Genomic DNA, 144,179 nt, shown 5'->3' on the forward strand with positions numbered 1-144,179 from the left:
TAGCCTCGCACTATGCAAAGTGCCCTATCAGAGGCACATCTTGTTGGTACGGTACTCTACAAGCTTCCTCGGGAGTTTGATGGAGTGGCGAATGCTTTACAGGCGCAAACATCTATGACTCCTGTCAGTTTTCTTCACATGTCCTCCATGGTACTTGAGCATAAGGCTACTTTGCGACTATAGGGGAGGCTTATGTCACATTCTGGAGGTTCAGATGAGGCTCTTGCAACTTTAGAGAGGGGTTCAAAGATGAAGAAGTCAAAGGCCCAATGTTACCATTGTGGCAAGAAAGGTCATTTAAGGAAGGACTGCAAAGAGTTAACGACTTCCTGGAAGAAAAAGGAGCAGAAGACGAATCGGGATGCGGACTCCTCTGACAAGTCATCCTCTGCCGCCTCAAATTCCGATTCCAATCCTCCAGCCAAGGCGAAGTCCAAGGCGCAGAAGGGATCCTCTTCTTTGGATCATGGGAAGGCTAAGTGGCCCCTTCCTCAGTTGCTTTCTAGTGGTGGTGATGCAAACATCGCTCACGACTCTCCAGTGCCAGAGAGGGAGTGTGAGAGGGCGGTGAAATGGGGCAGCCGTGCCTCATCTATATGTCTATACAGATTCACAGGATCCAGAGAGGGACATCCCTGATGCATCATTTAGCAGGTACAAATCTTGGAGCTAGGATTGACATCCAGGTTCATGATGGGCTAGTTCCTTGACAGAGAGCGGGAGGTTTTCGTGTGGAGCCCATATGAGGGGACACTTTGGTGGTTCCGGCCAAAGGGGGGGATTCCATGGTCACATGTTCAGAGACATGTTTGGTAAATTGGTCTTGTATGTCTTGAGTGACATAGGTGACATAACACAGAGAGAACTACTATGATTCTTCTCTATTTTCAGGTGGTGCTGTTATGATTGACATCGATGTAGATACTCTCTGAGGCATCTTGGTGGTGGGCTGGCCACTCACTGCTTGGATATCCATGGTTCTTCTAGTGGTTCTATGTTGTATAGTTTATGATTCCCCATCATTGTACTATTGTATTGTATCAGATTACCCCTAATCTGAGAGAGGTGTTAGTAGATTAGTCAACTTAGGTGTGAGTCTGCGCTGCAGAGCTATAACATTTTATGTAGTATTTATTTAGCATTTTTTGGTGCCCTTTTTAGAGCTATGGAGCATTTAATGGTGGTCGACTAGCATCAAATGCTGGTCAAATGCATTTATTGCTCCCCCCATTTTATGCCTATATATTGCTAGGGCTCCTTCTCCTCTTGTGTACTTCAGCCATCATTTGTGGATTCTTCTGAGGAGAGAGGACCTGGTGCTAGGGTGCCCACACAGCCAATGACTCATTGTTGTATGCTTGTGCAGGTACCATTGAACTAGGCCTTGGTGGAGAAGGCACTGGGATTGGAACCTAAGGTGGAGAAGAAACATAAGAGAGATGCGTATGCTATGCTAAAGATGAAGAGGGAGGATGTTTTGACAAACGATGGCATCAGCATATAGGATATCCTCAATGCTGAGGCCTGCATGCAAGAAAATTTGGTGCACTCACTCTTCTCCAACCAACACTATAACTCCCTCATGCACCAAATTAGTGTGCTTGTGCTGGATAATGTGGCAGCCCACACCTTGGATGAGGTAGACTAGAACCGCTACATGCACAAGACTATAGACCAAGCTACCAAAGCACTAGCCCTGGGCAGCGGTAGGCAGAGAATCCCCAGTCTCTAAAAGTACCGAGAGAAAGAAACCTTCCTCGAAAGCCTCTTTCATCAGATATGGACGTGTGCTAACAAGCATCATCTAGGAGACTGTAAAAGAAGCTGAGCAAGGAGAAGAAGGAGAGGATGAGACTCCAGATAGGTCGCGGATCCACTAGGAGTTTGTATGTTCTTGGTGTTCTCTTGGAAGCTCCATATTTTGGTATGTAGCTAGGGAAATTTGCCATCAATAAGCAATGTAACAGGTTGAAAATGAAGGAAATGGCACTATCAAAAAGGAAAGAAAGCAATGGAAAATAGTAGGAGCCCTACAACCAAGGAGAAATTAAAGAAATTTATAGTAAAAGAAATATTTTATATAATATTAATTTCCAATGAAAAAAATGCTATCTTGATATAGGCTTTGTATGAGAAATCGTTTCCACTACGTGTGCTAAAGCTATAGAAGCTTGCACCATTGTAGCAAATTGTTTAGAAGGAAATTGAAGAAATAGAAGGACAAAGAATGTTTAGAAATTTTGGATTCAACCTTCATTGAAGATCTACCAAAAAATTCCAAGTTGCAAATTGTGATAAAGCTTTAGGAGTCATGGTTAGTAGAAGTTCACAAGAACATGAAGAAAAAGAGTTGGAATCTCCTTGTGAATGCTTAATGCTCAATGATAGGATAGTAGTTGTGATGCATGGTGTACTTAAAAACTCCTATTTATTTAATTAGAAATTCACTAGAAGTTGGTGGATTGTGTTTTTTTCATAATCTATACAATTGAGAATCTTAGAAGTTAGTATTATGACATGATGGTACAATGGATATCCTAAGGTGCATTAGTTTTGAAAAATTTAGGGCCAATTTTCTTTCTCTCTATGGTGGTATGAAGTCTGAATTTAGAGAGGTGAGAAAGAAAAAGTTGAGGAAATGTAGAAAAGTAATCTTCTAGAGATTAAGAAGGCAAAACACCGACTCTTCCCTTCTATTGAGCATTAACAAGTTAGGTGGTACCAACTCTCTGATAAACGAGTCAATAAAGAGACATGCATTGAAATGTCTCTAAATATATATGGGAAGATAAAAGGCTAAGGCTAGAGTAAAAAATAAATTAATAAGAGAAGAATTTCTTAATGCCCTTATGGTACTCTTTACAAAAGTCCTAATGACTCAACAAAACCAAAGCCCTCTATATTGAGATGGTGAGCTCAACATGTGCATACATTGATGATGGACTGCCTAGTTAGATGAATCCACACTCTGCACTTAGCATGTTAGTGGTCATTATAATTCTCACATAGCCACTATTTTATAAAGTATTATATTTAGTTTATTATGCCTATCTATAGCTAGCATAGTTATAGAACCAATCAATTAGTATAGTTAGTTATGCACTGTTTGATTTAGTAGGCCATTTTCCTTTATGTTGTATCTTATCTATACTTTGTGTATATAGTATTGTGTGTGAAAGAAGAAGAAGAAACTAGCAAGAAAACGTTTTGGTGCAATAGCTCAAGCAAGTCCCTCATCACATGATTCCTCTTCTTGTATCCATCTCTCTTGTGTGTATGGTATGTGTTTGGTGTAGTAGCTCAAGCAAGAAAACATTTTGGTCTCGATCTCTCTTCTTGTGTTCTTGAGTGAGCTTCCTCTTGTGTGTATGGTATGTGTTTGGTGGAGTAGCTCAAGCAAGTCCCCTCACCACATGATTCTTGTTATGGTATCAAAGTAGTGCCACTAAGAGAGATTGGTTTTGAAGGTTGAAGTAAATGAGAAAAAACAAAGATTCAAGCCAGCAAGCAACAGTTAAGAAGCTCTTCCATTCTTTCACTCTTTCTCTTAGATAGTGCATATGGAGGCATTGGAACCAAGTCCTAGAGCAGCAAAAATCTTAGATTGCTATGAGATTTAGTGTGAGAGCAGAGCACTGTAGATTCTACACATTTTCCCTTTAGGGCTTTGGCATTGCTTTTTTGGCCATATGAGGCAATTTCTGATCCCATTTTAGACTCATAAAGTTGCGAATAATAGCTTCATGGTATACTGTAATTTTGATTGTATTGATCAAAAGTGGGTACACAAGTTATAGATTTTGAACCTGTGTTTTGAGGTGTTTGTTAGGAACTAAACAAAAGTTTTATCTACAAATAGGTTGTAGATTACATGTATTATTGAGCAGTCAATAAAAAAGACTGCTTGGTATATTGTTGTATGCTTGTTGTGAAAGATTATAGAAGACTTGCTTACTGTTTTGTATCAATTTTGTGATAATGGTAGAGAAGAGTGAAAACCCCATCATTGAGGAGTTGGACAAGAATGACTACCCATCATGGAAGTTCCATGTGACAAACTTTCTTATTGGAAAATGTCTCTTTTAGTTTGTTTCAAGTAAAGAAATGGAGCCAGAGCTGAATGACCCGGCGATTGTAGATAAATTGAAGGGATGAGAAAAATAGAATGAAAAAAAGAAGAAGGTGATGTATTGGCTAATACTATGCTAGGGTATGTTTTCTATGAATATAAGGTATAAAAGATTCAGCTCAAGCAAGAGTTAAATACTTTGAAGAAAGAGAAAATGTTTGACAATGAGTACATTTTAAAAGTGAGGAGCATTGCAAATGCTTTGGTAATGATTGAAGCAATGTTTGATGATGATGATTTGATATCATCTACTTTGGATGGTCTTAATAATGAAAAGGCTTGGAAATTGTTTGTTACTTTTGTGTATGTCATTTTGATAAATCAGTCTCTCTCATGATCACTGAAGAGATCAACATGCAGGGTAAATCATCTAAAAGAAGTGGTGAATATGTCTAAGGATTTTACTTAAGTTCAAGAAGGGGATGTGACAAATCCTCTTCAAGAGACCATGGTATGGGATGTGGTAATGATAATTAGCAAAACATATTAAAGCAATGGTTTAGTAAAATGTAGGTTTGAGGAGGCCATGGGAAATTTTAGAGGTAGGGGGAGATCTATAAGAAGAGGTGAATGACAGAATAGAGGTTCTAGTAATTCTAGTATTATTTCTCATTATTGTGGCAAAACAAGTCATATTTTAGCCCATTGTTATGCTAAGAAAGATAATATCTGCATTGGTAAATTGCAACAAACTATACATCATCTTCATGACAGAATGAAGAAAAAAATGAGTGTTTGTTTGTTATGCAACATATGATGAATTCTATCAAGAAAGGGGATACATAATGACGTATGGTATATTGATTTAGATGCATCTAATTATATGACCGATCATGTTGAATGGTTTGGAGAGATGTAGAATTTATACAGTCCATGTTATGTGTGCAAATGGGTGATGATTCATGTCACCCAATTTCACACATTGAAAAAGTTTTCATATCTTTGCATGATGGTCGGACAAAGAGTCTACCAGATGTATTACATGTGCCATCTATCATAAAGAATTTAATGTCTATTAATCAAATGATAGAGCAAAGGTTGCAGGTTTGATTTAATGCAAAAGGCTAAAGACAAAGGTGTGGTTACAAGCATTGAAATATTATCAAGAAACCAAAATTCAGGCCGGCTCTCATGGAAACGGCTAAGACCTTCCAATGTGAAGTGGACTTGAGAGAGTCTAGGCAGCCAACCTCATATTATTCATTGAAAGAGTACCAAGGAACATTGCTTAGAAAAATCATCTTGATAGGCCACTAGATTGTGCCGCTAAGAATGTCTCAAGCAGGTATGTTACACATGGTATTAGAGTGAAATGGAATTAACATATAGGAAGGATTTTTTTGTAGCCTTGTTTAAGGAAAAATTAAATGAAAAAAATGATTCACCCTCTAACTATCAGTGGGATCTCTTTTAGAATAATGGAAATTGGCAAAAATTCTTGGTATTCCGATCAATGTTTACCTCAGTGATGCATTCCCTTGATTTTGATTGGCGGGATTGCTTCATGAGGTTCTTGGAGTGTATGTACAATCCTTCACTACTATATCGCAAGCATCGTTGGATGGAAAGTGGGGTCTATTCCTTCATTAATACCAATCAACTTGCCTACCTTCAAAACAAACTTAAGAGAATCAAGTGGATGGAAGACTTTAAATTGGTCAAGCTATTTATCTTTGAAGAATAGCGTCTATGTTACATCCTCAATATAGGTGAAGAATGGATTCGATAAAACTGTTACCTTTATGATCAAGTGCTCCAAACTCTCCCAGTTGAGTGTGTTGCCATTTTAAGATGCTCCCACTTCCACAATTATTGTAAAGATGGTTTCCCAAACCTCTCCCATAAATACAAAGTCTTAAAAATATTTGGTAGACCTCCAACTTACAAGACTATTGATGTATCTGAATTTCACAATTAGGGCCATTGTAACCCAAGAATCTCTCTAGCTTGATTTCAACTATGTACTTGATGTAATAGTCAAATTCGATTTGCCCTATTGTGAACTGTGAAAGATAAAAGAGTCTCAAAATTTTGTAAGATTGTGTACTTTGTACTAACCTTATGTTGTAAATTTAAAAATTGTGGATTCAAGTATTGAAAAAGATCTTAGAGAGAGGTGAATATTATAAGCACTCAAAAGGTGCAACTAATCTTGCAAATGCTAACAAAACCAGGGCATTGCACCTTTCATGTCTATGCTTACCCTAGCTGAAGTGCAAGAGGAGAAATTACTTCTCAAGCAAATCAAATCACTCAAGTTTGATAGCAAAGGAAAGGATGTGGGGTCTAAAGAGAAATTTTGGATCAAATCTATGGAGGATTACTTTGCTATTGTAGATACTCCTCCTCCAAATTAGGCAATGATAGCTAAACTAAAGTTGATGGGTGAAGCCCAAGTTTGGTGGAAGCAATGATGTAAGGACCAAGGAGTTGTAGAAGTGACAATTAATTTGGGACAAGTTGAAGGAAGCTATATATGTAGGCAATACCCCCATCAGTGTACCGCACACTGAAAATGAATGAATTCTTTAGCTTAAAGAAATTTGGGATAAGTTTGGAAGCCTATTATTATAGATTTGTGTCCCTTTTGAAGTATGCCCTACACATTGATATCACCTAGTAAGTGTCAAAGTTTATCACAAGCTAAACCCTCCATTGAATACTTGTCTCAAAGTAATACACCCATTAGACTTACAAGATGCATTAACTTGAGCAAGGGCCATTATATAGGAACTTTAATCAACTCTAAGAGTGGTGCATTATGGGAAAAAATTTCTCCAAACAAAGAATCATGAGGATATGTTAAGAGGATTCAAGGACAATACCAAATCGGTTAAAGGAAGAAGGCTAAGACAAGTGCCATTGGAAACTTTGTACTAGCAATTGGTAATAAGGAGTTACTAAGATGTTTCCATTACAACAAACCCAACCACTTCAAAATACAATACTCGAAGTTAGGTCAACCAATCCGCCAAGGGTAATTTCATAGTTGTCAAAATCCAGTAGCTTCAACCACCAATAGGAAAGTTGTTGGTGTAACCTTCAAAGCAAGGAACAAAGGAAGAGATAAAGGTGAAGGTCCCACTATAGAAGCAGACATGGAAAGAGCAATGGTACATGCTACTCTCAACAAAAAGGGCCCCAATTGCTAGTTCTCAATAATCCAAACCCTAGCAACCTACCAAGGTAAACCCTTTAAGATTTTGATTGATTGTGAAAGCACCCACTCATTTATCTCACCAAGTGTGCAAAAAGGCTAGGAATAAAGACTAAACCTACATCTAAGTTGTCAGTAGAGTTGGCAAATGGGAAAGAGGCAATTTCTGTTCAATAAACTAGAAGAGTGGAATTTAGCTTAGGAGATAATCTTTCCAACATGGGGTTCAAAGTTATAAATTTAGGATCTTACGAGTGCTTGCTAGAAATGGATTGGCTAATCCCCAATGATGCTTATATTCACTGTGAGAAAGGTCAAATTATGTTTCTAGATTTAAAAAATGAGAGTTAGTAACTACTCAAGACAAAGCTGGAATTCCCAAAAATCCAACTAGCAAAGCTTCTCGGATCATGAAGGGACTGAGAAAAGGACTACCTATCTACCTAATTAAACTTAACAAGATTGAGCAAGGAAAGAAAGCTGATGAAGAACCATCCTGGCTAAAGGAATATGCATATGTGTTTCTTGAAGAGTTGATAGAACTTCCCCCGTCAAGAGAAGTTGATCTTGAGATATCAAGCTAACACCAGGAGCTGCACCAGTAGCAAAACGACCCCATTGTATATTCATCCTAGAAGCCATTGAGTTGAAAAAACAACTCAAGCAACTTTTGGACCATCAAACCAAGTAATTCACAATGGGAAGCCTCGATGGTATTTCAAAAGAAGGACAGAACCCTTTGTCTTTGCATTGACTACCATGGGCTAAACCAAGTGATGACTAAGAACATATATCCAATCCCAAAGATATACAAGTTACTTGACCGTCTTCAAGGTGCAAAAATATTCTCAAAGATTGATCTACAATTAGGCTATTATCAGATAAGAATCAAAGAAGAAGACATTTCAAAATTTGTATTCAATACAAGGTACAACCATTACAAATTCATTTTTGTGATATCTTTTTAATTAGCTGATGCACTCGTAACCTTTAACATGCTGATGTGCAAGATATCTTTCGGCCCTATCTTGATGACATTGTTCTTGTCTTCTTCGATGACATCTTGACCTACTTGAAGAAGGATGAAGATCATGAATCACAACTCCGAGTTGTCCTTGAAACAATGAGGATGCACAAGCTTTATCTTGGATTAATAGTCTCTGACAAAGGGATTGCGATAGACCCTACCAAGGTTAAATATGTACAAGAATAGGCAACCCCAACGAAAGTTAAGAAAGTTCAAATGTTTTTGGGCTTGACAAGATGGCACATGATTTTTATCAAGGACTATGCCTTGATTGTGGCGCCCTTGATTGATTTACTAAAAAAGTAAACTACCATTGTATGGACTCCTATTGAACAATCTAGCTTTGAGAGGCTTAAACAAAGCTTGATAATAGCTTCTATTCTAAAACTACTTGACTTGAACCACAAATTTGAGGATGTCAATAATGCAAGCTCTCTCACATTAGGCTGTGTGCTCATACAAGAAGGCCATCTGATAGCCTACTCTTCTAGAAAGCTAAAGATCCAACCACTTGACATCCCACAAATAAAGTGGGAATTTATTAGCATGGATTTTGTAATTGGATTACCTTGTGTCCAAGGAGGATATAATTCAATTCTAGTCATTATGGATATGCTAACTGAGGTTGCACATTGTATGCCAGTTAAACCCAACTACAAGGCTTCAAATATTGCAAGGATCTTTATGAAGGAGATCTTTATGATGCCTAGATTTCCTCAAAGGATAATTAGTGATTGTGATTCTCTCTTCACTTCTCAAAGAATGCCACTTGGATGGACACGTATATCCTACATAAACAACATTTCTTATGTAATAAAGGACTAGGGCCCAATTAAATCTTAGTTAGTGTTTCATAAAATGGAATAAACCTTACACTTTTAGGACAAGATACTTTATAATGACTATTCTACCTTGTTCTTATAATCTTGAACTTCAATGATGCATGTAGTCAAGTAGCATAGTAGAAGCATTAATGAGTCCTAATCCATAAGCATTGAGATCCCCACTTCTGCTAGGGCCAAAAACATAAGTTCCTTCGAGATGAGAACATCTCGATTCCTCTATGTAAAAGAAGTCTAATCTATCAATGGAAATGAACAGAAAATCAAAATATTCTAAGCTAAAAATGACAAGAAATGAACCAAACAGAGATTCCAGCATGGCCATGCTATGGAACATCTTCTATTACCACAACACAATGTAGCCATGAGATGCAACCCAAGTACAAGAGGAATGAAAGACAACAAGGATGAAATTGTGATAATGCCAAATAATAATGCTACATTAGCACCTCTTGCCTTTTTGTACTAAACCCTAAGTCCTATTTTCTCTTGGCTCAATTATTTACAAAATTTATACTTCGAATAGGCTTCAACTCTCATTTTGATAATTTGCTTCATTACAAATCATCCCCTCCTAGAGATCTTTTGTCCTCAAAACTGAAGATAATGAGGTAGTAGGCAAGTCTTTAATGAAGCAAATTATGTCAATGAAGATCCATAAGCATGTAGAAGCACTTTGTGTGAAGAAACATCATAATGAACCTGAAACAATGAATTAATTGTTTGATGTCCAAACAGGGCTGCATCAGTAGAATTGCCATAACTTTTGATTGGAGTGTCTAAATTTAGTTATTGAAGTGTAGAAATAAAATACACATCCTCAAGCATCATCCCATACCATCAACATCACTTTTTGATGTCATTAAGGTAATTTAATCAATAACAGTATTTTAAAATAACAAGTTGTTCCTACACAGACTACCATCATTCATCTTGTAAAAGCCATGGAAAAGCATCCAAATAAGAAGAGGGTCGCCAAGTGGACTCTTCCATAGGTAGCCCCTTCCATTTGATTAAGAATTCAATGAGAGTTTAGTTCATAAGAACCTTTTCATGCTTCCCAATAATTTTATTAGGTTCATAGACAATCAATCCATTTTCATCAAGTGGTGGAAGCTCTTCAATAACTTGTACATCCTGCCCAATATACTTCTTCAATCGAGATACATGAAAAACATCATGTATGCGAGTAGTTGAGGGTAATTGGAGCTTATATGTAAGCTCTCCAATATTTTCCAACACCAGATATGGGCCATTAAATTTATGAGCTAACTTGTTATTTCCACCCTTAAGGGATGCATAATGAGTCTTGGACACCTTCAAGAAGACCCAATATCCAACATCAAAATCCATGTGCCTCTGCCTATCATTAGCATAGGACTTCATGACATCTTGTGCCTTTTGTATGTTTTATTTACATTGCTTCATAAGCATCTCCATTCTTTCTAATTCATCCTTTGCTTGTGGATTCACATCTCCATGAAACATGGCTAAAGGAATTTGAACCTTGTATCCATAGAGTGTCTCAAAAGGAGCCATCCCAATGCTCATATGATATGTATTGTTGTAGCAAAATTCAGCAAGATGTAACCAATTATCCCAAGATGATTGTGTGTCATGACAATAGTGTCTTAAGTACACTTCCACCCATCGATTAACCCTTTCAATTTGAACATTTGTTCGAGGGTGGTAAGCCATACTAGGGGTAAGAGTAGTGCCCATGGAAGTAAACAAACCCTTCCAAAAAAAATTCCATGAATCTAGTGTCTCTATCCGACACTATCCTCAAAGGCATACCATATAACTTGAACACTCCTTCCATGAATTGACTGGCTACTTTATTTGCTAAAAATTGTGTCTTGGTTGGAATAAAATGGGCTGATTTGGTAAGTCTTTCCACCACAATGAAAATGCTATTCCAACCATGCCTTGTGGTGGGAAGGCCCATAATGAAGTCCATTTTCCTTGTGGGATAGGCAAGGGTTGAAGGAGATCTGCTGGTAATAAAGAAGAATATTTATTTTATTGACATTCCAAGCAATGAGAAACATACTCCTTCACATCTTGCCATAGGCCTTTCCAATAGAAACTCTTATGCACTTTTTCAAAAGTCTTAAAGAGACCAAGATGACTAGCCAAGGGAAAAGAATGCATTTCTTGAAGGACTTTCAGTCTAAAATTGCTTTGAGGGATCAAATAGACCTTTCCTTTGTACCATAAAATTCCATTATGCCACTTGAAGTTTGGATATTCTTCATTTACCCATTGCTGTAATTTTTGCATTATTATGGCAGCATGCTCCTCGATCATATATTCCTCTTGTATGTCATTTATCCAATCTTTATATATAGTGGAGACAGTACATACATTACATGCCCACATCTTAGAGAGTGTTTCTCCCACTACATTGTCTTTTCCAACCGTGTATGCTATCTAAAAATCATATGATTGAAGAGTTTCCAACCACCTTCTTTGATCAAGAGACAAGTTAGACTATGAGAGGAAGTACTTCAACACCCTATGGTCACTTTTCACTTTAAAGTGACTTCCATAGAGGTAATGATACCATTTTTTGACTGCATGTAGTATAGCTAACATCTCTTGCTCATATACATGCATTTGCCTCTCTTTTTCATCAAATTTTCTGCTCTCGTATGCAATGACACCATGTTCTTGGGCTAAAATAGCCTCAAATCCCCACTAGCATCCGCATAGATCACAAAGACCTTAGAAAAGTTGGGACAAACCAATATGGGTGCTGAAATGAGGAGTTGCTTCAGAACATTGAAGCTTTTGTTGGCTATTTCATCCCAAAAGAAAGCTTCTTTCTTTAACCTATCGATCAATGGTGCAGCCATATGAGCATAATTCTTAATAAATCTTCAAGAGAAAGAAGACAAACCAATAAAACCCCTTGGTATTTGTTGGAGTAGGCCAATATTTCACACATCGGATCTTTTTCGAGTCAACCTTGATGTCATTTTCTCCAACAATATATCCCAAGTATTCTACTTCTTTGGCCATGAATGTACATTTGGTTGCTTTAGCAAACAACTTGTGACTCCACAATATGTTAAAAACTACTCTAACATTCTATAAATGCTCTTTTTTGTCCTTGCTATATATCAATATGTCATCAAAGAACACCAAAATTGTCTTGAACAAAAGTGGCTGAAGTATCTTGTTCATTAAATCTTGGAATGTGGTTGGAGTGTTTGAAAGACCAAAGGGCATAACCATGAAATGATATAATCCCCTCTCGGTTCTAAATGCATTCTTGTATTCATCCCCCTCCTTCATGCGTATTTGGTGGCAAATCAATATTTGAAAAGACCTTAGCATCCTGCAATTCATCCAAGAGATTACCAATCCTTGGTATTGGATACCTATTTTTGATAGAGGCTCTATTCAAATCCCAATAATCTATGCACATGCGGAATGAACCATCCTTCTTCTTGACTAGAAGAATGGGAGAAGCAAAGGGAGATTGACTTGGTTTTATAAGACCCATTTCAAGTAGCTCCTTTACTTGGCACTCAAATTCTTCTCTTTCCACCTTTGAAAGGCGATATGGAGGTTTATTGATAGGCTTGGTATTTTGAAGCAAGTCAATGGGGTGATCCACTTCATGCTTTGGAAGAAGAGAGATAGGTGGCTGAAATAAATAATCATACTCTTCCAAAAATTTGCAAAGACAAGGATCCATATCTTTTGAAGGAGTAGAGGATTGATCCTCATCAATCTTTGACAAGAGAAGGGTAAACATGCATGCCTTTGCATTGATATCTCTCTTAATTTTCTTGATGTTGATCACCTCTAGCTTCTCTTCTCAATCCCTTGAAGAGTAACTTGTTGCCCACGCCATTGAAATTTCATTTATAGCCTATTCAAATCCATGGTAAACCTGCTAATACTTTTCAGCCAATTGCAGTTAAGTATGACATCAATGGGACCCATCTCCAAGGCAATAAGATTCACCGAAGTGCTACAAGATGATGATAAAGTGATGGGAACATTGGAACAAATCTGATCACTGCTCTCATAAGCTCCATTTGCTATTTGGGTTCTTAATGGTGAAGGCATTTCTTGTGTATACAACTTCAACCTATCAAGAGACCGTGTATTAATGAAGCTATGTATACTCCCGGTATTGATAAGAATATGAGAAATTCTTTCATTAACATAGCCTTTAAGGCGTAATATATTGTCCCCTTTGAAACCACTCCATGCATCATGGGAGATATACCAAACCTTCAATGAATCCAAATTTTTCCTTGACATTCTACATGAGGAGGATATGGATGTATATGTTGGGGATGCCATTTTACATTATGATCTTTATGTTCATTTCTTAAATGCTTCTTTTTATGCTTCAAACATCCATATTTGCACATTATTGTCCTTACCCATGTTTCTCATCCTCCTTTCAATGATGACTTCTTCCAATCGTCTAACTATCATAGCTCTGTATATCCTCTTGAAACATTTGTTACTACCTAATAGCAAATAGGCTATCAGTTTTCCCATTATGTTTCCCTTCTTATCTCCCATCTTGATACCATTCATATCTCATCCCTACCTTTTTTTGCTCCACAAATGCCTATTTTTACACGTCTATTTATTGTTGATTTAACATTTTTCCCTACACCTACTTGTCCCCTCCATTAGATTTCCCTCTTCCATCCACTTTTTCCAAATTTCCTTCAATAAAATTTATCAATTTTTCTTGCTTTCCTAGTGTCCCTTTCCCTCTATTTATCTAGTTTTTATGATTTATCTTTTCCTTCCTAACCTAGATACACATATCCATTGTCCTCCTCAAATGGTTTTGGAGATGTCTAGATTTGATGATGATGTTCTTTGTTGACAACTCTAGACCTTGCAAGATTTGGTAATAGGACCAATATTTAATTTTCCTCTTGTTTTAGGGTCTTGGAATAACCTTGCGGCTGGCTCAACTTCTTATTTGTAGTTTATTAGAGTGTAGGCATAGTCAACATCAATGTGATTGGTAGCTCAATGACATTAGTATCTTGCTTTTATGCAACAAAAATTGCACATGAATATAAGAAAGTTAATTTCTTTGCTCATTATCAATTGTAATGTTGATGTTCAATGCACGAATATATGTATTACATTATTCTTCTCAAGAATCTCCCACTAATTTTTTCATTCTTCTAGAGAGAATGCGTTATTTACAAATCCTTTAGGATCCTCCCTCTTAATTTTTTGATGAGAGTAGAGCTATAGAGAGGTTGAAATTGTACATGAAATTCAAGAAGAAGTATTTGCATCCTAGAAATTCTATTGATGTATCTTGATCTCTCATTTCCATATAACTCACTCTTTATTTTTAAAGTCATGCTATTCAAAGTGCCTTATTTTTTGTATATGTTTATCTATATGTACATGTATGTATTTTATGTGGATGTGATTTTATGGATGTGTTGTTGTATGTGAGTTTATCCTCTTCTAACGATGCATATCATAGAGGACCGTTGCTTGAAATTAGTTTGGTTGAAGATCGTGACATCTCTATGGCATTTCTAACTAAAGCCTTTTTTGTTGTATTGAAGATGGATGCAATGGAGAAAGCTCTTGTATCCTTTATCAACTTATTCATTTGACCTCCTAATTGGATTCATGTTTGTTTTCCTTTTGTTAAAGTTTTAGACTCAAGTAATCTTGAATATTTGGTTGGGGTCGTATGTTGGATTGTTGTTCAAGTTCATGTTGATAAATATAAATGGATACCTAGCTAGTTGGATGATTTTTTATATTCTACGTTTTTCCAATGGTTGTGAGGATGCTCAAGTTAAGTGTGGAGATGTGTTGAATGCTTGAAATGCTTGATTTTTTGGCTTCTTTTTTATCAATTTTTGAAGCATAATTGCCTTTTTAGGTATGGTTTTTGAGGTTTCTAACTCCTTTATTGGTTTATGACTCCTTCATTGATGGTTTTGAGAGTGTTTTTAATGATCTTGGATTGGTTGGATATCCTTTGATAGCTCATTATGATTTTTAATTTAGTTTCCAATGATCCAATACATTCTGACAAGTCTTGTTTAGTTCTATTTGCCTTTACAAGGTTTTGTAGAGCATTGTTTTTCTTTTCTTTGAGATTTAAATTTGTGGTTGTATGAGTTTGGATATTTATTGAGGTCTTTTGAGTGGTCTTTGCTTTATTGATAAAGATTTTATATTTCTATGTGATTTTTTAGCTTTTATTTGGCTTCTGCTAGGTTCTATGAGCTTTTGCATGTCTCTGGAGCCTTCTGTATGCTTCTCTATAAGTTTTATGTGATGGGTTAATAGCTTGGGAATATTTTGATTCCTTGAAAAAAATAGCATAAAATATTTTCTAAGCTATTTCGAGTAAAGAAATTTGTATCTCAAAGAATCAAGTGAAGATTCAGTGAGAATGATAGTAATGGATTGTAAAGAGACACTATAGCAACTCTAATGACTCTCCAAATTAGTCATACCTCTTGGGGAGTGTCTCTATGACCAAGATGGATATTTTATTATCATCATTCCATTGTATCTTTGTGAAAGTATAAGGGAAAATGTGTGTGAGAGAGAAGATAATCACTCAATATCAATTCTATGTAATCTTTGAGACATTATGAGAATGTGAGAAAAGAAATTATGGAGGCTTCATTGAAGACAGTTTGAAATACTATGAGATGATTTCCATTCAAGATTAGCATTTGCATATATGTTCTTTATTTCATTATTCATTATGATAAAGAGTATAAAGTATTTTATGAAAGATACATTAGTGGGAAATTTGCTTCATGATGTTGCATGGATTTGTTTTCCTTGGTTTTGTTTCCTATATGTGATGCAATCAAGAGAACAAGAAGATGGTTGTTGATGATACAAGATAGATCTTCTTGTAGTATTTTTTATGCTTTTTTCCTTAATAGCTCTAATTATTAGGTTTATGAATATTTCTTCAATCATTTTCAAAATATTATTAACATTGAGAAAAGATAGAACATAATACTTATCATAACCTATAACTAACATTTGTCTTGCAAAGCTAAATAATTTTAGCTTGGAAGAGCTTGAAGTTCCTTTTGATTTGTTGAAAGTAGACGAGAGGAGAGAGAGGGGAAGTAACCAAGAGTGCATATACATAATGGGGACTTGAGGACATAGAGAAGGAGGGTTGAAATTTTCTTCTTCTTCTTTCTTCTTCTTCCACACAAAAGAAATTAGTCTATAACATGATAAAAAACTAATATGAAAGTACTAAAACATATGTATATGTGCTTAAAAATCATGAACTTGCTAAGAATAGATAAGGTGTCACAATCAATGCATCCTAACCAAGAGTGGACTATATGGGTTAAGTCTAATTGTAGAATCATTGGTATATTCTTCATGTCTATGACCTGATGCATTAGTAAATAAATTCTTGCCATATTATCAAGGTATGCACTTGATTTTAGCTCATGTGGAGCTTCATATCACTCCCCCTTGATCTTAGCATGAGCTCATATATTGCAAGCATAGTTCTAAAGCAATAGAGCTTCTCAGCTCCCAAGGCCTTGGTGACAATATTTCTAGAGCCCGATTCTCTTTGTAATGAGATAAACTAAGTCAATATAACTTGCTAGAACCTGCTCTTGAATGAAATGGTAATGGACCTCTACATGTTTGGTGTATGTATATGATACACTTGATTCTCAGTTAGTTGAATACTACTAAGGTTATCATAATAGATGATAACCTTCATGTCCATCTATAGTCCCGAATCATTGAGTAGCTTACATAGCCAAGTTACCTCATCTCCTATTTGAAATACTACAAGCCCAATCTACATCCATGAACGTTATCACAATAGATGATAACCTTCATGTCCACCTATAGTCCCAAATCACTAAGTAGCTTACATAGCCAAGTTACCTCACAACCTGTTTGAAATACTACTAGCCCAATCTACATCCATGTAGGTCTAATTTACATCCAGTTTGAAAGACTACAACCCCAACCTGCATCCATGTAACCATGCAAGTCTGCATAAAACAAGGCATAGTCAAATAGTGCAATTGTGCCATATCACATCTGAACGTGGTTTCCATGGAAGTTGCATGAAATAAATCTACAAACCAACTGTGTAGTTTAGATCTAGCCTAATGATTATCAAATAAATGAGGCTACCTGTAATCTTTCTATATATAGTGACATCCTCAATCACATCATCCTCATGTGCAATAACTTTAACATTGACATATGGACATGTTGAGTTTGGATCAACCATACCATACTTTTTCAACATATCCAAATCATGTTCTCTCTATTATGACCATATACCCTCTAGTATCTTGATCATCTCTATATCAAGAAAATAGTATAACTCTCCCAAATCCTTCATTTCAAACTTACCCTTGAGATCACTCTTCACATTGTCGACCTTTGTCTCATTTTCATCTAGAATAATCAAGTAATAGTGATTCAGATGGAAGTAATGGTGGGATGTAAGGTAGAAGCTATGGAGTTAAAAATGGTTGATATAGAGAGAGAAGAATACATGAGACTTATTATATAGATAAAAAAGTTAATGGCACCCTTATTCTTTGTTACCTTCACTTATATATAATTGTATAGTGTATACATATAGAAGGGTTGCCTTCTTAGCTACTATTGGCCATTGCTCTTTATCCCAACAACTCATACTTAAAGACCAATGTGCCTTTATCAGAGTTTAAGAAGAAAGTGAATATACTTTCCAATTCCCATCAACACACTACAATTTGTAAAGGCGCTCAAGAGGTAAACTCTTCATGAGAAGATCTGCATGGTTATCATTTATATGGATCTTGACAAGCTCAATATACTCCTCCTCAAGAATATCGCTAATAAAGTGATACGTTACCTCAATGTGCTTTGTCTTTACATGTAACATAAGTTTTGTGCCAATTGAATGGCACTCTGACTATCATAGTGTAGTGTAGGCATCTCTCCTACTAGGCCCAACTCTCCCACTAGACAAGTAAGCCATATAGCTTCCTTATAGGCCTCAATGGGATTGCAACATACTTTGTCTCAATCATAGATAAAGTCATACATGGCTACAATCAAGAGACCCAAGATAGTACACCACATATAAAAGTGAATATAAAATGTACATGTAACAGACCTCCTAAAATCTACACTCCCTACAAAATCAACATCTACATTTCCAAGAATAGATACATGCTTCCTTCTAAAGCATATGCACATAGATTTAGTGTTGTACAAGTATCTCATGATACTCCTTATTGAGTGCAAATGCTTTTTGCCAAGATTAGCATACCTTATGACAACTTCCACTACATAGACAATATTTGTATATGTAGCAAACGTGGCATATATCAAATACCAATTATGAATGCATAAGAAACCTTAGTCATTTTAGCCTTTTGCTCATTTGACTTGGGGCTGTCCTCCTAGCTAAGTTTCAAATATAGAGGCAATGGAACAATGATAGCCTTCTCCCTCTCTATATTGAAATACTCCAATACCTTTCCAGTGTATTATTCTCCTTGAGAAAAATAGAGTATCTTTTTATCTCAGTCTCACATAATATGCATACCAAGAATGTGACTAGCATTGGTTAAGTCCTTATGTCAAAGGTTTCATATAACATTTTATTTAAAGCATTCACATGAATGATTGACTTTTTAGCAATTAGTATGTCATCCACATAAAGAATCAAGATCATAAGGCTACTATCTCAAGCTTTCTAGTATATAGATAGAAATTCTCATGATACCATTTCCTTAGTACCTATTTTAAACCATATGAGCTCTTATGTGGCTTACACAATAATTTCTCATTGCCTTCCATAACAAACAAAGTAGTCTTAACATCCAGCTATACTAACTTCATCTCCTCTCTAGCAACTAGAGCAAGAACTGTATGATCGTTTTGACTACTAGTGAGAATATCTCATCAAAGTCAATTCCTTTCTCCTACTTTAATCCTTTGGCCTCTAATATTACCTTGTACTTAGGAAATGCATTATATGGAGATACCTTTAGCTTGTAGATCCATTTATGTGGATGTGCATATTTTCCCCTCAAGAAAAGGAACTAACTCTCAAGTAACATTCTTTTCCAAAGAATCAATATTTGACTATATAGCCCTCTTCCATTTATCACTATCATCATTACTTATAGCATTAGCATAACAAGAAGGCTTGTCACAATTTGTGATGGAGTATATCTATCTGATGGTGGTCTAGAAACCCTTGTAGACCTGCATAAAATTAGCTCATCATGAGCGTTTAGCTATCTCACTTGTCTATTCTATAAGACATGAGACTATCTACAATCCATGACACTTCTCCTACAACATTAGCAAGTTCTTCAAGCCTTGGATCATGTGGAATAGGTTGTATGATTTTCTCGTGGGTTGGCTACCATCCTTGTGAAATACCACTCTATAAATCTCAAACATTTTCATGGGCTGCTTTTGTAGTTTATCTACATTGAAAATGACATCATGGCTACATACTAACTTCTTTGAAATGACATCATGGCTACAACTAACTTCTTTGAAATGACATCATGACTACATACATCATGGGACACATTTTTTGGACTTAGGGTGGTCAAGCTTACTCTCTTTATCCCTAGGTATATACATAAATGCGTCATAATCAAAAACACGCAAGTGATAAAAATTAGGTCTCTTGCCAGACCATAACTCCTCTAATATCTTGCCATCTAATGGCTTGCTAGGAGACATAATGATCAATGCACTATTGCCTTTATAACTTTAGCCCAAAATCCATTAGAGAGACTGGCATTAGAGAGCATACTATGAACCCTTTTTTGATAGGTCTTGTTTATCTTCTTAACCACATTATTTTGAGCAGGATTCTCAAGATTTATCAACTCTCCCTTAATACTAAAAGCATATAGAATATACCCTCCACCATTATTAGTCCTCAAGCCTTGAGCTTCTTACCTAAGTAATTCTTTAGAAATACAAATTTTTTTAAAAATGCATCTAATACATTACTCTTCTTGCAAAGAGTATAAGACCAAATCTTCATTGTGGCATCATCTATAAAAGTGACAAAGTATGATGCTCCACCTAATGAAACTATGGATATTGGTCCACGTAAATCACTATAAAGTATGATGCTCCATCCAATGAAACTTAGTCTACATAAATCAGTAAGAACCAAATGAAGACATTTTAATTTTCTACTCCCACTACCTCTCTTATGCAACATTTTTTTAACTTTTCAAAGAGAAAATGCTCACAAAAATGAAGAGTTAAAAAAATTAGAGGCAAAAGATAATGAAAATGACATAAAGCTTTCATTTTAGTGACTGACATGTGCCCCAAATGTCAATGCTATAAAGCAACAAATGGTTATTCAATGACAACTCCAATATCTTTTTCAACACTGGAAATATATAAAGGATATAGAGCACCAAATTTTGGCCCTTTGGTCACAACAAGACATTCCTTTAAAATCTTCAACACATGATCACCAAATATCACTCTATAGCCACAATCATCAAACATGCCATACATGTCACAAGACATGGTAGTGACATGTATATCCCTAATGCCAACAATACTATATGTATAGCATTTCCAAGATAAACACATTCTTGCTTTCAAGCATCACAAGTGCAGAACTACTCTCTATGTAGAGTAACATTAAAAAATGCTTTAAAATCCATAAACTAGTCTTGATATATGCCATTATCCATGGCAACCAAGAATGCATTATTAAAAGAGGATACAAACAAAGCATCACTATTATCATTGCCATAAGCATCAAATTTCTCAATCTTTGCATTTTGTTTCCTTTTTCCATCATCCTCCTTTTCCTTCTTGTCTTTTTGTTTGTTCTTCCATTTGAAAAATTTCTTTTTTATGTGTCTCCTCTTGCCACAAAAGTAGCACTCTACATCATTTTTGTTATGCAACTTGCTTCTTGACTTGCCTCTCTCATGTGAGTTCCTAGGGTATTTGACCTTCCTCTCTCACCATAAGTACAATGGAGCTCTTTGACCCTGCATTGTTATTTCTATTCACCTCCTTAATGAGCAAAATACTCTTAATATTAGCACTCATAAGACCACTTGTAGGTAGTGAGTTATTAATGGTAGTCTTGAAAGTATCCCAACTCTCAAGCAAGGTTACTACCAAAAATATGACCTTCACTAAATCATGAAAGGAAATCTTTTGAGATGTCAATTGGTTGAAAATTATATTAATCTCATTGAGGTGACTCAACATTGAAGCCCACTTCTCCATGCAGAGATCAATGTTCTTTAGTCAATAAATTTCCAAAGTTACACTTTCTTTTTCATAAAGGTCACCAAGCTTTTTTATACATCATATACACTTGTCGTGTGTTTCATATTAAAGCACACAAACTTTGAAAGTGTCAATATAATAGTGGAGCATGCTAGCTCATCCAATTCCTCCCATACACCTACATCTACATCCTTACTGTTAACCCCAAGTCAAGAAGGCAGAAAAATGAATGAAAAAGTGAAAAATGATGGAAAAATAGCAAAGACACACAGGCGGCCTCTAAAGCTAAGCTAGGGCCAAAAGCATAATTTTAAATGAAAGGCGCCTCAAAAACTCCAAAAACTTTTGTAAAAGAGCGCCAGGCTCCCTCCTGTGTCAAGCATAAAATATTAGATGGGTGTAGACTAGAGGCATAAGGCTAGAAGAGGAAATAGAGAAAGGACCTTGCCCATGGGTGCCCATGGGATTTTAGGGCTTGTATATAAATTTCAAAAAGTGAATGGAAGCTCATTCTTTGGTGTGGCTAACAAGAGTTCTCTTCTTCTTCCCTTCTTCTCTTCTCCTTGCTTGTGTGTGTGCTCTTGAGAGAGGGAGTGTGAGAGTGTGAGAGAGTGAGTGCGTGGGAGTGAGGGATCAAGAGGGTGAAGCTCTTCACCATCTCCTCTTCTCTTCTTCTCTTCTCTTCTTTTCTCTTCTCTTGCACGCGCGGCTATGGTGGATGGAGCTTGGAGATGGAGGAGGCTTGAGGATGCTTGAGCTAGCATCTAGGATCGTGGAGCTACAAGTGTGTGCGAGAGAGGAGGCAACTCATATCGGCATCAAGGTAAGCTCACTACACTCGTAGGATCAACGGCGCGTCGGCTAGGTGAGAGATAGCCATTAGTGCTCGACTTGGAATGCTTGAAACAATAAGTGGTCCGTGGGTCTTGGCAGTTGAGCAAAAGCTCCCACATTTTGGTTCCATTTTCAGGACCAACGGATTCAAGCTTGAGCGCTTGTGCGCCTCATATCAAGCATCGAAGTAAGGGATTCATCCCCGAAATGGAGCTTGAGATAGGTAGGAAGTTTGGGTGTTTTGATCTTCAAAACAAGTAAGTATTTTGGGTTAGTTTGTTTGTTTGATGATTGGAAAACATGTAGAAATCATTTCAATATTTTGCTTTCGATTCTTATTGCATTTAGCATAGGATAGGATTAGGAAATCGAATCAGGAAAGGGTAGGGTTTACCGTTGCAAAACAGGGCAGAACAGGATATAAATCATGCAAAAAATGGCAAAAAGCTTGCTTGGGATGCTTAATGTTAGCAAGTGAGTGATTGGGAGCATCAAAACCTTACCCGAGAGGGGGTTTAAGAGCTAAGAGGCCAAGGGAGAGCTCATTTGTAACCATTACAATGAGAGAGAGAGCCTCCGCAAAGATTCGATTCGATCTCGTCATCGGAGAGCCTACTGCTCATCTCAGGTATACCAATCTCTTTCCTTGGTACCCTAGTTAGAATCTGGAAGTTTGTGCTTGGAGTGATTGTCTAAATCGTGAGATTTGATTGAAATCATCATCGCACGGCATTCATCACGCCGCATTCGGCCCGTCCGAGCGGCCTTTTCTGAGTTGAGTCCTAGATTCGGCCCTTGGCCCTTGCCATTCGGCTGACTTGGCCCGAAAACCCTAATCAGCCCCCCTCGGCCCAAAGTCCACTTGATCCCATTGACCAGTTCGTCCCTCGGCCCAAGACCCAACTCCGCCCTCGTCCCGTTCAAGTGACGGCACTTGGCCCTTGGGCCGTGAAAAGTTCGGTCCTCGAACCAGTGTGATTCGGCTCGTTCGAGTCACCCACTCGGCCCCTACAATTCGAACCAGTTTGGCCGAATGTGAATTTGTCTCAAATTTTCAGAAATTTGACCTAACCCGGCTAGAGCTCAGCAGCCCAAACTGTGGCAAGTCCTCCTAACACTCAGAACTTGATTCTGGTACACGGAATAGACAAAATCGTAAGGCGCAGCCGCTTAATAGCTTGAGTAGGTGGTCGCGAGACCTAGAGACCTAGAGGCAACCCGCTAAGCCATAAAACCCTGATTGGACCAAAAAAAAAATGACCAAGGCAACGTAATAGAAAAACCCTAAACCCCGTCAAGACGGCCAGAGAATTGATCGACAAAGCCTATCAGGCCCAAAACGAAGCGAGAGTGCGTAAGACGCTTAGAGATTGTTTGCCACACTCACCTTGAATTTCCGCACTTGAAGTACACTTAAGGAAAGCTGAAAGCCTAATTGAGCACAAGTGCACCGGAAAGAACACACACACTGAGTGGAGATAAATTGAGGGTTGTATTTAATAAGTCAAGAAACTCACTCAGATAAACCACTCAAGGAACCCACCAATAGGAGAGGACCCAAAGACGTAGACAAACCATCAACACATGAAGTAGGACCAAGCAAGCGATGCCAACGAAGTGGATTTGACAAACCTACTCAACCTGATTGATAGCTTGGTGGAGCACAAGAACTCGACTATGGTAGAAGAAAGCTCAGACCACAGGTCTAACGAGGAACTCGACTTAGGCGTCTTCCTAGAGGCTATTCAGCAGCAATTGATCAGTAGCTACAATGCGCACCCCGGTATGACCACCGTGATGCTATCATCGCAAACTTAGAAGAAGAGAGAAGGCTAGCCCACAAGGCATTGCAAAGCATAGTCAAATACAATAGAGACCAGCAGGCTAGAAGCCAAAGGCAAAGCACGGAGTTACGTGAGGTGCAGCGGGTGTTGAACTTAGCCGGTAGAAACCAAACAGATCACGAGAGAGCCCTAGAAGGAGACTTAACGCTGAGCGAGATTCTCATGAAGCGACTGCTAGACAACACCACAACAGAGCAAAGTGCCACAGCATTGGCGACATCACTGCTAGCAGGATTAGGAGCAACCCAAGGCTCTAAGAGACAGCCTAAAATTCCAATAGTCGCAAAGTAGCTTGACAAGTACCAACCCCACGATGATCCATACAGCTTTGTAAATCAGTTCGAGCAAGTCTACAAAGCCAACGGCCTCAGCGACCTGACTCAGCACTCTCAAGTTTTTGGGCTCTGCTTAGGTGACAAGGGTAGGACTTGGTATACAAGCTTAGATGCCATAGAGTGAGCCAATTTCAATGGCCTCAAGAATCTCTTCATTAAAAGATTTGTCGAGCTTGGATACTCCGACAATCTACTATTACGACTGATGAATGTCAAGCAGAAAGAGAAGGAGGACATTCGCAATTACGTAACCCATGTGAGGAGTCTCTTCAAGAGAATCCCTACAGGAGAATGATCAACTGAAAAATCAGTTTCAACTATATTCATCAGCGGAATTCAAAATGAGGAACTATACAAGGCTTTGGCAAGCATCTCGAGCTTGCAGCGAGATGCGCTAGATAGGGTTTTTGAGGAAGCCATCAGAGTTGACGACCAGCTGAAAGAGTGGGGCTCCAAGAGCTCAAACTCAGAAGGAACCAACTCGCGAAGTTCAGAGAGAGCGTCAGCCTCTGGTGAACGATCAGTTCCATCATCCCAAGATAAGGGGAAAGCCACGGAGATAAAGACTGATGTCAAGATGGAGATAGCCAAGCTGCAAGACATGTTGAGATGACCAACGCGTCCACACGTCCAATGCGTGTACTGTGGTGGAGAACTTGCCAGTTGAGTATCAAGACCCTAGGTTGAGACCTTGTGCTAACTGCGGCAGGTTCAATCACGACGTCGCGCATTGCAGATTGTCGAGAAGACTTTCGTACTCGCAACCATACAGCCAGCCTTACCTAGCGAATAGGCCTCAGTCACTCTTCGGAAGGGGAGCCCCATTGGCCCAACCTGCGCCTAACGACATTAAGCTGGTTGTTCATAGGATGGACATAAACCCTACATGCATACCTAGACCACTTGGTCCCTATGTGACCCATCCACTGAGTGATGCTCTAGTCCACTAGCCAAATGAGGAAGAGACTTACTTATACCCTTATGTCTCTCACGATGACGAGGGCAATGCAGTCCTTATGGACTATCGCGACCAGTACCGGTGATGGCGTTAGGGAGAGAATGAGGTAGAGGCCTAGGAGGGCAGAAGCAGGATCCAATCATTTGTTGGACTTGTGGTCACCCAGGTCATGTCTCATCATGTTGCCCTGAGAGGGAGCAGCAGAACTGAGATAAAGCTGACCTAAGTGCGTTGAGTGCAAAATCACCCATCTCTTCGTCGATTGCCCAAAGCAGAAACCTTCTCCAAGTTCAGCCAACGTACCATTTGTCCCATTAGGGCTGTTTGGTATCGAGAACCTCGATGGGGAAGCCACACCTATCCCATTGCAGGTCATGACCCATGCCCAGACGAAGCAGGCCGGCATATCACTACCAGGACCTAGCAACCTCGATGCAGCCTCGATAGGGAAGAAGAGCCGCAGGCAGAGAAAGAAGAGGTCGGAAGCTAAGATTGCACTGAAAACTGAGAGTGCTACAACTCTATCTGTTGGAAAGAAGGTCACGGCTGCAGAGGCAGAAACTTCAGTCCCTAAGATGGCCGAAAAGGGAAGTGCCAAGGTAGGGGAATACCTGCATCTGAAGCGCCAGCTATAGGCCATAAAGAAAGTGAAGGACTGGGTGAAAGAGGCCCAAGAGCACTTAAGGGACGTTAAGCCCATCCTAGAGGACGAGATCGATGATCTCCCCAGCATAAGCACGCTAGTCTCACCCCCTCGACCAAAGTCAGGAGATGTGACCGCACCACAAGCAGCATCTCTTAGGCCAAGCCTTGATGCTACAGGCCCGCAAATCAATCATGGCCATTGGCCAGGACAATCCGGTTTAGGAGAGAGACGAGCAGCCAACGACCTCCTTACCACGCTAGTGACTACCCTTGTGACGTTAAGCCTGGGAGACCTACTTAAGTAGCATCCCACCCTATGGCAAGACCTGAAGCAGTGGGTTGAGGGGTCACGAGAACAAGTGGCTGATCTGTACAACCATGATGCAGAAACACAAATATCGAGTCTAACGCCGCACTCTATGCCAAAATCCTTGCATGTTAATGCTTTCTGGGAAGGCACCGAGATACATGCAGTATTACCAGTCCTGGCCTTAGGTGACACAACGAGAAAGGGGATCGTAGACACGAGAGCTGGGGTTAGTGTGCTGAGCCACGTAGTACTTCAAACTTGGGAAAACCCTAGGTGACATGACGAGAAAGGGGATCGTAGATATGGGAACTGGGGTTAGTGTGCTGAGCCACGTAGTACTTCAAACTTGGGGAAACCCACCTATCGAGACTGCTCGATTTAATGTCACATTAGCAAACGGCATGAGAGTGAAGCCATTCGGGGTACTTAAAAATTGGCCAGTGAAAATCACAGGTGTCCAGTTCTATGTCAACTTTATAGTCATGAAGGGAGTGGACTACGATATCCTATTAGGCCGACCCTGGATGCATAATGCCAGAGTTATCGAAGATTGGGGTAATGGCTTGATCTTCCTAGGCAATAGAATGAAAGCTGTGAGGGTAGAGATGGACACTTGGAAGACCTCACCAGTCAACTTGGATGCCACGCTCAAGTCAAGAATTTTTATGGGCCCTTGACCAAGTATATCCCATGCCCAGAGGATGAGCGAGATTGGATGCATGTCCTTGCTACAATCGACCTACCATTCTCAGATCAAGAGGCATATGAGCAAGCCATCAAGATGATGGGCAAGTCTAATGGCACGCCCTCTGTACCAGTTTGTATGATGGCAGGAATCCTTCGTGGGAAACCTAACCCCGTCACCTTCCAAGTGCCAAACAACAAAAGAGAACTCCAGGAGATTTTGGAATACTTAACGGACAAGCTAGTTGACAACCTAGCAACAAACTTCAAACCACTCTAGGATCTCTTAGATGAATCCAGGTGGCAATGGACCAGGGTGCATGACTTAAAACTCATGTACAATTGGGCCCTAGTCCCTGATCAATGACAAGAGAAATACCAAGCCCTAGGAGATGACGAGCGGTCTCATGCAGAGGACTCTAATGATGAGTACGAAGACTGCCAATCCTTTAGTGATGAAAGTGAGGGTGAGATAGATACCGTAGAATACAACACTGAGGGACATGAAATAGAACAAATATGGGCAGACTCCAAGCCACAGAAAAGGAGTGTCTTCAGGATAGAGCGAGGGGTCATGCGCATGGATTGTGATTGCGCTTGGTTAGAATACGTAGGAGCCATAGACTTTGAGCAAGCAGACCTAGCCCAACCGGAAATGACACCAGTACTTAGGACAGAATCACCATCTGAACTACGACCACTAGGGGAGACCACCTCTTCTAGCGAAGATGGCAAGTTTAACTCTAAGTCGGAGATAAGTTCGGATAGCGATCCAAAAATACCTAGGCCGCCCAAGACCTGACGCACCAAGGGGGACCTACCCGTCCACCTAAGAGCGCAGACAATTGAAGCAGGAAAGGGCAAAACAATCCAGGGACACACAAACAGACGAACACCGAAAACCGCGGGACCTCCCTCTAGAAGATTTGCAAAATTCAAGAAAGGAGATAGGGTAGTGATCCTATTGGGTGCCAAACGGGAAGGGCAAACGAGCAAACCAATCGAGGGACCAGCCAAGGTCAAGGAGGTGAACCTAGCCCAGGAAGCCGACCAGCCTTCATTGCTGATGACTTAACTGAGGAACAAGAAAGGAGTCTTATCGCTCTCTTGCAAGAGTACGTAGATGTATTCGCTTGGTCCTTGGAAGAGCTCAAAGGGGTAGATCCGAGTGTAGTGACTCATAATATACCCATGACACCAAACGCAATGCCAGTGAAGCAGCAACCGTACCCTATGAATCCAAAACACGCTCATGCTCTCAAGGAAGAGATTGATAAGCTGATGAGAATGGGATTCATTTACGAAATTGAGCACATGGACTGGCTATCACCCATAGTCATCGTGATGAAGAAAAATGAAAAAATCAGAGTGTGTGTCAATTACAAGAAGGTGAACGCTACTACTAAGAGAGACAATGACCCATTGCCATACACTGACCACATGCTTGAAAGAGTGGCGGGCAAGGAGGCCTACAGTTTTCTGGATGGCTTCTCAGGATACAATCAGGTGCAAGTGCATCATGCCGACAGGCATAAGACTGCCTTCGCCACTGAGTGGGATGTCTTTGCTTACATAGTGATGCCTTTCGGGTTGATTAATGCCCCTGTCACTTTTCAATGCCTCATGTGCACCATATTTAAAGACATGCTTCGCAAAGAATTGGAAGTCTTTGTCGATGACCTCTACGTTCACTAGACTTGGATGGAACACTTAGACAAACTCCAAGCAATCTTTCAGTGGTGTCGCCTATATCGTCTCTCCTTGAACCCCTTAAAATGCCAGTTTTGGGTGAAGCATGGATGCATCCTAGGCCACGTGGTGTCGAAGAACAGCATTGCCACTGACTTCTTAAAAGTCAGGGTTATTGTTGACCTTCCACCCCCAAGAAAATATAAGGGAGTCCAATGCTTCTTAGGCCATACGGGATACTATCGATGGTTTGTGCTGAATTACGCGTTGATGGCCAGACCTTTATATAAGCTGTCGATTGTCTTTGAATGGACTAAAGCATGCCAACGAGAATATGAAGAGTTGAAGAAGGCTCTAACCACAACACCAATTCTACGAGCCCCAGATTGGACCATTACCTTCCATGTGCATATCGGCGCTTCTAAATTTGCTGTGGAGGCAGTGTTGTGCTAACCTGGCGAGCACAACCTAGACTATCCAATGAGCTTTGCTAGCAGACAACTCACTGAGAGGGAAATGAACTACTCGACGATAGAAAGAGAGGGCTTGGGCATGGTGTTTGCTATGAAGAAGTTCTGGCATTATCTTTAGCTTTTTTGTGGACCATCAAGCCTTGCTATATCTAGTGAATAAACCTTGTGCTATAGGACGCATAGCTCGGTGGCTCCTTCTGCTTTTGGAGTTTGACTTCTCCGTGGTTGTATGGAAGGGAAAACAACATTACATTGCTGACCATATATCACGCATCCCCGCTGGAGAAGCCGCTGGAGAAGGCATTCCTCATGAATTTCCAGACGCCCATCTCTTTAACCTTTCCAGCGAGAGAGATTTATTCAAGGCCGATCTAATGCCATATTGGGCAGATAACATAGTCCAAGTGCTTAAGCACAGACTACCTGAGTGATTGATAGAGAATGCAAGACTTAGGCGACTCATTCTCACGATCCAACCCTACTAGTTGATAGCATGCCATCTGTATCGCCTAGGGCAAGATGGATTGTTACGTAGATGTGTGTGCGAGCATGAGATGCACGACGTGCTCTCAAAGGCACATAGCGGAATTGCTGGTGGATACTTTAGCGACGACGGCCCACAAGGTGCTGCAGTCTCAACTATGGTGGCTAACGCTCTTTCATGGTGCAGCATAATTTGTTAAGCATTGTGATGAGTGTCAGCGGACAAAGGTCCCGATTCGCAAGGATCAAATGGAGTTGACCCCAATCATTGCATGACAATCCTTTGAAAAATGGAAAATTGACTTCATAGGACCCATCAGCCCCACTGCACAATATTTGCAGGCCAAATACATCATTGTGGCCACAGACTACCTAATGAAATGGGCAGAGACGAGAGCAACATGAAAGAACGATGCTTGAATGACTACCAAGTTCTTGTGGGAGCAGGTAATCTCATGATTTGGCTACCCCATCGAACTAGTCAGTGAGACCAGGGCACACACTTCATCAATGAAGTGATAGCGCATCTCATATCCACCTTCCTAATTATCCATCGAAAATCCTCTCCATACTACCCTCAAGCAAACGGCCAGGCAGAATCCACGAATAAGATTCTTGTCAACGTCCTAACCAAGGTAGTCTCTGCCTTCACGCAGCGACTAGGATAACAAGCTGATGGCAGCCTTGTGGACTTACTGCACAGCTTATAAAATGGCTGTCAGCCAGACCCCCTTTAGGTTGACCTACGGAATCGAAGCAATTCTCCCTGTAGAATTCTTCGTGCAATCAGCCAAACGGGCAACGTCGAGCTCGAGACTAAAGACGGCAAGGGAATAGGCTTCTTCAATGGCAGTCGTGTCAAGAAGTACTACCCTCCTACGTATCCTTTGCATGAGCCACCAATGTTGGAACTGCCTGTCAAAGTATGAGTAGCCACAATCACTGAAATCGATGATGAGGATGAGGAAGCCGTAGAGTTCGCATACCTACACATCACGGTCACTGCCAAGCAAACATGCACCTTCAATGCCTTGATCGACGAGGGAGCAAACTTCAATGTCTTAACTCACGATCATTGGACCCAACTTGGTAAACCACCATTACAACCCACTAAGGCCAAATTAAGCCCATATGGGGGCCACTCATATGCACTTCTCGGCAAGTGCAGAGACGCCATTTCTATCGAGTCTGAGACTGTACCAATGATCTTCTACGTGTTGCCAAACGCCAAAGACATAGGCACGGAGTCGCTACTAGGGTGAACCTTCAAAAAGCAAACTCATTGGACCGTTGATTATAAGTTGCAGCACATCCACCTCGCCATAGGCAACATTCGCATTGTTACAGCTTTCAGCAAGAACTGCGCAACCTCATCACAGTCTGCAAGGCCACCTGTAGAAGTATTAGCAGCCAAATCTAAGGAGGGGGGTAGTGCTCGACCACCACCCACCAATTCTCAAGAACCGCTGCTCACAGTAGCAAAAGCTAAGGCCCAACAGCCTAGGTTTCAATGGATGCCTAAACAGCTGCAACCACCGCCTAGGAGTCGACGCACACATCCTCATAAGACTCAAAACTCTAAACCTAGGAAACGAAGGCGTAGTCGCAGAAATCGATGCATGATCAAGAAAAGATGGGTCCCTAAAGCCCTCTTGCAAGAGCAAGGCTACTATGAGTGAAATGCCTGGATATGGATCCCTAAAGCCCACACGGCCAAAGGCACCACTCGTATGCCACCCTCAAGCTTGATCACCCCAAGTCCCATAGAACCTCAAAACCATAAGCCGTAGCGCTTTCCAGACCCACATCCATCAAGCTCATCCACGCACATGCCCAAGAGAGTCAAACAAGCCTATCGGCCCAAACAACAGGCATCGTCACATGAGCCATCACCCGCTAGAGCCAATCCGACTACAATGATCCATCCTGAAGGCAGCAATCCATTGGATGTAGCTGCTACTTCCCTAGCCCTAATCCAGGAGGTCCAACCGCAATCTCAAGAACACCCACAACCGCAACTATTCATTGTCAAAGGCTCTAGTGCTATCAAACCCCAACCACCAACACGTCTTAAACCCTCCTATGGGCGAAAATCATTCTTGACACTGGCCTCAGATCTAGCTGAAGATACGGGGGATGACATGGTTGATTACATTAGATGACTAGATGCCACTTTCAGAGAGCTAGCTCTGAGCTATGACCGCTTGGACTTAGGCCTATTGCCCGAACCTTTTGCAACGAAAGTTCGTACGATGCCTTGTTCTTGGGAGACGTTTGAACTTTCCTTCGCAAAAGCAGCTAACTCCACCGCTGAATTGCTCAACAGTGAGATATCTAAAGAGCAAGCCCTCAAATAGCACCTCATCACGTCATATGATCAGTGAACCACTTCTGCCATCACTGACCAAGAAATTGCAGAATTATTAAAAGTTGCTAATACTGAATCCCCATTCTTGAGGCACTGGTACACTCTTAGGTTGCAATGGGCAGTTGAAGGGTGCCAAGTCATGACAAACGCGCGCGCAATCAAAACAACGGAGTACAACCCCACTTACATCACGCCAACCTCATATAGAGTGTTAACCACTCTTCGTGGCCAACCCATGGAAGAGCACATCAAAGGACACCCTTACCTCGATTGCCTATTGACTAAGGAAGAGTTATATATTGCTAGCCGCGTTGCTTCCAGTGACTTTCTAACAGATGTTCTCACTTACATCACACACGTGGGGCGTTCAACCTTTTGATCTAGACCGCAAAGCTTAGTTAGAGTACAACCCCGATTTCTACACTTGATTCCTACGCCGGTAACTCCTAAACCCATTGCAGAATGCCCTCGACCTCCTACCCTTCAATCCTAGGAAGGATTCTTCTCGAGCTGGAAGGGGAGGGGGGTGAGGTGAATCAAATTAAAACCAAGGAAAATCAAGCAAAATGCATAAACACGTAAACAACGAGCGAGGTAGGAAAAATGGCACGATAACTTTGAAATAAAGGGCAAAAAGTTAAATTCTGAAGGGAAGATTCTACATTGGATTGGATTTTAATGCTTTCATTCAATAAACATATAGAGTCTTTCTTTTTAATTATGACTTTTCCAGCAAATTATTATTTTGAAAGCACTAATGGAAACTTGGGATCATGACAGGAACAAAATATGTTGCAGCATGACTGCACCCACCACCCACTTCCGTTCATGGAGGAGGAAAGAATGCAATACCGCATCACCCTTGAAAGCCGCGCCTACAACTAGCTCAAGTTCCGAACCATTCATAACATAGAGGGTGTGGTGGCCAAGGAGGAAGCCGCCAAGAGAGTCATCGGACAGTGCAACCTCACCAAGTACCTTGAGAAATTTGCGCAAGAGCCTGACCACACGAAGTGTGTGGAGTTTCTTAGGACATACGACCCCGACCATGAGTGAGGCACCGTGACGGTGGAAAGGGGAGAAAATGCTAAACAGGTGCAGGTTCACTTAAACCTAGCCTTGGTGGAGAAGGTGTTGGGATTGGAGCTAAAGATAGAGAAAAAGCGGAAGAGGGATGTGCATGCCATGCTGAAAATGAAAAGGGATGATGTGCTAACTAATGACGGCATCAGCATCTAGGACATTCCTAATGCGGAAGCCAGCCTACATGCGAAGCTAGTGCACGCGCTCTTCTCCAGCCAGCACTACAACTCCTTAATGCATCGAATCGGCGTGCCTGTGTGCTGGAGAATGTAGCAGCTCGCACTTTTCATGAAGTCGACTGGAACAGATATGTACGCAAAACCATTGACCAGGCGGCTAAAGCACTAGCTTTAGGAAGTACACCAGCAGGTGGGTAGTCCCCAGCTTCCAAGGCCACAGAAAGAAAGAAGGCCTCATCCAAGGCCTTATTCATTGGCTATGGAAGCATTTTGACTGCACTCATCCAAGAGACAGTGAAGGAGGCACAAGGTGCAGAAGAAGGAGAAGGAGAAACACCTGACAGGTCACCCCCTCACCAAGACCAAGAGAGGTCTAGTGACAGGACAGAGAGTGATAAGGAAGGGCAGGAACAAGAAGAACAATCGAACAAAAAGTAGGCCAAGAAACCCAAGAAGAAGACGGCACAAAAGAAAAAGAACCAGGATGAAGGCCGCAAGAAGGAGAAAGAGGATTTGGAGAAGGCAAAAAGAGAATCTCTCAAGGAGGCCGAGGAGAAGGAGAAGAAGAAGAAACATGAAGAAGAAAAGGCAAAGGAATAAGTCAACAAGGCTAAAAAGGTGTCAAAACAGGAGGCCGAGAAGAGGAAAAGAAAAGAAAAGGAAGGAAAAGAGGAATTAGAGGAAGAGTAAGAAAACTGAAGAAGAAAGGCAAAGAAGAGCTGCTGAGGAAGAAGAGGAACTGAGAAGGAAGGAGGAGGAGGACTTAGTCGAAGCTACACGCCGGTCAATAGAGCGGTCAATAGAGCAACAGAGTAAGGCCGATAATCTGGGAGCCTTGAGCCCGCTGAGGGAAGAAGGGCCTGGTTCCAATATGCAGGTACTAGAAATCACATTGCCCGCTGTCCTTGAAGGCAAAGGCAAGGCCTTTATCCACCCTATCCCTACCCTCATGGTGCCTCCCACTGAACCAACCACCCTCACCCCTAGCATCCCTACCAGCGTAGAGGTCTCCAACTTCGTGGCATGGATGCAGAATTTTATTAATAAAGAAATGGCTAAGGAAAGAGTACGGAGACCACGGCTATGGGGCAAAAGAGACCAGCCGTAGATGCTGAGTCGAGACAGCAAAAATTGGAGGCCTCGACTACTCCAATCCACACAACAATGACGCCACCAGCCAATTATGACGAGTACGTCATAGAGCTACTCTCCCAACTGGAGAAGGCTAAGGAGGAAAAGAAGATAGATGTGGCTGAGTTGGTGGCGGAAAAGGAGTCGGTAGCTACATTCCAGCTCGAAAAGACCCGCACAATAGCCATGCAGCAAAGAGAGATCTCTAATCTCAAACAAGAATTGAAGGCCAAGGAGGACATGGAGGAGAGCTATAAGCAGTGGCTGGAGGATGAAAATCAGGAATTGGTGCAGATGCAGAGAGAGTATAAGCTTCTCCTGATGCAACATGGGGAATTGGAGGCGAAAACTGCCAACATCGAGCAAATGATGGACGAATTGAATGCCAAAGAAGAAAAGAGAAAGCAAGAGATAGAGCAGCAACAAAAGGAGATCGAGTCTATGACCGATCAGCTACACTTGGGAAAGAAGGAGCAAGAGAACATGGGCAGGGAACTGAAAGACCAAGAGTAGAAGCTAGTAACCCTGGTACATAAGCAGGGAGAGAGCATGGAAGAGATGAACAAGAGGGCATAGGAATGGGCAGTGCAGAACAAAAAGAGGGTGAAGACACTGGCACAGCGCCTCGCTCTGGTAGAGAAAGAAAAGATCCTCGCAGAGAGAGCAAAGCCGAAGCCGCCTAGATGGCCTTCAGTGCCCAGCAAAATACCTTCATTAACACACCAATGGACACCACCCACCCAGAAGAAGGAGAGTCATTAGGGGTGGTACAGAAAAAACTCAGTATCGCATGCAGAGCTCTACACACAGGGTTGCAGATGCCACCCCAACCTGCGGAGGTTAGGCTGAGTCTAGAAGAGCAACGAACATACCTGCTACTGGCCGGCCTACACCCCTAGGAAATTGACGCAATGGGCTTTGAAGAAGGAGCATAACAAGGAGACCGGCAGGGGGAGGAGGCTGAGCTTGAATTCGATATGGGGAGATTCAGAGAAGAGGTGATCCCACAACCCCCCTCGCCGCATTCTCAAGAGCAACAACAAGTTGATCCATCTGCGGAGAGACAAGCCACACTCAGGGAAAGATAGAGAAAGTTAGTCGAAGAAACCAAGAAGCAACTAAGGGCCAAACCGGTTGTGCAGTCGTCTGCACCTCTCCCACCGTGCCCTGATGATATCCCCGCTAGATTCCACGCAGAGCTGATAATTTGGGAGAGGCAGAAAAGAGAAAAAGACACATTCACCTTCAGCTTCCTCATGCCCAATAGCCTGCGGAGAGTCTTACCGCTCAAGGTGATGGAGGAGGTGATCGCGACTGGCAGCCGACTAGGACAAAAGTGGCTGGAGGAAAGGGAAAAGACCCCCACTCTTTGGGGAAATGAAGAAGCTGAGTTTTGGCAAGACAAGGTGTTTGAAGTACCACATACCGTACAGGGATATAACTGCCAACCCCTATGGAGGAGGCGGGTGTGCGACATCAGCATGCTCGTCTGGATGGCTTTTTGCAACACCTTGCTCTACGAGAGGAACAACACCACGTTCATGGCGTACCCTCATAGGGTAGGTGTGGATTTTGTTGCCACCCTCCATGGGCGTTATGATTTTCCTATCATCTACAACTCTAATGCTGCCTCCTTCGAACATGTCCTCCCCTTCAACTCGGGAAGCCAAGATGACTCCATGACGCGTTTCATCGCGGATTTCTCTTCATGCCCCGATCCAACTTTTGTAACTACATGTAATTATCTTAGGTTACTTAAGTTATTACTTAAGTAGGACTCGACTCCACAAGAACGTGGCCTGTCTCCCCTCTTCTTTGACCCTAATGCCATCAACAGTTGTGCCATGGCGCGTCTGATGATGAGGGCTAGCCTCCTCCCCTTTTGTTGCGATTTTCTCTATCTACAATATGCTGAAAATTAGGATTAAGTTACTTTATATATGCAATCCACCGTAACATGGCAATATTGAGAGTTGAGCAATTTACTATCATGCCCAACAGAGGTAGACAATCACTCTCTACCACTACATGAGCTCCCATTAAATACTCCCTATCACACTTAATGGCTGTCACTACACCCCAAAGCTCTCTTTTGACTTGAGAATACAGCCATTGTCGTTCATTAAGGACCTTTGCTCCAAACTGAATGGCATACCTATTCCCATCAGCATCATCCGGACCCATTGCCTAACCAATGCCAATTGGGCTTCTATCCACAGTGAGAATAATAGGCTACCCATTCTCATAATTTGCTCTCTTTAGTGTTGGGGATGAAATCAATAAGCTCTTTAACTTTTGAACTGCCTTTGTATGTTGTTTACCCCACCAAAACTTTTGCCATTTTCTCAAGAGTTGATATAAACTTTCACCCACATGAGCAAAATGCGGAATCCATATCAAGTAAAAGACACATGTACCCAAAAATCTTCTCACCTCGGATACATTTGAACATGTCTCCCATATCTTGCTTATGGCATCAATATTTACTGGTGAGGGATTTCTTCCATATGATCCACACATGTGTCCAATAACTAATACTTCCTCCACTCCAAAAACTGATTTTTTCTTGACAGAGTCAAATGCACTTCTTCAAGACGGCTCAAAATCCTGTCACAATCAACAATATGATTAGCCACAAATCTTCTACATCCCTACTCATTCAGCTCCTCATTCTTCTCGTGGATATTGCACCCTTTTATCGACTCATAATCAATAAAGGGTAAGGTCAACTGAGGAATATACTCCCTCAAAACTTTATGCATAACATTCATCATATGCACCACTGAATTGGTTGGTCCTTGTGGAAGCATACACATCCTAACCAATCCAAGCGGTATCTTCATATGGTAGTGATATCTCGGCTTTCCAATGCAAGCTGGAACTAATCATATCCTGAATATAAATCACCCATAGAGTAAATTTCCTTGCCTGCAAATGCTTTTGCAAACTCATCCACTATCGGGCCTGATCCAACATTCCTTATGGTGACTTTATTAACTGGTTGCAAATCCTGTATAAACCTGAAAGAACCATTCTTCTTTGGAATAGTAAACCACTGATTCGAATATGGAGCTGAAGAGGGCTCCAAATCTACATCCTGATCTTCTTGTTCAAAAGCTCCATCAACTTAGGCAAATATGTCCAAGGTACTAGAATAGGCTTTAAATTCCATGGCACATGAGGTATTGTAAAGATCACCATAGGTGCAACTATGGTCAGATCAACACATCCAATTTCATCTGGCTCAAACACAAAGGCTTTCCCATGCCTTGCCAACATTTGCAAGAAACAAGCTCTTTCTGCAAAAAGCAAAAGAGAGCTTGTATCACCAATTTTTAGCTTTTGTAAAGTTTCACCAGTAAATTTATGTTCTACTCCATGTGGATCTCGTAAACTAGCCTATTGAGTCACTTTTTTAGCCAACCCATGACTTTCATGTGGTAAAGGCAAAGCCACAGGCTTAACCTTCTTTGTAACTATTTTATACTTTGTATCCACCCTTGCTCCACAAACTCTTGAATGATTTCATACATCTCTAAAGTGTCAACATAAATAACATCTTTTTTTGCTTTGTTTTCAACATTAATTGTTGTAAATTCAACCACTGTATCAACATCAACCAGCCTTGAAAATAGCCCTGAAATACCTTCATTTGTAGCCATCAAACCATATGTCTTCAGTTCTTTTTCAACCCATTCTATATATTTCTTTTCAGCCCTGCACATGGGTGAAATATTCTTAAAATTGCCAAGACTACATGATGTCCATTCCTGCAATCCAGACACAAACATAGTTTTCCCCTTTCTTAAGGCATAATTATCTTCCTAGAGGCATTGCCATAGCCTCCACTTATAGCAGTGTTGTCTAAAAACCCTTAAGCTCTCGTGCATTGGGTGGCATGGGATTATCCCGTAGTCTATCCCGATTGTGGGGATGATTCACACAAACAGTGAAAAACTGTACTGCATTTGTATTGTCTTTACTCCAAACCCGAGCATATGGAGAACCATCATCTAAGGCTTTTATTTTCAGCCTTGATTCCGAAATAAAGGACTGTCCCAAAATCACCAGATAACTATATGAATCCTACACAAAAAAATGATATTCATGCCTAACATCTCCAATAGTCACGGGTACATTCGGACAAGCTGCATAAAGATCCCCTAATGAATTATTGGTTGCTCGCATGTCCCATCTTGGATCTATATCAATCGGCCAACCTCCATTCTCATACAAGTTGCGTGCCATAACATTGATTTTGAAACCATGATCCAAGAGAGCTATGCAAGGCATCTCTCTTTCTTTCACTTAAACAATTATCTCTGTTGTAGCATGAGCCTAATAATGCGTTTGTGAATAATACCTACTTGGAATAAAATAAGCATCTTCTTCTTCATGTGCTTGTTGATGGACATTCCCATTATATATAGCCTTCTCTCTATGCTTAGTGCTGCCCATAATACCAATTTCAGCCACCACAAGCTTGTTGTCTACACTTCCATTTAGCCCATTTTTAACATCAACCTCCTCCAAATTAGCATTACATGCATCATCATATTCCCTCTGAAGACGTTTCTCTATGTCTTTGCCAAGTTGCATCAATACTTGCAAAAATTCACCTTCAAACTGTCTTTTTCGTTTCAACATATCAATGATTGCATTATGAAATACACGCTTTACGATTTCAAGAACTTCGCCAAGTGTAAATTCCACCCTACTGCCAAGTATGCGATCTTCCAAGACCTTTTTAAGGTTTGTGGCAATCTCAAGATCTGATTGTAACCTGTAATCGGAATGCTTGCCCCTTTTCTTCCCTTCTTGTTTCTTCTCTTGAGATGCATCCTCCATAATATGCTCAGGTGGGATTTTTTTTGTCTCTTTTTATTGTTCCATTTTACTTCATGTTATGCATTTAGATGGGCCTGAAGAGGAATGACCAGCATTGTCATCATCTCTTCTTCTCTTTTCTTCCACAATAGCTTCTTAATCATGAATCTCAGCCAAATAAGCATAGGTTGAAAATGAATCCATTTGTGCACTCCATCGTGTTCTCTCCCCTATATAGTGACTTGCATCAGCCAATTCAAACTTTCTTGTTTTACATTTTTCCATGCAATCTAATGCTTGCATCCAAATACGAGATTTTGCTTCAGTCATGCCTCCTTTACGAGCTTCATCAATCCTTTCAATTCTTAACCCACATGTGGTTGCATCTATAGCAACAAATGATGTCCTTGCAGCCATATCTTCCAACCTCTTCTGCATGCCATCATTTCCAAAATTTGGCTTTATTGAAGGACCAGTTTCTATTGCATGTATTTTGCCATCTTTTCAAAAGACTAACCTTTTTGCTTTTGTTTCACGGTAGGCTGTATAGTCTCACTTTTCATATTGTAAATTGTCACATGAAATGCATATCCTATTGTATCCTTCTCTATACGGCTTTTACTCTATTGCCCGACCCTTTTCTTCTACTTTGACATCCAATTTTTTGACCTTTGCATAGATTTTTGTCAAATTTAGCCTCAAATCATACATGCCTTTGATTAATTTATCTACAACATCACCTTTAAGAGCCAGACGAACAAGTATAGCCAGTTGCTTTGCCATAGCTACATGCACCTTGGCTGCAATTTTAGTCCCCTTTTGAGCATTGGCAGGTGTGGTGCATGTACCCCATCTTAATTTCATCAACTCTCTCTTTACTAATACATGCATTGCTTCAGTTACATTAGCCCAATCTAATTTCAGTCTTGTTTCAATAAAGAGGTATATTCTAAATGATTGGTCAGCTTCTCCTACAAGACATGATCTGCAGCCTTCAGAAATAAATCAATTTTTTGACTCTCCAATGATTTTTGCTTATCAACTTCTAACTGCACATATCGACTTTCCAATTCACAGAGCAAAGCTATAGCAGCCAACCCTTTATTGGGCTTTTCAATCCAATCTATAAATGCCTTTTTAATTATCAATCCTACATCTTCCAAGAAAAACAATTCTCTCAAAGCTTTCGTAAAAGTTGCCCAATCAGCATATCTTCTATGTAACTCATCAATCCGATCGTACAATACATGCATGGCCAAACGAGAAAAATACCGACTCCATGCATATTGCGGTACCCCATGAAACAATATCTTTTCTTCATACAACCAGATGAAGGTTGAAACATTTTGACCTTTAAACTACTTCAAATCTTGTCCCATTGTCTGCAATGCATTCACAACTAAGGAATCAATTCTTTCTGCTTCCTGCCGAGTTTGCATCTGTTGTTGTAACAACAACTATTGTTATTGCTGTTGCTGTAACAAAGCAATCATTTGTTGTAAAGCATCACCACCACTTGAACCCACAGAATCCCCCATCTTTATACACTTACTGCTGTTGACCTTTCACATCGGATTCATCATTATCGGAGCGTTTGATATCGAAAGTCTATTGTGGGGGTAAGAGATAGCAAGGTGAAGGGAGATTCAGGGAGAGGAGTAGACGGAATAGAAAGGGTTCAAAGAAATAGAAGATATAGAAGAATGCTCACAGAGGTGAAGCCTATCAATTTATTTTTACATGATGAGAAGATAAATCTCTTGTAGACAAAAACGTGCATAAAACAATACCTTCCTCTATGCAGCTCAGATTATCAATCTGATGCTTCCATTGGCTCCAAAAGGGGAGTAAAATCCCGGCACATGTATCCAGAATTCTTCCAAATCACTCATTCTTCTTCTCCCAGTTTGAAATGCTGTTCACTACTTGAAAACTGCGATCGCACGTCGTGCAATTTTACCAATCCTTCTTTTTACATAAAATCCTCCCAAAATGATTGAAAGCTACATGCTTTCTTTTATATGTCATCCTATTCTAAAAGTTGTATATAAATTTTTTACTTTTTACAAGAGATGATATCTAAAATATAAAAAAATAATTAAACTTATAAAAAAATCTAATATTTTTAAATCATCCAAACTATGAGTACTAACATTAATGACTAATATGACATTGACTCTCTAGATCAATAAAAAAACCATACTCTAAAATTTTTCACACTGTGTACGCATAATGACACGACACTATCCCTCGTGTAAAATTGGTTCACACTAGGGAATGGATGTAGAAAAAGCTCCAATAACTCACTCGCATATATTAGGAGATCACTTGGCACGCAGTGGGCAAGCGTGCCGTTGTTTCTTAGGTCTATTGTATCCCAAGTTTGCACCTCAATAGCTACTCTAACGATGCGGTTTCACATGATGAGATGCTGATAAGGTTCGGGCATTTCGGTTTCTTGCCGAAAAAAACTCCAAAGCTGTGGATTGGGGGTCGCGATAATTCACCGCTAACAATCCGCCACAGCATCAAATCATGTCACTGGAAATACTGTTCGTGTGATGCTGCACAAAGATTCTTCTCTGCGGAGGCAGGAATGTCCACTCCTGTGAAGGAAGGATCACATAATTCAGAGCCAATAACCCCTGTCTCATCGGTTACCAAGTTTGGGCTCGAATTACCCAATTTGGAGTCCCCTGTTGCAAGATCTCCCAATCCAACGAGCTGTCCTGTCAGCCGAAGAGGCAGGGTTGATCCTCATTCCCATAGACGTGAATTGTTCCCCTCAGAGAAGAGACACACTGCGCCATCTCCCAATCCCAAGACCCAACCCCCATATGATTCGGGTCTTGCTGAAGATCATGACGCAGAACCAGTTTTCCATGACCCTGCAGATTCTTCGTCTAATGCATCAACCGCTTGGCTAGTGTATTGCCTTATTTCAGCAGGACTGGACAAAACTTATGTTGGTGTAACTTCCAACTTGCAACGCAGGTCAGGCATTTCAGCTAATCTGAAATTGATCAACACTGACTTATGCATTTTGATGCTTCATCCAATAATAAGACGCTATTTCAGGATGCTATTGCTAGAATAAAAACCATAGAGGTCTTATGGTTCAAAAATGACAGTAAAACAGTTCTACTGGATTTTGAGAAAGGTCTCCAAGATACAAAAGAGTCTTGGAGAGGCCGTGTGAGAGAGAACTTTTGAACTATGCTAACAAATTACCTCAGTGAAAAATCAACTGGTCTACAGTGTAGTATACTACGATGCCCAAAAACTAGCCCAGGCAATGAAGAGTGGCAAATCTGCCAGAATGACAACCAGCAGAGCCAACAAGGCACAATGAGTTAACACATGCTGAACAGGAAACAAAAGTCTTGTGCATGGAAGACCAAAGTAAGGAAAACTGGTGGGCATAGATAAGGAAATAATGACAAGGTGTTTGTATATGCTGAAAGTGGCATGCACAATAAAGCTCTCTCAGAAAGGAATGGGTGGCCAAAAGGGTCAAATACTGAATAAAATGAAATTAGTCGGCCAAGAGTAGAGATCCTAATATCGCCCATTAACTTAGTGATAGGGCTTATAGGCAAGAAGTGCTAATATTCTCGATTAACTCAATGATAGGGCTTACAAGCAAGAAGTGCTAACGACCTCTTTTAGATCATGGGTGGGCTTGAATATCCAAAGAGTTCAAATTCTAAAGAATTGAAGGAAACAAAGGAGCCTTTGTGATGAGACCCACTATGTTGTCCATAGTAGATGACAAGCAAGGCAGGCTCCAAATCCCTATCAAGGATGCACTTCAAACCAAAGGGATACTAGATCTTAGTATGCTTTGAGAGAACATGAAATATCAAGTTCCTTGCATTGGCTAAGTAGTTTTGGTTGACATGGCCAGCCTCGTTTGTGCAAAACTAACCTTTGAAAGTAATCTTCTCAATTGCTCAACCTTCTAGGCCGCTACACAAGTAGCTTTATACTTGAAGACATAGCTCTTGAACCAAAAGGACGAGCAGCATATGGGTTTGACTTAATTAACATAAGAAGCTAAGAATGTAAGTGGTAAACTAGTCTACTATACCCTTAGGAACCTAGAAGGTGATAGTATAAGGGTGTGGCCACCATTGCACATGTCCTTCAATAGGTCAGTAGGCCATCCAAGCTGCTTGGAGGAAGGATTGGAAGGAGTGGCAAGACAGGATGAGGCTTTGATGCGCCACTGCTACACATAGGTGCGCGTGAGCATAGATGCATCACATTGGTGTGTCTCAATCTGTGAGGGTGTGCAACGGAAGAGAAACACCAAAAAAAATTTATTTAAAAAAAAAAAAAATATATATATATATATATATATATATATATATATAGAGAGAGAGAGAGAGAGAGAGAGAGAATACTGCACTGATTGAAGAAGAATGTTGATACAATGGAGATGGACTGATTATTGGGTGTCAAGGCCCTTTCTCTACTCTCGTGTATATATTTACCTATACATGTGAACACACCCTTGTGGGTGTAAGTGTACCATAACCTAAGTATAAATACATTCTTTTATTCTTTGTGTGTACGGCACTGGTACCCACCCATCTCGAGTCTCCACTCTCACACTCTCTACTGTTGAATACATCTCCTTTGCTGTGCACACTACTTGAGTACTTCTGCTCCCCCTTCAAACTAGTATCAGAGCTACAGCAAGAGTGCTTGTGCAAAGGAGGAGTCAGCTCATCATTGTTTAGCCTGTTCAGGAGTCAGTAGGTGTTTGTTTTGACCAATCTGCGGTTAGTCGATTGCAGATGGCAGCTAGCATGAGGTGAAGGTCAGCTACGACAATGTCTTCTGCAGGCGACAAGTAGGCGGGATAAGTTTGGTGGTCAGTTTTTTACTAGAGGCAGGCGTGGCAACCAACCATAGGTCGCAAGTAGGCAGTGGGCATCACGGTTGGCAGGCGCAGGTCACGGGTAGGCCACAAGAGGTCACGGGAGGTTGCGAGAACTGCAACAACATTTTTGATACGATTATGGTAGTTTTTGTCATTTTTAAAATACATTATTTTATTTCTTGCATATAGGCCCCTTGCTCATTGATGGGGGTTCACGTGCATAAGTACAGTGCTCAGATTTGTACCTGAAAATTTGGGGCTTTTCCCAGATTTGATGTTGTTCATGCAAAATAGAGACATTTGACCCAGAAATTGCAGACATTGTGCGCATTTGCCTCGGAAATTTTGGGGCTTTTCATGTACAAGTGAAATTTAGTTCACTTGAGTCAATTTCACCAAAATTTGTGCACATCATTCCCCGAAATTTGGGAGTTTTGCAGAATTTATGAAATTTCTGTAGCATTTGCCCATATTTGACACTCGAGATGATGTATTAATTAATGCAATTGGGGTAGATTTACTGCAAAAATTTTGGGGCTTTTCGCATCGGTGATGCATTTTGAGTTGATATGTGCTTTGACAGTGAAATTACAGCAGATTCATTGTTGAGTGGGAGAAATTTTGGACTTGAGATGTGTTAAATGTTGTAAAAGGGCAGCTTCTCTTGGTACATGTATTGCTGAATGCTCATTATGTAATGAAACAATGGTGCATACAGCGCTTGGGTTATTGCATTTGGGCGTTACAGTGATGTATTATTGAAGTGGGAGCTGTCATTTATGCATAAGTATCAGATTTGGTTCATGTACATGTTATAGCCAACTCTTGGGACTGAAATTGCAGCAAAATATTTGCTTCTTGGACACCTTTGGAAGTACAAGTGTATGTACTTGCTGTTATTTTCAACAACCTTGCTATTGACTGAAAGGATTCAGTATTTTATTGCAGTTTTTTTAAATTGCTAAAAATGGCTGGTAGTGCATCTACATCTGACCACGAAGAATCTTTTTGAGATTCATAAATTTGATAGCAATGGCTTTGATCTTTGGAAAGATCATATGCAAGGTATACTTTTTCTGAAGGATTGTGATGATGCCTTGGCAGAACATAAGCTTGTCGCGTTGTCAGATGAGAATTGGGCTAAAATGAATAAGAAAGCCATTGCTTACATCAAAATGGCAGTCACAGATGATATCTTGGTTGATATCAAGGGAGTCACCATTGCTTATGTAGTTTGGGAGAAACTCAAGGCTATGCATGAGAATACAACTCCTTTCAAAATCAGATACATCTCATGCGAAAGTTGGTTAACTTGAAGCTTGATGAGTCTAAGCCTGCCTTAGAGCATTTAAATGCTTTCGCTGGTATTTTGAGTCGGTTTTACAGAATGTAGGTTTGCTGGCTTTTCATTCTAAGCTGAGGGCTATCTTCTTGCTCATGACTTTGCCAAATTCATGGGAAGCATGGGTTGTGTCATTGAGCAACAATCCCAACTTAACATTTGATGGCGTGCGTGGTTCTATTCTCAATGAGGAGATTAGATTCAAGGCAAGTGGGGAAAACAGTGGATTAACCTACAATGTAAGAGGAAGATTTGAAAAGGGATCAAATGCTTCAAATCAGAACAAAAATAATAGCAAAAGCAAGGAAAAACAGCAAGATGTCACTTGCTATTAGTGTGGACGCAAAGGGCATAAAAAGTCCGATTGCAGGTACTATAAAAAGGAGCAAGAACACAAGAAGCAAGCTAATGTTGCAGGTACTATAAAAAGGAGCAAGAACACAAGAAGCAAGCTAATGTAAAGGCAAAAAAAAGAGGAGGATGGCAGCTCTACCCCTAAAGAAATAGAGAAGGCAAATGTGGTATCTAATGTTGTTATTGAGGAGATAGAAGAAAATAAAGATGCTGATTTGTTGGTTGCATCTTTAGATCTACATGTTATAACAGTGGAAGACTTGTATATCACTAAAAAGGGATGTGATAGATGCCTTGTTGTCTGCTCATGATGGTTTGTTACAATCATGGACTGTTGACAATGGTGCTTCATTTCACGTAACTCCATCTTTGGAGCGTTTTTCTTCTTATGCAGTAGGTAACCTTGGGAAAGTTTATCTAGGAAATAACCATGCATGTGATATTGAAGGAGTAGGCACCATACACTTGGCTCTTGAAAATGACCAGTAATTGATTTTTCATGATATTAGGTATGTACCTGGCATTAAGAAGAGCTTGCTTTTTATTTGGTAGTTAGACAATAGGAGTTACTTCACTACCTTTGGTGGTGGAATGTGGAAGACACAGAAAGAATCCATACTAGTCACTAGAGGCGGTAAAAAGAGAACTCTATATTATCTTCACTGCAAGGCACTTCCTGGAAAGTTTGTTGCAGTTGCAGAAGTGCAGTCACACATGGAGTTATGGCACAAGCATCTTGCTCACCTGAACCAAAAGGGTTTGCAAGCACTTTCTTCACTTGGAAGAGTTGATGTGAAAAACTCAAAGCTTGACTTTTGTGATGATTGTGTTTTGGGAAAACATGTAAAGAGTTCATACTCTCATGGAGCCTCTAGGAAGGTATGTATTTTGGATTTAGTCCATTCTAACGTATGCACCATGCCAATAAAAACTCATAGTGGTTTCTGTTATTTTGTCTTTTATTGATGACCATTCTAGAAAGCTATGGGTTTACTTGCTTAAGCAGAAAACTGAGGCATTGGACGCCTTTAAAAGGTTTTATGCGTTTATTAGTACTCAAAAGAGTTTAAAATTAAAATGTCTAAAAACAGACAATGGGGGAGAGTATGTATCTAAAGAATTCAATAAGTTTTGTGATGATAGTGGGATTTAATAAGAGCTTATAGCTCCTTATAATCCGTCATCTAATGGTGTGACTGAATGAATGAAGCGCACTTTATGTGAGAAGATTCAGTGCATGCTGTCTACAGCTAATCTCGGGTAATCATTTTGGGAAGAGGCACTTAAAACCACGATGCATATTTGCAACCGATCTCTACATCGTGCACTTGAAAGTGGCATCCTTGAGGAGGTTTGGTCTGGCAAACCTGCTTCATATGACCACTTAAGGGTCTTTGGTTGCGAATGCTATGTATATGTACTTGTTGATAGCAGAACCAAACTTGACATAAAATCCCACGGAGGCATCTTTATGGGTTATGGAGATGAAGGTGAAATGGGCTATAGAGTTTGGGTTCCAAGTATGAAAAAGGTACTATGTAGCCAAGATGTCAAAAGACGATGTACTAGTGAGATAGTAGGGTTTGCGGGGAGGAACACGGAGTGAATCCGGCAACATTGAGAAGAGAAGAGAAGAGAGAAGAAACTCTAATGAATGGAATGATGAAGATCTGAATCTTGGAGTGAATGTGATACAAGGGAACAAGGGTGTTGTAGCATAAGGAAGATGATGAAGACAGCCACGAACCACGAACCGCAATGTCCTCCTGAAGGGGTGTGAGGGTAGTGGAGAGGCTGGAGAGAAGAGGTGACGAACTGAATGAATCAACCATAAAGAATGAGTGATAGAGGCAGCCTATAAATAGGCAAGAGACTGTCTAGGGTAGCTCTTGGAGGCAGGGCACCGGTTGTCTAGGGTAGTGCCCCACTGTGGGCGCCCGACCCCTTTTTGGGGCTGTCTACTGTGAAACCCCAAATGCAAAATGTAGAATGCAAAACTGCGGGTGAAGGGTTTCTCAACACCCCTTCTTAGGCCCAAAAAGGGGAACAAGAGAAGAGTGAGGTGGAGATGGAATGCTACATGCTGAAGAATGCTTATGCAGCAGGTGTCACTTCGACAGTGTTCCTCGTGGTAAAATTGTTCACTTGCCCAAGTGCCCTAGTACAAAGATGATGAAAACATGCAATGTATAGGAGGAATGTCGGACTTTGTGTGGTGACGAGAATCATAAGGATATGCCAGTACTTGATCTCAGGAGTTGGCTCCATGCTAACCAAGGGATGAAGAAGTTCCACCCTATAATTTGAGAATACCACTTGAAAGGAGACCTTTGAAGATAGTTAGGAGATTGGATGAGCTGTAGAACCTGAAACTCAACCTCAGGACAGAAGCCACTAGCTTCATGACTCCATGCTAGAAGGAATACAAAGGCATAGCCACCAAGTCGTTGCTAAAGACCCAAGGGCCCCAATCTAGGTAGATCCTTTAGATCCTGGGTATGAGGAGAGGAAATGGCTGCTCAAAGGAGAGCCACTCCTTGAAAGTGAAAGGTGGTGGTGTGCGAAGAACTTCATGGCACATAGGGTTCCTCTTTGAATCTAAAGTAGTAGAAGTAGGAGCCCGCTCTAAAGCCAAAGAAGAACTGGAAGCCCCCTCTGAGGGTGAAGTAAGAAAATCCCCCTCTGAATCCCAGTCTGAGAGAGAAAGGGAATCCAACCGTTACTCATGGCTCACGGACTGTGAAGCATCAGATGATGAAAGAAGTGCCCCCAGTCGTGCCGAAGAAGGTATCCGGGGCTCGGAAGAAAATGCTGGAAGCACACAGAAGTGGCCTCTCAAACCTAAGTGGAAGAGGGTGGGGAAGGAGGCTCAGGATGAGCCAAGGGTGGGAAACAGTCACGGGCTCTCAAGAGAGTGGACTATGGAGGAGATGTGGATCGTGGAAGCCATTGTACCCGGAAGTGGGTGGGGGAAACCTCCACACAGTGGGGTGGTCTCTAGGAGGGCTTATTGCCTCGTAAGGTCTTAGAGCCTCTGTGTGCTAGAAAGGACTTAGTGCGCATCGGTTGCGGCTTATTGCCTTGAGTATAATACTCTGATAGACGATACATAACGATCTTTGTGGCCTAGAAAGGAGAGGTGGCACAAGGAGTGCCTGGTGGAAGATGCATATACTCCAGGGGGTGGGGAGCAAAGGTCGAAGTCGGCAAGCATCGGTGGAATGACCATTCTTACCGTAGTAGGAATAGCTAGTATACTAGTCATCTGTTGGGGAAGAAGCCATGGGTACCAAGGTGCCTTGCACAATGTGTGCCAAAAGGGATATGAGTGTAGTGGAAGGACTGATAGTGAGCTGCTAGCTGCAAAGAACAGCCGCCAGTAGTTTGGTTGAGCCGCCAGCAGTAGGGAGAAGTTGCCAGCAGTCTGAGGTGGAGGTGGTAGCAGCAGCCTTGAACGCAGGCTGGAAAACAACAAGTACAGGAGGGAGCAACTCCTAGTTAGGATGTTGATGCAACAGAAGAAGAAGAGAAGTGGATGCCGAATCCGCCATCGGTCTTTGCCTCCATTTGATTGGAGGATCTTTGCTACTGTTTGAGCAGATCCAACTCTGATACCATGTCAAAAGATGACGTACCAGCGAGACAATAGGGTTTGTGGGGAGGAACATGGAGGGAACCCAACAAACACTGAGAAGAGAAGAGAAGAGAGAAGAAACTATGATGAATGGAATGATGAAGATCTGAATCTTGGAGTGAATGTGATACAAGGAAACAAGGGTGCCATAGCACAGGGAAGATAATGAAGACAGTCACGAACCACAAACCGCAATGTCCTCATGAAGGGGTGTGAGGGTAGTGAAGAGAGTGGAGAGAAGAGGTGATGGACTGAATGAATCAGCCGTAAAGAATGAGTGACAGACGCAGCCTATAAATAGGCAAGGGACTGTCTAGGGTGGCGCCTAGAGGGAGGGCGCCGGCTGTCTAGGGTGGTGTCCCACTATGGGCGCCGAACCCCTTTTTGGGGCTGTCCATTGTGAAACCCTAAATGCAAAACACAGAATGCAAAACTGTAGGTGAAGGGTTTCTCAACACAAGATGTGGTATTTAATGAGTCAAAGCTGTTGAAAAATGCCACATCTAGTGATTTAGACAAAAAAAAAGTAAAATTTCAACATGATCAACCACTTGGATTGCCATCAGCCTCCAAAAATTCAGCTCCATTTGATACTAGTTTTGATAATCAGTGTATCATTATTGGGCGAGATGGCAATGGGTAGCAAAGGATGCTAAAAATCAGCTTGGGCAACAAAATCAGCACGCTGAAAATGAATTACAGCAACCTGAAAATGCAATTCAGTAGCCAAATAATGAGGTCATTGACATTCCTTTGGGTGTGGATCCATTGCCTAATAACACAGATCATTGGGTGAGAAGGTCTATACGTGTCAAGAGACGTATACAAAGGTTTGATCCCTCTTTAGACTGCATTTTACTCACAGATGAGGGTGAGCCTTTCACATATAAAGAGGCATTATCATGTGAGTTAAAGAAAAAGTGGGAGCTAGCTATGCAGGAAGAAATTAAATCTTTGTATCAGAATGATACTTGGGATTTGGTTCCATTTCCCAAAGATAGGAAAGCTATTCCTAACAGATGGGTCTATAAAATCAAGTGTGTGGATGGCAAACCCAAATACAAAGCCAAGCTTGTGGCTAAGGGTTACATACAAAAAGAGGGGATTGACTTTCAGGAAGTCTTTTCACCTATTGTTAAAATGATCACTCTTCAAGTATTGTTTGCTATTGTAGTATCTATGGATCTTGAACTTGATCAGATAGATGTTAGAACTACATTCTTGCATGGTGATTTAGAAGAAGAGCTGTACATGAAACAACCAGAGGGCTTTGTTATGCCAAGGAAGGAGCATTTGGTTTGTAGGCTTAAGAGAAGCTTGTATGGTTTAAAACATGCTCCTAGACTGTGGTTTATAAACTTTGATACCTTCATGCTCTCACGTGGGTTTTAAAGAAGCAATCTAGATCACTACTTATATATAAAGAAGGTTGATGATGAAAGCCTTATAATACTTGTGCCTTATATGGATGATATGCTTATGCTGGTAAGCATAAAAGCAAGGTTAATGCACTAAAAAGACAATTGAATTCAGCCTTTTCCATGATGGACTTGGGTGCAACTAAATATATTTTGGGCATTCATGTGACAAGAGACAGAGAGTAGTAGCTTTTATTTCTCTCATAAGAAAAGTACATCAGCAAAGTACTTAATTGTTTTTCTATGGCAGATGCTAAGCCACTTGGTGTTTCATTACCACAATACCTTAAGCTTAGCAAAGCAAATTGCCCAAAGGATGATGAGGCAGCCAGCTCTATGAAGGGTGTTACTTATGCTTTAGCTTGTGGGTCACTCATGTATGCTATGGTTGCCACTAGACTTGACATTGCTCATGTAGTAGGAGTCGTGAGCAGGTTTATGTCAAATACTGGCAAAGTGCATTGGAAGGCAATGAAATGCATCTTTTGGTACCTTAAAGGCACACAAAGAAAATGTATTTTTGCTATGGGAAGGGTACATTAGATCTGTAGGGATATTGTGATGCAGACATGGTAGGTGACTTGGATACTCGCAAGTCGACTAGCGGGTATATATTTACCTTAACTGGTGGGGCTGTAACTTGGTGCTCTAGATGACAAAAAATAGTAGCACTTTCTATCACTGAGGTTGAATATCTTTCAACCATAGATGCTTTGAAAGAAGCTATTTGGCTTGTCCTTTAGTGAAGGATATTGGGCTGCCCACCAAAATACTTGTACTTGGATGTGATAGCCAGAGTGTTGTATGATTGGCTAAAAATGCCATGTTTCATGCACATACCAAACATATTGATATGCGATATCACTTTATCAGACATGTTCTAGATGATAGTCTAGTCACAGTGACTAAGATCAAAACATAGGATAACCTAGCAGATATTCTCACTAAGAGTCTTGCAAAGGCTCAACACATTAGCATTGCTTTCAACTAGTGGGAGTTGGATAAAGGTTCGCTTATGACCTTTAAGTGGGAGGTTATTGGGTGTAAAGGCCCTTTCGCTACTTCTGTGTGTAACTAGCCTTTCTCCTCGGATAGGGTGGTAAATAACCTGATTAAGCACTATTTACAGCAATTAACAAATTCACAAAACAAAACTGAGATGCACACTAATCTTGGACTTTGGACACCCTGTTGGCCCCAAAACTAGTGCCCCTTTCGGTATTTATTTAACTTAATTGAAGAAGAAGTTGATGCATAATGGGATTCTCCCAATCCCTTTCAGTATTCCAACTCCCCTTGTTGTCCAAAATGACTAGCAAGTCTTCAATCTGATTTGCTCCTTGATTCAGGCAATTATTGGCCTTCACCCGCTTTGATGGAGATGGAAAATGCCCCAAATTCAATGATTTGCTGGTCCCTCCACTTGAATAGGCTAAAAATAGCTTCAGCCCTATTGAATCCAAGTCTTGGAGCTTCCAATTTCTGGCATGCTTCTCGAGACTATTGCTAAACCCTAATATCTGCTGCTTCTGCAGATTAGGGTTTATAATAGAGAAATCTGAAATTTCTCAGTCTTTGGTGATCTCAATGCTGTAATCTTCGAAGCAAGGCTAGGAGACGAGAGAGAATGCTGAGGAGAGAGAAAATTCAGACTTTCTTCGCGAAGAACTGAAGAAAATTTATCATTTATTGTTGCTGCCCTGTCTCAACAGCTTGTAGAGGCAAAGAACTGAAGAAAATCAGCCACTTACTGCTGCTGTCTTGTCTCAACAGTCTATAGATGCTGTCATTTGCTGCTATTGATTGGTCTTCTCTTGCCCTTGGGTGCCTCGGAAGGTCCTTCAATTGCTGCAAATCAAAGCAGCAGCATCTGCTTCCTTTCTGTTGTAGGTTGAATATACTAAAAATGCCTCTCTCCGAGCTCTAAACACGTTTTTCAAACTTGCACGGGCATTTTTGACAAGTGACAGCATTTCCAAATGGTTTTTTCAGCATTATCCATAATTAAATATTAAATTTCAATCTTTAAATACTAAAAATTAATCTAATAATTATTTCGGTGCCCTGAAAAATAAACAGACTGGCGAGTAATTAAATTGGCTTGGTAACTTCCATTCCCAAGTGTCTCTGTGCCATCTTTGACCATTAGATTGGCGTTAGGTACCATTAAATGCCACTTCCCTAGTGTTTTCAACTGATGCTTATGGCTAAATGCATATGACTTAGGCCAACAAGTGGCATCGAATACCACCAAGTACTTGTGTGGCATAACTTATAGCAACTTTTGCCTTTGACATCCCGTGATTTTCTTGGATCTCATACTCGTAAATTTACTCTAACCCTAGTTACATCTCACATGTGCAACATTTACTTAACTATGTGATTAAAAATTAATCCACATGTTAAGTGAGGTTTCAAAAATACATGTCCTTATGACAACCCTCACTCTTGCAATCCTTGCAATTGTCCTCGATTGCATTGCCAAATGCATCAAAAGCAAAATAGTAGATTGGAATTTCCATAAGGCATCATAGTTAACACAACATTGCGAACTGTTGCTCAACCATTCCATATGCCCAGCACATGCTGAAAATTATGAACCAATCATAACATAACATAAGACTCACAAAGAATCTCAAAAACATTGCCAGATTATCATGTGACATGTCTATTTCTCATGAGCTCAACTCATTTGGCAAAACAAACCATAGCATAGCATAAGGAAGCATAAACCATGGCTAAAACATCAATGGCAACATAACATATGCTGTTGTCCATGGAACCAGATGTAAGCCATTGAAAATTGAGCATAATCTGATCATAAACTGATCACTTGCTGATTTGAGAACTGATCACAAACTATTGCAAATGTGACCCCAAATTGATCACAAACTCATTGCAAAAACTGACCAGTAATCAATGCAAAAACTGATGCAAAATTGATCCCAAAAGTGACCATAAATAGTTCTCAAGCCGATCAAAAACTGAGGTGAAATTGATTAGAATTTGTCTCAAAATTGAGGCAAAATTCATGCTAAATTAATCATAAGTTGATGCAAAAGTATAGTTCTAGTGCCTGGGTGAAACTCATAGTCATCTACATACATCTCACAGTGACTAGTACACTAAGTAGTGACCTCATGGTAAACATACTGTTAGCGTAGTACCTTGGATGCATACTGAATACATCCGGGATCCACTACATACAAGAGCTGTCCATAACTGAAGGAGTGGAAGTGCTACCTTCTCCTTGAGCATCAGGCAATACTCTAGACCCTTGCTCTGCTGAACTTGACAGAGCCCGAACTAAAGTCGGCTCTAACTGAAAGGCATCTAGGTAAAGCTATAACAATTGAGGATGGTCTGCCAAGTCATCCTCTTCCATCCATTTGGCATCCATTGGTGAATAATTCTGAAATTTCACCAAGTATCTCGTGGAAACTTTACCTTTGACTTTTTTTTCCTTATGTGCAAAAATCTGTTCGGGTGTGAAAATCTCATCTAGCTTCTCAACCTCAGGCCGAATTTCAGCAGTATATCCTTTGGCACATTACCATGAAAAGGCCTCAACAAACTGACATGAAAGACATTGTGTATCCACCAATATGGAGGTAATTTCAATCGATATGTCACATCGCTGATCTTCTCCAACACCTAGAAGGGCCCATAGTATCTCATACTCAACTTCGGATACAATCTTTCTCTTCCTTTCATCTTTTTCAGCCTTGCCTTTTCAAAACGCAGCAATACATAATCACCCTCTGCAAACTGCAAAAGCACATTTGTGGCGATCAGTTGCCCTCTTTTGCTAATCTTGCGATCTTTGAAGTGCATATTTTATATTTGCATAGGCTACATCCAAGTTTTCCACATAACGATCAGCCTCAAAGATCTTATCCTTAGTTTGCAGAATAGGTGGTATCTTCTTGCCACCATGAACCACCTCAAATGGAGCTTTGCTCGTAGAACTATGCATTGTGTTGTAAGCAAACTCAACCGAGGGTAAATAGTGCTCCCACTGTGTCTTGTGGTCTGAAACATAGCACCTCAAAAGATCTAACACTGTGGAATTTGCTTCCTCAGACCGACCATTTATTTGCGGATGGAAGGATGATGAGAATTTCAGCGTGGTACCCATATTCTCAAACAACCCCTTCCAAAATAAACTGGTCATCTGGGGTCTCGAGATCACTAATGATTGACTCTGGCATACCATGATACTTAAAGATGTGTTGCAAAAACAATCGTGTCATATGATCAGCCTTTATTTTTTTCCTCATTGGAATGAAATGGGCTTGTTTGTGAAACCTGCAAATGATAGTCCATATCCCATCATTCCCTGTAGGTGTCTTAGGAAGCTAAAAAATAAAGTCCATTGTAATGCTCTGCCAAGACCTATGTGGAATAGGCAAGGGCTGGAACAAACCCGACATCTTTTGCCTATCATGCTTTACCTTCTGGCATACGATGCATGTCTTAACAAATTGCTCTACATCATGCCTCAAAGCTGGCCAATAAAAGAAATGCTCCATTGCCTTGACCGTGGCATCAATATCTCTATGTCCTGCATTTATATTATTTTTACCTCTTTTCTTTTTTGGACAGTCATATGCAATATGATCTTTCTAACCACAATTATATGATTCTCTACTATCATAATATATGTTTTATTTGCCATGTTCTCTATGGCTCCTCTTGGCTCAAGACTAGCATCTACCACTTGTATGGGACTGCTCCTATGATTCATGAGATTACCCTTGATTTTGCCCATAATGGCCACCATTGTAGCCTCTATTACCACCATGACCTCTGTCTCTACTTGTGTTAGAGTACATAACCTATTCTAAATTGTTCTTGCTTTGTGATGAGGATGTATCAAGGCCCAAGTTTTTCTCTTCTAATATCAACATAGAAATTAGATTTGCAAAATCATCAACTTGCACTTTGATAGATCCAAGGGCTTTAACAATGCTCTTAGTCTTCAATGCATAGTCATTGATGAATAAATTACCATGCTTGACATTGTTTAACTTAGACTCCAATTGCAACTTTCTAGCTTTGGTAAGACTATCTACATCCTGTGTATGCCAATCATGTTGTCTAAAACACTAACAAAAAGGCAATATATAGCTTTCCAAGCACCCTAGTTCCATCCCTTAAATAACTTGTCTTGCTCAAGTGTGGCATTTTCCTCTAGTAATTCTAGAGCCTTAGTATTATCTCCTTCAGTGTAGTCCTATAACCTTAGGTAGGAATGGTTTGACTAGGCATGGGCATGGTAGCCACATGAGGAACCCAAGGAGGTGGGACGGGAATACGATGAGCAAAAGATGGGAATTCCTGCGTAGGTGTAACCCAAGGAGAGTGTGAAGACGCACCATAAGCTGAGGATGGAAACCCTTGCATATGAGTGGCCGTGGGAGATGTGTGAAGTTGGGGATAGTGAGGGGGATGCCCATCACAGTCATCCCAAGAGTTATGGGTGTGCTCATGTGCTGAAAGGTGAGAGACACTGTGTTAAAGGGTGGCATTCCCCCTAACGAAGTACTATGGTGCAAAGAGGTAGAGAATGGGGTGAAGAAAAAGGTGCTAGGAGCGGAGATGGAAGATCCAACCCCTAGGGTGTGTGATGCAGATGTGGAGTGTAATCCAAGGTTTTGGAAAGATGATGGGAGGTGTGATATAGAAGAGGGTGGGATGGGAGGGAAGTGAGAAGTGTGTGTGATATGCTCAAATGAAACAGAAGGTGTAGATGTACCTGAATTTCGTCTGCTTCGTGAGCTCCCTCTATTGAAGTTCACATACGCAAAGCCATCCGGATCTTGTATCTCAAAAGGAGAAACATGCGAGGGTTTTGATTCATGCAACACAAAAGAATTGTACAAACTTGACATTGGATCTGGCTGAGATGATGAAGATGGATCGCCAGACGTTTCAAATGTTGTATGTCCTCCATGATCGGAGAGGTGGCCAGCCTCACCAACCGGTGCGGATGTGGTAGCAAAACTGGTAGGAGGGGTGTAAACATCATCATACTTGTTGTGATAGTACTCCTCTAAGTCCTCCTCTGCCATGTTAGTGAAATCTGGTGAAGGTGGAGTGTCGTCCTCCTCACCGAGTCTATAATGCCGTCTCAGGGCCTCCAATGATGGAGAAGCCTGATAAGACATCATAGGAACTGGAGAAGAAGGTGTTCGGGACATTGTGATTCGGTTACGAGTCGTATTGTGTGCCTCGACAAAGACTAGCTCTCCACAATATCCGCAGGATACTCTTTACAAGAGCACCAGCTCTGATACCATGTGAAGGAAACTGCTAGGGTTTGCACTAAGGACACACAGAGTGTATGACTACGACAGAAACACAAAGAGACAGACACAGACACAGAGGGCAAAACTCAAACCCTAAACGCGAAACTCAAAAACTCAAACCCTAAACGCAAAACTCAAAACTCAAACACAAACAGAAGAAGAGAGAGAGAGAATACAACTCTGAAGTAAATGAATGCTGTAAATGAATGTAAGAGTGTACAGTGCGCTCAAGGGCAGAGCAATGCCGGAGTGTGATGTCCACCGAAGACGGATCCCAAGTTTGTGACCATCAATCGGAGTGTAGGAGTGCTGAATAGTGAACGGCAGAAGGCTGGTTACCAAAACGCAGCAGTTTGGAGGCTAAAAACTAGTAAATGCAGCAGTGTACCACCGATCGGAGGCTGGAAACTATGCACAGTCTGTTGTAAAAAGCAGGCTGAAACAGTGTCTGAGAGTGTCAGGGCCTACAATGTTGAAAACGTAGGCTAGCTGACCCTAGAGATAATGGACAACAGGCTGAACAGTAGTCTGGGATAGTCTGGAGCATTCGCCAGCAGCTGAGAGCTGTCACCTACAGCAATGGACAGGCTGAAGATAATGTGGCTGGAGTCGATGATGGCTGGATAGTAGATGGAGGTGGGCTGCAGGCTGGAAACTGAGCGCCAATAGCAGTAGAGGGTGTGTGGGCTGGTGTAACCTGCAAACAAGGATGATGACTGAATGGGGGCAGCCTATCTATTTATAGATGTGGAAGGGCGCCCCAAAAATTAGGGTTTTCACTAAACTCTCTCGAACTGCTCCCCGTTTTAGGGTTTCCACTGAACTCTCTCGAACCAGTCCCCGTTTTAGGGTTTTACTCTAAAAGAGTATTTTTAGTGTGTTTTGGGGCTGTTTAAGAGGCTAATCAGCAAGTAATGCTTATTTTAGCTCAACAAGGAAGAGGGAGAGGGAGAGGGGTAGGGAGAGGAGAGGAAGAGAAGTCGAGAAAGGGATAGGGAAAGGCAAAGGAAGAGGAAGTGGGACAAGGAGAGGGACAGGGATAGGGATAGGAGGAAGAGAAGGTGAGGGAAAGGGAGAGGAAGAGGGTAAGGGAAAGGGAGAGTAGGGTGCTTGAAGAAGACAGTGGCTTGAAAGTTGAGCTCAAGAGAGGGAGATTGAAGATGGAGGCTGATGTGTGGTGAGATGGGGGGAGGGGGCAGCCCTTTTATAAGGGTTGAGGTGAGGAAGAAGAGAAGAGGGAGTATGAAAGATGGAGGGGTGTGAAAGAAGAGAATTTGAATGTTTAACATGCCAAAAAAGGGCAAATTTTCAAAAAAAATGCACCAATGGACATTTTAAATGGTCATTTCTTTTGGTATAGTTCGAATGCATGCAAACCGTATGGTACCATACGAAACGAATGTACGGTACTGTACCGTATGAAACATACTGTACGCGCACAGAATGCAACCCTGCCCCATTGGCATGGTGCCAGCACAACAAATTATGTACTTTCTGTGCCAATGCTTATACCTCATATCCAGGAGCTCTCAGTCTCACCATGCCTCCTCGAAGTTGCAATGAATCATGCTTATTTGCCATTCACTATAGATCTCCAATTTACTAATGTTCAAACCTATCATGCATCCCATCGACACCTGAGATACTTTTGTGAGAATGTGCATGGAAGAGAATCACGAACACACACACACACACACACACACACACACACATATGAAGGAAAGAAATCTACACTAACTGAAGAAGAATGTTGAGTACAAAGGAGAGGACCCTGCATGCAGCCCAAGGTATCAATGAGTGATGGTGATGGAGATGGAGAGTATGCAGTCTGCTGTCCATGCTGGAGAAGGAGAAGACTGCAGCCACCTAACGGAGCACTTGTGAGGCAAAAGATTGTGAGGCAAAAGAATAAGTGATCTGCCCAGCCAGACTGACTCAGCTATAAATAGCTGAAATCCATCAAAACTGGCCGATCAGCTGTCTGCAAGCCTAAAAATTCTGTCGACCTGCATTAAATGTAGTCGGTAGCAGCTGAACAGCGCAAAAAATGCTAACACGGTAGTGATCATGCTGACCTGGCACTTCTAGGGAGCTGCGTGGCAGGGGCTGGAAACTGACATGCAAAGGTTGCACAAACTCTTAACTGCATGACAAACCTAGAGATAAAAAAAACAGTCAGAGGTCCTATGTCTCCATTAGACTCTCACAGAGCTCACAACCAGGAGTTGATAGACTACTAGACTAAAATAGGCAAGTAAACACCCCCTCTCAGATCTTTGGGGAGTCTAGAGACCCAATAATTGCATATGATGAAGCATAGAAGCCTTAGGCAAAGACTTCGTGAAGAGGTCTGCTGTAGGACAGTGAACAACCACTAACTCGGAATCCATGTGTTGGAAAATGGCAGCCAGCTATGGAGAGAGAGAGGAGAGACAATGACAACAAGAGAGTGAACTGAAGCAAAAAGAGAAGAGTGTACTTGTTAGAATGAAAGATAGAGTGAAAGTACAATTTATGTTTAGGTCAAGGGTTGACCTAACCAGCCTTCCACGAACTAACTAGAGTTAGGTTTATTTTACTCTAGAGCCTAGTGTCACTGCTTTAAGTTTCTAAGACACTAGGTGTACACACCTTACATTGACACTTTAATAAGTGTCCACACACTGCACAAATTACATTGGGCGCTGCCATAGAATCGGCAATTCTAACACCCCCTTGCAGTGCCAATGTGATGAAGTACAAGGATGATCAATCACCAAAGGGTAACAAGTTTAAGGACTTTCGAAAAGCCTCAAACTTCTCGCGTGGTACTACAACATTTTTCTGTGTGGGTACATACATCAAGTTGATCTCTCTTGCATAGCATCTCTCTCTGACATAATGGTAATGCACCTCTATGTGTTTTGTGTGAGCATGAAACATAGGATTTCGTGCTACTGCAATAGCACTCTGACTATCAGAAAGAATGGGTGTAGGACCCTCCAATGGTAAATGTAGATCAGGCAAAAATCTGCGCAAACATACACATTCCATTGTTGCCATGAAGGCTGCTTTGTACTCAGCCTCACAAGACGAGGTAGCCACTGTAGGCTGTTTCTTGCTTAGCCATGAAATGCATGAACGGTCTAGAAAGAATCAGTGTCCACTAGTAGACTGTCTAGTGTCTACATCACCAGCCCAATCCGAATCCTTGTAAGCCTGTAAGTGCAAGTCTCCCCCCCTCGGAAATAATAATGTATGTGATTGAGTACCTTGCTAGTATTTGAAGATCCGCTTAACAGCTTGCCAATGTATGGTCTGTGGGCTATGCACATACCTGCTCACCTAAGATACTGCATACTGAATGTTAGGGCATGTGTTGCAAAGATAAATAAGACAGCCAACAGCTTGGCTGTAAATTGCAACATCAAACATCTCTTCACCATCATGCATAGACAGCTTTAAGCCTGGCTCCATAGGAGTGCACATAGGTTTGCAATCTTGCATACTAAATCTATATAACAACTTATCCACATATTGTGATTGTGACATGATGATACCATGCTGATTTTGGGTGAATTGAATCCCCAAATAATAGTATAGGCATCCCATATCTAACATAGAAAATGCATGTTTTAATTCAGCCTTAAAATCTGCAATTTTTTCTTTTGTAGATCCAGTGAGCAGCATGCCATCTACATAAAGAATGATAATCAGCAAGTCCCTCCTCCTCATTCTTAATGTATAGAGTGGGAGTAGTTGGACTATTTTTGAACCCTTTGCTAACCAAATAAGCATCAATTTTGGAGTACCATGCACGAGGAGCCTATTTGAGACCATAAAGAGCTTTATGCAGCTTGCATACCATTTGCTCTTTCCCTTTAACCACCTACCCTGGAGGTTGTGACACATAAACATCCTCATGAAAATCCCCATTCAAGAACGCTGTCTTAATGTCCAACTAATGTACTTTCCAGCCATAGCAATTACACATCTCACCGTACTCATATGGGATGTAGGAGCAAAAGTTTCTTCATAATCTATGCCCTTCTTCTGTGCATAGCCTTTTGCTACCAACCGTGCTTTGTACCTGTCAATCGTACCATCAGCCTTGCATTTGAGTTTAAAAACCCATTTTGTGTCATTGGCCTTCTTGCCAGGTGGCAAATCCATAAGATCCTATGTAGAGTTAGTGGCAATAGAGTCCAACTCATCTTGCATGGCGTGCATCCAATGTACATCTTGCTGAGCTTCGTCCAAGGAGGTAGACTCATCATCATCCAATAGTGAGCTCATAAACACATGCTCATCACAGTCATCTACTTTCGTAAAATCAATCAAATGTGCCCCCCCTACATCATTTGGTGCATTTCTGGCAGCCTTGCTAGTGCGTTGAGGTATAGGAGCATCCATTTTACTCTCCTGGAGAGTCTGTAACAGCCATCTTGGGACTGTTTTGGCTGCATTTACAGCAGCTCTTTCATGCTGTACTACTTCTTCCACTGCATGTGGCAAACCATCATCGATACCCTGCTGTTGGGGGAGCATATTGTGCAGCAACAACTTGCTGTATTAAGTCTGTCATGCCATTTACAGAAAGCACAGACTCCAAAGTAAGTGGCAAAAGACCTCAAAGGCATCACCAATGTCATGGGTGGCTGGCATTTGAAACTGATCATGTGAAAATGCAGCATTTTCAGCAAATAGGACATCCCTACTGACAAAGACTTTCTTCGTGCGTGGGTCATACAAGCGATAGCCTTTGCTCTCCAAACTGTAGCCAATAAATATGCATTTTACAGCCTTGTCATCAAGCTTTCCACCAAGCTCTTTTGGAACACGTGCATAGGCTATGCAACCAAACACTTGAAAGTAGTCTACTTTGGGTTTCTTGCCATGCCAAGCTTCAAACGGTGTGATCGTCTTCAGTGCCTTAGTGGGTGCACGATTCAACACACGATTTGCACACTGAAGGCCTTCTAGCCAAGCCCCTTGCTTTTTAGCATACAACGAGTCATCTCCATTTGAGTCCGATTCTTCTTTTCAGCAACACCATTTTGCTGAGCAGTCATTCTACTAGTGGCTTGATGCGTAATGCCATGATCAAGCAAATATGTCTCAAAAGCACGAGACATTTACCCTCCCTCCCCCTATCTGTGCGAAGTGTCTGCACTTTTAAGTCAATTTCAACTTCAAGCTTTGCAACAAGATGTTTGAAATGCATAAACACATCGGATTTTGCCTTCAGCCTATATATCCATGTATACCGACAGTAGTCATCAATAAATGTAACAAAGTACTCATGAGCTCCAAGTGCACGTGTCCTCATGGGACCACAAACATTAGAGTAAATAAGCTTCATTTTTCGGACAGCACGCATTGCACCATCCTTTTTGAAGGCAAACCTATGCATCTTGCCCAAAATACATCCCTCACATGCATAAGGAGATGGAGTCTCCACTGGATGCAATGCATCTACCATATGACACCTCTAAAGGGTCATCAAACTCCCAAAGCTCATGTGTCCATAGCGGGTATGCCATAGCTCTGCATTTTACATAGCGGGTGAAAGAGTAGTGACTACTAAAGCATCATGAGACTATCTGTCATATGTATCCAACAAAAATAGACCCTTACGTAGGGTGCCAGACAGCCTAAGTGCATAATCCATCTCTCTGTCTCTAACAATGTATTTGTCATCCTCAAAGATGACTTGAAAGCCATGCTTATTAAAAGCAGAGATAGACAACAAGTTCTTTGTAATGCCAGGTACAAACAAGACATCTAGAAGCATGAAATCACAACCGTTTGCCGCAGTAATAGTGACTGTCCCAATGCCACATACATCATAATTGCTGCTGTTCGCACATGTAACACACTTCCCAGCAGGGGCTGAATGCAAAGAGGTAAACAAACACTTCCTGAAAGTGATGTGCTTTGACGTCCCACTGTCAAAATACCATGTTTGCTGCATTTCAGCAGCATTAAATGCTGAGTCAGCCATTGAAGAATCATAACTGCATGTGAGAAATGCATAGTCCTCCTCTACAAAGTTGGCTGAAGTATCATCATCAGTAGATTTGCTACCGGAGTTCTTTTTCTTCTCTTTGGCCAATCTCTTTTTGCATTCATCGATATAGTGACCGGCTTCTTGCAATAATGACATTTCCCCTTCTTTTTAGTCTTTTCTGTGTCTTGGACAACCTTATTTGATGGTTGTCCAGCATTACCGTTTTACTGATTTTTTACATTTTTCTTGACTTTTCCTTTGCCTTTGAACTTGGAAAGTATAGACACATCACCTGAACGCAATGCCACATTCTTCCGAGTTTGTTCCTCTTGCAGCAAGAGGCCTTCCGATTCCACAAATGTAAGGGGCTGCTGCCCCCCCTCAAGGACAACATCAAAGAGGTGTGATGTGAGTAAGGTGCTTTGTCATACTCTCACCTTCATCCATGGTCACATTGGTCAACTCTCTGTGGAGATAGGATATCCTAGCCTCATTGCGTACTGCAGATATACGCTCAAGTACATCCCATGCTGATTTTGAGGTCTTACAAGACCGAATGTACAGAATAATTGCCCTTTTTACTGACAAGGCAATCAAAGAAAGTGCATGTGTATCTTTTGAGTCCCATTTCCTCTGATCCTTGGTAGTAGGGAGAGGAGGGGCAGCAGCAGTTTTAGCACCAATACCACCACCAGTAGCACCAGTAACCTGTCCTGGAGTGTTACGTTGAGGTGTCTAAGGTGCAAGACCTCATGGTCGCTGTAAATTACCTATAACATAGTCCCGCAAGTCCTTCACCACAAGAAGGCTATGGACCATAAAACTCAGTGGGTAGTTTGAGCCATTAAGTTTGTCCTCGTGAGTGAGGACACCAAGGATGTTGCTCTGATCATTATTCCCTTGATGTGCCATGCTGCCAATGATAGACAAAAATCTACAGCCAAATACTTCAATGCTGAAGTATAGAGTATACTTCAGAGTACCAAAATCCCTCCACGGGATTAAGAAACAAGTACCAAAGTGTCACTCAAATGCCAAAGTCTGCACAATGCCACCCAAATCAGCATTCAACCAGTAAATTACAGCACTATACTGCTGTACCACACCCGCCTTGAAATGTGTGCCCACAAAAGTACAAAATACAGCAACTTAATGCTAATTATTACCAAAATTTACTGAATATTCCCGAAATTCTCTACCCAATTTGACTGTAATAGCAATTAAATGCTGCTATACTGCTTGTTGCTTGCCTTGGAGTGCGTGTCAGGCAAAAGTCCCAAATTTTTGTCTAAAATTTCAAAGAAATTGAAGAAATTTGTACCTTACAGCTGGAATTTTTGCAAAAATGTTGCCTTGGGATACGTGTCAGCAGTGAACAGCAGCTAAAATCTGCCTCGTGATGCATGTAGGATTCAAAAGAATGAAAAGCCCCAAATTTTCTTGAGCTGATGTGGAAGAAATTGCGCAATGTCTATGAGTTTGGTAACAATTTGCGCAAAGGGTCTCCAATCGGGGAAAAGCCCCAAAATTTTGGTGGGAATGTCCAAGAAATTGAGAAATGTCTTGGAATTGGTTGTCAATTCGAACTCCGGGAGCAAAAATTGGCAAAAGCCCCAAATTTTCGGGCAGCACGAGCTGAGATTCGAGAAGAGATGGCTGAAATAGACTGGAAATTCCAGAAACTTCAAGAAAACCTCAAATCTGAAAAATAGGGTTTTTGCACTTTTTAGGGTTTGTAGAAATGGGCGGACAGGACTGAGAAAATGGTGGGTAGAACTGAGAAAATGGTGGGCAGAGCTGAAAACAGCAGCAGCTCTTCCAAAACAGCAGCTCCTCGGGCTGCGTCCAGGGCTGGGTGTGGGACTGCGCGTTGGACTGCGTGTAGGGCTGCGCGCAGGCTGAAAATAGCAGATCTGGAGCAGATGACTGAGCTGGACAGATATGGAGCAAATGGACAGATTTAGAGCTGATGGCTGAATTGGACAGATCTGGAGCAGATGGATAGATGGACAGATCTGGAGTAAACAAGAGACAGCTCAGCTACAGCTCCTCCTCCACTTCAGCAGCAGCTCATAGCAGTTGAAGACTCTTCCTCGAGCTGAGAACCAAGCTGGCAGTAGTAGGACCTTGGGTAGGATGGCACCGACTGACGGTGGCTGAACAAAATCCGTGAGTACGAGTTGCTTTGATACCAAATGTTTGAAAATGGCAGCCAGCTATGGAGAGAGAGAGGAGAGAGACAATGACAGCAAGAGAGTGAGCTGAAGCAAAAAGAGGAGTGTAGTTGAATGAAAGATAGAGTGAAAGTACAACTTATGTTTAGGTCAAGGGTTAACCTAACCAGCCTTCCACCAACTAACTAGAGTTAGGTTTATTTTAGTGTCAGGTTTATTTTACTCTAGAGCCTAGTGTCACTACTTTAAGTTTCTACGACGCTAGGTGTACGCACTTTACATTGACACTTTAATAAGTGTCCACACCACACATTACATTGGGCGCTGCCCATAGAATCGGCAAATTCTAACACCATGATCGACTCCCATAGACAACGATACTAAACCTCTATGCTTTGTGCGAGCATGAAACATGGGGTTCTTGGCTAGAGCTAAGGCACTCTGGTTATCCATGTGCAACTGCAAGAGACTTGTTTGTAAAATGCCAATCTCCACCAACATCCAATGGAGCCAAACTCCCTCCATAGTTGTAGAATAAAGGGTGTGATACTTAGTCTCTGTAGAAGAAAGTGCCACAATAGGCTGCTTCTTATTGCTCCATGAAATAGCTCTTGATACAAGGGAGAAAGCATATCCGATAGTGGACCATCTTGAATCCACATCACTTGCCCCCATCTAAGTCACTCTATCCAGAAAGAGTTGCCCCCTCTCCATACATGATACCATAGGATCGAATCCCTTATAAATAAGGTAGAATGCGCAAAGCGGCTCTCTAGTGAGCCTAAGTAGGAGTCTCCATGAAAGAAGACAAAAATGCCACCATAAAGGAAACATTTAGTTGAGTTAAAATAAGCGAGATCAATGGGCCAACAAGGCACCCCTATTGAGTAGCATTTGGAAGGAATTACCGACTGTCAATAACTTAGACTTTGGGTGCATCGGGCAAGAAATAGGCTGACACTTGGCCATGCCAAACTCTGAAAGTAACTAGAAGACATATTTGTGCTTGGATATGAAGATGCCTTGTGCCATTTGATAAATCTCCAAACCAAGAAAGAAGTGTAGGATGCCAAGCTTCGGCATGTCAAACTCTTGTTGCAATATGTCCGGAGCCTGATCAACCTCTTGTGAGTCACTCCTGGGATAATAAGGTTATCAACGTACAAAATGGCCAAGACACACCTATCACCCTCAACCTTGTAATAAAGGTTGGGGCTACAATCTGATCAATGAAAGCCACTCTATATAAGAAAAATCAATCAATCCTCTAGTACCAAGCTCGAGGAGCTTGCTTGGAGGGCCTTCCACAACGTGTAAACATGGTCCTCCTTTCCTTGCACAAGAAAACCAAGAGATGCTAAGACATAAATCTTCTCCTCCAAGACACTATTCATAAAGGCTAACTTCACATCCATCTAATAAATAGGCCAATAGTGATGAGCTGCAAGAACGAAGATAGCTCGAGTGTGGACATTAGAGTATAGGTGCGAAGATCCCATCTTGCCTATCGAGAAAATCCCTTAGCAACAAACCTAGTCTTATGCTTGTCCAAGGACCCATTTGCAAGATACTTAGTCTTATAGACCCACTTCACACCATCACCTTCCGCTTCTTCGAATGTGGAACCCACTTTCAAGTTTGGTTTCGCTCGATAGAATTGAGCTCAGCCTATATAGCATTGCACCAAACCTCCTGTGCAAGAGCCTCATCAATTGTAGTAGGCTCATGGTCCTGAAGAATCTAGAACATAAGGGCATAGTTCACACAAAGTGAACTATCCCATTGGACCTAAATCCTAGCTGATTTGCATGGGCCAAGAGGCACTCATCCCTCATGTCCTCTTGTTTGTTGATGTGATCTTTCATGGAAGAGATGTCATCAATACTGAGCATTTGAAGTTTCTTCTCAAGAGAAATCTTGTGGGCAAGTGTATTTTTATGATACAAAGATACAAGCTTCGACTATACTTTTGCTGTTGTCTTCAACCTGCAAACATGCACTAGGTTAGAATCTTGTAAGCTCATAAAAATGAAGGTTCGGGCTCGAGTGTTCAATTGATTCTAGAGGGCTGTGCGATCCATGGTTGTTCCCACATGGGGATCCTCTATGGGACGGGTTATAGGTAGGGTAACAAAGATCAAAGGTGTCAAGTATGCATTCCACCTTATAGGACCAAAGTGAATGGTTGGAACCATCAAGCTAATCCTCTTTGGGTGAAGAAGGGAGAACAAGCTTTTGAACAGGTAGCGCCATGAGGGGCATTGCAAAGCCAGTAGAGTAGGCTCTATGGGAAACATGGAGAGAGGGGGGAGAAGGAGAATGCTGCTCCGAACACTGAGACTGAATAGAAGGGGGGGGGGTAACTGGGGGGTGATTGGGATGGGGGGAGGGAAGGAGGGGGGGCCTTGATGATGAAGAACCATGTGGAATAGAAGAACCATCAATTGGATCTTTGAAGGTTGCAGCCTCATTGAAGATTACATCCTTGCTTATCTCAATTTTTCTTTTCTTTAGGACGTAGAGCCAATAGCCCTTCATGGTCATATTGTAGTCCACAAAGATGAGCTTCCTTGACTTGGGGTTGAGTTTGCTTCCTCTTTTCTGCTTGTCCATATGGACATATGCATCGCACCCAAAGATGTGAAAGTCGGATACAAAAGACTTCTTCCCATCCTAGCAGAAAGTCATATGGAAAGAAGCTCCATCATCCACAAGCCAAGGCTTCTTCTCAAAAGAGGAGGAAGCATGGTATCCTCCTCCTCAAACAGATGTACGAAGACAGACTCAATGGTAGTTGGGTTAGCCTTCAAATCCTTAGATCCCTCCTTAGTCTTTAAATGGGGATACTTTTGCCAACACTTCTTCTTTGGATAAGTGCCTTCCCACAATGTGGGCACTTGGGTTGCTTCTTAGTATCATTCGTGTCCGCTTTATTATCATCTTATTTCTTTGCCTTTGGCTTCGCCTTCTGCTTTCCTCCTCCCGAATCTGCTATGGAAGCCTTTAAGGAGCTAGATCCACTGGGGTCAACCTCTTTGAGCGCTTGTCATGCTCCAATACCAACGGGGCAAGCTACTCTTATAGAAGAGTCTCTCGGGTCCTCAATGTTAGAAGGCTGGTCTAGAACACATCGAACTTTGGAGATGGCAATTAAGTCAAGAGAATCATTGCCATATCTTCTAAACAGATAGTCCTCTCAAGGGATGTAAGCTCATCCCTCATGTCCTCTTGTTGGTTGATGTGATCCTTCATGGAAGATGGAAGGGGAGTTATCAACAGTGAGCATCTGAAGTTTCTTCTCATGAGAAATCTTGTGGGCAAACGCCTTTTTGTGATACAAAGATGCAAGCTTCGACCATACTTCCGTCGTCGTCTTCAACGTGTGAACATGCACTAGGAAAAAATCCTATAAGCTCATAAAAAGGAAGGATTGGGCTCGAGAGTTGAGCCGATCCCAGAGGGCCACACGATCCATGGTTATTTCCACAAGGGGATTCTCTTTGGAACGGGATATAGGTAGGGTGTCACGAGGACGTGAAAATTTGATGCTTTGCTTATGTTTAATTGACATTTGATTAAAGGATTAATCAAATGTGCAATTAAAAGATGCACATGTGTTGCACATGTGGGGTGCAAGCTACTTTTTCACAGTTGAAGGCCGAAGGACCCTGTGAAAAAGATAGGTGTTAAAGGCAAAAGTTGTAACAAGTTACACTTGTTAGATTCTAGGTGAATTTTGGTATTAGTTTGCCTCTAGAATCATTAATTGGCCATTAAGTGTCAGTGGTGATACTAGGGACTAGGCATTAATTAATGGATTAATGCTTGTCCAAGGGTCAATTAATGCATGGGACCACTTTGCGTTGCAAATGGCCTAGCCAATTAATTTTTGGATGGGCAAGGTCAATTTTCTGGACATGGATTAAGGGTTGAATTAATTTTCAGAATTAATTAATTCTAAAAATTAATTAAATGACTAGAAATTGCTGAAAATGGATTAAGAAAGCTGCCACTTGGCAAAACTTTCCCATGCAAGTGGGGGAAAGGCTACATAGGGCTGAAGAGAGATGGAAATCTCGTTTTTTCATTTTGGAGCTGTTGGAAAGAGATGTTGGACTGTTGCTGCCAGCTTTTGGGGCCATTTCCCAGCCATTGGAGACCATTTTGGTGATGGAGATTGCATATTCTTGACCTTGGGAAGCTGGCAATTGCTGCTGATGCACTTTCTCCTGAAGATCACAGTCTTTGATGCTCCTATTGTTGTTGGTGCATCTGTTTGGGGCTGGTACAGCAGGGCAGCAGCTGATTTTGATCAGTTCTTTGCGACAAATCTCAAAATTTTCTCTCTCTACAGCATTCTCTCATCTCCTTCAGCCTATGCTCAACCATTCTCAGCAATTCTCAGCCATTTGAAGGAGATCTCAGCCATTTTGGTGGGCTGATTTGTAATTTCTGCAGTAAACCCTGATTTACAGCAGAAATTAGGGTTTAGCAGCCACCTTGGGATCCGTGCCAGAGATTGAAGGCTCAAGGGACTGAAAGCAGCAGCTGATAATTGAAGATTATCAAGGGAATTCAGGAGCCAGCCCATCCCAAATTGATTTGGGGCAGCATTTGGCCAGCCAAGGGTCAAATTGGAGAAGAAGTCCTGGGTGAATCAAGGGGCAAATGATCCAAAAGGCTTGCTGGTCATTTATGATAGCAAGAGCAATTGGTTAGCAGGAGGAGATTGAAGAATCTCAAGTTGTACTCCTTCCAATTGAATGAAGCTAAAGAAATACCGCAAGGGGCGCTAGTTTTGGGGCCAACAGGGAGTCTACTGTCCAAGAATGTTATGACAAAGTGTGTATTTCATTTTATATGCATTTATTTATTACTGTAATTAACTCTTAAATCAGGTTATCACCACCCTATCCAAGAAGGAAGGCTGGTTCCATAGGGTAATAGGCTCCCAAAGATCAAAGATGCAAAGTATGTATTTCATCTTAGAAGACCAAAGCGAATAGTTGGAACCATTAAGCTGATCCTCTTTGGATAAAGAAGAGAGATTAGGCACTTGAAGAGGTGGTGCCATGTAGGACAATTTAAAGCCAGTTGAATGGGCTTTATGGGAAACATGGAGAGAGGGGAAAAAATAAGAATGCTGCTCCAAATGGTGAGACTGAATAAAAGGGCTCGGATAACTCCGGTGTTTGCAATGATCATACCGCCTATTAAAGGAGTGATGAGAAATCTCCTTGTTAGAGATATCAAAGCCATTGAACTGATGGTAAGACATCTTTAACACCTGTTGAAACCAGCCTTCTTCCTTGAATAGAGTGGTACCAACTTGATTTAACACTAATTACAACAATCAATTAATTCACAAAAATTGAAATGTATACTCTACAACTTTAATCTTGGGCAATGAATAGCTTGTTGATCCCAAAATTGGCGTCCCTCACAATATTTCTTTAGCTTTTATTGCAAATGGATGGAGCACAACGGAAATTCTATGATCCCCTCTGCTAATCCAAGTGCCTCTTGCTGTCATAACTAACAAGCAAGCCTTCAAACCAATTTGCCCCTTGGTTTGCTTGGGGAATTGATCGTTCACCTTGCTCCTTGTGAGACAAATTTAGTCCCAAATTGACATTGGTTGATTGGCCTCTTGAATCTCCCTAAAATTCTTTAATTTCAGCCGTTGGAATTCAAGTCCTAGGCTCTCAATTTTGAGCATGCATCTTGAGATGGCTGCAAACTCTAAATTTTGCTGTAAATTAGGATTTATAGCAAAGATTTTCCAATATCTCCACCTATGATGACTCAAACTGCTAGAAAATGCTAAGGGGAGTTAAGAAATGTGGGAGAAATCAAAATCAGCAATGGAGGAGAGAGAAATAAGGCAGTGACTATGAGTGAGCTGAATCAAGAGAGTAGAGTGTTCTTGCTAAACTGAAAGATAGAGTGAAAGTACAACACTAGTTTAGGTCATGGGTTGACCTAACCAACCTTCCACCAACTAACTAGAGTTAGGCTAACTTACTCTAGTTCCTAGTGTTACTACTTTAATATCTAAATATACTAGGTACACACATTATATTGATACATTGGACCATACTAGGCTTTGCTTAACAGTTTACCAATGTATGGTCCGTGGGCTGTGTATATATTTGCTTACCTAAGATATTGCATAAAAAATGTGAGGACGTGTGTTGCAAAGGTAAATAAGACAATCAATAGTTTGGTGCCTATAATTTGCAACATCATGGATAAACAACTTTAGGCTCCATAAGAGTGTACATAGGTTTGCAATCTTGCATATTAAACCTATGTATCAGCTTATTCACATTCTGTGACTTTGGCATGATGATACCATGCTGATTTTGGGTGAACTAAATCCCCAAATAATAGTATAGACAACCATATTTGACATGGCAAATGCATGTTTTAATTCAACCTTAAAATCTGCAAATTTTCCCTCTATAGATTTAGTGAACAACATGCCATCTACATAAAGAATGATAATTAGGATGTCTCCCCCTTTATTCTTAATGTATAGAGTGGAGCAATTAGACTATTTTTGAACCCTTTGTTGGCCAAATATGCATCAATTTTTTAGTACCATGTGTGAGGAGCGTGTTTAGGACTATAAAGAGCTTTACGCAACTTGCATACCATGTGCGTTTAATCATAAACCTTGGAGGTTTGACACATAAACATTCTTATGCAAATCCCTATTCAAGAATGTTGTCTTCATGTCCAATTGATGTACTCTCCAATCATAATTTGCAACCATAGCAATCACACATCTCACCATACTCGTACGGGATGCAAGAACAAAAGTTTCCTCGTAATCTATGCCATTTTTCTATACATAGCCTTTTGCTACCAACTGTGCTTTGTACCTGTCAATGGTACCATCAGCCTTACGTTTGAATTTAAAAACCCATTTTGTGCTAATGGCTTTCTTTTGCCATGTGGTAAATCCACAAGATCCCATATAGAGTTAGCGGCAATGGAGTCTAATCTGCCTGCATGGCTTGCATCCAATGTACATCTTGCTGAGCTTCGTCCAAGGAAGTAGATTTATCATCATCCAACAGTGAGCTCATAAATACATGCTCGTCGCAATCATCTATTTCTGTAATATTAGCCAAATGTGCCTCCTGTGCATCATATGTTGCATATCTAGTAGCCCTTCTAGTGCGTTGAGGTAAAGGAGCCTCCATTTTACTCTGGTGGAGAGTTTGTGAAGCCATCTCAGGATTGTTTTGGTTGCATTTACAACAGCCCTTTCATGTTATACTACTTTCTCCACTACATGTGGCAAACCATCATCAATACCCTGCTATTCGAGATTATATGGTGCAGCAACAGCTTGTTGTAATAAGTCTATCCTGCCATTTTTAATAGGCATGGACTCCAAAGAAAGTGGCAAAAGGTCCTCAAAGACATCAATGTTATGAGTGGTTCTCATTTGAAATTGTCATGTGAAAATGTAGCATTTTCAGCACAAATATGACATCCCTACTAACAAAAACCTTCTTTGTGCGTGGGTCATACATGTGATAGCCCTTGCTTTTTGAATTGTAGCCAATAAAAATGCATTTTATAGCCTTGTCATCAAGCTTTCCACAAGGCTCTTTCGGAACATGCGCATAGGCTATGCAATGAAACATCGAAAGTAGTCAAGTTTGGGTTTATCACCATACCAAGCTTCGAATGGTGATTGACTTAAAAGCCTTAATGGATGCACGATTCAATACATGATTTGCATACTGAAGGCCTTCTAACCAAAATTTTTGTGGCAGCCCCAGCTCCTTGCTTTTCAACATACAATGAGTCATTTCCATAAGAGAGCAAATCTTCCTTTCAGGAACTCCATTTTGTTGAGGGGTCATTCTAACAGTGGCTTAAGGCATAATGCCGTGATCAAGCAAATATGTCTCAAATGCACGAGACATGTACTTCCCCCCTCTATTTGTGTCTGCACTTTTAAATGAGTTTTAGGCACAAATACATCAGATTTGGCCTTCAGCCCATACACCCATATATACCGTGACTAATCATTAATAAATGCAACAAAGTCAAGATGACCCCTAAGTGCACATGTCCTTGTGGAACCACAAACATCAAAGTGAATAAGGTGCATTTTTCGGACAACATGCACTGGACCATCGTTTTTCAAGGCAAACCTATGCATCTTGCCCAAAATACGTGTCAGAGTGCAGCGGTGCGGAAGCGTAGGACTGAGAGAGAGAGAACGCAGAGAGAAGAGAGAGAAAGAGACAGTGGAAGATGAAGATCTACTGTATAAAGTGTGCTGTATACAAAGATATGCAGATATGTACATGGGCGCAGTGCGTTGGACTGCATGTCTCCACCTCGACGATGCAACCTGCTGTTCACCTCGAAGTCCGCTGCAGTTTGCACGATCTCCTGTCTGAAATCTGCGAATAGAGACGGAATCTGCACGTATCTCCAGCCTGGAATCTTCGTATAGAAGTGAGTGGGCAGACTGCTGAAAACTCGGCTATAAATAGCCAGAATCTGGGCGATCATAAATGGTAGGTCGGCTGCATTAAATGCAGCCGACTGTACTGGTACAGGTCGGACTGCCACGTGGCAGTCCGATTGTACAGTCCGACTGTACGGCCAGTCTCTGATCCGCTAACACCCCCTCTCAGAGCCTGGGCGGAGCAGAAGCCTGAGGGATCTAGAATGTCTCCGAAGTAGAGCCCGAGGAAGTGCCTTCGTAAACAAATTTGCAAGATTGTCCTCCGTCTTGCAGTACTCCACAGTGATGGTCTCATCCAGAAGCTTCTCTCTGATGAAGTGATACTGTGTCTCTATGTGCTTCGTCCGGGCATGGAAAACAGGATTCCGTGCCAAGGCAATGCAACTCTCATTGTCGCATTGCAGCAAAGTAGGACGAGTCTGGGGGCAGCCAAGCTCCTCCAACAATTTTCGAAGCCACACAGCCTCACATGTGGTGGAAGACGCGGTCCGATACTCCGCCTCAGTAGACGAAAGAGCTACCGTGGGCTGCTTCTTGCTACTCCATGAGATACCCCCTCCACCCAAGGTAAAACAGTAACCTGTTGTAGACCGCCTGTGGTCCACATCACCAGCCCAATCCGAGTCGCTCCAACCTGCAAGTACAAGATCTGAACCACCTGTGCCTGTTGGATAATGAATCCCTAAATCAGATGTCCCCCTCAAATACCGAAGTATCCTCTGGGCAACCTACCAATGCACCGTCCGAGGTTCACTCATGAACCCTACCAAGAGCCCAACAGCAAAACAAAGATCAACACGGGTGTTGAGGAGCCAAATCAATGATCCAATCAACTGACGATAGCGGGAAGCATCCGCCATGGGAGAAGCTGAATGGGAAGTGGCCTTCCAGTTCGGATCCATAGGAGTAGAAAGGGTCCGACAATCCTCCATCGCAAAAGAAACCAAGAGCTCCTGTATATATCTTTGCTGAGAGATGAAGATCCCCCTCTGAGACTGATAAATCTCATGGCCCAAAAAGAAATGGAGTAGACCCAAGTCCGTCATCTCGAATGTCTGATGTAAAGCTGCCTTCGTCTCGTTGACCTTCTGTGCATGATCACCTGTGACAATCAAATCATCAACATACAACACAAAAAGCACACAACCAGCCTCAGAAGTGTGTACATAAAGTTGCGGATCGGCCTTGGAACGCCGATATCCCAACTGTGACTGTAGGAACGAGTCAATCTTCTCGTTCCATGCACGTGGAGCCTACTTGAGGCCATACAAGGCCTTCTTCAACCTATAGACTTTCCCATCTGAAGATCCAAAGCCAGGAGGCTGCTCTACATAGATCTCCTCCTTCAAATCACCATTGAGGAAGGCCGACTTCACATCCAACTGGTAGACAGGCCATCTCCTATGGCCAGCCAAGGCAAGAACAGCTCGAATAGTCGCCATACGAGCAGTGGGGCAAAAGTGTCATGACAATCAATCCCTGGGCGTTGTGCAAAACCTTTAGCAATAAGGCGAGCCTTGTGCTTGTCCAAAGAACCATCGCTAAGGTACTTGGTCTTGAAGACCCATTTGACGCCAATCACCTTCTTATTCGGGGGGCGAGGTACGAGATACCAAGTGCCATTTCTCTCAATAGCCTCCAACTCGGCTTCCATAGCTTTCTTCCATGGTGCGGACTGTAAAGCCTCCTTCACGGAGGTGGGCTCTCGATCCTGCATAACACGGGCCATTAAACAATAGTTAGAGCAAACAAGCTCCGTAGAATGTGCCTGGTGCCGCCGTGACCGCCGCAGACTATCCTGCGGTCCCCACTCCTCAAGGATCCCCTTGATCCTTGAATCACGGAGTGTGTCACGGGCCCATCGAGGAGGAGGCCAGACCTCTCCTTGTCTCTCTCCATCGGCTGAAGACTCTGGGATATCCACCGGTGGTAACTTCTCGAGGGTGACCGGTGGAACAATAGACTCTGTATCGAAAACAGAATCGAAATCAAAAGACGCGAGCTCCAAAGGAACTGTCTCGGGAGCCCAGCTCTCCCCTGAATCTCCAAGAACGGGATGCTCCTCACCCGCTGTTACGGCCGGAACCTCCACGAACCGCACATCTCGACTGGTGTACACATCCCGCTTGACGGGATCATACAAACGATAGCCTTGGGACTGAGAGCTGTAGCCAACAAACACCTGTCTTCGGGAAACTGCTTCAAATTTATCACGATGGGCCTTGGGAATGTGAACATAGGCATCACACCCTAAAATAAGAAACATCGGGCTTAGTCCCAAAGTAAGCCTCAAAAGGTGTCATCCCATCAACGGCCGAAGTGGGGGATCGATTAAGGATGTGAACTGCAGTAGCCACAGCCTCGGCCCACAGAAACTGAGGTGTCTGTCGGTGCTCCATCATGGTGCGCGCCATCTCGATCACACTTCGGTTCTTCCGTTCAAGAATGCCATTTTCTTAAGGAGGTTGGTATTAGTAAACTCCTGGTGAATACCTTTATCTGCACAAAAACGAACAAACTCATTAGAAACAAATTCACCACCCTTGTTGGATCGCAAGGTCTTCAATCTCCGGCCTGATCGGTTCTCCTCAAAGAGAAGCCAATCCTTGAAGTGGGAGAAAGCGTTGGACTTCAACGCCAAGAAGTAGGCCCATGTCATCCTGCTGTAGTCATCTACGATCAACATGACGTAGGAGCTCCCTCTCAAGGACTTGTTCCTCATAGGGCGACAAAGATCCGTAGATACAAGCTCTATCAGTGAAGTAGACCGCCGCGAAGCTTTATTGGGAATCGCATCCCTATGTTGTTTCCCACGAATGCAGGAGACGCATGGCTGCTGGCTCACCACTATGTCCAGCAACCCTCGAACAAGCTGTCCACGTGACGCCCTCCGAAGATAATCATAGTTGAGGTGACCAAACCGAGCATGCCATAGCTCTGACGGTGTTTGAGAGGTAAGAAGAAGAGTAGAGAGGGCGGTAGAAGACTTCAATTTGTAGATGCCGTTCTCCTCATATCCTGATGAGAGAACCTTACTTGACCCACGATCAAGGACTCACACTGAATCACTGTCAAACTCCACCAAAAGTCCAAGGAAACAAATCTTATGAACTGACAGTAGATGATATCCTAAACCTGGTACATGCAAGACCTCAGAGGTATGGGTACCACCATGGCTATCTGGAATAAGCTGCATCTCACCCCGTCCTGCAATAGACACCGAAGAGCTATCTCCAATGAGAATCTGCCCCCGCGAAGGTCGCAACTGGGTAACACCATCTGATGGAGTCATGTGCCGGGAGGCACCACTGTCAACGATCCACTCTCGAGCTTGGGGAGCTATCATCGCAGCATCAGAAGCATTCGGTGTAGAGTCCTCAATGACAGCTAGATGAAGAAACGCAGTTGATGAGGGTGCAGCCACCGCTCCATAATCCTTCGTGTCCTTCTTGTTGGTGTCCTTCTTGTCTTTGTCAGGGCAATCCTTCTTCCAATGGCCAGTCTTTCCACAAATATGGCATGTGGATTCTTTGTCCTTGTCCTTGTCCTTGTCCTTCTTTGACTTGTTATCCCCCTTCTTCTTCTTTTGGTCCTTCCCCTTCTTCTGAGAGGCTTGACCTGTAAGTGCCTCCGTCTTGGAAGCATTCTGTCCCTTCAGTTGTTCCTCTTAGTCCAAGACCATAGGAACCAACTCTTCCCACCGAAGAGTGGACTCACGCCCCGAAGCAATAAGGGCGGAGTAGAAAGCACCGAATCGTGGCGGCAACTGGGACAAGAGTGTGATCGCCATGTCTTCGGAGGAAATCGGCTTCCCCGCATTCTGAACCTGCATCTGAAGCTGTCTAAGCTTGTTGATGTGCTCCTGCAATGAAGAAGACTTGTTCACGGACAAGGTCCGCATCTGCACCTCCAAAGAAACCCGCTTCATAAGGGTCATCCGGTTATACATCTGATCAAGCTCCAGCCATATCTCCCGAGCCACCGTCAAGTGCTCGATGTGGACTATCACGACTGTAGTACAAGACAGAAAAAGAAAGGAACGAATCCTGGCATTCAGTTTGTCCCAGTGAGACTGGGCCTTGGCCAACTCCGCACGAGCATCGGAAGAGAGTTTGGACTCATCTCTCACCGAGGGCCGGTCGATCTCCTCCTGTACACGCCCCGCCAAATCGTAGGAATCAAGGATGGCCAACATCATCACACGCCAAATGCGGTAATTGTTGCCATCGAGCTTTTGATCTGCGGGAAGAGCCGGTAAGACAGGTACCTTCCGGTCCATGATCGTCTGGAACTCCAAGTCAATCTCTGTAGACATCTTCACCTGCAATGCCTTCACAAACGCAAAAGCAACCCCCTCTGATTGTGAAAACTCAGCCTGCTAGGGCTCTTTCTTCCGCGTCCCGACCCTTCTTCACCCATCGGAGGCGATGAAAAAGCAAAACCTGCACTTGAAAGCTGAAAACTCAAACTTCCTCCTCTTCAGGTTGGTTCTTCACTCAGTCAGCCCTTCTACACTGCTCTGATACCATGTCAGAGTGCAGCGGTGCGGAAGCATAGGACTGAGAGAGAGAGAACGCAGAGAGAAGAGAGAGAAAGAGATAGTGGAAGATAAAGATCTGCTGTATAAAGTGTGCTGTATACAAAGATATGCAGATATGTACACGGTCGCAGTGTGCTGGACTGCGTGTCTCCACCTCGACGATGCAACCTGCTATTCACCTCGAAGTCTGCTGCAGTCTACACGATCTCCTGTCTGAAATCTGCGAACAGAGACGGAATCTGCACGTATCTCCAGCCTGGAATCTGCGTACAGAAGTGAGTGGGCAGACTGCTGAGAACTCAGCTATAAATAGCTAGAATCTGGGCGATCATAAATGGCAGGTCGGCTGCCGACTGTACTGGTACAGGTCGGACTGCCACGTGGCAGTCCGACTGTACGGCCAGTCTCTGATCCGCTAACAATACATTCCTTGCATGTATGAGGAGGTGGAGTCTCCACTAGAGACCATACCTGTAACAAAGTAAAGATGATGCCCAAGTGCACATGTCCTCATGGGACCACAAACATTAGAGTGAATAAGCTGCATTTTTCGGACTGCATGCATTGCACTATCCTTTTTTAAGGCAAACATATGCTTCTTGCCCAAAATACATCCCTTGCATGCATGAGGAGGTGGAGTCTCCACTAGAGACAATGCATCTACCATATGACACTTCTGAAGGATCATCGAACTCTCAAAAATCATGTCCATAGCGGGCATGCCAAAGCTCCACATTCTGCATAGCAGGCGTAAGACTAGTGATTGCTAGAGCATCATGAGATTGTCTATCATATATATCTAACAAGAATAAACCCTTGTACAGGGTGTTGAACAGCTTGAGTGTATAATCCATCTCTCCGTCTTTGTCATCCTCAAAGATAACCTAAAAGCCATGCTTATTGAAGGGAGAAATAGACAACAATTTCTTTGTAATGCTAGGCACAAACAAGACATCTAGAAGCATAAAATGAGAACCATATGCAGCAGTAATAGTGGCTGTCCCAATGCCACATACATCATAACTGTTACTATTTGCACATGGGACGCACTTCCCAACAAGGGCTGAATTCAAAGAGGTAAATAAGCACTTCCTGGAAGTAATACGCTTTGATGTATCACTATCAAAATACCATGTTTGTTTCATTTGAGTAGCATGAAATGCAAAATCAGCCATAGAAGAATCATAATTGCATGTGAGAAATTCATAATCCTCCTCCACAAAGTTGATTGAAGTATCACCATCTGTTGACTACCTGAACGCAATGCAACATTCTTATGAGCCTGTTCCTCTTGCAACAAGAGGCCTTTCAACTCCACAAATGTAAGGGGCTACAGCTCCCCCTCAATGACATCAAGAAGTTGTGGAAACCAAGATATGACTCTGGAAGAGAGTTCAGTGTGATATTCACCAATTCAACATCCTAAATAATCTCATCAACATTGAGTAGGTGCTCACGCAAATCCTATATGTGAGTAAGGTGATCTATCATGCCATCACCCTCATCCATGTTCACATTGGCCAACTCTCTACGAAGATAGGAGATCTTGGTCTCATTGCGGGCTGCAAACATATGCTCAAGTGTGTCCCATTCTAATTTTGAGGCCTTACAAGACCAAATGTACAGAATAATGGCTCTTTTCATTGACAACGCAATAAAAGAAAGTGCATGTGCATCCTTGGAATCTCATTTCCTATGATCTTTCATAGGAGGGGGAGGAGAGGCGGAAGCACCAACACCGGCAACTTGTCCTCGAGTGTGATGCTGAGGTGTCTCAAGTGCGAGATCTCGTGGTTGTTACAAGTCACCTATTACATAGTCTCACAAGTCCTTTGCAACAAGAAGGTTACGGACCATAAAATCAACAACGAGTGGTTTGAGCCATGGAGTTTATGATTCCTCTTGAGTGAGGATATCAAGAATGTTGAATTGATTATTATTTTCTTGACATGTCATGCTATCAATAACCAATAAAAATCTGTATCCAAATACTTTGGTGTTGTAGTGTGTGTACTACTCAAAGTATAAAAAATCCCCAGGGGATTAAGAAACAAGTACCAAACTGTCACACAAATGCCAAAGTGTGCACTCAGCTAAGAAATAATAGCAATGCATTGTTGTATCACGCTTGCCTCAAAATGCATGTCCACAAAACTACAAATTATAGAAACTTAATGCCAAATCTCACCAAAATTTCTTGAAAATTTTGAGAATTTTTTACTCAATCTGATTGAAGCAATAATTAAATGTTGTTGCACTTTGTTTCTTGCCTTGGAGTGGATGTAAGGCAAAAGCCCTAAATTTCTTCTTGAAATTTCAAAGAAATTGAAGAAATTTATACCTTACAACTTGAATTTCTGCACAATGTCACCTTGGGATGTGCACCAACAATGATCGATAGCTAGAATCTGCCTTGGGATGCATGCTTGAGCCTCTCGGATAAAAAGCCTCAAATTTCTTGCACAAATCATGGCGGCGGCTGTTGCTAAAACAGAGATGTAGATGACATAGGATAGGGCAATGGCGGGCGGTGGGTGCAAGGACAGAGGTGTAGAAGAGGGTGGCGCAAGTGGAGATGCCATAGGGGGCATAGTCACACTGTGCGTTGGTGGGGCAAGAGGTGAACTGGGTACTAAAGTAGGGAGAAAATGGCACTATTGGAGCACAACTGGTGACTCTTTCAGCCTGGACAACTAGCTTGATGGTTGGCTGTGCAATTTAGGACAACTATTGAACCTTGAGCAACAGTTTTCTTCCTCGTATGAGTAAATGTTGATGGTGGCAAGACCTCAGGCGGCAGAGTGGAACTGGTGGCAGTGGCTATTCGCAACCCATGCGAGGATTGCTCTCATATTAACTACGAGAAATCAAAATCAACAATGGAGGAGAGAGAAACAAGACAATGATAGTGAGTGAGTTGAAGCAAGAGAGTAGAGCGTACTTGCTAAAGTGAAAGATAAGAGTAAAAGTACAATGCTAGTTTAGGTCATGGGTTGACCTAACCAGCCTTTTACCAACTAACTAGAGTTAGGCTAACTTACTCTAGTTCCTAGTGTCACTACTACTTTAATATCTAAAGACACTAGGTACACACATTGTATTGACACTTTAATAAGTGTCCACACCACACGAAATACATTGAGTATTGCCCAAAATTACTAAATTTTAACAAAATGGTTGAGGATGAGAGAGAATGTCAAAGAAATTTCACACTTTCATCGTGAGAAAATGGAAAAAATTAGTTGTTGCCCTATCTAGATAGCCATGAAAGCTGTCTCCCTTGATGGAACACACCAAATACAATGTTGTTTGGCCGAGATAGTCCTCAAACGATTATCATCTATTGCTATAGTCTCTTTAGGGCATGTTTCTGCTCTTGGAGAGTCTCTTGTTGGTTGGAAATGGCCTATCAATTGTTGTAGCAGCTATGGCAACCTTCTCTTTGTCTCTCTCAGCTTGCACAAGGCTAGAATGACCATCTCTCTCTCTCTCTCTCTCTCTCTCTCTCAAAAACGTCTTTCCCATTTGAATGGCCAAGTTTTGCCAAGTGGCAACCTTCGAATCCCATTTTCCAACATTATCTAACTTATTAAATTAGTTTTTAGAATATCAATTTTAAAAAGTAATTTAATTATTATTCTAGTGTCCAAAAAAATATTTTCATCAACCAATAATTAAATTGCCTAGGCCAATTTGTCTCCCAAGTGTCCCTAAGCAGTTATTGACCCTTAGAATAGTATTAATTAATTAATTAGTTAATGCGTAGTCTCTTATGTCACCAGTGATATTAGTGGCCAATAAATTGATCTAGGCCCATGTCTAACACCGCACTACACAAATACAAGTACCATAATCTAAATTCATTTTTAGCATGTGGGGCAAGCCTCTAACACACACAAAAACGAATATTCTATTACTTGGATTTACTGTTGTAGTGCGAGTGTAAATCTCAAACACTAGCAATAGCAATTCCAAGTCTTTAACTTGTGTTGTGAGTGTAAGTATCAGCCTCTAACACAACACAAACACAAATAAATACTCCTAATATCTTAATTCTAGAGTGTGAAGCAAGCCTCTAATACACAGAAAGAGAGACTAAATTAAAAATTATTGTCGAAGTGTGAGGTAATCCTTAAACATGACAAAGACTTGCTGAAATTTTCCAGCCAGCATACATAATATATAGGACTCATAAAGAATCCAATACTATTGCCAAAAACCCATAGAATGCATTTCCCATTAGTATATCTTAACTATTTTAGCCAAACAACCGTAGCAAAGCATAAATTGAGCATAACTCATGGTTGAATTATCAATGGCATTCATAAAACATGTTGCTATCCACAAAACTAGCTGACTACCACTTAAAACTTATGATTATCCATTAAAACTAGCAACCAATAATCAATCTTTGATGATCATAGACTAATGCAAACTAATGTATACTGATGCAAATGTATAGTTTTAGAGTTGTAGTGTTTCAAAGCTGCAGTGAAAACCATACTCATCTATATACCAACTGCAATGACTATTATATTGAATAGTGACCTCGTAGCAGCCATAATGTTAGCGCAGTACCCTAGATGCACGCTGAATACATTCGAGATTCACTATACACGAGAGTTGTCCATCACTGGAGGAGTAGAAGTGCTACCTCCCCCTTGAGTATCAAGTAATGCTTTGGACCCCTGCCTTGCTGAACTTGATTGAACCTAATCCAAAGTTGTCTCGAACTGAAAAGCCTGGAGGTAAAGCTATAACAATTGAGAATGGTCTACCAAGTCATCCTCTTCCATCCACATAGCATCCATTGGTGAATAGTTCTGAAACTTCACCAAATACCTTTTGGAAGCTTTACCCTTGATCTTTCTCTCTTTATGTGTCAAAATCTGCCGAGATACCAAAATCTCATCCAATTCCTCAACCTTTGGTTAAATTTCAGCAGATAAATACCATCGTACAGCTCACAGCTTCGCATAGCCAAGGTAGACCTTAGCCTAAGGTAATCTTACAATCTAATGAGGATTCTCCTTCCCAATGAGAAGTGTTAAGTACGTTTCTTTAAATTTGTTAAGCAGGGCATGAATTTCCCGTTTAGGACTATCTTACCCAACATAAGCGAAATTTATTAAAGAAATATATTGCGATAATAACTTAACGAGATGACTTACAAGACCTTTAAATAGAGTTTCACTTTTTAAGCATTAATCAACACTTAACCTTGTCGCATTTGACAATAATTATATCGAGTTATTTTACTAATCTCGAGTGCGCATAAAGTCATATATGCAAGCACATCACCATGAAAAAACCTCAATAAGCTCACATGAAAGGCATTGTATATTCACCAATGTGGAGGTAATCTCAGCCTATAAGAAACATTGTTAATCCTCTCCAACACTTGAAAGGGCCCATAGTTTCTCCTACTCAACTTTAGATACAACCTCTCTCTATCTTTCATCTTTTTCAGCCTTGCTTTTTCAAAATGCAGCAACACATAATCGCCCTTTACACATTGCAAAGCATTTCTATGGCAATCAATTGCCTTCTTTTGCTTCTCTTGAGACCTCTAAAGAGCATACTTAACTTTTGCATAGGTTGCATCCATTCTTCTACATCCCGATCAACCTCAAAGATCTTGTCCTTTGTGTGCAAAATACATGGCACTTTCTTGATACCTTTCACAACATTAAATGGAGCTTTGCCAATGGAACTATGCACTGTACTATTGTATACAAACTCTACCAAAGGAAACTATTGCTCCGACTATGACTTATGTTCAGATACATAGCATCCCAAGAGATTAAGCACTGTAGAATTTGCCTCTTCTAATGACTGACCATCTGTTTACCGATGGAAGAACAAATAAAATTTCAGCATGGTATCCATATTTTTAAGTAGCCCTTCCAAAATAAATTGGTCATCCGAGGGTCTCGATCGTTGATGATCGCCTCTAGCATACCATGATACTAAAATAAATACTGCAAAAATAAGTGTGCTATATGATTAGCCTTTGTCTTCTTTCTCACCGGAATGAAATGAGCTTGCTTATTGAATCTACAAATAATTATCAATATCCCATCATTCCTTGTAGTTGTTCTAGGAAACTCAAAGATAAAGTCCATAGCAATGCTCTGGCAAGGCCTATCCGGAATAGGTAAGGGCTACAATAAACGTGGCATCTTTTGCTTAATACTTCACTTTTTGACATGCGATGCATATCGTGACAAACTGCTCAACTTTAGATTTCAAAGAAGGCCAATAAAAGAAATGTTCCACTACTCTAATTGTAGTAATAATACCTCTATGTCCTGCATAAGGAGGAGGATGACTCTTAGTAATCACTTTAGGCCTCAATTGCTTTGTGACACACAATCGTCCATGCATCATCAAAAAACCATTTCTAAGCGCAAAGTGCTCATGCCTCTAGCCATCTTAAAGCTAATTATATACATTAGCAAAGTTTGAATTAGGCTATCAGCAGCATACTGATCTTTCATGGCATCCAACTCTGTGCGATATACAATAGTGACAGCTTTGATCAGAGGCTTACGTGATAATGCATCAGCCACCACATTCTTTTTGTGTATCATTGATTATGGCTGTTGTAGATGTATGGGCTGGTTGTTCCCCTTTCTTGGCTACTTGAATCCATTGCTCCACTTCTACCTACTTGCCATTCTCAGCCATTCCCAACAGATTAAGAGTGGACATCAATGCATTTTTTGTCAAAACACACAATTTACTCTAGAAATTAGGGTTTCTCAGCCATCAAAGTGTGTGTCCTGTAATTGGAGGCCCAATGATCAGAGTAGCAGTTGCAATTGAAGAAATTAACGCTGACTAGAAGGGGATTGCACATCCACATTTGTATTGATCCACATGCAAGTGTTCTTGATTCAATTTGTACCCGAATTGCGTTAGAATCAGGGGGCAAGTTGGATCTTGATGCTGCTGCTCATTGATGACAGCCCAAAGTATTGGAATTTGTAGAGAGATCAGTCTACATTACAACATACTACAAATCATAGGAATACAAGTTAAAGAAATTCTGCAAGGGGTGCCAACTTTGGGGACAATTGGATGTCGCATGTCCAAGATTATTGTAGTTAAGTTTATATTTTAGTTTTGTGAAATATTGCTTGCTGTAAATTACTGTAAATCAGTGCATTTTAGGGTTCTCCCATCCTTCTGTATAAAGAAAGGCTGGTTTCATCTTGGGTAGCAAAACACAGCACATCGCTGTACTTGTGATGACCTCTCGAGTTGTCAGTAGGTAGCAGCAGCATGGCTTCAAAACATAGCAAGAGGATGTATCTTATGCAGTCATCCAGCCACCAGCTTGCATTTGGAGCAGTAGAGGTGGGATGGAGCAGCAGTGACCTTGGCAGCAGCAGCAGTTGCCCAGTCTCTTGGGGCCATCATGAGCTGATGGAGAGAAAACATAGGCTTCAAGCTTTGTAATTGATGGCTGATGGCAAATGGTTCTGGTGAGGAAAGTGATGATAGCAGGGATCAAAGAATGGCTGGTCCAAGATTCCCTTTTGTAAGCTTTTGATCAAATTTCCCTTCATCTTTTGCACTAATTGTTTCAAATTGCGTTTCGGGGTTGTATGACAGATGAAGAAATAAATATGCAATTCACTTGGTTTAAATTTTTGCTAGCTAAATGGGAATGAGGCAGTAAGGTGGGAAGGGCTCTGCCCCCAATACAAAATAGACTCTATCTCCCTCTTAGCCTCCTCGATCAAGATCCCAGGCAGCTCTCTGCCAAATTTCTCAGCTATGCAAATTATAGGAAAATGATGGACACACAGAATGAGGCACTAAAGTGGGGATGAGTCCACCAGCTTCACAGGAAAGAGACTCTCTCCCTCTCAGCTCTCTCAATTAAGATGCCAAACTGCTCTGCCAAAAATCTCAACTACACCAACAGGAGGAAAACAAAGAAATGCAATGAAGAAGATCCTCCATTGGTCAATTTCCTCTAGAGAAGAAACCTCACAATGTCAGATCCTTGAAGAGATCAATAAAATAGCACTCCACATGACCGAGAACACAGAACTTTAGCTTCTATACAGTTTCTAGAAGAAACCTATCATTCCTAGATGTGGGCTGGTGGTATGAGTTCGTGATGTTGCTAACCCTAGTCTTGGGTTTAAGATTTGATGGCTCTAGAGTTTGGAGTGAGACAAATGCCATATTTTGAGTTTTGTGTCTGCTTACCTTTATGGTAATGTTTTGTTGGCTGACAAGGGTGGGCCTACTATATGATAGAGGAATATTTGACTTATTCTTCATTTGTTGGCCCTCAGACAACTAGTTGGTCAGATTGTCAGCAGACATGTTATTTCTTGTCTTCTTTTGTGTCCGTCTCCTGATTGTGAGCCTCCACCAGAATTTGGTGAGGACATTTGGAGCTTTAGCACCCTCTCTGTCTGTCAGCTCTTTGTTTGTGACAGCAGCCGTGAACCTTCATCCTAGGCATATTAGGTGGAGATCAGGGTTTCTCAGACCTGCACAGATCTGTCCATGGTCTTCTCAATCCTGTTGACTCTCTGCCCAACTGCCCACATGGCATCCCAGCAGCAGGTGACTTCATTCCCTGCATTGCTATCATGAAGCAGCACATTTCAGTCCTGGGCAAACAGGTTCCAGCCCGGGTGGACTTTTCCAGGTAGGGCAGACATGTTCCAGCAGGGTGGACTTCATGTGGCAAGCAAGTTGGCCTATTTCAGGCAGACAACCACTTTTCTGGCCTAGTCAGCAGCTTTCACAGCATTCTGACCAGCATTTAATGCTGGTTGGACGGATCAGGCTTGCGCTTCCTATTCATAGGGCTTCCTGTGTTTGTGCTCATCATGATGTCATCAGCAGCCTTCTGCTGCTGGTGCTGGTGCTGGTGCTGGTGGTCATCCTGCTGCACTCGGTCATCATCCTTCGAGCCATTGTGATCTTTATCTCTTCTCTCGTCAGCCAGATTCTCTCTACTGCTTTGCAATCCGGTGTTGCCCTCACTGATGTGGCAGTGTCCACATGTGCAGGACTCGTATTCAGCCTCCTTTCTGTTCAGATTCGGGCTTTTCCCTTCATCATCATCTGCATCGTTGAACTTTCTTTTAGTCAGTTTTGATCTATTTTTATCTAGTTCTTTAAGGAACTTCTGCCTCTCTCCTAAGCTGCTACATTGCTACCTGCTGCAATAAATTCAATCCTCTAATACTTGAAGGTGAGAATAGGGAACTTGTGTCATCAACTTGTGACAACTGATGTTTTTCAGAACTGAGAGTCTCAGCAACCGTCACGTCGCAAGCTCTCCCCCTCGCTCCATCAGATCGCGCCCGTCCCCCAGATCGATCACCACCACACCACCCCCCCCGGCGGCCCCCCCCCCCCACGCCCCCCACCCTCCCGGCTCCATTTGATCACCCCTCCCTCACTCCGCCTGATCACGGCCACCCCCCCAGACCAAGCGTGCCATAAACGGCTCGTCATGCTGAGGCCCCCCTCCTCCCCCCCCCCCCAAACAAAGTAGCACCACAACGTGATTGGTTGTTCTCGTAGAAGGGACGCACAATAGAAATCTCTAGCTAGATGCCGGTGCACTTAGCGAGTGCCCCCCGGGTCCCAGTCAAACACCTTGTGCGTCGTCCTCTCTGAGGAGCAGCTCTTGCCGTCCAAGCTAAGGAGCTGGAGCTAAAGGAAACAATAATTTATGGTCAGGTAGAACATTCCCCAGCTAGGGCCCAGCTTTGGGACTGGCTTCACTCCATGTTGCGCATCGGCATAGTGCAGATTGTGGAGGCGGTCCTAATGGGCCAAGGGATTTTCATGGTTCGGCTCAGTTCGGCAGACGCAGCTCGCGAGTTACTTGCCAGTTCACCATATGCGTCCGCGAAGGGGTTCATATACATGGTTCCCTGGTACAGTGGCTTTATTGTGGAGGCATTTGCACTCCATAACAGGTTTCTTCGGCACCCGGTCACCCTTCTTTTCCCCGGCTTGGCGATAGAGTTTCTCCAGCTTGTGGAAGACTTTGGACGTCTCTTCGGCACTGTCCTTCCCGCGTCTTTCGCGGATGCAGTGACAGCAGTAGGAGTCCCAAAGGTACGGGTGGCAGTGAAAGAGGTCAAGAATATCCCACAGGTCCTAGAGATTGAGGCGGGAGGGTACTCCTTTAGGTAGCAAGTCATTGTGACTGGGCAACCAGGGCGGTGCCTACGCTGCCACGACTTTGGGCATCAAGTAGCAGTTTGTACGCGCTTCGGTGCCAAGGCGGCTCTGTCGACAGGCCCGCAAGTGAACGCACGGGTCCAGAGATGACAAAGAGGGAGACGATAGGGGGGCGCAGCCAACCCCTCAGACCCAGTCTCGGCAGTAGGGAGCAGGTGGGCGTGCGACGCCCCCTCGGCAGAGCACTCCACAGCCCCCCCTGCCCGTCCCACTTGGCAGGACTGCAGCCCCCCACATCTACCACCCGTGCCACAGACTACCTCGCCTGAGGTCCTACCGCCCCCACAAACCACCCCCCCCCAACACCCGCCATACACCACCGTCCATCCCACCATCACTCGATCCTTCTCCCCCCCACCCACCGAGCACTCCCCCTGACTCGCACCTGGTTCAAGTCATCCCCCCCAGTCCCACTCCCCTTCCTCCCATAGGTGGTGATGAGCCACATACGCCTACATCCTCCTCGCACCAGTAGTCTTCCTCCTCTCATACAGCTACTAGCTCATCCGTCCCTGCCGCCCATCACACTTTCCCGAGACAGGCACAACTGTTGCCACAGGAGTTTTTCCATAGTGACCCATGGTCCTACTTGAGAGTTGCGGAGAGCAGAGTTCCCACTGCCGCTAGAGGTGGGGATCTTCGTGGTTCATAAGTCAAGGAGGGGCAAGGTCCATCTACTAGCACCACCGGATGGACCAAACTATGCCTTTTTTCTTCAGTTCTCTCACTCAGGGGAGTGGATGACTACACAGGTAGAGGAGGAGTTGAAGAGTCAGGTGGCGGACCACATCTCCCAATGGATGGGAGAAGAAGGACTAGCACTGTTTGCACAACAGTGGCCTAGTTGCATGGACATTAACTGGTGGGCCGGCGCTGAGGTCCCACACTTGAGCATCATCTTTCGAGCCCCTTCACAGTGGAGAGCTCCGAAGGATGTGATCGAGTGGCCCCTGGCACAAGCGGCCCGATTCTACCAGTGTACAGAGTCACAACTCTCAGCATGGCTGATAGATGCATTGAGAGTACCACTTGGAGCATCTATCACCCCTATGGTCCGACTGAGAGCCACCATGGGGGACTGGAGCTTGCTGTCCAGATCGGCGGCAAAGCGTACTTGCATGCCTCATAGTTTCTCCTCCTCATCAGCAGCCTTTACATCGAACAGATGCCTGTTCGGTCAGTCACAGGTTTCCCCATGAGCCTACACCTTGCATCTTGGAATGTGAATAGTCTCCATTATAGTGGGGCACGTGGTTCCAGGAAGTTGATTGTTCGGTAGGAGCTGTAGCTTGCCCTTGCCGGACGGATCGACATCCTACTTCTACAAGAGCACAAGTTCACCCCCTCCCAGGCCCAGCGGATAGGGAAGGTACTTCCGAGTAGCTCACACACTTACTGGGAGCACGCTATAGGTGCCCACGGCAAGAGTGGAGGCGTATGCACCTCTATTGGCCCAAGCCTCACTGCCTGTGTACGAGACCATGGGACGATAGTGGCAGGGAGGGTTCTTTGGATCAGATTGGATATTGGGGACTCCTGCCTTGGAGTCCTCAATGTCTATGCCCCTACGGAGGTTAGGGCACGCAGTAGGTTCTGGGTGGAGATCGTGGATGGACTCCTGGATTGTTGAAGAAGACTTCAACAACCTGGAGGCTTTGGAGGACTAGCAGGGCAAATGCAAAAACTACCAGGCATGGCTAGGGAGGAGCAGGAGGCATGGGAGGTCTTTCTGCTGGTAGTAGAAGCACGTGACGCCTGGAGAGACCCTGCTTTCCACAAGAGGGATTGGTCGTTGGATTTCTCTTGGGGATAAAGGCGGCTAGGAGTCTTGCTGGAGCGGGTGGATAGGTTCTATGTGGGAGAGTGGGGAGGCTCTCGTGGAGGCCAGATTGAGCAGTTGGCAGGAACCACGTTGTTCGATCATTGCTCAGTCCTCCTGCACTTGATCCCCCAGCATTCACCCTAGACACACGCTCCTATCGGATCCCTGACTCGATCTATAGGAGAGGGGAGGTGACGAGACAGATAGAACAGATTTGGACCACAGAGTGGGGCGGGAGGGACCGGATAGCAGAGGTCCTAGCCGAGTCGAACAGAATTTGCTAAGAGGCAGCCATACAGGCCAGGCAGCAGAGCTGGGAGGAGGAGAGAGCACTCCGGTGGGACCTTGTAGCCTTGCAAAGATTGTTACAGGAGGCACCAGGGGATCCCACCCTCCATGCACAAGAGGCGCACGCGAGCATCCATTGTTGGTCTAGAGGACAGGTACTCCGAGTTCTCTTTCCAAACCACAGCAGCCTTCTAGGCACGGAAGGGGGACAGGATGCGTAGGGAGTTCTTCTAGGTGCACCAGCCCCGCACCGCAGGAGAGCAGATACGCAGCCTTCGGGATTAGTATGAGAGGACTCGTTCTAGCCCAGACGAGGTGATGGAGATTGCCACCGACTACTACACACGCCTCTTTCAGCAGGAGAGAGCCTCATCTAGAGGACAGAGATATAGACAGCAGGCCTAGGATCACATCCCATCCCTCGTCACAGAGGAGATGGGACGCTCCCTCCTAGCCCCCTTCATAGAGAAGGAATTAGAGGAGGCTTTCCATACACAGGATGGGCAAAAATGCCCGGGAGAGGGTGGCCTATCTAAGGCCTTCTTCACTACCTACTGGAAAGTGGTGAAGGACCCCCTATTATTGGCCTTCCAGGAGATTTTCACTTTAGGACAGATGCCAGGGAGTCTCTCGGCAGGCCTTATTAGCCTTCTCCCCAAAGGGGGAGACCGGTTGGAGCTTTCCTAGTGGAGACCGATCGCCTTATTGTCAGTGGCCTATAAGGCAATGGCAAAGATGATTGGTAGGCGACTATGCCCTGTGCTTCCAGACATCATCCATGACACACAGACAGGTTTTGTCCAGGATAGGAGCATCCTAGACAATGTATTTACCTTCTTTGAGGTGACAAAGTGGGCTCAGCACAGTGGGCAAAGACTGGTCGTACTACTAGATTTCGAGAAAGCTTATGACAGGGTGGACTGGGATTTCCTAGAGGGCACCATGGTGAGGTTAGGATACCCTCAGGTTTGGATTCGCGAGGTCTTTGCCCTTTACAGATTGGCCATCGGTAGGGTTCTCATAGGCGGAAGGCGAGGGGAGGAGTTTCGGCTGGAGAGATCGGTTCGACAGGGCTGCCCCCTGGCCCCATACCTGTTTCTACTCTTTGCAGAGGCGATGTCTCACTTCCTTAGGTCACGTGTGAGCAAACTACGCGGCCTCCAACTTCCAGTGAGAGAGGAGACCGAGTTGTTCAACTGACACAACACTCTACACAGAGGACGATGAGTTGATGTTGGAGAGAGTGAGGCTGGCTCTTGATGTGTTCTGTTCTGCAGCAGGAGCGAAAATCAACTGGCAAAAGTCGATTGGTTTCCTCACAGACCCGGACTCTAGCACGGAGTGGGGCATCCACCTGGGATTTAGATGGGTGAGCAAAGGGCAGACCGTCCGGTACCTTGGGTTTCAGGTGGAACTCGACATCACTGCTGCCTAGCAGTTTCTTCCGGTCCTTGATTCTATTCAAAGGAAATTGACCTACTGGAGCACGACTCGCCTCTCACTAGCTGGCTGAGCCCTGGTGGTCAACCAGGTACTCCTAGCGACAGCCTGGTACATCGCCTTGTGTTGGTGCTTCTCATCTTGCATAGTGCAGCTCCGCCGCCTAGTGTGGAACTTTCTCTGGTCAGGGTCAGATGATTCCAAGGACTCCAGGGCCAAGGTGGCATGGGCGATCATCATGGCATCGGTCAGAGGGAGGGCTCGGGATCATAGACCTAGAATATTAGAGTATGGTCCTCTTGGGCAAGCTAGTTATCCGCGGCCTCACACCGGGCAGGCAGACGTAGAAGGTCCTATTGCAGGAGGGCCTTTAGGACTGTAGATCGAGGCTTGGCGATGAGTGGAGGCCGTCCTTGAGATGGATCTTCACGTCAGCCCAGATCACCCCCCTCTAGATCACCTTTCCTATGTAGCCTACTCCGCGTGTGGCAGGGCCTCCATAAGGCCCTAATACAAAGCCCCCTAAGTTGCCAGGAGGAGATAGACCATCAGCCAGTGATCTGGAACCCCCACGTCAAAGATCGGGAAGGAGCACAGATTGGCGAGTGTCCCCACATCCAATGGGCTGGTTGGGATGCCGGCCCGGCTCGTACCATCAGGACATGGCGGGAGGTGTACAGGATGGCAGACGAGGAGATGCTGCTGCGAGTATTAGGTTGCCAGAGGGGAGTGGAGTTCAGGAGAAGGGAGATAGACCTTTGGAGTGGCTTGCTCCCCCGATACGAGAGCTGATAGAGCGTGGGGAGGTATGGGCAGCTAGGTTCTCACCAGCAGGCATTCTCCTACAGGTGGCAGGTAGAGTGGGTGGCGCCCCACACAGGATGTTCTTCGTAGTGCATGAGGGGGGACATCTGGCCCTTGACAGAGGGCAACAGGATGAGGGGATAGCCGCCCTCTTTTGGAGAAGGATTCGGGTGTTGGGCCTTCAAGGGAAGACATGGCGATTGGACCCCTATGTCTTCTGGGAGGAGCTCAGGGAGTGACGCCTTTGGATCTGGGAGGGTAGACCACTTGATGAGCTGGAGTGGGATCCAGGAGAGTGGCTATGGCCGGCCACGGCGGTTGCCAAGAAGCCACCCAGGTTCCTAGAGTACAGTGCTAGGATTGGCAGATACGTACTGATGCAGGAGGATATGGATTGGGCGCCGTTACGTAGCAGACACTAGGCGGAGCACAGCATCACGGAGCCTTTCCGACGGACCTTCTGGTGCTGCCTATGGGATAGCTGGAGGCCGAGGAGGGTGTCGTATTTCTTATGGCTGGCGGCACATGGAGGCTTAGCGGTGGGAAGTTGGCTTGCCCAGATGCAGAAGGAGGGAGGTTGTAAGCGCTGGATATAGCAGCCTGTGGAAACCCCAAAGCACTGCCTTTGGTCATGTGAGGAGGTGCAGCTCGTGTGGAGAGGAGCTTGCTGCATCCTTCGCCGTATAGCACCCAGCCTTGGATGTATCTCATGGGGAGCCTTCTGTTGGCAGGCAGTCAACCAGGGCCATCACCTTCTGTATGAGACCGGGATGCAGGACACGATATTCATTATCGAGGCAGGGTCGTGCGCAATGGTCGGTTTGGAGGCTTTACCCATCCGACAGGTACTGGAGCCCACAGCAAACTGCTCGGAGGTATGGGAGATCATAGGGAGCCTTACTGGATGGCAGATCTGGAAGGCGCGGTATCAGGAGGCTTTCCGCGAAGAGAGACTGTCAGTACAGGCGACCTTAGCAGGGCTCTGGACCTCCATTATCCACTCCCTCCGCGGCCGATGGGATCAGGTGCAGGGCGAGTCCAGGGCTTGTCAGGAGCTCCGTTGTTATTTCATGCGCACTTGGGGCTGCCAGGACCTGACCTGTTTTGTTGGAGTGCGCGGGTAGCGGAAGCGTGAAGATTTGCAATAGAGAAGTGAGCAGGTGAGTGAGAGTGAGAGATAGAGAGAGTACGAGCTGATTTGGGTGTACCAACAATGTGTTGGTACACAAAGAATAAAATATATTTATACTTAGGGCCCGTAAGGGTGCATTCACATGTACAACATAACAATACACGTGTAAAATACACGGAGGTGAAGAAAGGACCTTTACATCCCAACAACCTCCCACTTAAAGGTCCGGAGTGAACCTTTAACCAACTCCCACTAGTCGTATGCAATGCTCATGCTGAGCCTTGCCTAGACTTTTAGTGAGAACATCTGCAGGGTTGTCCTGTGTTTTGATCTTGGTCAATGTGATTAGACCATCTTCCAGAATGTGTCTGATAAAGTGATATCGCACATCAATATGCTTTGTGCGTGAATGATACATGGCATTTTTAGCCAGATACACAACACTCTGGCTATCACATCCCAACACTGGAGTACTCATAGACACATAGCAAATACATTTTCTTTGTGTACTCTTTAGATATCTAAGAATACACTTTACAGCCTCCCAATGTGGTTTGCTAGGATTTGACATAAACCTACTGACAACTCCCATTGCATGAGCAATGTCTGGACAAGTAGCCACCATAGCATACATAAGAGAGCCACAAGCTGATGCATAAGGGACTCCCTTCATAGCATTGGCTTCCATGTCATCTTTTGGGCTGTTGGCTTTACTAAGCTTAAGGTATGGAGGTAAGGGTACTCCGAGAGGCTTAGCTTCAGCCATGTTAAATCTGTCCAGTACCTTTTCAATGTACTTTTCTTGAGATAAGAACAGCAATTTCTGCGTTCTATCCCTACGAATCCTCATGCCCAATATATGCTCTGCATTCCCCAAATCTTTCATGGAAAAAGCTGATTTCAGCTGATCTTTGAGAGCATCCAAGCTAGTCTTTCTCTTTCCAGCTAGCAACATATCATCCACATACAAAACAAGTATGATAGGCCTGCCATCTGTATCCTTTTTCATATACAAACAATGATCTGCATTGCATGGCTGCGTGTAAACCCATGAGAGAGCATAAAAGTGTCAAACTTTTTGTACCACTGCCGTGGTGCTTGTTTCAGCCCATATAAGCTGCGTTTTAGTTTACACACCAACTGCTCTTTTCCAGGAACTACAAAACCCTCGGGCTGTCTCATGTAGATCTCCTCATCAATGTCACCATGCAGAAAAGCTGTTTTCACATCCATTTGGTACAGCTCTAAATCCAATACAGCAGTGAGAGCAAAAAGCACACGTAGTGTGGTCATCTTCACAACAGGTGAGAAGACCTCCTAGAAGTCAATCCCTTCCTTCTGTGCATACCCTTTGGCAACCAATCTTGCCTTGTACTTGGGTTTCCCATCAACTGTCTTTACTTTGTAAACCCATTTGTTTGGAAGAGGCTTTCTTCCTTTGGGCAACGACACAAGATCCCAAGTATCATTAGGATACAGAGATTTAATCTCTTCCTGCATAGCTAGCTCCCACTTATTGCTGAATTTGCATGACTTGGCCTCTTTATATGTCAGAGGCTCACCCTCATCAGTAAGCATCACATAATGCAAAGAGGGGTCATACCTATGTGGCTGCCTTCTTAGGCGTGTAGACCTGCGCACCCAATGATCTACATTCTCAGGAATCGGATCTACATCTGGAGGCATGTTATTTTCAGCATTTATTGGCTGCTGTAAGCCATTTTCAGCATGCTGTTCATGCTGTACAGCACATTCATTTTCATTTCCAGCACCTGCATTTTCATAATCAGCAAGTCTATCTTGCTGTCCATGACCTCCCTGTGCTTCTATTTGCTGTCCATCATCATCTGGCTCAAAGATAACCGGCTGATCATCAATTTCAGCCTGTGGTACAGCACCATGAGGCTCATCATTTGAGGTAATAGGTGGCTGCAAATTCTGAAATTTAACATTTTTCATGTCTTCATCAGAGGCTAAAGTGCTTTTCAGCAACTTTGCCTCATTAAACACAACATTACGGCTGCGAACAATTTTCTTAGACTGAGGTAGCCACACTCTATAGCCAAATTCACCCTCATCACCATAGCCCATGAAAATGCCTTTGGTGGATTTCGGATCAAGTTTATTCCTCGGCTCATTTCTAACATGCACAAAAGCATCACAGCCAAATATTCGTAAATGGTCATATGAGGCCGGTTTGCCAGACCAAACCTCCTCAGGGATGCCATTATTTAAGGACCTGTTTGGAGAGCGGTTGCAAATGTGAACCGTGGTTTTAAGTGCCTCTCCCCAAAATTCATGAGGGAGATTAGCAGTGAACAGCATGCACCGCACTCTCTCACATAGGGTCCTATTGTATCTTTCAGCCACACCATTTGAAGAAGGGCTGTAAGGGGCTGTAAGCTCCCTCTTGATTCCATGCAAGTCACAAAAGGACTTAAATTCATTAGATGTGAACTCACCCCCATTATTAGTTCTCAAGCATTTCAACTTTCTACCTGTCTAAGTGGTCACGTATGCATGAAAAGTTTTAAAAACAGCAAACACTTCACTTTTCTTTTTCAACAAATAAACCCAAATCTTCTTGGAACAATCATCAATAAAAGAGGCAAAGTATGCAGCACCACCCAACGATTTCACGGGCATGCTACATACATCAGAATGCACTAAGTCCAAGACATTTGACTTACGGGAGACACCAGAGTAAAAGGAATTTCTCATTTGCTTTCCAAACTGACAGTCATTACAAAAATCAAGTTTAGAGCCTTTTCCATCAACCCTCTTCAAAGAGGTAAGGACATCAAGTCCTTTCTAGCTCATATGGCCTAATCTCTTATGCCATAACTCCAAATGACAGCCAATTTCAGCAACTGCAAGAAACTTGCCATTCAAAGCTTTACAGTGCAGACAATATAAAGTGCCCTTCTTGGTTCCTTTAGCAATCAGCATGGAACCCCTTTTTAATTTCCACAAACCACCACCAAACTGTGTGGTGTAACCATGCAAGTCAAGCTGTCCAACAGATAGTAAACTCTTCTTGATGCCAGGCACATATCTGGCATCTTTCAACACAAGTTCTTGCCCATTATCCAAAGACAAGTGTATGGTGCCAATCCCATCAATGCTGCAAGCATGATTATTTCCAAGGTAAACCTTGCCATAACAGCCTGCATCAAAAGTAGCAAAGCACTCCAAGCATGGAGTCACATGGAAAGAGGCACCAAAGTCAACAATCCAAGTCTGAGTGACACCATCATCAACTGACAAAAGTGCATCAATCACATCAGCCTTGGTGATCTGCATATCCTGCATGTGACATACAAGGGCATCATAATCCACTGCACATAATACATCAGCCTCTGCATCCGAGAGCTCTTCTATGACAACACTGGAGACCACATTGGCCTTTTCCTTGCCTTTGCCTGCCTCAGATGCATTTGTCTTTTCCTCTTTCTTCTTTTTGTCTCCTGCATTCTTCTTTCTCGCTCGTTCCTTCTTGTAATACCTGCAATCAGGCTTCTTGTGGCCCTTCCGACCACATTGATACCATGTAACATCACTCTTTTCTTTTCCTTTGCTCTTGCTCCTGCTTCTCTGTCCAGCATTTGCATTTTTCTTTTCAGCCCTGCCTCTAACATTATAAGGTAAGTTGCTGCCTTTTCCACTAGACTTACGTCTAATTTCTTCATTCAAGATCGAACCCCTCACACCATCATATGTGAGATTGGGGTTATTACTGAGAGAAACAACCAAAGTCTCCCAAGAGTTAGGCAATGTCATGATCAAAAAGATCGCCCTCAACTTATCATCAAAATCCAAATTAGCATCCTTGAGCTGATTTAAAATACCAGTAAATGCACTCAAGTGCTCAGCTGCAGGCTTGGACTCATCCAACCGCATATTCACCAACTTGCGCATTAAATGCACCTGATTAACAAGTGTGGTGATCTCATAGGTAGTTTTCAACTTCTCCCATATTGTATGACCAGTGTCTAAACCCTTAATGTCTGTCAAAATGTCATTAGTGACACCCATCTTTATATAAGCCACAATCTTTTTATTGACTTTGGCCCAATCTGCCTCAGACATTTGTGCGGGTTTATCCTTCTGCAAAGCATTCTCACAATCCTTTAAGAACAATATGCCCTACATACAATCTTTCCAAAGATCAAAACCCTGACCATCAAACCGTTTGATTTCCATCAAACTCTTAATGTCAAAACTGGAAGAAGTTGCAGCCATTTTTATCACAAGTACAAGTGTAAATGCACTGAACTGCAAGAGCACAAAGCTAAATCAGCAAATACATTGCTGTTCTTGCATAACCAGCAATAATCCTCTGCTGTTTTTACATAAACCAGCCACTGCACAGGCAAATAATGCAGAAATTTATCAAATTCTGCACAAAATCCCAAATTTCCAGGTCCAAATGTGCGCAAATGTCAGCCAAACCGACTCAGCTGAGCAAAATTACATCAATACATGAAAAGCCCCAATTTTTATTGGTCCAATGCCAAGAAATTTTACTCGGATGAGCAAAATTCCAACAAATTTGGCAAAATCCCCAATTTAATTGAGGTCAATGCGCACAATGTCTGCAATTTCTGACACAGATGCCACTGTCAAGCATAAACAAAATCAAATCTGGGAAAAGCCCCAAATTTCCAGGCTCAAAATTGCACAAATCTGCAAACTGTGCCTGCGCGCATGAACCGGGGCTTGTGTAAGTGTGAAAAATCACACAAAAGATCAAATAAACTGTCGTGCCCTGGTTTTGCAGGTCAAATCTGATTGCCGCCTGTTTGGGTGAGCTGTCGCCTAACGATTTTGACCTGCCGCCTGCTTGCGTGAACTGTCGCCTGACGATTTTGACCTGCCACCTGCAAGGAAACTGTCGCCTCAGCTGTCGCTTTACTTTCGTGAACCGCGGTCTGCAGGGAAACTGTCGCCTGCACTCGCCTGGTCATCGCCTACACTCTCTTGGTCATCGCCTGCACTCCTGATGAAAAACGACCTGTCCCTGCACAAAGCGTGACTGAATCTGCTGTCGCCTGTCAAAAACGACCTGTCCTGCCTGCTAGGTCAAAAACGACCTGTCGATTTCGCACGAGCGAACAATGGAGATGTCTCGCACGGACTCCGAGGAGCGCGAGCACCTTAGCCGAAGCTCTGATACCAATTGTTGGAGTGCGCGGGTAGCGGAAGCGTGAAGATTTGCAGCAGAGAAGTGAGCAGGTGAGTGAGAGTGAGAGACAGAGAGAGTACGAGCTGATTTGGGTGTACCAACAATGTGTTGGTACACAAAGAATAAAATGTATTTATACTTAGGGCCCGTAAGGGTGCATTCACATGTACAACATAACAATACACGTGTAAAATACACAGAGGTGAAGAAAGGACCTTTACATCCCAACATGTTTTTCGTGATGCAGGCAGGCAGCCCCAGTTGGCGATAACCCCCCCCCCCCCCCCCCCCCCCAAATGGTTTCTTGCCCCCATCTCCCCCAGACCGCCTTGAGAGGCTTGTATGCATGATGTATTTGTGACTTTGTATCAGCTCCAGCTTGTCTGTTGAGCATGAACATTCCATTGTAATCAGTTTTTTTGAGTAATATAATCAGCCACATTTTATTCGCAAAAAAAAGGGAACTTGTGTCATCCATATTGTAGTGCGCTAAGATAATATTAGCTAATACTAGCAGACAATAATCCTGCAAAGGTATCACAAACTGGAGAGGTTGGTCAATGTTTGGATAAAAACGTCATAGAAAACAGAACAATATTGATACCTTACATGTGTGAGGTATTTTGCAGCGCTGCTGATAGTGAAGTTTCTACAATTAGTCTAGGGATGCGGTAAAAGTGATTTCATGCAGTGTAGTTCCATACAGGAGCTAAGCAGAAGCTAAACAAACATGACGATGAAAATTGTTCACATTGGTTTTTGTGTAGACTTAGACAACACAATGGGGAGATCTCAGGTGGTGCAAAAGCAGCCAGAGCTGGAAGGCCATGGAAGATCTTATGCTCTGTCCAAGGGTTCACAACTTATTCTGAGGGTAAGGATGCTCTCAGCAACTTTTATTAAGAAGTTCCACCATCCTCTTTAAGGGTTAAAGAATGGTTGACTGGTGTGCAACAGCCTGTCAATTTGAATGGAGATGGAAAAATGTTTCAAAGAAAACCTCTTCTACTAAGAAAGAGACAGATGGTGATTGTTCACTGGAAAATGCTTCACTTTTGTGCTCCCACATTGTGAGGAAAAGACAGAAAGCTTTGAAGCAAGTGCAGAATGTTAACGGATGGCATTGTTTAGATATCAAGTGGCATCTCAATGTCACTACTATCTAGATGTGGTGTCGTGCTTTGCTGGTTCTTCAACAGTGAGAACTCAGAAGTATTGATTCAAGACGGACTCTTACAGCTCTTACCCTGTTGAAAACACACAAGATACTCAAGCAAGAGTATCTATCTCTTTGTATTGTTGTTTCTTAAAGGCATGCTATGGGACTTCAATCATAGCTGATCACTTGCTCAATTTCTGCCCCCGATTGGGGGATTAATTACATCCCCTATCAGTGAGCTACTTTACGTGATCTCAGTGAATGATTTTGAGGGCATAGATGTTTTTCAAATAAAACATTTGCGAAGTTGAACTCACAGTTGTAGTTAATCAAGTTTTTGTTCCCCACTTCATACAACGGTAAATTTTCTCAGATCCATTCTGTTTTGTGTGAGTTCTTGGACTCCTTTCCATACTCCAGTAGCAGACAGGTGACTGGAGCCGGTAGATACCGGAGCGCATCTACAGGTATCGCTTCCTCATACAAGATAATATTCAAGTATGAAGAAGACAATGGGAAGAAGGCTGTTGGATTAGCATACTAATGACTGGCTTCTCAAGCCATGTGCCATGGACCACCCCGAGGCTGCACATATTTGCTCACTTAAACAAAAATGCTGCTGACTGACTCCATGTTTACAGTAATGGTGCCTAACATGAGCGACTTAACCTGTGATCACCTACTTTTTGTGTGTCTGTGTTAGTTGCTCTTTAATGCCTTTCAGACTGTTATAGCATAACCCGAAAGTAGCCTCTGGCTTAGGCCTTCAGAACTCTTGTGTAATTGCTATGCAGCCTGTATGCTTAAAGCTGCACATTTACCCTCCTTTCTAGCTGGCAGTACTTGTTGATGTGTGATCATGGCAGTACTTGTTGGCTTGTATAGGGAAGAAGCCTCTTGCTCCTATACAAGAAGTGAACTCTTTTGCAGGATGAAGTTGTTGAATAAACTTCCAAGAATCTTGTAATCACTTTGATGGGAAAAGACATTAGAATGGCCTATCGTCCACCTTAAGGATCTGCATTCCCTTGTATGTTAAAGGGTTTAGATTGTCATGAAATTGGGTATAAGTCGCATGATTGGGTAATAATATACTCTTGTCATAAAATCAGCCATCACTAGACTAGGAAGTTAGTCATGTAGGTGGAAATGATCCAAGCACTTTCTTTTTGCAATCAAGGGTTTGTTCAATGGACAACTAACTCGTCAACTTATCAGTTTTTCAAAATCTTGACTCACTCCACTAGCACACCATTAATTACACATTAATTTACAATTTGCATGGAAGTGAGCCTAACACTCGAGAAAATTTTAATTTTATATTTTTGCTTTATAGATCACTTGCAATAACAATGTTAGTAGACTTCTGAGCTTTTTTGCTATACTTTGGTTTTGTTTGGTTGTTTGTTGCTTATACTTCTTAAATTGATTTCCTGATTTTATTGACGTCTATTTTTTATCCACTTCTCTATTTTCTCCAAATTTTCATGATTCTTGGCAAATTTTCTACTCTTTCTTGCTTTAAATTTATAACCAATTAACAAAGATATTGAAAAAGATGAGGCAATCACTATACTCTTAAATAGTATTAGTAAACTAGACAATAGTTATGAACAAGTTGTGGCTATACTAAGGAGTATACCTAGTAGAAAGCTAAATGCAGTAGAAGTTTATTTGTATGAGTAAGAGAGCAAGATCAAGGCAAAGACCCAAAAGTCTACACCAAGCCTTGTAGCAACCACACTATACAACAAAGATTCGTCTTTAAAGGTTATAAAATTTATAAGGCATATGGAAGAAATTGACACAATGTGCAAGAATGCTAGAATGAAGAAAAACCAAGATGTAAAAATTGCAACAAGTTTAAACACATTGATGAATATTCTTGAAATAAAAAAGTAAGCATTGTACAAGAATCTTTATCATCTTATGAAGAAAAATTTGAAGGTATTTTGTAAACATTGTCTATATTTTGTTTGATATTGCATGAGCTAAACGCATTGTTGGCATCTAGGGGGAAATCTACATCCTTAGGTGCAGTTATCTAAAGGGTAAGCTAGCACTAGGGGGAGGAAAGTTTGTTAAAATAAATGGTACTAATGGCTCTCTTACATGCACATATAAAGTGTTGTATCCCATAAGCAAAGTGAGGATGTGTATCCAAGTTGAAAAGCAATAAAATAATATACTTGTAATCACCAAAATGAGGGTTATTAACATATATAGTACTAGAAAACGTGTTACAAGCATATGTAAAGTATTATATCCCATAAGTAAAGTGAAAATGTGTATCCAAGTTGAAAAGCTATAAATTAATATGCTTGCAACCACCAAAATCATTCAAGTCTCTTTTATGTCAACATAATTATTTACTTGTTTTTTTTCATAATTTATTTTTTTCTTCTTGTTCAATCACATTTTATAACAAGAATATCTTTTTATGGACTCAATATACTTACTATATACGATTAGCTTTATAAATGTAAACTCTTTGTGCTTCATTTGAGCAATCTCTCATGTCATTGTATATTGGTTCATTTTGAATTGTTTGATCTTGTCTCCTCATGTCAATCTGCCTAAAGTTAATTCTCGTAAGTTGAGTTTTAGACATATAATATTCATAGTTTTTATATGAAATCTTCATAATAATATGGACAATTTCCATGAAAATGTAGAAGATATTGAGATTCGAGGATGGTACATTTATCACAGATACAACTTTGAGTCGATAGATCTAGTAAAAAAAAGTAGATGAAGAAGAGAGTGACATGAAGATAGGTGGGATGAGAAACTTTTGGGATGGATTAAGAAGAAGACGAATTGATAGAGAGAGCCTTGGAGTTAAATGTGACAAAAAGATAAGATAATTTGAATTAATATATGAATGAAGGAGAGTGAAAATGCACCTAGATTATGGCTTTATGATTTGGATGGAAGAATGACTAAAGGCTATATAATGAAAGAATTGTCTTAAAATATTTAAGAAGCAAAAGATATTCATGAGTGTTGAACTTTATAAATAACAAAGAGTATTTAACTATAATTAGAATCCATGAATTATTTCTTTCTCAAAGATAAGTGTAAAATTGTAAGGATATCGCAAGAGAAGGAGAAAACTATTTTGGTATTGTAAGCATTTTCAAGATGAGAAAAATAGAATATTTGTGAATAAGGGTGAATCGGAATGGATCAGTATATAGCCATCATTATGAGGACAATGTATGAGTGCTTTGGATGTGATGGTAGTAAGACCCATAATACATTACCATACCTAAGTAGATCAAGAGTTAAGCTATGTGAGAATTATGGATGTAAGGAGGGAAATGATAAAGATTTGTGATATAAATTTTATAGCAGCATGAATCCATGAGAGATCAATAAAGGTCCATATGCTGGGGTAACTCAATATAGTAATGCAATGGGAAAAGTTGTAAGACTATGTCCAAATGTTGTGAATAGGGAATGAGAGAAAGAGATTTAGATAAGAGAGCTTTTGATTGGAATGTAAAAGGGGTAAGATCAAAATGGATGAGGGCTATTAAATGAGAAGGGATGGAAAGGATAAGGTTAAGGAGAAGGGATAAGATGATAATATGGTAGTGGTGGTAATACAAGGTGGGCAAAGATAGATATTAATACAATTCTCACAGTTTTATGAAATTTGTTGGTCTCACTAGCCAGTTTCTTGTTGGTCAATATGGGAACAATGCGAGAGAGAGAGAGAGAGAGAGAGAGAGAGAGAGAGAGAGAGAGAGAGAGAGAGAGAGAGGGGGGGGGGGGGGGGAAGGGAGATTAAGATCAACGTCTATAAGGGCAAATCAATGTTTGAGGCAACAAAACATACATATGAAACTTTGGGAACTATCATGTTTCCCAAGTATGAGTAAAGAAAGTATTACTTTAGAAAAGCATCTAGCTAGGAAACAAATAGGTGAGAGATGAAAAGTAGGAATTTGACGCATTTGCCAATATCACAAAGTTAAATGAATGTGCAACTAATATGATAAGTTGTAGAGGCAACAAGAGGACCAAGATAATCTTGTGATGTCTCTCATCAATTGTGTGCACCATTAGAGGACTAGCATGGAATCAAGCACCCAAGCCTCGTTGGTTTAGCCTATCCATGCTACCTCAAGTGAGGACATGGGGACTTGTGAGATATGGGCAGTGTGATCTACACCTCTCTATGGCTTTATCAAAGGTAACTTGCTATGGTGGATCTATAGGTATACCTGAGGTGTGCTCCTATGTATATGAGGTGGTTGCATATTTTAAAAAGTTCGTAAGTGTGCTATTCTACATCCTCAAGGTGCCTCTCCCCAATTTGCAAGAGGTGCTCTCTATGTTGATGCAACTTCAAAAGGAAGAGAACAAGACAATGCTAATATGGAAAGCACATCACTCTTAGTGGTCCAAATGCCATTGAAGAAAGTGGTGGAAACACCCTTTGATCTTTGTAGTAAGACTAGACACTTGCGTATGTAGTGCACCTTAGTCTTTGGCTAAAGATAATGGAGTTCACAAATTCAATGTGAGAGGGAAGAGAATCGGCTCCATAGTGTCTAGTTTTGATAGCTAGTGTGAGGATTAGTGAAGCTAACCAATGGCGCACTGTACTCCTTGAGAGAGGTGCCTCCATGTATCTTGGTTCAATAAAAAAATCATTAAGTGAAAATTGGAGAAGATGCTTTCCATAAAAGGTCATCTTCTATATGTGTGACCCATGTCTTGGCCATCTATTTTCAAATGATTCCTGTTTTGATGATCCTATTGAGCTCCTATTACTTGCAATCAAGCTCTAAGTCTAGGCTATATCATAGATGTGGAAGATAATCCATGTACAATCCATATAGTTACAACATTGTGCTAGTCTAAGCGTATCAACACTTCATGTCCCCCTAGAATACATGATTGTCTAGAGTATATCTTGAGTATCTCTAGCTTGGGAGACTCCAAAGTTTGTGCATAAAGTTCACTGTCTGGAAAAGGGCCTTTGCCACATTAGCTAGTGCTCCATCTCTGCTCCAACTATCTCATGTGGCCCTAATAGCTTATTCTTGATGATATGAGGCTAGGAGTCTCTCCCATCTATTGTCAACCCCCCATAGAGCTCACCTATATTTGGTAGTGGCTAGTGTAACTAGCATCAAACAACTTCATTTGAGGCTCTTAAAATTGTTTGCGCACACACTAGTTCTCCATGGTTGCTAATGTAGCATAGCATCAAGTCAATCTATCCTCTATTTCTCTCCTCATAGTGAATCTCAATTTTCAAAAGTAACCCTAGATAAACATACATGTGGATGTGCTCCATTATCTCCTTACCATATGTAAATCGAAGCACCAATCATACAATCCAAGGATTGTAGGTATTGAATACCATAATTATGAATTTTGAGGTTTGCAATAAGATCACAATCCTTGAAAAGACATGCAATGCATATGTGCTAAAATGAGCACAAATCATCAATATACAATATTAAAGATATTTAAACTTTTATTGGGCACCTAGTTATGATAGACTCATTAATGTACAATCCAAAGAGAATGGGTGAGAGTAAGCAAATCCACTTCACTCTATGGGTGTTGATGATTTCCTTTGACACCCCTTTTGGATCTATGACACGCCCAATGATTGTGACTCGTATAGTGTGAACACACACCACCACATTCTACTAGGGACTCTAAGCTATTTATAGTCTTTGCATTAACCTTTCTTGAGCAAAATATCAAATGCTTTGGAAAATCCACAAAGCAACAACAAATCCACCTCCCATATGCTTTGTGCTCCTCAATGATAGCTTCAATTGTGAGGATGTGGTACATGATAAATGAGGTAGTAGGGATGTGGATTTCATAAGGATATATCAAATGTACTCTAATGTAGCATAATGATTGGGTTACCTCTAATAGCCCCCTTTAGCCAAGCATTGTACTAAAAAAAAGATACATAACAACAAAAGGCTTTTGAATCTAATTAATCTTGTTTTAATAAAGATGAGATAAAGTTTATACATGATAATCTCATAGCACTAAAAACAATACAAAGCACCCAAATCAACAACACTAGTCAATTGATATAATGTAAAAACAAGCAACAAAAGTATAAGAAGCACGACAGTTAACCACTGAGAAGAATGAATAGTGAAATAAAGAACATAAGAACTCAAATAATGAATGAATGTGCATTGGAATCCATAACACAAGACATGAGATGTACTATACAAACCACATAAGTGGTGAGCAAAAATACCTCCAATCTCCCTCTCTCTAGGTGGATGTAATCCAATACAACAAGAGTGGAATACATACAAGTTCCATAACGAGACTCGAGATAAATGAGCTAGCCCTAAATGAGCCATCTAGTTGCCCATAAAGGCACTCAATAACAAGCCTAATATAAAGAGCCTAACACACATGAAATGCACACTGCTAAAGACATTATCCTCTTTCTCATCACAAGAAAAGTGGATTTGTCATTATGTTCTGTTGGGAATAAAGGGCCATCGTGCCTTTTATATGTGCACGGGTGTGAACGCACCCTTAGCACACTTGTACTTTCATATATATCTATCTAAAAACCTAAAGTGGTACACACTCCAATTGTACCCAAGAACATCTTGCATCTCTCGCTCTCACTCGCTGCTGTTGCTCATGTGTTTGCTCTTTACCTGACATTTTCGTCGCCGAACATTGCGTCTCCGCAGCGCATCACTCACTTCAAACTGGTATCAGAGCTTCGGCTAAGGTGTTCGCGCTTCTCGCAGTCCGTGCAAAGCTTCGGTTAAGATGTTCGCGCTTCTCGCAGTCCACAGGTCACGTTTTTCAGCCAGGCGACATTTCCCAGGTTGCGCGCAGGTCAGTCAGTCATTTTCTGGTCAGCTCATCACTGTTCTTGGACAGTGTGCAGTCAGGCGTGCAGTTCCAGGCAGCGTGCAGGTCAGGCGCAGGTCAGAAGTGACGTGTTTTGCACAGGCGCTGGTCACGCAGGTCACGCCAGGTCAGTTCGTGACTTTCCAGGCCACGTGCAGCTGGCGGCAGGTCAAAACGCTGGCGGTAGGTCAAAACGCAGCAGCCGTCACGTTATGGGACAGTTTTCGTCAAATTTCTCTTGCAAATTTTTTTAATTTTCAAAGGTTTACTGCAAGCTGCCCCCTTTGCCCACTGACGGGAGTTCGCATGTGTAAGCACAGTTCTGTGTTTTGGGCAGATTTGAGCCACAAATTTGGGGATTTGTCCGGATTTGACACGAGCAAGACACACAGTGCGATTCTATCTCAGAAATTGCAAGAATTTGTGACATTTTGCCTCTGAAATTTAGGGCTTTTCATGTACATGTTAAAATTGGGCTGAAATTGACCCAATTTCTTGACATTGATGCACATTGGACCCCGTGCAATTTGGGGCTTTTGCTGTTTGAGCAAAATTTGTCCGCAAATTGGTCATTTTATGTACATGCGGGTTTAATTTCATGCAATTTGGACGCCCGACACTTGAAAATTTTGGGGGTTTTGCTGAAATTGCTTCATTTTGGCAAAATTGGTCTACTCTATGCATGTCAGAGACAGTGCAGATGTATGGTTGATGTTTTGAGCACAAAACTTTGGGGCTTTTGACCGTGCGGGTCAAATTTTATGCCCGTGGGTGCATGTACAGCAGAAATTGCAGCTAAAATTTGGGACTTCTCATGTAATGTGATGTATTTGTCCTTGGAACAGCTGTCATCAGTTGTGGAGTGCTGTAGCACAACATTTGGTGCTTCTGAAAATTGATTTGCAGATCTAAAATTTCTGCTTTTAACTGGTACTTATTGCTGGTTGGTACTTGTTTGTACCTTGGTCACTTGTTTGACAGTTTGGGCCTGCATTTGCTGAATTTGTGGTCATATTTTGGACTGAAAATCATGGCTGGCAGCAGCGATAGCAGCCATCTTATGCACATCAAGAAACTTGAGGGTGCACATAATTTTGCAGTGTGGCAAAAGCAATGCTACAATATCCTATTGCAAAAGAAGTAGGCTAAGCCGATCAAGGCCAAAGGGGTAAAGCCCGCAGATGTGGAACAAGATGACTGGGATGAGTTGAACGAGCTTGCATGCTCGACCATTGAGCTATCTGTCTCTGATGCTCTGCTGTTTAACATAGAGGGTTTGGACATTGCCTATGCCATTTGGACTAGACTGGAGGAATTGTATGCTCAGAAGAGTGCAGCTAGTAAGGTGTATTGTCTAAAAAAGCTTATGGATTTGCGGATGAAAGAAGGAACTGCTATGTCAAATCATCTAAGTGAATTCAACTCAATTTTCAGCCAGCTGGTTACTTTGAAGTTTGTCATTGATGACGAGTTTAAAGCTACCTTTCTGCTTTGCACTCTACCAGAGAGTTGGGATACATTCAGGACTGCCTTGAGTAACTCGAATGCTATGCTTATGTATTCCGACGTGGAAAGCTCTTTGCTTATGGAAGAGATGAATAGGCAAAATAATGCATCAAGTAAGTCATCTAGTGCCTTGCATACCAGGGGCAGATCACAGCAGAAGGGAAAATTTGATGGCAAGGGTCGCAGCATGTCTCACGGCAAGAATGTGGAATGCCACCACTGTGGCAAGAAGGGTCACTTCAAACATGACTGTTACAAGTGGAAGAAAGAGAAAGGCAAAGGCAAGAAGACAGAGGACAGCAAGGAAGAGAAGAAAGAGAGCCAGCCCAAGAAGAGCAGCGTCAAGATCGAAGAGGTGAATGTAGTCACTCAGGACAGTGACAGTGGGAACGATGTACTCTTCGTGTCTTCATGTTTTGATGCCCATGCATTGGTTGCCGATTCGGCTGATGACATGCATACCTGGATTTTAGATTCGGGTGCCTCCTTTCATGTCACCCCTTACAGAGATTGGTTTTCCGATTATACAGGCGGTCGACATGGTGTTGTCCATCTCGGGGACAACTCAGCATGTGATATTGCAAGCATTGGCAGTGTGCAGCTTCAGTTTCAGCATGGTTCTGTCTTTACTCTTCAGAATGTTCGTCATGTACCTGAGCTCAAGAAGAGCTTAATCAGTACTGGGCAGCTAGATGATGATGGTTATCATACCACATTTGGCGATGGAAAATGGAAGATCAGTACAGGATCTAGAGTCATTGCCAGGGGTTCAAAGAGTGATACTCTGTATCCTCTTCATGTATCTAGTGTGCGTGACCATGTTGTCGCAGTAACCGAGCAGCCAAGTGTTTCTTTGTGGCATGGCCGGTTAGGACACATGAGTCAAACAAGAATGAAAGTTCTTTCTCGTTTGGGTTACTTGCCTTGTTTTCGTTATGCTGATTTTGAGCATTGTGATCATTGTGTCTATGGTAAGCATGCGCAGACATCTCATAAGAAATCTCTTTCTTTGAAATCTTCACCTCTAGAGTTAGTACATTCAGATGTATGTCAGATGCCAGGATTGTCTTTGGGGGGGAAGAAGTACTTTGTCACCTTTGTCGATGATGCTACACGGAAGGTATGGGTTTACCCCATTCATAGCAAGGATGAAGTACTTGACAAGTTTAAAAACTTCTTGGCATTGGTTGAAAATCAGACTGATAAGACACTTAAGTGTCTTCGCTCTAACAATGGTGGGGAATATGTGTCCAAGGCCTTTCAGGCATTTTGTGACAGCAAAGGGATAAAAAGGGAGCTCACTGCCCCTCATAATCCACCCCAGAATGGAGTTGCAGAGCGTATGAACAAGACTATACAGGATAAAGTCCGTACTATGCTGTCTCATGCTGCATTACCCCATGGTTTTTGGGCAGAGGCTGTTATGATAGCCGTTCACTTGATCAATCGGTCACCAAACAGGTCTTTGGGGGGGGGAGTCCCTCAGGAAGCATGGTCGGGCAAGCCACCTTCTTATGCTCATTTACGAGTGTTTGGCTGCGAGGCTTTTGTGCATATTCGTAAGGAAGACCACAGCAAACTTGAGCCAAAGTCCTGTAAATGCATATTCCTAGGATATGGTGACGAGGGTGAAATGGGGTATAGATTGTGGGATCCCGTGAAAAGGAAAACAGTGCGCAGCAATGATGTTATCTTCCGGGAAGGTCGCATGCATAAACAGCCCGAAAAGACTGAGGAGGTTCGTAGGGTTGTATTCCGGGAAGAAGCACCTTTTGGACAGCAAAATGTGCCCGCTGTACAGCAGCAAATACCTGCTGTAAATGAACCTGCGAATGCAGAAAATGATGCTGGAAATGATCAGCCAGCCATTGCCCATAATGATGAGCCACTAAATGTGCAGGAACAACCAGGACAGCAAGCTGTTAATGTTGATTTGCAGGCTGAAATGCCAGGACAACAAGCTGTAAATGATAATATGCAGGCTGAACAGCCAGCAAACAATGATCATTGGGTTAGGAGATCATCTAGGGCTACTAGACAGCCCGACAAATTCGTTCCTGGTGCAAATAATGTGGCTGATTATGTCATGATCACTGACTGTGGTGAGCCGTCATGCTTCAAGGAAGCAATGGACAGACAGGACAGCAAGAAATGGTATAAAGCCATGCTGTCAGAGATGGAATCTCTTGAGAAAAATGGCACTTGGGACTTGGTGCAGTTGCCTAAAGGGCAAAAAACGCTTCCATGCAAATGGGTTTATAAGATGAAGGTCACTTCTGGTTCCTCGCCAAAGTACAAAGCCAGATTGGTTGCTAAGGGGTACAAGCAAGAACATGGAGTTGCTTTTGATGAGATCTTCTCTCCTGTAGTCAAAATGACTACATTGAGAACCATTTTGGGCTTGGTTGCAGCTGAAGATATGGAGCTCATACAGATGGATGTAAAGACTGCATTTTTACATGGTGATCTGCATGAAGACATATATATGCAGCAGCCTGAAGGGTTTGTGGCTAAAGGCAAAGAGAAGATGGTATGTAAGCTCAAACGGAGTTTGTATGGGCTGAAGCAAGCACCAAGAGAATGGTATCATAAGTTTGATACATTTATGCAGTCTCAAGGTTTTCAAAGAAGTCAAGTGGATCACTGCTTGTACACCAAGAAGGCCGCAGATGGCAGCCTAATTATCTTGGTTCTGTATGTTGATGACATGCTGATTGCTGGCAGGGATACTCATGCCTTGGATTCGTTGAAGCAAAGTCTTCATGGCAGCTTTGACATGAAGGATCTTGGTGATGCAAATCACATTCTTGGCATGCGAATACTCAGAGATAGGTCCAAAGGATTACTCTTTCTATCTCAACAGGAGTATGTCTCTAAGGTTTTGCAGCGTTTCAATATGGAGGGGGGAAACCAATTGGTGTTCCATTGCCTCCATATGTGAAACTCAGTGCAGAGGACAGCCCTACATCTGATGATGAGAAGGCTGAAATGGCCAAGATTCCATATGCTTCAACTGTTGGCAGCTTGATGTATGATATGGTTGCTACACGTCCTGACATTGCCTTTGCAGTGGGAGTGGTTAACAGATATATGGCAAACCCTGGCAAAAAGCATTGGAAAGCAATGAAAGGTATTATGAGATACCTCAAAGGCACAAGTGATTTGTGCATCTGCTTTGGAAAGCAGAAGGCATCTGTCGTTGGCTTTACGGATGCAGACTATGCTGGTCATGCGGACTGTAGAAAGTCCACTTCTGGGTATGTGTTTACCTTCACAGGAGGAGCAGTCTCTTGGATCTCCAAGCTACAGAAGTGTGTTGCATTGTCTACTACAGAGGCAGAGTATGTGGCTGCTACTGAGGCATGCAAGGAGGCTTTATGGCTTTCACGTCTGGTGGGAGATCTTGGCATTACAGAGTTACCCATTCTTCATTGTGATAGTCAGAGTGCTATCATGCTAGCACAGAGTCCCGTCTTTCATGCAAAGACGAAGCACATACAGGTGAAGTATCACTTCATCAGAGATGTACTTGACAGCAAGAGCATTGAGCTTGTCAAAGTGCATACAGATGATAATCCTGTAGATCTTCTCACGAAGGGTCTTCCAGCAGAGCGGTTTGCTCATTGCCGACAGATGATGGGAGTTGGATAGATATATGTATTTCAGCTTTGTACATACTTAGACTTAGCTGATTCTTTTCTCCTCTTAAGGCACATTGCCTTTAGGTGGGAGGTTGTTGGGAATAAAGGGCCATCGTGCCTTTTATATGTGCACAGGTGTGAACGCACCCTTAGCACACTTGTACTTTCATATATATCTATCTAAAAACCTAAAGTGGTACACACTCCAATTGTACCCAAGAACATCTTGCATCTCTCGCTCTCACTCGCTGCTGTTGCTCACGTGTTTGCTCTTTACCTGACATTTTCATCGCCGGACATTGCATCTCCGCAACGCATCACTCACTTCAAGTTCCCTACTACAAGATTGCCCTCCTTGTCATTGTGACAACACTTATTTAAAGCATTTGGCTGCAAGGGTTGATCAAGAAATATTTGGCTTGATGGTTTGTCTTCTTATAGGTCGCATGTTTCTTCTTAGTGGTGGAGACAACACAAACAACTATGAGGGGCTTGAAATACCATCTAGAACCTTAGTCTATGCATGCTAGTCTACCTTCAAGTGTGAAGGGACAAGTGATTCTTTTTGTATCTCTTGGAGAATCATTGTAGAAAGCATAGCAAGTGACAATTCTATTATGGAATATACTTCTTGCATGCTAGTTATTTCATCATTTCTATTATTAGTGATAACTTTGTAGCATGATGATCTTTTCTTCTATATTCATTTCCTACATTGTAATTTTTTTTGTGTAAGCTCTACATGGATATGAAAAATATGAGGAAGCTTATTGTTTGTGTATAGTTGCGATGGAGAATGTCTTGTTTAGTAAAGACCACTTGGCAATCTTGTGGGTTTCTCTACAGCAATATGCATGATTAAGGTTGCATAATGGATCTCTAGCGGAGCCCACAAATCATATATGGTGCAGTTATTATGATGATTATTGTGGCCAAAAGGTCCAAGACTTGTTGTATGTTAGGCCAATATGCACATTTTGTGGAGTTGATTCTCAGTAGGGCAGGAACGTCTCATTTAATGAATTGTAGGACATGTAAGGAAATGTTAGAGTAGGATTGGTTCCATTGATTGTGGAAAGTTATGAGGATGCAGGAGACCATATGGATCCAAATCAACCAAATGATAAGTGAGAATCGAGAAAATTGAAAAAAATAAATCTATTTGTTATCCAAACTCTTTGTGCAACCCTTACAAATGATCTATGGAGTATGATACATAATCTGATAATAGGAGGCATTATTCTCCTTGACTTTTTAGTCCAATAGAGATTATAATTTGGTTAACTTCCACTTAACTTAAGAAGAAGAAACTTGTTCCAGATGGTGCAATCACCATTTAATTCAAAAGTATGGGCATTTACATATTTAGGTAAGAAGAAGAAAGATCTTGATTGCTATCCAAATTCACTACGCTTTATTAGAAAATTAATGACAATTTGAGAAAATGTAAGAGAGTAAGGAAATAAGGGAGTCAATAGTGCATGACAAGAGAATGGGTATAGTCTTCCCATATGCAAGAGTGACCACTTCCCTTATACATGTATTTAATGATTTGTATATGTTTGCTTTGTATGCTTAAAAATAATTAAAAACATCATTTTGGGCTTTTTTTTTGCTTTCCTTGCTCAAACAACTTGCTTTTGCCAATAATTTCTAAGGCTTGTCTAATTATTGCTATGACCTAAACCATATTTCTAATCTTACGAAAATAATTGTCCTTGCCCTAAGGCCATAATATAAATGTTACCATAATAATAAATAATCATGTGTATAAGTGCACAAAATAATCCACACAATTATATTACCCAAAACAATAAAATATTGTGCATTAAAGATGCTCCACTCATAATTATAAAGGCATTGTATCCACATTACGTTGCTTACTAATAATCTACTCATCAAAACCATACAACACATTATTTTCCTTTTCTATCCACCTATCACAATGTGATCATTTCTTGAAAATCCACAAAATCAAATAAGTAGTACATTATTTTCATAGAAATTAAACAAAACAAATAGCATGGGTGGCTAGCCACATGGTAATGCTACCTCACATATCAAATTTGCACTAAATCAATAAGGAAAATTTAAAATGTAAATCCCAATTCAAACAATGAATTTGCACATCCACTATGAAGATAAGAAACCATGGATTTTTCAAACATGGGGTGAATTTGTGTTTGACTTAGAACTTAATGTGATTATGAGTGGTATGTAGTTATTAGATAATCACAAGTAGAAGTAAGAGATGCACTCGAAATCCATTAGGATCTCTCAATAGAATGGTTTTTATACTTAACTAGATACATATAATACTTAGTCCTTGTGTGCGAGTAGTAATCGTGATGGTTGAAGATAATTTTAGGTACTAAGATTTTGTATCATTCTCAATCAATGAAAGACTATCTACCATAGGTGCGATAGTTGGAATTCCCTTAAACAATCTCAATAACCTAAACTGAAATGAATTGTGGATTTGCCAATGAGGAAAAATGCCAAAATGAATGCATTATCATCAATATTTTAAACAATATGAAATGGCCCATAATATCTTGATGATAATATAGCATTTGGATACTTTTAAATGGAGTTTAGTCTCCCCTTTTCAATACTAAAAAGCCATAATAATTCTTACCTTTTCCTAAAAATAAGTAACTCTAGGAATAGAATCTATTATATCATGGTTGTACTACTTCTACATATAAACTATAGTTGAAAGGGAGCGACGGATCAAAGGTTGGACTCAAGAGCTATGGTGGGAGAGCAAGAGCAAGAAAGGGAGAGACTAGAAATGGGAACTCCAACAGTCACAATGTGTGAGCGGGCCTTCCTTTATTCAAATTGTCACTAAAAGAATAAAGAATAAAGTGACGGTGACGGGCGCCCGCCACCTGCAGTGTGCAGTGGCGGTGACTGTCAGTGTAGTAATACACGCGCGGCTAGGCAGAGGCGCCTTTACCCCCAACAACCTCCCACTTAAAGGCGAATCTACCCTAGTGAGGAGTGAAAAGAAAAAGAAAAAAAGACAGTACAACATGTACACATGTACAACAGGATGAGGAAAGACGTCATCTCATCCCACGCCCATCAACCTTTTGAGGAAGGCAAAGCGCTCTACAGAGAGGCTTTTCGTGAGCAGATCTACAGGATTCTGGTCAATTGAGATCTTGGCAAGATCACCCCACATATGAAGTGATACCTCACCTCAATGTGTTTCGTCTTCGCATGGAAGACCAAATTCTTGGCTAACTGAATAGCACTCATAGAATTCGAATGCAGTGTAGGAATAGCATCAATACCAAGGTCAGCAACTAAACAACCCAACCAAATGGCCTCCTTGCAAGCCTTAGTGGGGCTGCAACATACTCGGCCTCTGTAGTAGAAAGGGCCGTGCATTTCTACACCCTGGATATCCAAGAAACAGCACCTCCAGCATAGGTGAATACATAGCCGGAAGTGGACTTCCTACTATCTGCATGTCCTGCATAATCAGAGTCAGTGTACCCCACGAGTCATGTATCCTGGCTGCCATAGCATATGCACATATCTGCAGTTCCCTTCAGGTACCTCATGAGACCCTTCACGGCATCCCAATGCTTCTTGCCAGGTGTAGCCATATAGCGTGCCACAACACCAACTGCAAAGGCAATATCTGGACGAGTAGCTATCATGGTATACATAAGACTTCCCACTGCGGATGCATAGGGAATCTTGGCCATCTCGGCCTTCTGCTCTTTTGTCTGCGGACAATCAACCTGTGATACCTTCACATAAGAAGGCAACGGATAGCTTTACGTCCTACATGCAGAAATGCTCAAGGACTTTATGAATGTACTCCCTTTGTGACAAGTAGAGGAGTCCCTGATGCCTGTCGCGTGTAATGCGCATACCAAGTATGTGAGCGGCCTATCCCAGATCTTTCATCTCAAAGCTCTTCTTGAGCTGAGCCTTAAGAGCATCTAGCTCATCATGAGCTTTCCCTGCCTATCAACATATCATCCACATAGAGTACCAAAATCAATAAAGAATCGTCACGGGTTTTCTTCGTGTAAAGACACGGATCCATAGCACTCATGCTATAGCCCTGTGACTGTATAAAGGCATCAAACTTATGATACCACTCCCTAGGTGCTTGCTTCAAGCCATAAAGACTTTTCTTTAATTTGCACACTAGATGTTGCCTGCCAGGTTCTGCAAAGCCCTTAGGCTGCTCCATATAAATCTCATCATGCAAGTCCCCATGTAAGAAAGCTGACTTGACATCCATCTAGTATAAATCCAAGTCAAGCTGAGCAACCAAAGCAAAGACTAAGCGCAGGGTGGTCATCTTAACCACAGGAGAAAAGACCTCGTCAAAGTCCACACCATGCTCCTGCTTAAAACCCTTTGCTACCAATCTAGCCTTGTATGCCGGCTTGGGGTGTCCAGGGGTACTTTTTAGCTTGTACACCCACTTGCATGGCAAAGCCTTCTTGCCCGTAGGCAAGAAAACTAAATCCCAAGTGTCATTTTTATGCAGGGAGTCTATCTCAGACTGCATAGCCCTCTCCCAGGAGTGACTGTCACCCCTGCGCATAGCCTCATCATAGGTGAAAGGCTCTCCTGCATCTGTAACCAAGACATAATGTATCGAGGGCTGAAATCTATCAGGTGGACGTCTGTCTCTAGTAGACCGTCTCACGGTAGGCTCTGCTACCTGCCCAGCTGCCTATCCAGCACTCTGACCATGAGCATCTGCTACAGCTGTATACTGTCCAACTGGTTGTGCGGGAGCTCTCGGCTCCTCCTGAAATATGACCCTGCGGATCTCAACAACTCTCTTAGGCTGCCTATGCATTTTGTCTTTATGGAAGACTACATTATGACTGCGGATGACTTTCTGCGCTTGCGGATCCCAGAGACGGTAACCCATCTCACCTGTATCCCCATAACCAAGGAAAATGCATTTGACACTCTCAAGATCCAGCTTACTTCTCTTGTCCCTTGGCACATGGCAAAATGCCTCACATCCAAAGATACGGAGATGTGCATAAGAGGGAGGTTTTCCAATCCATACCTCCTCTGCAACTTGGAAATCCAAACCACTAGAGGGTGATCTGTTTATGACATGCATAGCTGTACTAACTGCCTTAGCCCAAAGCTCTGTGGTAGACCTGCATGGCTAAGCATACTGTGTACATGCTCCTGGATGGTTCTATTCATCCGCTCAACCAAACCATTCTGGGGGGGTGTAAGGAGCGGTCAACTGACGCTTAATACCCCTCTCATCACATAACTGCTCAAAAGCACGTGAGACATACTCACCCCCATTATCTGTCCTTAGGCATTTTAGCCTATACCCAAACTGGTTCTCAACCAATGCAAGCCATCTCTAAAACATAGCCAAGACATCAGATTTCAACTTAGTGGGATAAGCTCAAACTTTCCATGAAAAATCATCTATGAACGTAACAAAATACTTTGCACCACCCATAGACTGACAAGGCATAGGCCCACAGACATCCGAATGTACCAATGCCAAGGGCTCACTCATGCGTGGCCTACCAGACTTCTTATGCGTAGACCTAGTTTGCCTGCCATAAAGACAATGCTCACATGAATCAAAACATGCATAATTAAGGGGCGGTAAGTACTGCAAACCAGAAAGCATTTTCATTCCCTTCAGACATATGGCCCAAACGGGCATGCCAAAGAGATACATGGGGGATAGAACCCACAGACAAAACATGATCAAGGGAAGAAGCTAATACAATCAAGGGATAGAGGCTGCTAGCCTTGGCACCTCTCGCAATCATAAGTCTGCCACGAGTGATCTTCCATGCAGAATCTCCAAAACATACATGATATCCTGTGTCATCAAGCTGTCCAGCTGACATGAGACTGCGTGTCAAAGCAGGTACATGACGTACATTCTGCATAACAAAAATGCTGCCACCAGAAGGAAACTGCAGCCTAATATCACCAATGCCCACAATATCAAGAGAGTTGTCATCACCCAAGCGCACAGAACCTGAAATAATACGTTTTGAATGAAACCACTCTCGGCAAGGTGTCACATGAAAGGACGCACCTGAGTCTAAGAGCCAACACTGTGCATACATAGAGTGTATCTCTATCATTTGCGAAGCACTAGAAGAAGCTGCAAGGATATAATCATCATCATCAATAACCTCAGGATGCATAACATTGATCTCTTCAATTTTAACATTGGGCTTTGCAGGCACTATGCTACGATCAGAAGACTTATCCTGCACTTTGTCTTTCCCCTTATATTTGTGCCTTTCATTGCACAGTTCATGGAATTGTGGCCTAATATGGCCCTTTTTTTCACAATGGTGACAAGTAACATCTGCATTCTTGCCACAGGATTTGCTACGTGACTTCCCACGAGACATGGACCAAGATTTTTGAGAATCCCGTCCACAGCTACTACCACTACCATGCTTTCCATATCCATCATTCCTGCCTCTAAATGTCATAGCATGCGACACACGAGAGGCATCCAAATTCTTACGGTGGACCTCTTCCTGCAGAAGAGCACTCCCAACATCAGATAATTTCAAGGTAGCAGTAGAGGCACATAATGCAGTGCGGAATACATCCCATGACTCATTAAGAGTACCAAGCAAGAAAAGAGGAGTGACATTCTCTGCAAAAGTGATGTCTTGCGAAGTCAAGTTCTTGAGTATAGCATGGAATTGGCTCAAGTGAGCAGACATAGTCACATTCTCTTCATGCGCAAATCCATAAGCTGCTTCAACCAATACATTTGACTCGCTGGACTTTTCTTGTCATAGAGATTCTTGATTTTATCCCACAACTGCCATGCACTCTGTTCTTCCTCAAATACATTGTAGTGAACCTGTTCTATGAGAGACAATACAATGGTGGACTTGCATAACTCATCAAGCTCAAGCCATTCCTCATCTGGCATAGTTGCAGGCGGATGCCCACTTAACCTCAAAGGTTTGATCTGCGATTTCTGCACCAACACCTGTCAAATTTGGCTCTTTCAATCAGATTAATTCGTACCATCAAGCTTAGTGATGTTGAAAATAGCATGATCAATGGACGAACTCGCCATAATGTAGGCTAGAAGACTGTAAACAGCTCAAAACTGCTTGCTGTTTACTACAGAAAATGACCAAAAAATCACCAAAATCGAGGGAAAATGACAAGGAAAGTGGAACCAAAGCTACTGCCCACCAAGTACTAGTGAAAGTACATCATTTTGGAGTGTTTCAGTATGAAAAATCCATGTTGGTCCATACATATATGCTTGCTGTAATAAATTTCATATTTTAGTAAAAGAGAGCTAACAGTGCCAAAATCGGATCCCAAGGTAATCAGACATTGCCAAGACCAAAGCCGACATCATGCAGGCATAGCATAAGCATATGACAATCGATAAGCATGAATCCAATACCCAAGTATGTCATACAAACATCTGCCAGTGAGTAGGCACACCCCCCAGTCAATGGGACAAAGTGTTCCTGCCACTACCAAAACTTGACACAAGTAGGTGTTAGTTCACAAAGATATGGATCCAAAACTGAGACTTAGCTCATAAGCATACAGTGAACCAAGACATATGATGTATCATCCCAAAATGTAAGAAGTCCCAAAGTCTCAAGTGTCTGTAACTACTCAATAGCATGTAACAACTCAATGCATAAAAGTACCACCTGCTCAATGTCTAATAAGCATTCAAGAATGCTCCCACTGGCACAAAAGCCGTATGTATGAGCTCAAGAGCTCAAGCCAAGGCAAGACACAGTGTCAATGACATAAGTCCAAGACAATACATCAATAGTACATCCCAAACATGTAGGTGGTAGAGCATTCGTATGTAGCATCCGTAAGCATGTAAGACATCAAATACATCCCAATCCAAACTCTTTGACAAGCCAAGTAACATCCAAGACTACTCCAGATGATCCAAAATGCATCCAAGGTGGAGCTTTAATGAGCACTAAAGCTCAATGTATGCATAGGGTAATCAACTGTGAACTGAGCATCAAGCCGTAGGCAACGGGTATGCATAAACTCAAGAAGCATCACTGTCCAAGCATATACCAATGTCAATAAGTGTAAGCTGAAATAAGCTCAAGCTTCCAAAAGCATCCGGATTCAATGACAAGCTCAAAGTCGTCCCTCGATGATCAATACATCATAGCATAACCCAAGACATACATCCGGAACCAATAGGCATATGTCAAAGCATGAAAGACGGCTTCAGCCCAAGAGTATTCAGCATGCATTTACTGCTATAAACTGTGTATTTCTAGCCCCAAAATCAAGCCAAAATCATAGCATTACATGTACCTTCAATCCCCCAATCAATCGGGATGCAATAGGCATCAAACCGGTTATGTAGTCATGCCCAAACAAGCATAGGGTTATCTACCTTTCAAAATGCTTACATATGCACTATATCAAGAGTCATTATTTTCTTCTAATTCTCTTATCCTAGATTGAAAAGTCATTTTCTAAGCTTTAATTGGTAACTGGCTTAAAATTAGCTAGGAGATGAGTCCACGAGATCATTTACCCAATTAATTATGGATTTTCCCTAATATATCTTTACATCCTTTACTTAGACCTTAAATGCCTATGTGCACTTAAGTTCCAGCGTTTCAAGGTCAATTTATATCACTTTGCTCATTATAGGCAAAGATCTGGAGTATTGATGTATCTCAGTGGTGCTATCTTGGATTTCAACTTAGTTGGACTTGTTGAGCTCATTCACTTCACAAGATCCCAACATCATGGTACTTTTTGTAGAGCTAATGAAAGCTATGACTTAAATCAACAACGTCTCAAATTTACCCCAAAAAGAAAATTGTTAGCTTAGGAACTTTTTGAATTAACACCTTGTTTGATAAATATGAATGTTGTGTATTTATGCATGGCTAGCCACTTAGAAGCTTTCATATATACGCCTTAATAAAGCAAAATTCCCATTTTGTGATTTTCTTCATTTTTTGCACGAAGGAGATGCCACTTTAAAAGGTTTTGGTCTAAGCCTTAGAGAGGCACAAGGTTTTAATGTCACCTACTAAAGGTAAGGAGGGGGTTATTTGAAAAATAGGTTGCTCCCCTTGTATTAATCCTATTGGCCAATGCACTTAAACAAAATAATAAGTGTTTGTCTTTGACTAGGGTTAGTTGGGGGGTTTGGAGGAAACACCAAGTAAATGTGGGCCATCAGTTAGAGAGCTAATGATGTTAAAATATTGAGAATGCATGCTATGGAGGATCAGTGAAGAGCAAATAGACAATCATAATGAAGCATAAGCATTGACAAAGAAGAACAACTGATATTATTTAAGCATAATGCAAGTACAACTTATGAGAATGAGTGTGGGGATGAGTGCTTTTTATAGGCTTATAGTAGGTAGTATTGGTAGGTGGAGAAAAGTGGAAAGGGACCATGGTAATCACCAACCGTAGTTTTAATAAACTATGCATACATGGCCTAGTCTAAGGCTTTATTTGTAGTATGTTTCTTTGCCTTGTTTGTTCCAAACAAAGAGGCTTTGGTGGATGTGATTGACATTTCTCAACACCCCTCCTCAATCACAACTGGAAAAGACATTGAGTATACAAAGGCTATCATGACTAGAACCTTGCTAAGCGTAGACATGGAAGAAACAAAGACAACCATACAAAGCTAGAGGCTATTACAAGGCCTCACTAAGTGTGTAGAGGCTATATTATGCAGAGGTTACACGAGGAGTATAGGAGCTTATGGTGGGAACATTAGGTAAGTCCACATGTTAAACTTTAAAAAAGTCTATTAGAAAATGAGCTACAAAAGAGGGACTGATGAGTCCTATCCTTTTGTTCTTGGGGTTCTTCTTCTCCTTCTTCTTCAATGTTGTCATCATCATCTTTGATTGTAGCAAGATATGCTCGTTGAGACCTTTTCTTAGCATAGCAAAATTTCTCAATATGCCCAGTTTTCTTACAAAAGTCACCGACTACGCCCTTCTTCCCTTTCACATAGAGAAGTTGTTGGTCTCCTCTTGGAATGCTTGTTTCTCGCTTGTTCTTGATCTTCTTTTCCTCTTCCAGGAGAGAGGCTTTGATGTCCACAAGTTTCGACTTTGGCATGTTGATTAGTGTGGTAGACATACTCAAACTCAAGTTGAAAACTTTTGAGAAGCACTCCAATGCAAATGTCTTCATCCATCTTCAAGTTGATTCCTGCAAGTTGTGTCAACAAGCTTTCCATATAATTCAAATGAGTTGCAAGTGAGGTATTACTTTGCATGTTGAGCCTAAAAAAGTCAATTAGTAAACCATATTTTGAGGATTTTGAATGAGCTCCAAATAGGGTTTCTATTTGATCCCATGTCATGTAAGAGGTTTCACAATCATCAACATGATGAATGTAGCTGTCATCAAGTTCAAGCTTGATAATAGCTTGAGCCTTATCATCATTTTTATCCCATATGAATGAAAGTGTAGCTTCCCTTGGTTAATTAATTAGAATATTTTTTGTGAAATTTGTGTAGCCAGTCTACTCTGAGATTGATATCACACCATTGGATATCCCAATCCTTGTCGGGTTTTGTCCTTATCTAGAATCAGGGTCTAGTTGGTACCCTAACAACTAGATCAACTTGGACTTTAAAATCCAACATTATCCTAAGTGAATTCTAGTTCTATCCCCTTATGAGGGGTACTCAATCGACCCTAGCTAGTTTGTGATAATGTGACAGCAATGTTAATAGTGAGTATCTTTCTCTTGCCTCATCTTGTGCCACATTTCTTCCTCTGTTATCACATGAACTCCATGACAAGATTAACCTACATGTTGATAGTTCTTGAACTTTGGCAATTAGCCCTCCATTACAAGTCAATGGTTTTACAAGTGAAGGGGCTCAACTTCTTAGCAAACTATTCAGCATTATAACATGTAGCAATAAAAGAAACAACATACGAAAGCTACCTACTTTGCAACACCTAACACTAAAGCTTTTTGTTTAATGCAAGTCACAAATATTTTCTCACAATGCGCAATCAAATCTGTAATTTTCTCATAATACAATTAAGTGTGTTGTAAGCTAAGTTGATCGTTGTTTATGGCTAAACATGGTAATGATGAGGAGGCAATCATGGTTTAAGAATAGGCTAATAACCCCCCAAATAGAGAGAGAGAGAGAGAGAAGCTTTTTGAAAGAAAAAAAGGAAGGAAAGGCGATGTAAAAATTCACTTGATGTGCAGTCCGTTTACTAACGACGCCTGACAAAAACCCTAATCCTGAGTACTGCTGCACTAAAAGCTTGACGATCGAAGCTCCAGCAGGGGACATGGCGTCGAGGGATCCGGCGTTGGCCGCTAATCTTGCAGGTCCTCTCCAAGCTTTTTCCATCCACTTGCACAGGTCTCGTCACGATTATCTGTTCGTACTTTTCGAACTGAGATTTTGTCTGCATGGTTCGCTTTAGAAAGGGGTTTTTTGGGGCTTTCGATGTAGAGTACAGAGACTTCTGTTCATTTTCCAGATAGACGAACAACCATAAAGCGTCAATTATGCAGAATTTAGCCCTGGCTGGGCTTCATTCTTTGTGTGGCAATTCTATTTGGACATGAGCCGGGCGGTCCTTGCACATGCCCATCAATTCTTGTTCAGTGGTACCTCCTGTTGACATTCCATTTTGGGAGGCCAGTCATGCCAAATTGCTTTAAAGTACCGCAGAGTGGCACATTAAACTCTTGCAACAGACGATTTCTCTGCCAACATGGACATTAGGCTATTTGTGTGGACATGTCTCATTGTGATGGCACATTCGGGACCTTTCTGCTTACGTCTCTGGTTTACTAGGCAACAATAGCAGGAGTGTGGGCTGTTATATGACTTCAATTTTTATGTGAAAACAAACAACTACCTTGTTCCATCACCATTCGGGACCTTTCTGCTTGCGTCTCTGGTTTACTAGGCAACAATAGCAGGAGTGTGGGCTGTTATATGACCCCAATTTTTATGTGAAAACAAACAACTACCTTGTTGACTGTGAACATGTCTCAATAGATAGCACCTTCAGGACCATTCTGCTTGTAGATTTTCTGATCGGCAAAAATAAGGTGGTTATGGTCTATCATCCTCCACTTGAATGTGAGCGGACTTATGGTGAGTTTACTAGTGAATTGAGCTATTGCATTTGAGATTTGTCCTGCAGCTAAAGCAGTAATGTGTGGGTGGTAATGTATGGTGTACTTATGTCGTGACGTATTTCCACATCTTAAAGATTACAATATCTAATTTTCAAACCTGGATGAAACTTTACAATTGGTTCAGCTATTTAGTGTACAGATGTAACTGATTACTGTTGCATTTTGCATCAATGGTAATTTCAGGCGAATGTTATGAAGATTCAAACTCTTAATGTTTCTTGGGAGTTAAGCAGCAGGTTGCTCATTAATACTGTAGAAAGAGGGGTTGCAAATTTGTGTTGAACACATTTTGGCTTTTCCTGAACTTATTTAGAGATAATTGTAAGCTGTAAGTAAAAGTGTATAATTTACTGCAGATAATTTTAACCAATTTTACAGGAAGTCTACTAGTATTAACAATGTTTGGAAGCATTGGAAATAGAGTTTATCGCTGAGTGCCAGCCTTAGTGACTCAACTTTTGAAGACCTGGGATGGGGAAGTTTAGTCATTTTCAGGCTCTATATAGTTTTACCCCTATCTAAGTCCTGCCACACTTCAAGAGAGGAGTGCTCACCTTTCATCACATATTTGTCCTTGTGTACATCAAGTCCAGTTTACATAATGATAGAGATTGAGTTAAATACTGGATGCTGGGTATGATATATACTTGATTGATAGCTACTGTATAGCTATAGCAGCACTTGTAACATATGTGGAGCTAAGATTTGAAAGTTTCTGGCAGAAGATCCTGTGAGAACTGAGGATTATTGCTGTGGTGACTTATCTGGCAACAGATTGGCAGCATGAGAACATGAAAGGCTATTCTACTGATTCATCATGTATCACGGACTGATGGGAGGAATGATTCATATCTGGACTTAAAGTGGACAGTTTCTTGGAGATTCCTAGCATATGATTGATGCATTGTGACATGAGCATCACCTCTCCTTCTTCGAATTTATACTTTTTTTAAAAATGTGATATAAACATGATGTCCTGTCGTGTCACTCATATAATCTGAGACGAATAGTAGCTTTTTGGGCTTTTTCCGATCGGTCTTTCTGAAGTAATGAAGTGACTTTTTGTTAGTTAGGTCTGTTAATGTAGATTTCAGCGCCTTTATTTTCAAGGGGAAGGGGATTGCAGATTTGGTGTGCATTATAGCTGGCTCTTCGAGATCTTTATGTATGTGTTGCTTTTGCAGATTTACAAACTTAAGAATATGGAGCACTGTGAAAACTTCAGCTCAGAAGGTTCTACCACAATATTGTCACAAGTGGTTCCTCATCCTCAGGGGACAATTTCACAGTCACCTAGTAACTCCCCCCTTCCAGAAAAGGCTGGTGATAGTATGGCCTTGGGTTCCACTCATGGGGTGATGCTAAACCCTGCTGACCAGCCATCTGAAGCTAGGACAACAACAAATTTTTCTTGTATCACTGCAAGCCAGCAGGATGCTTTGCAACGTGCTGACTTCGCAGTGGGTGTTAGTAAATCTGATTCACATATTATAGTCTCAAATGCACTTGTAACTTCAGATATGCCCTTGGTGAAGGAGGAGAGACTTGCATTTGTAACTGCAGATATGCCCTTGATGAAGGAGGAGAGGCTTGTTGACAAATGTAAAGTAAGAAAACGTCCCAGGCCAGAGTGCCATAATACAGAAGTCAATAATGGAGATGGGTCCTCCGAAAAGCAAGCTATCTTGAGATGGAAGGACAATTGGGTGGCAGAACTCATTCGCACAAAAGGAAGGCTGCACCATAGCCTCACCAATGCACAAAAGCAGAGGGGAGACATGTGGCAAATCATAAGAAACGAGCTGATGAAAAACTGCATTGGTTTTGACAAAGACTATGAAGCTTGCAGGAAGAAATGGCGCAGAATCTATAAGGAATACAGGGATGAGAAGAATCTAGCACGGTCTGGTATTGACAGACCTCAAAAGTGCAGGTTCTTTGCTCTAATAGATCATTACTTTGGGGACAAGTGTACTGGTGCAGCTCCTGTGAGTGAAGATGGCATTGAGACTCCTGTTGCCGGAGAGGTGGCAACTCCTGTACATGAGCCAGTGCCTACACTCTTAAATGAGGCTGTAGAAGATAAAGTCCATGACATGGCTGTCGAAACTGATTCAAAGCCTAGTGTGAATGAGAACACATATATCACAGAGAAGCCGGAGCATCACGTCTTGCAAAAATCATACACAGTTGAGAAACCTCTTCCATTTGAGAAAGTATCTTCGAGTTCAATACACTCGAGGCTTGCTGAACTTGTCAACATTGGAAGGGAGATGTTACGTGTCACTCGAGAGAGTGAAAGAGAAAAGCTGGCTGTTTTACACTCGTTGAAAGATACACTCAGTGAGATTGCCAAGAAGATCTGATATTGTACAGTAACTATAGACAACCCTGTTAGAGCAGTAGGGTTATCCTTGTAGTGTAATTTTTTTCAAGTCTCACTTGCAACACGTCACTTAAAATTTTGCACTGTTGTTAAGTGTTTAGTCTTTTCACATGTTTGGTTTGAATGCGACTTAATATGTCAATGGTGTGAGTCATGATGTTTCAGTGGAATGACTCTAGTGGTTCGAACAAGACTAAGCAGTTGGATTTCAATATATTCATTTGTTAATGGGTGTTATGAGGGTGAGAGCTTTAGATTGAGCATTCATGTTTTACTTATTATCACCTGAATGACTAATCTGAGGGGATAAGAGGCAGAGATTGACATTAAACTTGTCTTGCGGAGAAGAGAGTTTGACAACAGCAGAGATGTGCAGAATTTGGCTGCCACTTTATTTGACCAGTCTTGGGATGCAGCATTTTGAAGGGGTGCTGGAGCAGAGATCACACAGTCAAAATGTAATTATATTCGAGGGATTGTGACTTACTGTGACTTCCATTCAAATGCCAATTTTGATATCATCTGTTGTGAAGAGATCTGGACCCAATTAAAGTATATATCTGTGGTGGTAGGGAACATAAGCAGACGTTCATGGTTGATTTGGATACAATGTTGATAAGATGTGTAGACAACATCTATAGCAGGATACAGAGTCTCTGTCAATCTGATGTAAATAGATAAGTAAGAATAACCCCTCTAAATGACAGTCAATGAGAGATTGAGTACAAAAGATGAACATTTCATGATGCGATAAATGCCTCGATGGTCATTTTTTAATCTTGATTATTGAAACAAGCAATGCATTCTCAAGAAAATGTTTAAGTGCTGTGAAAAGCCGCTCATTTATTTCTCAATCCATGTCAGCAGCAAGGTCATACAGCAATCCAAAATCAGGCAGGCACCAACCGTGGTGTAAGTCGAAATGTACTTCTAGAATAGCTTGGTAAACTTTACATGTGCTAATTGGTACCTTTAAAAGGTGCTCAATCCTTAACAATACTATCGATGCCTAGACCATTTTTGAATTTTGACTGTTAATGTAATAAGTGAATACAAGTGCAGTGAAACAGCAGAACTGTTTTACAGGCATGAAAGTTTGGTGATTCAAAGTGAGCAGGTGGACATGTGCATCTACAGAGACCAATAAGCTTAGCAGTGCCAGGTGGACTATAGGCATTGATAAAACATATGAAGTAGTTTTGTGTTTAAGAGCTCATATCCTCTGTGTAAGTCTGCTATGGGATTGTGATGTGCAGCATTTAAAAATCTATCGTTAATGTGTTGGTTTATCTCAAGTATCTGCATGGTGGTTTGCGCTGGATCCTTGTTTTTAGTGTCTCTGATCTCTGAGATACTTGATGTGCAGATGAAGCCATCTGCTTCTCTGTTAGATTTTACATTACTTGTTTTTAGTGTCTCTGAGATACTTGATGTGCAAATGAAGCCATATTCTGTTCTGTTACATTTTACATTACTGGCCTTGGTCTTTTATTTTGCGATGTCTCTATGTCTCTTCAAGTGATGTGTGAGGCAGGTGGAATAGTTCCTCATTATGATTCAAAACCTTGAATGAGAGTGATCTTAAGTAGCTGCAACTGAGAGTGATCTTAAGTAGCTGCAACTTCGCTCTCGTTTTAATCATGATGTGAGAATTTGGATTTGTTATCTATATTAGAGCATGGTAACAAGGAAAACACTTTTCATCAGGGTTGAAACATGAAATGTGTTTTACTAGTGTAATGTTTAATTGTGCACCGTTTCACCCATCCATTTCACTCAAGAAAGAATAGTAATTCATGTTACCAATTCATTGAACATTGTACCTTAAATGTGTTATTTTTGCCATTTCATGTGGCGTTTTACCTAGGACACATATTTGAGGGTGAAACGTTTGAGGTTGAAACACAATGCTTCATGATGGAACATTGCAAGGTGAAATGTCTCATAGTTACCTTGTATTAGAGTGAGTGGCTCATCTTGGTCTCAAGATTGTAATGTTAATTTTTCCTTTTTGTTAAGCATCTAGACTCAAAAGGCTACTTTTGTTTCAATCAAAGTCATGGGCACGACCCAAAACGAAACAAAGTGGGACACCCCCCTTCCCCCAACAAAAAAAGTTGAGGCCCGTCGTCTACCCTTTTCCTACTTTAGGCATGTGTAGCTATGCATTGATGTTAGAACCAAATGCACCTACATGCAAACTAGTGGTATGTTCAATTGAGGCCTTCTACACATGATTCCCCATACTTTGTGGTGTGGTATACCCTTATATGTGCTGCATGATGAGGGTATAGTCTAGAGGTGTTTATATTATACATTCTTTCTTTTGAGTAATACAAGAGCATACCTTGTTCTCATGTTTTGTGTGCTCTTTTGTGTTGTATTGAGTGATCTTAGGGAGAGTGAGTGGGTTGAGTGCATACGCATCACGCTTGGTATTAAAGTGACACTTGCTTGGAGCCAATGGGTACTCTTGGAAACAAGAGAGAGGATCCAATACCTAGTAGTCAAGTGACATTCCCTACTTCATATGACCCAAACTTGAGGTGTACCTTTCCCACAACATACCATCTAAAGTTGAAGTGCAGCTTTTTCACAATATGCCATCCAAAGCCAAGGTTCGGCTTTTCCCACATCCACCATGGAGATGTAGAAGACAAGAGCCATGGATAGGATAGAGAGAAACCTAGGAGGAGAAGGTGGTCTGTTTGGAGAAGTAGATAGTCGGCATGGTGTCCCTTGTAGACAACATGTGGAAGAGCATGCAAAAGAAGGAAGCAGAAGAGGAAGCTTGAAGGAAGGTTTGCAAAGAAGCCCACTAAGAATGGTTGAAACTACAATAAGAGAAAGAGGAGAGGTAGAGGATTGGAGAAGCACCTAGAAAGGAGAGAGGAGGAGGTGAAAGAGGAGCAATTGGAACCTCCAACAAGAAGGATAAGAAGTAGACAACTATCAATGGTGAAAATAGTGAGAGCTCAAATGATGAGTATGGAAGATTCAAGTTCCCCTAGCCTACTAAGGATAAGGGAGAGAGAGATGGGTTGATCCTTAAGAAGTAGGTAGCAAAGGTGGATGATTATTTGAAGTATGCTAGAGTGCTCGATAAGGGAAAAGGAGTAGTGGCTATCTACTTGGTGGAGGATGCAACTAGTTGGCACATGTTAAAGCAAGAACAAAGCTAGTCCATCTTCTATGGGAGGAATTGCAAGAAGAGTTGGACTACATGTTGAAGATGGAAATATTCAAAGTCGGGGGCAAATAGAGGGACCTCAAGTAGGCACAAGGGAAGATGGAGTATGCCCACAAATATCGTCGATTCATGCTACATTTTTGGGACATGGATGCATACAAAGCTATGTGGATTCTTGTTCAATATGCAACATTGGCCCGAAAGAGACATGGAAAGGCAAGAATGTGAGGACTCAGTTGATGCCATGAGAGTGGTTGAAAGATTAGTAGACTTGGAAGGAAGGAGGTTTGTCCAAGGGAGCCAAGCACAATTCAACACCACTCTCATCGCCAACACCTAGGCCCCAAAACCAAGCCCTCCAAGAGGACTAGCATTAGACATAGAAGCAAAGTAACTAAAGCGACCCACCTACTACAACCCAATCTAGCTTGGTACCAAGGGTAGCATTTAGAAGATGGGGGACTAATCACTATAGATTGACCCTAGCTCATCCTATGAGTTGGCAAGATCAAGTGCATCATGGTGGAGACCTAAACCTCAACGAGAGTATGATGTAGCAATGACATGTGCCTATGGAGGAGATGAGATGCATCATGGAGGTCATGATAGGTAGTGAAGAAGCCTAGGAACATCCAAGAGTGGGCAAATTGAGTGCAGGCCTACAAAGCATGGTGATGTGGGTGATTGCAATATACCAACTATACTTAAATGAAAGAGTGAATGAGCAAGAGCAAGTAGTGATGGTAGACACATGGGCAACCCATAACTTTAATCACCCTAGAATGTGTAGCAAGACAAGGATTGAAGTTGGCTAAGGCACCAAGATGTTTGACTGTGACCTTTACACAAGGAAAAGCCAAAGAGCTGAAGCAAATTTTGAGTGTTAGTGGAAGTAGGACAATGGAAGGCCAAGTTGAATGAAGACATTTTGGGCTTGGAATCCTATAATAAGTTTGTCATAGCAATGTTTGGGAATGGAGTAAATGATTTGTTGCTAGATATGTAAGGAGGAGTTTGTGTCCCATATGAGAGATTGCAACTCCCAAAGAGAACCCTAATGACTATGCAAGTAAAGGAAGACAAACCAAAGGAGAGATAAGTATTAATCAAGTTCATGGGAGCCTCTTGCCAAGATGCAAAGTCAAAAGCAACTAATCCAAGGGCCTCGAATCAAAGTGGAGTATCAAAAGAGCCCATGACCAATGCAACCACAAGTATCTAGTCTAGGATCATGGCATGTAGTGCTATGTAGGTGGAGAAATCCATGAAGCAAGGAGACATGGCATACTTATATATGATGATACCCTTGGAAGCATAAGCATGCAAGTTCCAAGTAGGGAACAAAGAAGTGGAAGTTGTGTTGAAAGGGTATGCAAATATGATTCCCTCGGAGCTCCCCAAGGGACAACTTTCCAAGAGCGACAAAGATCACAAGCTCAAGTTGATTTTCGAATTAGGGGAGTTTGAGGTCTCAAAATAGCTGCATAAGAAATCCTCGAGTGAGAGCTTTTTTTGGGATTTTTAAAATAATATTCTCATGGCTTATATCAAACCTAGAAATCTAGGCCTCCATAATAGTGACAATAATTGGCCCAATATAGATCCTAATTTTTCATTATAAAAGTAAAAATGAATATTCAATTTGTTTTTGTCTAACATCTAATTTTTCCCATCCTCATGGCCTTCCTCCTGTCTCCTCCTCCTTACTAGTGTCTTTCTCATTCTTCTTTTTTGAATTCACACAACTTTCTCGTACCAATCTTCAAATAATATCCTTACTGATCAATCATCCAATGATCTTTGTATTGCTAGTAAAAGAGCTGTTTGTTGTCTTCTATTCGGCTAAAAAGTGAGTATGAATCAATTAGGGAAAATAACAAAACTCAATACTATTTTAGAGTCCATAAATCATGTGTAAAGCCAATTAGATAAAACTAGTGTCTAAGTCCACTTACGTCAAGCTCATTTCTCCTCACGAAATGGGAACTGTATATCATACATTTGAAAAAGGAAGTAAGGTAGTATATGTTTAAATAAGAAAAAAATACCACAATAAACATTTGACTATGATATACCTTAGCCCAGCAAGAAGAATAGAATCATTTTTAAATCTCATTTTATCCTTAAGGATCTCAACACACTCTAAGTTAAACAATGTAAGTTTCTTAACATATAGTGCATGAAGTCTTGATTACTGTAGGCTTCTATCATTACATTTTTGAAAAGTTCTAATTAGTCTTTGAAGATCATGAATCTTGCTATACAGTTGTGTTGCAATTTAAAAAATATTTTGTTTAATGTTTCTAGACTTTAGCATTTAATTCTGAACTTGTTCATTATCAACATGATCTTTAACTATATTATGAAAAGATTTCCATTGATTGTACTTAACAGTTGAGCTTCCTTTAGCATCTACTTGAATTCTTTTAGTATAGCCATCTTCTCCTCATTTGAGATTTTTAATGTCCTTGAGAGTTCTTTATATGTTTCTCCAAGAATGATTTTTTTGTTGACAATCCTATAGTTTCTACCACAACTTATTTCTAATGTTTTGTTATTAAGTGATTCTTTAATTTTAGAACATCATTCTCTCGTATGATTGAGTGCATACCTTGAAAAACCATTATAACAATCACCAAGAAATCTTAACAATGAAGAGCACTTATAGAAAGGAGATATACTATTTTTTATAGGATCTTTGGGATATAACTTACCATTGAATCAAAGTTCAAGTTGTTTCTTTTCTTTAAACTGAGTCCTTCATATGAAGTTTTTGTAGAGTTTATTGATGCTCGGATGGATGTGGAATCATGTTTATCATGCATGTATGGTGGACGCTAAGTTGCATAGGCTTTTCAACCCATAAGGAGCTCAAATAGTGAAATTTTGTGTCAAGACAATGCACTAGGTGTTGGAATTTTGGAAATGTCACATAAAGTCCACTATGAAAAATTCTCTATTGATATTCTGAAAGTGATGCAAGGAGGCATATTCCACTGTGGATTCCGTGATTATATTTATTTTTCGAGGCTCGTACACGAGGTGGATTCCTTGTGCGAGAAGTTGATGGGGACGATTGTCCTTTTCAGGCATCAGATTAATTTAATGTGCACGTGGATGATTCCACAAAATACATCTCAAATTAATGGACGTTTATGAGTTTAGAGTGCACACTCAAATTAAATTAAGGTCAGGACACAAAGTTCCAACCTATTTAATTATTTTGTAGTTGAAGACTACTAGGTATTCACTTTTGTTGGGTTTTATCTAATTATTTTCTAACGATTGTGAATGCTTTAGTTGATGTGTAGAGCAAGCGATGGCGGCATTCGGTAGCACCGGGCAATGACATGAATCCAAATGCCTAGAAAAATTATCATTTTTTATGGGCACGTGCCTAATCACTAAAAGGCGTGGCACCAATATTTATTTAAGCACGCTTATTTATTAAAGTGCTTGACAAAACATTTATTACCTTGTATGTGCATTGGTACTCAGTTAAATATTTCATTATTTGATATTTGTATTTGGGCACAGCCCTTTTGGACGCCCGAATGCCTTACTTTATATTTGGGCAAAAGCAAACACAAAAGCAAAAGCATGTTGTTTGTAAAGTGGGCTATTTTTTAGCTAAAAGATAAATAAATCTATAAATACATGCCTTGTGAAGCGCTGACATAAGGCACAGGGGGAGATTGCACCCAATTTGTCATTTTGGTCCCATATCGTGCAAATTCCCTTTTGCTTTTATGAAGGTTTCTAGAGTTCTTTGTTCTTGGGGACCTTCCGACATTCGCTACGTATACATACAGAATCCGATTTGCACACCAGTGGTATCAGAGCGAAGTTGAGATCAAGAGCTTCCAATTGCTTACCATCTCGTGCGAAGGTGAAGCTCTTGGAATGAACGGGCTCTATAGGCTATCTTGTGATGAATTGACAATACATGTGTGTTCTTAGCAGTGAAGTACACCCCTCATGTACCCTCTGATCGCAAAGGACCTCTCCCAGGTGGCAAAGGACCACTCGGAAAGTCTCCTCTTCAAGTCGCTTTTTCACAGATAAAGCAATTCATGATTAGTTCCAAGTTACAGTTAATCCTTAAGCTTAGAGAGCTTAAGCTCTAAGCTCTCTAAAATTCATGATTTGTGGCGGAAGGATGTACTCACACGGGCATCGAATCTATCAACAACGTGCCGTTGTCCTGCTCTAAATTCCTAAAATTTATTAAGCTTTTTAAAAAGCTTAAAGTTATTAAGCTTCACTAAAGCCTAAAGTTCAATTCTCAATCTCTTACTACCTAGTAGGAGTTCACATTGTGGTATTCTCGAATCGATCTTCAAGTCTCAACAAGCCCCTGTTCCCACCTGCAACTTGGCTTAGCGGATTTGTAGCAAGAAAGCTGTCACACACAGTCTATGCGGAAGACTTTCTCGCTTGGAAGAAGACCGTTTTCAATTGCCATACTCGAGTAAAGCAAGATCGTAAAAGCAAAGGCATCCTAATAACCAAAGCAAGCTCGTGGTGATCTTCTTCATATGTGGCTAGAAGACGAATGATGAATCCTCAACAAATCTAGGATGTCGGATCATAATATGGACGATTCTATGGGCGAAGGCGATTTGTTAGAGCCGACTATGGAGCAAAAATTGGATCTAATCATGATACAACTTCAAGAAGAGCAAAGAGCATGCCAAAACTTGCAGGCACAATTGGCTACACTTCAACAATCCACTATAAATCAAAACGAAGCGCAACCTGAAGATGTTATTCGATGTACTATTGATGCAACACTTGATGCACAAGCTCTTATGAAAGAGGCCAAGATAAGTAAAAGAAAATTTAAATGCCATACTTTTAATGGGCAACGTGATGGCAAAATTGTTCTTGCTTTCATTAGTCAATTTGACAACTATTTTCATGAAGAGCAATATGCTGAAAAAGATAGACTTAAATGCATCACTAACCATCTAGCAGACATAGCATCATTATGGTGGACTATTGTCCACAAGATTGTTGATTGTCCCTCTACTTGGGAAGCCTTTCAAAAGAAATTTTTGTAGAATTTCCTTCCATCTCAATTCCATGAGAAAGCCATCAAATAGTGGGACCTCCTGCAACAAAGAGTTGTGAATCCATCCCGCAATACACTAAGCATTTCTGGAGTACCTTACTTCAACTTTGAATGCGTGAAGATGTTCCTAAGATGACCCACAAGTGCAAGTATATGTCCGGTTTGCTTGGTCACTTCTATGTGAAAGTGAATATGTTCAAGCCAAAGTCTTTGGAGGATGCGATTTCTCTAGTGCATGATGCGGAGGATAAAATTCATAGATGAGAAAAGCGACGGCAACAATTTTCAATTAATAGTAACTTTGGTACAAAGAAATTCAATTCTAACTTTCGAAGATTCAATCAAAATCGCTTTGCTCCTTCTTTCCGTAAACCTTGGACTCGATCTCTTGCTTTACCATCAACTGCTAATTCAAACCCTAAGCCTTCCCTCTAGCCAAATCCCAATATACCCAAATTTTCAGCCCTTATAAAAAATGTCTCTAAAGCAAAGCTTATGGTTTGCTACAAGTGTCATCAGCCTGGACACTTAGCAGCGAACTATCAGTCCAAGAAACAAGCTATTCAAATCAATCACTTGGGAGCAACTGATAATGAGGACCATGAAGATATGCCAGAGACTTCACTGAAGATGATGATAATATCGACGATGCTTCAGATACTTTACCAGGTATGCCAAATCCTCATTCGTTATTAATATTGAAATGTTTTGTGCATGGTGAAGAAAAGATTGTTTTGCATGATGATGGAAGCACACATGACTTTATTTTCGCAAAATTGATAAAAGAATTGGATTTATCGATACCAAGAGGCATATTCCATGGTGGATTTCATGATTATATTTATTTTTCGGGGCTCGTACACAAGGTGGATTTCTTGTGCAAGAAGTTGATAGGGACGCCTATTCTTTTTGGGTGTCAGATTAATTTAATGTGCACGTGGGTGATTCCATAGCAGGTGATTTCGCAAAATATATATCAAATTAATGTATGTTTATGAGTTTAGAGTGCGCACTCGAATTAAATTAAGGTCAGGATGACAGAGTTCCAACCTATTTAATTGAAGACTACTAGCTATTCACTTTTGTTGGATTTTATCTAATTATTTTCTAACAATTGTGAATGCTTCAGTTGATGTGTAGAGCAAGCGACAGTGGCGTTGGGTAGCAGCAAGTGATGACGTGAATCCAAAAGGCCTATGGCCTAAGGGTTACTATAATTTTTGTGCATAAGGATCATGTGGAGAGGGTGTAGACCAATCTTAAATAGTCATAGTTAGTGAGCTTCTTCTAATTTCATATCATATATGGTAAATAGTTTAGTCCTTCTATCTCCAAATATTTATTTTTTACTAAGTTGATTTTATTCTTCTTGCTGGGCTAAGGTATATCATGGTCAAATGTTTATTATGGTACTTTTTAAATTTAAACATGTACTTCCTTACTTCTTTTTTCAGATGTATGATATACGAGTTTCCTCGAAACATACAATAAAAATAAGTACTCGATCCTCCATCTTCCATTTTTTCATAAGGAAAATTGAGCTTGACATAAGTGGACTTGGACACTAGTTTTATCTAATTGACTTTGAAACAATGGAGATTCTTCTAATTCCATATCATATATGACAAATAGTTTAGCCCTTCTATCTCGAAATATTTCTTTTTTACTAAGTTATTTTCATATGACTTAGTTTTGAGTGCTCATTGGAGCTTGATTGTTATAGACTACATTGATAACCAATGTTATTTCCTTAATTTTTTAGAGAGAGCCAATCGAATTGCCAAGATGTAAGTGAAATAATTCAAGGTCTCCATCATCATTTGAATTTTTGTTACTCACAAATTCTCCTAAATTTCATGATTTCTAATATAGAGGTGTAAAAAATTACTTGAAAAAATACCTCTAATACTTTATGATCTTCTTGCAAAGATGGATATAGACAAGTTGTGGTAAGTTCTTGACTAATAGGTGTTAAGATAGTTTATGATACAACCTACCATAATTAACTTGAAATATTCACTCTTTGTTATTGATTTCAGAGTCCTCCTCAAGAAGATAGCCATTCATCTAGTTGGAAAGCTATTAAAAATGCTAGAAGATTGATTCATTTTATTTTCTTAATGATTACAATCTTATAAAAATAACATTACACAAAGTAAGCTTTAAGGTAGAGTTTTACTCAAAACTTAGTCCATCGCAAAATTATGGTGAAGTAATACTCTTTTTATTTAAATGTACACATTTTTTGGAAATTGTTATAGTATGGAGCATGTTTGGTATCTAAGAGCAAAGGTATTGAAGTATATAACCAGTAAGAAATGTTCAAGATGGTTCCCAAAAAAATGGTGATAAAGAAGGGTCAAACAGACACAAAAAAGATGCTGATCAAAGAGGCAAAGAGGCTATGGAGAGTGTGGAAGTGGACAAGAAGAAGATGTGTCTAAAACTGTAGCAAATAAAGGCATGGCCTCAACACTTGTCACACTAAAGTGTTAAAGTAAGGCCAAATGACTCTAGAAAAGAATGTCTCTCCTAAGAAAAGTCATTGCAAAAAGAAATAGGTTTTCCATATCACATTGTAAATACTCTTGTATGTTATTAGGATGAAAAAAAAAGGAGATTTTCTTCGATATCAATCCTTATAATTATATTGAAAATAAAGAGATATTTAGTTCAATTTATTTACACACTATATTCTACACACACACACACACACACACACATATCCCATTCTACCTTAGTCTATTAATCACATTAATAGAAGCCCCAAGATAGCCAACATGATTGCGACAACTATCTTGAGTTCCCCCATTTAGCTTCCATTAATGCTCCCCAACTCCTAGCTTGCTCCAACAATGCTTTAGGTACTCTACATGTTTCCCCCTTAGAGAAATCAAGATATAGTCAACTTGAGCAAAACTTAGGTGGGTCTGTTTTGAGAATAGAATACTTGATTCTTGTGCCTCTTTTAAATCTACAAAAAATTTCAACACCAAAATATACACATACATTTGTATAATGTGATGTAGAAACTTACACTTTTGTTATTGAGTTTGAACATAAATGAGATAGGCGATTCAATAACTTCATTATGTAAGTCCATCATTACTTGATGTACTATAGATGATTATCTAATCTTTAGAATTGTAATAACTTCCTAATAACTTCCTCATGGAACCATATATCAAGATCCAATATAGGGCATTGACTAAAATCAACAAGATTTTGGTCTAACAACCAAATTACCATCACCACAATGCTATCTACTTTAATAAAAGCTAAGGATGAAACTTTGAGTAGCCATCATGCATTTATTACAAGAAACAAAGTCATAATCCATCTTACATGTTATCTTACCCTCTATTTCAATACCCCATCTTTCATCAATAAACTGTAAGAAATGATCATATGCTAGTTTTTTCACTAAGAGCATGATCTTTGATCTTCTCATCTCAGCATCACAAAAAAGTATCCACAATTACACCAATAGGCATAAACAAAGTGATATTACTTAGCTTATTTGAGATACTAGATTTCAATGCTCTTTGTATCTCAGAAAACATTTTGCACATGTATTCCTTATCATTGGTGGCTTGAAAATTTAAGAAAAGAAAGGGGTGGTATTGCACACCATTGGTAATTTTGTGCAAGGGAAACATAAGAATGATCATTAAAAATTAGCCCATTTCCTGTAAGCTATGTTTTTTTTTTCTACCTTTGTACATTTATTCTCTAGCAGAACCATGTAGAATATAAATAGCATCCACACTAGGCTCAATCAACTGACATTTCTCAAGATAAGATGAGTAGAGATCTACAAGAAAAATAATGGTATCATAATTAAATCTAATAGCAAGTCTCAAGAAAGATAAGCATTAAGGATCAAAAACTTCCAATGAAGTCTATGCATTAGAAGGCTCGAGGTTCCAAATTCCAAACATAACTCTTTATGTATAAACATATATTTTACTAGTACCTCTTTTATATTAATTTTTATTGCTTTAAGTCTCTAGTATTTAATTCTACCTTTCTCAAGAGAGATGAATGAGCTCTCACACCTTTATTTTTCCTACATCTTATCTATTGCATGGTGATCCAGCTACCTTTGGCAATAACTATAATAATCCATCTTCTATCATTTTGACTAATATGGATGTGATTTAAGAGCTTGGGCATTTTGTTGAAAGCCAACTTTTTGTATCTATGGATAAGAGAGGGAGAGAGAGGAATATTCCAAAGGAGGAAAAAAGTTGAGAGGGAATTTCAAGCACCAAGCCGTTTTGTGAGTTAAATATATATCTAATCATGATTATCATGTAAGAACAATTATGCCATTAATATAAAGTGCCATTAATGTAAAGGATACCGTAATTATGATTATGTGAGTTAAAAAGTAGATATTCAACTAAAAATGTTATAATTATAAATATTTACATCATTCTAAAAAATATACTTTTTTTGTTTTTCAAAATAGAAGTTCCATTATGGAGGCTTTCCTTTTATTGGTCGTCCAAAGCACACACACTCTCGCTCTACATCCTAAAAGTCAGCTTGAAGACCTCAAAGCTCTCCTAATTAATGATGCTAGTAATTGGATGAACTATATAGAGATGATAAAGTTGAAGAAACAATTGCATGAGTAAGAAGAGCAAGGTTTCATTTGCCCAAGAAAAACACCCTTCAAAACCCCATATTATTTGTGAGAAGAAGAATGGAGAATTGAGGTTAAGCATAAACTATAAGGAACTTGACAAGATCACCATCAAGAATAAGGACCCAATGCCTCTAGTGGATGATCTCTTAAATAGGTTGCATGGAGCCAAATAATTTAAGTCGCATCAATCTTAGATCTAGCTAGCACCAAATTTGCATAGCTAAGGAAGATATCCCCAAAAAAGCACATAAAGGAGTGTATGGGTAAGGCACTAGTATCCAAAGTCATGAACTTCACTAAGCCTCTTTCAGATCTCCACATATGCATCTAGCTATGTATAATATCCCAAGTCCCAAATCCCATGAGAACAAGGCTTTTTGGGGGGGGGGGGGGGGGATTAACTAAGGATTATAGCCTCAGTAAGTATTGGAAATGAAAAAGGAAACCAACAACTGATCGATGGACTGATCAAACATGCTGTTATCATCACAAGCGCTGCCATCAAACTCTGATCACCATGGGTTGCAATGCCCTCTTGCAATGAGGATTGGTGCTTGTGATCATCACTGCGAGTTGCAGCCTTCGATCTCATCTGCAAGTTCCATGCCACCACGCGCCGTCACCCGGAATTAGCAATGAATAATATCCATCATGGCTTACGCTATAAAGCCTTAGCTTAAGCATAAGGCTTAGGCTAGTGTTATTTTGCCACCTGCCAGTCGCTATGAGAGAGAGAGAGAGAGAAGAGGTGTCGAAGAAGGGAAGAGAAGGAGGAGAAGAGAAGTAGAGGGAAAGAGAAAGGTGGAGAAGAAGAAAAGAGGAGGAGAAGAGAAGAGGCGGAGAGGTAGGGAAGGGTAGTAGAAAAAGGAGAGAAGAGGAGAAGAGGAAGGAAAAAAGATCTGTGTCTTCTCACAAGGAACCTACTTAACTGTTCCAAGTTCTAATCAAGACCAAGTTTAAAGCTAGTATACATGGACTCCCTACTTGTGATGGCCCCAAAAAGATGATATTCTCGAGTGGGGAGCACTCGAGTTATGAACACGATTGCAAATATGAACTTTAACAAGGGTTATGCGCAAGATTGAGAATAAAGACTAATAATAACCAAGGAAAGATCAAATGAAGGAAGACTAATCAGAATTTAGATCTCAAAAAGGAGATTTAGAAAAGAAAAGTCCAAAGAAAAACTAAAACTAGGAATATTACCAAGTTAGAAAGAAATGTTGCTAAGTTAAGATCATGCCATGATTGCCTCCCTATTTGTGTAGAAATATTGCATGAATTTTTTTTCTTGTGCTTAAAATGGTGCATGCAAGTTTAAATTGATACAGTTAATAAGTTGATTGAATTGAATAAAAATCCTAATGTACTAAGTTTGCAATAGGATGACAAAAATAAAAGCTCATTTGACCTCCCCTAATACTAGTTGCGAATTCCTTTTCCAACGGGGATTAGCTTTACCATCTTGGAAAGTTTGAACCAAACCAAATGGCAAGAGGTCACTCCATAGGGGGATCCTTGGATAGGAGAAGTTAAGGGTGCTGGGGGGGACTTACCAGTAAACTCTTAGACTCTTAAACATCATATTAGGGAATATGGGAATTTCCCATAAGTTTGGGACATGTGGTCAAATATTTGGATTTGTTATAACTTGAACACTATAACTCCAAATTGAGAGCTCTATAGCTCAATAGATTCAATTTTTCAAGTGCTTTCCAATTATAGGTCACATCATATGGTTTTGAGAAACTTATGGGCATGTCATCCGGGTGCCATCTTTTTAGTATTCAAAAAATGGAAATTGGCACATTCCCAAATTCACTAATATTGTGTTCTTAGGAATTGTCCAAACCCTTGCATGACTCAAAATCGACTTCCTAAGGACCCCAATACTAGTTAGGGATGGAAATCTTGGTAAAATAAAGGACTTGATGACATTCTTCCGTATGGGTGGAAGGTGAATACTTGTATAAGAATCTCTATTAGATAAAGAAGCCATTTTTCAAAGGATTGTTTTTATCGTTTATGTGTTGTGACTGAAATTACGTGAACTAACATTGTGACTAAAAGGATTTATTAAAAAACCTAATTTTATATGTACAACTTAAATGTTAAATGTGTTAGATAAGTAGACAACTAAAACTACCCAACCGAGGGAAGTGAGAGGGTGTGATTCCTGAGACGAATCCACCCTAAGATAGGGTGGTCTCGATAAGGCGAGACCTTCTTTACAAATTCGATGCATTATAGTATAGGAAATATTAACCCATAGAATCAATTATAACCTTGAGTTCGTATTGTTTTAGGGGAATGGAGTGAGACTTTACCTTGCCAGTGTAGAAGGGTCGATGTACTCATACTCCCCCTCATTTCTCATTGTGCTTGAATCAAGTACAAAATGACTGGGGCAATCTAGTAGAAGTAGCTGCTTGAAGATCAGTACTAGTGAACTTGGATAGATGACCTTAGTTTACTTAGACCTCAAAATTTAGGTTGATTCTCATGAAAATGGCCAAGACCTTCTGTTGCGAAGTGGAATCGAGAGAGTCTAGGTAGCAAACCTCATGTTATTTGAAAGAGTAATGAGTGGTGTTACCTAGAAAATCATATCGATAGATCACTAAATTGTACCACTGAGGATGTTTCAAGAGAGCATGTCACATATATCATCAAAGCAAAATGGAATTAATGCATAGAAAGATTTATTCTTAACTTTGTTTAAGGAAATATTCGATGCAAAAATGATTCACCCTCTAACTATCAGTGGAATCTCTTTCCAAACAATGAAGATTGGTAAAATTCTTGGTATTCCGAGCAATATTTACCTCAATGATGCATTCCCTTGATTTTGATTATCGAGATCACTTCATGAGGATACTAGAGTGTAGGTATAACCCTTCACCAATGTATCGAGAATGTCAATGGATGCAAAGCAGAGTCTATTACTTCATCAATGCCAATCGACTTGCCTACCCTCAAAACAACCTTAAAAGAATCAAGTGGATGGAAGACCTTAAATTGGTCAAGTTATTGATCTTCAAAGAATCACATCTAAATCCTATCCTCAACATAGGCGAAGAATGGGTTGGCTAGAACTGTTATCTTTATGATCAAGTGCTTCATATTCTCCCAGTCGAGCATGTTGCCATTTTAGGGCACTTCTACTGCCATAATTATTGTAAAGATGGTTTTTCAAATATTTTCCAAAAATACAAAGTCCTAAATATATTTGATGAGCATCTAGCCTACAAAAATATTGGTGTATCTAAATTTCACAATTAGAACTATTGTAATCCAAAAATCTCCCTAGTTTGATGCCAATTTTATGTAGTAAAGAGGTCCGATTAGCCCTATTGCGAGCCATGAATAATAACAGACTCTCAAATTCTTGCAAGATTGTGTACTTTGTACTGACCTTATGCTGTAAATAAAAAATTCATGGATTCTTAAAGAGAGGAAAATATTGTAAGCATACGAGATGTGCAACTAATATTGTAAATGTTAAAAATTCTATCCAAGGTATTACACCTTCCTTGCCTAGGTTGAAGTAGAAGAGGACAAAATTCCTTCTCAAGCAAATCAAACCACTTGAGTTTGATGGAAAAGGAAAGGTAGTTGAATCTAACGTAGAAATTTGGATTGAATCTATGAAGGATTACTTTGGTGCCATAGGCATTGCCCCTCCATATCAGGCAATGATAGCTAAACTAAAGTTAACAGGTGAAGCCCCACTTTGGAAGAAGAAATCACGGGGGATTCACTAGTAGTAATAAGGAGACGTCACCTGCGTGCAAGAAATATATGAAAATACCCCTTATCTACCCCCTATTTATGAGACCTTACCTTATAAAATGTACCTTTCTTCCCTTAAATAACCCCCCTCCCTTACACTCACATGGTACCATACTTTAAACCCTAGTGGACCCCCTGGGGAAGAAATGGTGCAATGACCAATGGATTGTGAAAGCAACCATTACTTGAGAAAAATTGAAGGAAGGTGTACATGGGTGATGACTCCCACTAAAAATAAATGGATTATTTAGCTTGAAATAATCTAGTTTTTGGAAGCCTATTATTCTAGCTTTGTGTCCCTTTTTTGAAGTATGTCCCACCCATGGACATCACCCAACAAGTGTCAAAGTTTTGTCACAGACTAAACCCTCCATTGGATACTCATCTCG

At 41.5% G+C, this 144,179-nt stretch overlaps 2 protein-coding genes across 3 annotated transcripts; both read left to right on the forward strand.

Moving 5' to 3' along the window:
- The first annotated feature begins 41,604 nt into the window (after positions 1-41,604).
- LOC148036907 (Excinuclease ABC, C subunit, N-terminal) lies at positions 41,605-101,419 on the forward strand. The gene is made up of 3 exons (XM_087675830.1): positions 41,605-42,268; positions 100,096-100,202; positions 100,286-101,419. Exons 1-3 carry the CDS (start codon positions 41,703-41,705, stop codon positions 100,492-100,494), a joined length of 882 nt encoding a protein of 293 aa, XP_087531956.1. The 5' UTR covers positions 41,605-41,702; the 3' UTR covers positions 100,495-101,419.
- Positions 101,420-123,681: 22,262 nt separating this feature from the next.
- LOC148036908 (uncharacterized) lies at positions 123,682-127,160 on the forward strand. Of its 2 annotated transcripts, none has more exons than XM_087675832.1 (2): positions 123,682-123,903; positions 125,879-127,160. In XM_087675832.1, the coding sequence occupies exon 2, from the start codon at positions 125,897-125,899 to the stop codon at positions 127,058-127,060; it is 1,164 nt and encodes a 387-aa protein (XP_087531958.1). In that variant the 5' UTR covers positions 123,682-123,903; positions 125,879-125,896; the 3' UTR covers positions 127,061-127,160. The 2 variants fall into 2 exon arrangements, with proteins under 2 accessions (XP_087531958.1, XP_087531957.1); XM_087675831.1 differs by having other exon boundaries at positions 123,682-123,869.
- The last annotated feature ends 17,019 nt before the right edge of the window (positions 127,161-144,179 follow it).

This window comes from Lygodium microphyllum, chromosome 4 (assembly GCF_053477565.2).
Source record: "Lygodium microphyllum isolate KBCC chromosome 4, Lygodium_microphyllum_v1.1.10, whole genome shotgun sequence".
Lineage (NCBI taxonomy): Eukaryota > Viridiplantae > Streptophyta > Polypodiopsida > Schizaeales > Lygodiaceae > Lygodium > Lygodium microphyllum.

Bases quoted from the DNA above. Each gene is read 5' to 3' on its own strand.
- LOC148036908 (XM_087675832.1), top strand. From the start codon at position 125,897: ATGGAGCACTGTGAAAACTTCAGCTCAGAAGGTTCTACCACAATATTG.
- LOC148036907 (XM_087675830.1), top strand. From the start codon at position 41,703: ATGCTGATAAGGTTCGGGCATTTCGGTTTCTTGCCGAAAAAAACTCCA. The intron at 42,269-100,095 runs GTCAGGCATTTC...GTTTTTGTGTAG, and splicing joins ACTTCCAACTTGCAACGCAG to ACTTAGACAACACAATGGGG. The intron at 100,203-100,285 runs GTAAGGATGCTC...GGTGTGCAACAG, and splicing joins GTTCACAACTTATTCTGAGG to CCTGTCAATTTGAATGGAGA.